This window comes from Bos javanicus, chromosome 10 (genome assembly GCF_032452875.1).
Source record: "Bos javanicus breed banteng chromosome 10, ARS-OSU_banteng_1.0, whole genome shotgun sequence".
Lineage (NCBI taxonomy): Eukaryota > Metazoa > Chordata > Mammalia > Artiodactyla > Bovidae > Bos > Bos javanicus.
The window spans coordinates 42,591,868-42,707,310 of NC_083877.1; the positions used below are offsets into that span (position 1 = coordinate 42,591,868).

A 115,443-nucleotide genomic window follows, 5' to 3' on the forward strand; every position below is an offset into this window, starting at 1 on the left:
CTAACGTACTTCACTTTCAAAATGCAAGTGTGAATCCATTTAAAACATTTTAACAACTTCCTGTCTATAAACTGTTTAAAGACCAAGTTAAGCAACGCCATCTACAGGGAACCTTAGGAACAACAGTCATATTTCTATGATCCACACTATTTTTTTTAATATTTTATTTATTTATTGGACATGCAGCATGTGGGATCTTAGTTCCCTAACCAGGGATTGAACCCATGCCCCCTCCATTGGAAGCTCAGAGTCTTAACCACTGGGACCACCAGGGAAGTCCCCCACACTTTTCTTTGGGGGCTTCCCTGGTGGCTCAGTAAAGAATTTGCGTGCAGTGCAGGAGACCTGGGTTTGATCCTGGGGTCGGGAAGATCCTCTGGAGGAGGAAATGGCAACCCACTCCAGTATTCTTGCCTAGAGAATCCCATGGATGAGAAGCCTGGGGGCTACAGTCCATGGGGTCACAAAGAGTCAGACACAACTGAGCGACCAACACTTTCACACTTTTCTTTAAATAAACACAGTTGTCTGTACTCTGAATTGACATCATTTAACAAGGAAACTAGCCACACTGTGTAAAAAGTCCCACTAAAAATCATTGTGGATTGTTAATACTTCTTAATAACTAAACTTTACTTCCAAATTCACCAAACATGACCCATGGACCCTAGGTTATGAATTGCAGCAGATTAAGATTTAAAACTATGTAACCTTAAAGACCTTGAAAGTTATAGTCTATACAGAGAGGAAATAAGTCATTGGAGGCTACACCTGTAATAATTTTCTTTTCCTAGCTCTTGAATCCTCCCCCCTCCTTTTTTCGGGGTGGCTACCCTGTGCTGCATGTGAGATCTTAAGCTCCCCTGCAGTGGAAGTGGAGTCTGAACCACTGGACCTTCAGGGAAGTCCCTCCTTTATTCTTGAGGAGTATCACCTTTACCTTCCTAGCCAAACTTTCTAAATTTTCACATATTTAGTTCCTAAAACTCAGCCCGGTTTATTTTAAAACATCCTATTTCATAGAAGATTCCACATCAGGTTCAAAACTCTTTCCTCCCTTTATATAGATCTAATCATGGTTTGTTTTCATGTATCTCTTTCCTTTGATCTCTTCTTGGGAAGTAGCTGCTAGAAGAGGCTTCTTCATTGCAGTAATTCTCAATCTTGGCTAAACATTAAAACCATCCAGAGCACTTTAACAAATTAAACTCTGGTTTAATTGGACTGGGATGGAGACTAAACACAGTTTTTGTTTGCTTTTAATCTTCCAAGTACAGCTAGTCTGAGAAGCACTGCCTTACTGGGTGGCTGGGTGGGGTGTGTGGCTCTCTAACTGGCTATAGCTGCACTGCAGTAAGTGGCTTATAGGTTTCATTGTGCACAGTGGCAAGCCCCACTTGGGCTAATTCCTGAGCAGTTCCTCTTGGCCCTGGAAGTCCCTTGAGATTTGAGCGTTGTCTATATTCTGTCTAACTCCCAGATAATGGCATCACACCTCACTCGTCTGCTGCACCTGCCTTTTAACCACCCCATGTTGCTGCAGAAGTCCTAATGCCTTCAACTCATGTATCAACTCTCAACTGCCTGAGATCCATCTTTAACGCCTCTCTGCCTGACAGTCTCCACACCACCTCTCCAAAATTTCCATGCTCTGGAATTAAACAGATATATTCATCTGCAGGATAAAGACAAATCCAACCAGGTGGGAAAATGCTAGTCTACCCTTCTTGGAGGCATCCTGGATCTTGAATTCCTCCCCAGGTCTCCCTCCTGTGGCTTCTGAGTACAGATACGCTCTGTTCCCTCTCTCATGAGAGCTCAAAGGACTAAATCCCTTTCCTCAACATTGCACTTCCTCCAAAAGAAGGCCTCTCCCAGGTCTCCCCAGCTGTGTGTAGAAGGTAGTTAGTGAGAGAGCTTGCTACATGACCTGGCAACCCTCAGGAAGCCCGGCAGTGCTTACTACTCACTATGGTTCTCTGATCTTGAACATGGTGATTGGTACCTTTTAAACTCTGCTTTGGCCTTATTCCAGAATAAGAAAAACAATCTCACTTCACTTTCTGTTACAAAGTAGTTAATCCTGTAGTCAGTACCTTATATCAGTTCCTCAGAAACAGATGGTAATGAATGTATGATGGTGGTTTAGTCTTTAAGTCCTGTCTGACTCTTGTGACCCCATGGACTGTAACCCGCCAGGCTCCTCTGTCCATGGGATTTTCTAGGTAAGAACACTGGAGTGGATTGCCATTTCCTTGACTTATTAAGGTGATAAGAAAGAAAGGGAGTGGAAATAGGACATGAAAGAAGAAGTAAAGGGGTGATTCTGACAAAGCTGCCAAGAGGCTGATCTCATCCCAACCCCTCCAGGAAGTTTTGGTGTAAGGTCCCCTGTCGGAAGTAAAGGAACTGGGCTTTCATTACAGGAATGTCAAGGAGGACTTCAGCTGAACATCCACAGCTACTGTATTTTAGAAGTACAGTCTTAAGGGGAGGAGGGTGAAAGGGACCTGAGGAATTGGAGTGGACTACTAGGGCTGGTCATTGTTAATAAACTCATTTCTACAAGTTTTATATTGTTACGAAACAAGCCAGAAAGTGATCATTTGCTCTAAGACTTCACTAATAAAACACCTGGTATTATCTGTAACTAGAAAAATACCATACACTTAGGTTACACTAGCTGCTTTACACTAGCTGCTTCGTAAGCTGATTAATGAAATGCTAAGAGCAGTTTCAGAGAAGGCAGTGGCACCCCACTCCAGTACTCTTGCCTGGAAAATCCCATGGATGGAGGAGCCTGGTAGGCTGCAGTCCATGGGGTCACTAAGAGTCGGACACGACTGACAGACTTCACTTTGACTTTTCACTTTCGTGCACTGGAGAAGGAAATGGCACCCCACTCCAGTGTTCTTGCCTGGAGAATCCCAGGGACGGGGGAGCCTGGTGGGCTGCCATCTATAGGGTCGCACAGAGTCGGACATGACTGAAACGACTTAGCAGCAGCAGCAGCAGCAAGAGCAGTTTGGGGAAAAAAACAAACAGCAGAACAAAAGTTAAAGACTGAAGAAAGCCTGAAGGAAAAAAATTTTCTCTTGATGTTAATCTTTAATTTCTCTAGGGCTGCTTTTGCTCTTTCTGGAAAGCAGTCACCTGCTTTAAACATTTATTTTCTCTAAAGCTATTTCTGAAACATTCTCAAAGTCACAGGATCTCAAAAACAATGTTTATTTTAACACATAAAATGTGCCACCTAGCACCAATGCCTGTTAAGTACCAGCATTCCATCTGGTTACTATTACGCTTTGGAACCAGTGTGACTGGGAAGTCCTGACAGATCAGTCTGCGAACAGATGATTATCATAACATAAAACAGAGACCACACAGAAAAAAAATCATTTGGTAAATGTACACAGAAGTACACTTGTAGTATTTTAAATAGCTTCCTGTTTCATATAAACAAGTGATCACCAGTGAATTTAGCCACATTTTCCTGGAAGCTACACAGGAGGAAGAGTGCACAAGACACATAAATGCACGAGCCTGAGGCTGGGCCTTTCATTCTCACTCCATCCTCAAATAAAAAATTTTTACCAGGATCTTTCCCTCCCTTGCACTCTGACTTCTTTCTTCTTTATTAACCAACCACAGTATAATTTATTATGTAATTCACAGGGTAAATTATACTATAATCAGTACGGTAAAGGAAAAGCACAGAACTTTGGTCACAAAACAGTCTTTTCATTTTTTTTCCCCCAAGTAAAAGAACACAAATATTAAAGTTGTCTGAAAAACAATGAAGTGGAAGATACTTAAAATAAAGCCCATTGTATAAATGTTAAAACCCTCTCTTAAACTTATCTTGATGACAAATTAAAATTTACTGATTTGAATTTAAACATTATTAAAGAGTAACTGATACCTCTCTTTAGAAACTGGGTCAACTTACCTCTATTTTCCTGAAAACATGCCAAGCCAACCATGCTACTTCATTATTTTTGGCAGACTTTAGGCTAACCTCAGTACCTATTTTTATTGGAGGAGTGACTGACACAATGTTTCTTTTAAGCAGAACTTGATGTGGAGCTAAAAGTAAACTAAGTTGGATTTCAGGCCCATTGGCAGGTAGGCAGTCAGTCAAGTCATTTTTCATATTGCAGGCAGCCGGTGGTGGTTGTCTATAGATCGGATCCCTAAAGACATGCTGAAAAAATCTGTGAACACAATCTTCCCATGCTGTATTCACATGCTTCATTCACGTTATTAGCTTACCCACGTTGGTAGAGGCTTGGGTAAGATGACTAAAGATTTCATGATGGGAATTTCTATAAGAAAAAAAAAATGAAACCTTAAAAGACTGATTTCTTATTATATATTAAATATTTACTGGGTATTTAATACTAGGTATTATGCTTGCTGACAGCTAAATGCAATTCAAATGAATAGCTATATATAATGCTTGGAGATGGTCTTTGTTAATGCCTAAAGTACAAGCAACCAAAGAAAGAACAGATATACTAGACATCATCAAAATTAAAAACCTCTGTGTTTCAAAGGACATACTATTAAGAAAAGGACAACCCACAGAATGGGAAGAAAATATTTGGAAGTCATAAATCTCGTATGAGTCTGGTGTCCAGGATATATGAAGAATGTTTACAACTCAACAGTGAAGACAACTCAATTTTAAAACAGGCAAAGGGTTTCTACAAATATGTAAAAAGGCCAATAAGTACACAAAAAAATATACTCAACATCATTAGTCATTAGGGAAATAAAAACCACAAAGTGATTACCACTTCATACCTACTGAGAGGACTACAATAAAAAAGATTAACAACAATAAATGTTAAGGAGGATATGGAGAAACTGGAAAATGCAGACAGTGCTGGTGAGAAAGGAAAATAGTATAGCAGCTTTGGAATAGTTTGGCAAGTCCTCAAAAAGCTAAACAAAGAGTTCCTGTGTGCCCTAGCAATTCCACGATGGGTATACACACCCTCAAGAGATGAAACACGCCACACAATAGTTTCACATGAATATTCACAACAGGATCATTCATTAGAGCCCAAAGTGGAAACAACGGAAATGCTCATCAACTGATGAACGCAGATAAGGTGTGGCATATCCATACAAAGGACTACTATTCAAGTGTAAAAGAAGTGAAGTGCTGATGCACCCTTGAAAACACTGCTGAATGAAAGAAGCCAGACAGAAGAAGCACACATCACGTGATTCCATCTGTACGGAATGTTCAGAATGGGCAAATCCACAGAGATACAGACTGGTGGTTGCTAGGGGTTGGGGAAGGCAGGAAAAAGGTGTAACTGCTAAAAGGTATGGGGTTCCTTTTGGGGGTAATGAAAATGTTTAAAATTAAAACGTGGTGATGGTTGTCCAATTAGGTAAATATACTAAAAATGGCTTAAGTGTAAACTTTATTGTATATAAATTATATCAAGTTAAAAAAACAAATGACTCTCTGCCCACCCCCCAAAAAAAGCCTTTATATTTAGGAAATACAAAATTTTTAAGCCTCAAAAAAAACAAAAACAAAAAAACCTACTTTTAAAACTATACAACAGCTTTGGCTAAAACTGGATCCTTTAAGGCATAAAACATTTTTAATTCATTGTTTTATCTCTAGAACCATGCCACATAATAGTTGACCTGAATTACTAATCCCACTGTTCTTCTTTCTTTGTAGTTCCAACACCTACTCCTGATTCCAAAAAATGCACATTATCTGCTTTTGGCTAGAATGCACATAAATCAAAAAACTTCACCACAAATCCAAAGGAAAGATAAAAGAAACAAATGGAACTAAATCACGTTTAGCACCCTCAATTCATAAAAGTCATCTTGTTCTTGCCTTATACCAGTCACATACACACAAGGTGCTGGGGTACAAAGGTAGATGGGACACAATTCTTCCCTTCTACACATTCAAATACGAGACACTGCATAAAATGTACTTATTATAATGGGTAAAGGAAGCAATCTAAAAGGGGAACATAAAGATTCTATTTAATTGAGTGCATTTTTCTTTATTGGACAGACCAAAAAATAAAAACATATAACTATGTTATAGTTGGACTAGTTAAAAAAAAAAAAAACTTGAATGGTTGGAGAGAGTTCACAAAGGTCAGAACTGGCATTTGAAAACCTCTAAGAGATAACAGAAATTTATAAATAGCTAAGTTACTTGTCTGAGGTAATGCCCAATTATAAAGCTATATAATTTACAGCTAGAAATGACCTTTACAAAAAAAGTCTGCCTTTTAGAGAAAACACCGGAGGCCCAATAAGTTAGGCAATCTTAACACTGAGCATTAGTGCCCTGGTTCTGTTAATCATTATAGCCATTTCCCCACATGAAAATTAATATCTACATCATACTCAAGCTCAGAGACAGTGTCCAGCTAGTGAAATCACTTCAGAGGATGATAAGGCAAACATGTATTTACCGATTTTTTCTTTCTGATGTATAAAATGTGAATATCTTCACTTCGATATTCTTCATCATGTTTTTCCAAAGGAATTTTTTCAAAGTCAAAGTCTAGTTGAAGGAGCTATAAATTTAAAAAAGATGCAATTCAAATTCAATAATATGAACTATCCGTTGCTGACAGAAATCAGAATGGTGGTTACCTTTGGAATACTGACTGGGAGGGGTATATGAAAAGTTGAGCTAAGCACTTGATATATATGCATTTGATATGTTTTAACTCAACTGAAAACTGATTAATGATATCAAATTTTCAAGTATACACTATTTCAGAAGTTCATTAAAGTTCTTCACAGTCAAGAAAAACATAAAAGTAAAAAACCATTTCACCATATATCTGAGGCAGAGTCATGAAGAGTCACTTTACCCAAAGTAACCCTTTCAGAAGATAAAACTGAAGAGCCATAAAGATGTTTCCTTAAGAGGAACCACTTGTCATATGATGGATCTTTACCCATAAGAAGCATTTGGGTGACCACTGGAGGAAGATGGGGGAAAGACAAATGGGATTCTAAGTACTACTTCTGCAGCTTCCTGTGGGTCATTAATTCTTGCAAAAGGAAAAAAAAAAGAAAAAGAACAACTTCAAAATAGGTACGATACATTGGCCAAAGCTACCATAAAAATACAGTGGAAAATACTGAAATGAAAACATATCATGTTTCAACATATCACATATCATGTTTCTATGATGTATTCTCCAAAAAATATATACATCATTAATATGTTCCTAAAAGCCAGCAACTTGTCTGATAAACACTGAAAACTTTCTCAGAAAAGACAAGGGTGTCACATTATTATTTTACATGGCTTTACACATACTAGATCAACAAATCAGAAAAGAAAAATAAAGGATCAGAACGGGGGTACTGGGGCGGGGGAGGCTGGCAGCAGTTATTAGAATGGTGTGCTCTAAAGAATTCTCTCCTTGGGTTCATACAAGCAGAATGTTTTCCCTACTCAAAATTACCACAATATACTGAAACACAAAGTCACACATAGCCTCTCTGAAGGGTAATCCCTACAAATGCAGATCTAATAGAGTACTCACCTCAAAATATTTTTTCTCGATTTCTGGATTTTTTCCCATTGTTCGCTGTTCATAACAACATATAATACAAGTCTCAGACCCACTGAGATCTTTTAGGGTTTTCAACAGTGGCTCCAAAGACTGTTCAAAAAGGAATATGATTTTTGTTAATGACTTTCAAAAACACATTTGTTTACTATAAAAGGGGGTAGGGGAGGCAGAGGAGATAATTATAACTCCCTTACAATTCACACATCTTTGAATCAATCCAACCCAGTAAACACAGTTAACAACTCTGTAACTAATGATTGGTAAACTCTTAACTAATCAACCATTGTATTAATTTCAGCTTCCAAGAATGGATTCAAGTGATTGCATTTTGGAGTACCCATGGGTAAAAATGGAATTGACAGCATTCTTAAAGCTTACTCTAACAATATTTAAACAATCAACAATTTACTTATGAAAGTAGGTCCAACTTTAACTTGAATATAAGTTGGTTCAATGTTCATTATTGTAAAAAAAATGATTGATGCTTACACTATACAAACTGATATTCTAAAAGAAAAAAAATTCTATAAATATAATAAATCTTGCCCCCAAACAATGAATCCTTTAGGATGCAACTTACAGCTAACTTAAAAAAAAAAAAAAAAGAAATCTTAACCTTTTACAGGAGATTCAGAATAAAAAATCCTTTAAAAATTTTACGGAGGCCTCCTAAAATGCACGTAACACTTTTCTCAATAAGGTTCAGGGACCTCTATGTTAATCATGAGTACATATACGTAGTTCCTGGTGACCTTTCTCTTTGTTCATCAAGTATGGAACATATATCCTGCATTCAGAGATGTAAAAATGCTAAAGTAATGCGTGCTCCAGAATCCTCGAAATACAGTTTAAGTCTTCTAAAGGAAGAGACTCCACTCATGAAATACTCACCTCTTCGTAGTATATGCAGTCAGCCATCAGTATATAGTCTGGCGGAGAAGGAAAGTCTTCTAATTCTTCCCCCCTTAAAAACGTCAACCACATATTTTAAACTGTTGCTTTACTAATTTAAAATAGTCTTGTTTTATAAAAAGACCCAGAAATCTCCACTCGTATTAATCATGCTTTCAGTGAAACGCGATTTAAAGCAAACTACAAATTGTTATCTTAAAACAAGCTGAAAGGCCATACAAACCATTTCAGTACCTTGGCTTGAACAGAACCAGTGACAAGATGCTTGTTCATATTAATATTCATCTTCAGCAAGTCTTGCAATTCCTCAAGATCGGTGACTATAACATCTGCCCTATAAAATAACGTTGATTTACGTGTAGGCGAAAGAGTGGGAAGCCAGTAATCGGGGTTCCCGAACAAAGCGGCGTACCCTCCCGCCAGGTCTTACCCGAGAGTAGCGGCCATGAGCCCCACAGCCCCGGTGCCTGAGCCCAGCTCTAGCACCGACCGCCGGCTCAGCGCGTGGGCCCCATCGCCGGAAAATCCGGGCGTTTCCAGGTATTTAGAAAGGACAATGGCAGCGTCCCAAACAACACAACCCACGCCGCCGGAGCCATACTGCTGCAGTCGTAACACCGTGCCATCTCGCTTCTCCAAAACTCGCACAAAGTTCCGCAGTGGATCCTCCCCAGAGGACTCCAAAGAAGCCGCCATCGCTGCCCGGCAACAAGAGGCGTCGCACGCAGGGACGTCACATTCACGCGCACTATTCCAGGCCCCGCCTTGCCAGGGCCCCGGCGCGTCCCGGTGGCGGAGTTGGGGCTACGGCGCGTGCGCGAAGCCACAAAGTCCGGAAGGCAGCGTTCTTCCAGCGCTGCCCAACGGTGGGCCAAGGCACCCCTACGCGCGAAACCGTCTCATTCTCCCCTAAATTACAAGTGTGGCTTAACGAACGGGCAGTTTAAATCACTTTTCCAGACAACGCCAACCTGAGCGTTTTTACTTGGCTGGAGACTGATAAAGGTTTTTTTTTTTTTTTTAATTACTGGCTTTAAATCAAGGCAGCTTCCAAGATACTACCGAGGGTGGCTATAGTCTGCTTATCTCGAGTTCCTAATAGGCTCCTAAATTTTCATCTCAAATGCATAAAACGGTTGCAGGAAGCTTGTGATCGCGTTTAACGGTGAAGACAGTTTCCCCTCTTCCCTCTAAAGTTTACATCACTTAAATTCTTTGGGATTATGGAATTTAAACTGCACAAAATAACTGAAAATAATGTGTGTATATGTATTACTTGTACAGAATTCGACAGTCTTACCCCCTTGTTCCTTATAATGAAAACACATTTTAAAAGTCTTTTAAAAATTAAGACTGGGGTGATTTATTAATCTTGTTAGGAACTCTGATACAAAGCACAGTAAAAGGCCACAGACCAGTAAATAAACAATGTGGCTTTTGGCTACTTTACAACTGCTGCTAGCACTAAGAGCAAAACACGCTTTTTCATCACTTTGAACAGAGGAGTACAAATGGCAAATAAAAGTTTTAATCACTTCTCTGATTAAAAAGTTTAATAAAGCTTTAACTGCTGGTTTAAATATTACCAATCTAAAAAAATACTTTAAAAAATTTTAGTTAACACGAGATTTATAGAGAAAGTTACTTGGTTTTGAAGGCAATGCAGTTGGTTCCTATGCCATAAGAAAATTATCCTCCGGATTTATGAATTAGTAAAGTAGCAGATTGTATTATAGGCCTTGAGTCACATAAATTTATATAGGTTATTAGCATTATTTTTAAATATACAATATAAACAAAACTGTACATATATGGCATATTAACTTTGTTTTCCAAAACAATAGGCAACTCGTTAGCTAAAGACACCATAGTCCGCAAAAACAAAAAGGCACATCTGTACAAGATATATGCCCTTTTTCCCTCTATGACTGAGTTAGGTAGTCTTTACATTTTGACAACATAATAAACACAGTGCATTCTATTATTTTCATTCTATTTTTCACTTTTGTCTTCAGCAGCAAATTCTGGCATTTAAGACATGGCATTGAAGAGTTTAAGAATAGTGGGTGTTATTCACAATTTTCGGTAAAAACTAGATGTAAAAACAAAGATGGTCAAAGAAGCTTAAAAATCAGTATCACCACACACCCCCTATATGTGTGTAAATTCACTGCCTTAAATAGTCATCTGTTACTCAAATTTGAAAAATTCCACAAATGCACTATCCCCTTTCAGTGCAATCAATTTCACTTTAAACCATATTTTAGCAGAGTCTACAGTGCAAATATAAATTCCTTATACTGGCCTTTTGGCAGCACTGAGGATCCAAGACAAGGCAATGCTACTGATCACCTGAGGATAATGGTAAATGACTTCTGTATTTTTATTTTTCCAATTCTGAAAAGCTTATTTGATCAGTAGCATTTTTGTAAGAGCATTATTTTTTTAAAAGTACTAAAATACTATGCCTTTTTTGAATAAATTAAAAAAAAAAAAGAAACTTTACAAATATCATTCCAGTGTCAATGACTACATATGGCTAGGGTCATTGAGGAGTTTCTGCATTTTCTAACAAAGGCAGTCTATACACTGGGGGGTGTGAAAGCTCCCGTTTGTAAGTCTTTGGTGGCAGTTTTGGTAGATGAGGGCTTGAATTCTGCCTTGGTGGAACAGGGGGAGCTTGAGGATGAGCAAGATTATTTTGACTAGAACTGAGCACATAGCATCGACGAGGTACCCTTGGAGAGGGTGTGCTAGGAGGAGTGTTCGGAGAATTTGGACACGTACTAACGTCTCTGAACCAGTCTGGATCTCTGTGAAGATGTCCCAGTGGAGGTGGCTGAAGGGTAAACGGACAGTTTATAAAGTGTTCTGGAGGCCGAAGTGGAACCGGTGGAGGGGTATCAGGAAGAGGGTCTCTCGGCGGCGGTGGAGGTGGACTGTGCAGAGGCCCGTCAAATGGACCAGCGGGAGCAGGAACTCTGGGTTTTACCTTTGGAGGAGGAGGTTGTCTTGGTGGAATAGCAGGAGGGTCATCATCAGATTTCATAGTTCCCTCAAAAACAAAAAAATTAAATTATACCTCTGTTCTCTTGAAACATCTATAAGAAAAAGTTTTAAAGACTAAAAAATTCTTATGTGTTAAGTTAAATCCAGAGACACAAAATAGGTTAATCTGGTTTAATGATCAGATTTATGAATAAATTACTCCCAGTTTCACTCAGGGCTCAGTTTAATATTTTTATATATGAGATGTTTTAACTGAAATCTTATAAAGCCTCAGATTATCTTGCTTTGTAGATACAGTTTATAAATTTATGCATTTTAATTATAATAATGGGCAAGTAAGTAAAAAGAATATTTAGTTTTGTAGACATGAATGCTGAAGCTGAAGTTCCAATACTTTGGCCACCTGATGGATAAGAAGAGCTGACTCACTAGAAAACACCATGATGCTAGGAAAGAATGAGGGCAAGAAAAGGGGGCAGCAAAGGATGAGATGGTTGGATGGCATCACCGACTAAATGGACATGAGTTTGAGCAAACTCTGGGAGATAATGAAGGACAGGGAAGCCTGGTGTGATGCAGTCCATGGGGTCTCAAAGAGGCGGACATGACTTAGTGAATGAACAATAAGACATGAAAGAACATGATGTCAAGAGGTCTTAATATCCATCTTCTGCTTTTTGGCCATTTACTTCTACTATCCCCAGTGAACTTCAGAGTGGTGGTTCTCCAAAGTTTGACCCAGGATCAGCAGCATCAGCACTATTGAAAGTGAAAGTGTTAGTTGCTCAGTTGAGTCTGACTCTTTGTGACCCCATGGGGTGCAGCCTGCCAGGCTCCCCATTCCATGGAATTCTCCAGGCAAGTATACTGGAGTAGGTAGCCATTCCCTTCTCCAGGGATCTTCCTGACCCAAGGATTGAAACCGGGTCTCCTGCATTTCAGGCAGATTCTTTACCGTCTGAGCCACCAGGGAAGCCTTAATAGGGATTTGTTATAAATGAAAATTCTTGGGCCCTGCCCCAGACCAACTGAATCAGAAATTCTGGCCATCTGGTTTTAACAAACCTTTCAGATACATCTGATGCAGCCTGAAGTTTGAGAAGCACCAGCTGAAAGTTTGGAGAATGCTTTGAATACTACAGTTTTTCCCATCTCTACCCAAAAGAAAATGTACTTCTGAGTATCTATGAATCTGCCCAGCCTCTTTTTTTTTTTTTAAAGAAAAAGTATTATGAGGATTAAACAATTATTTAAGGTATATTCTAAATAAAACAACCTAAGTATTTAAAAAACATAAACGGTAACCAAATTATAATTGACAGACTCTTTTTAAGAATAAGCACTGTTTTGAAGATTCACAACTTTGAATAAGTTGAGGCAAACCCAAGTCCTGTTGACTACCTTGGATTTTTGTTGTTGCTCTTGTTGGCTGAAAGGCACAGCATGTAGGATCTACAGTTCCCTGACCAGGGATCAAACTTGTGCCTCCTGTAATGGAAAAACAGCATCCTAACCACTGGACCATTGGGGAAATTCCCTACCTTGGAATTTGAAGCATCCTGATCAAATTTTTTTCGAGGTGGAAGTGGAGGAGGAATCAGTGGCTCTTCACTTAGCTTATGTAAACTACCACACGAACTGAAGAAAGACTCTGGGGGTAAAAAAGATTAGTTTAACCACAACTCATAATGCAATCATAAGACAAAACTTTATTTCAGTCTGTGATCACCTCTCCTATGGCATCCATCAGACTGTACTGTAGCTGACTGTTGGTTTAGCTATCCTCTCCATTAAGGTGTAAGCTTTTTGAGGGCAGTATTTATTTTCATATCCATAGCAAGTAACACACTGATAGTGCCTGCCACATGCTAGATACTACTGCTAAATGAAAATATAGTACCCAATTAAGATTAATAAGGAGATTCTGCTCCCTGAAAAGTCTTTTGTTTGTATAACTGTAAAGAGCATTCATAAACAGAGACTATGCATTTTTGAAAAAGTTACTATCGGATACATTTCTACATAGGTAATAAAACCTTCATTTAGGAGATGATAGGGTACTGTTGTATCACAGAACCATTCTCTATACAAATTTCTTATTGATAATGGACCCATTACATAACCACATTAATGGAAATTTACAAAATAATAAAGTATTAGAGGAAAAATTATCCCTAAACATGCCAACCAGACATAGAACGATTTTCATGTTTATTTTTTTTATCTTTTTCATATGGTTATAATACCTGTCATTATGGACCTGTATAAAGGCACCGATCAAGTCTTGTTTATCATTATACTGAGATTGGGTTTAAAGGAGCTTTTTGGGAAAGAAGCTGATGAGTTTAATTTTAAACACACTGAGTTTGTGTGAACTGCTTATGGGACATCCAAATAAAGATGTCACTCATTACTCCATGTCAAAAGTTGCTGTCCTGATCATATCACTCTGCAGTCACCCCAGGGGTCTTGCTGGCTCAGAGTGCCAGCAGCAGAAACAAACAGTATCCCTATGTGGTGTTGGCAGGTGGTGTGAGGAGGACAGGTAGAGCACTACCCGCTGTCAATACGTTCCTTTTGCTTGCCCAGCACACCCTGCCCTGTCTTTGTCTCCAGGTGATGGTGAATCCATTCCATATGGTTTAGTCAGCCAATTCTGCCGAGGGCGCCCCAATTTCAGTCAAGAAGTGGACAAAGGACTCATTTTCTTGACAAGATCAGATCTGTAGCTACCTCTTTTTTATGCATGCAGCCATGTGCTTCAGTGAAATCTGACCTCACCCCTTAGCTCCAAAGATGGGGCCTGCTTAGATCATTCCCTCAGCCAGAGTAACTGGTTTAGTTGTTGGCACAGGACCCAATTCAGACTACTGAAATCTGAAAGGAGTTATGCAAAAGGATACTGAAAACGAAGTTTCTTGTTCTTTTGGAAAAGCAGTCTGTCAGTCTTTCTTTGTACCTCTTTCTCACTTGACTGAGCAAGAACACACATAACCTATTTATTGCTTCTGCCACCCCTCTTTCGACTTTGAGGAAAAACAGCCTTGGATAAAGCTGATAATCTGGACAAAACAACGAATGGTCAAAAAGAAACCTGGTCTTTGATAATATCACTGAAACACCGAATCAACCAGCCTTAGAGCAACCGTCCTCCAGATTTTCAGCTAATGAGTCAGAAAGCTTCCTTAGTGTTTAAGGCAGACTGAGTTGAGTCTTCTCTTCCATACAGAAACACATATGCTTATGGAAGCAAAAAATATCTTAATGATGATGAGACATTGGTGTTAAGTTTTTGAAACTGAGTCTGACTCTACGTCAGACCACTTAACCACTATGACAGGAAGCACTTAGTAAACCCGTGTTGAAGTCTCAACTTCAATTTTATTTTCCATTAAGAGCACTTCTCCACAGATTATTCAGGTTTTGTGAGCTTTTAAAATAACTTCATTATTCTACACTAGTGAATGTTGGATAATTTACTAAACAATTTCTGTAATGTTAGTTAGCTATATAAGTTACTTCCAATTTTTTATCATTCACGCCTCCATCCACGCAACAAATATGTATTGGGGATCTGCTATAGTGCCAACACTCTTCTAGGCACTAGCAATACAGCAGTGAACAAGAAACAAAAATTCATGTCCTTATGAAGCTTACATTCTAGGTTGATAAGAAAGAATATACATGATGATTAAGTAAAAGTATAACAGCTGTAAGTTAAAAGAAGAAATATTAGATAGGGAATGGGGAACAAGTTCAAACAGGGTGATCAGGGAAGACCTCCCTCAGGAAACACTGAGAAAAAAGGTTGAAGGAGGCAAGGGAGCTTGCCATTAGGCCAGACGGGTGAACAGCACTCTAAGCAGAGGGAATCGGAAGAACAGAAGTCCTGATGTGGGAGTATGTCCAGGATGCAGAGTAGCTAGAGTAGAGTAGGTGACAGGAGTGAACAGCAGGTGATGAAGTCTGACTGATCAGAGGTTAAATTTCACAGGACCTTACGGGTCCTTTTTGAAGAAACTGAAACTGTGTCTTTTACTCTAGGATGGAAGGCTGCTGGGAGCCAGCGTAAGGAACTCCGCCCGTGGCAAAGGTCATGAGGAAGGAGGCTTGGCATACCGCAAAGGTGGGATTGAGCCTCAGGGGTCCCCCTGGAAATTCTCGAGCATCTACCCCCCCAAACCAGAGTCTGCCTACTTTACTGCTTTGTGCTCTCACCTATACCTCTGACTTTACAGGGGGCTGTCCCCCACCACCTCTCTCTGAAAAAGAGTTAACTTACAGCTCCAGTTAATAAAGTTCCTGGGCGTGACAAGAGGGTTTCAACCTACAAACTCCTTTGGAAGTCCTCTAGCCTGCCTGAATAGGATCTTCCGGCCACATGTGATTGTTCACAGCCTCCCAACCTTGAGAGGCATGATATGTTCTAAACTGTCTAAATACAGATTCCTTTGAGCAGTTAAAAGATTGATTAGAAATTGTATTGGTGAAGGGTTTTTCACTTGTTGGGCCAATGTTTGCTGCTAAGTTTCCATATCCCTTATCTACTGTGTCCCTGGCAGTGTATTGATTAATATAATTGGTGTATAGGAATGTAAGTAGTAGCTTTAATGTTTGTAACCTTGGACCCTTGAGTTAATTCTTTTCTTGTTATAGCCCACCACACCTTTGCCCTATAGGAATGCAACTTTATCTAATGCTTTTGGAGGGTGGTGCCTGACTTTAGAATAATCACCTTTAGAGAAAAATAAGTTTTCTGAAGAAAGGATGATAAAATGTTAACAGGCCTCTTGGCCAGAAGATGATGTAATTCCAACTTTTGCATATGATAAGTTTGCAGGAAGAAAGCCTGGCTTACTGCTGACTCTACCCCTTCCTCATTATCCTCTATGCACAACTTAAGGTATAAAAACTACTTTGGAAAATAAAGTGCGGGCCTTGTTCACTGAAACTTGGTCTCCCCATGTCGTTCCTTCTCTTACCTTCTGGCTGAATTCCCATCTTGAGCATGGAGGCTTGTCAAGCCTACTAAATTTGCCTGGGCTTCTAAGATCTGACCGGGGAGGCCTTAGTGTCTCCTCTCCTTCGGGAGAACGGGAGGACACCTGCGGTCTACGTAGGTGACTCAAATTCCTTATTTTGGAATTTTATTAGCTTTCCACGTAAACCAAGTTATTCAGCCTCTTTTCTCCACTGAATTTTCTCACTGAGCTATCCTTATTTGATCACCCTTTGTATCTTTAATTCTATCGTATCCTGATCGCCGAAGCCGTCTCCCCTTAGAATTCCCTGGATCCACCGGGGCTGGACCCCGGTAAGTGGTGCCTGGACAGGCTTTTCAAAAGTAGGTCCCCCCTCGAAGCAATTAGGGTCATCAGCCCTATTGCTCCCCCCTCGGAACAATTTGGGTCATGAGCCCTGTTGTTCCCCCTCAGAGCAATTAGGGTCATCAGCCCTACTGCTCCCCCCTCTGAACAATTTGGGTCATCAGCCCTGTTGTTCCCCCTTGGAGCAGTTAGGGTCATCAGCCCTCCCCCCCTCACAGCAAGTAGGGTCATCAGCCCTATTGCTCCCCCTCGAAACAATTAGGGTCATCAGCCCTACTGTTCCCCCTGTGTTGAGTTTTTGGGACGGCTAGGACCCCACTCAGGGTGCTGCAGACCCCCCTGTAGGATAGACAGGGCAAGTAGGAGTGGGAAGTATTGAAGTGTTAAAGGGTTGGAGAGAAAACCCGGTTTCTGAAGACTAAAACTAAATCTTTTACTATACTTAACTTTCTGACATGCGTAACAGTGAATCAAACAAAGACAGCTCTTTATAGGAGTAATTTTGCAGTTATTAAGAGAGGAATCAAAGTTTAAAAATCTACCATTCAATCATTTTTTTCATTTGTACAAGAATAGTGTCCTTGGTTTCCAGAAGAGGGTACTGTTAATTTAGATACTTCGGTTAAGGTAAAAAAAACAACTAAAAACTTATCGTACAAATATGATTAAAAATGTTCTGGACCCCTGTCATGAGGCTGTTGGATAGCCTATGGGAGAGGCTATAGCGGTGGATGGTAGTGGGTCTCCACCTTCTGTGCAGATCATATTTTCTGCCATTGACGAAGAAAAGGAGGGAGACTGTGCTCTACCTCCCGAGGAATGAGAGGGCTTACAGGACACTGCGGCTGGGCGACCTGGCGAGCCCCCTCCCCCTCTACACAAACCTTTAAAAATTTATACAACAACTTCTGATTTAAGGCGACTACCCCACCTCCGCTTGCACCTCCCAGGGCCTAGGAATTCCCCAGTTTACATCCAAAGCCTCCCAGAGCATTGCCTAAGGCTGAAAAAGATAAAAAAATTTTCTTTTAAACAAAGGAGCTTTTAAAGAATACACAATACACAGAGCCTGCTCCTTGCAGAAAAACTCCCTTCGAATTCAATGACTCCACCAGGGCTGGACCCCAGCAGAAGGCCATGGGTTTTAAGTAGTCATGAGTTAAGTCTAACCTACATTCTAAAAGGACCCATCTGCTGTATTGAAAACTGAAGTACGGAAGGTGGGAAGTGAGGATGCTACTATAATCAATCAGGTAAGTGATTGTGGTCACTTGGACCAGGGTAGCACTAGTAAAGAAGTCAAGAAATGGTTAGATCCTGGATGTATTTTGAGAGTAAATAAAACTTGTTGATAGATCACACTTTGGGTATGAGAAAAAGAAACAGGTAAATGATAGCTCTTAATATTTTCAGCCTCAGCAATTAGACAAATGTGATTATAACTGGGAAGAGGTGGCAATGGAGAGAACGACTTTAGAGGGCAGGATATTGAAATAGAGACATCGAACAGGACACTGATTATACGAGGCTAAAGGTCAAGAGAGAAGTTCTGGGCACAGGAAAAAAATGGGGAATTATCATATTACAGATGATATAACATTGAATGAGACACCAAGTGAGTGAGAAGAAAAGAGATCCAGAGACTTAGGACCTTCCATTTTTAATAGGTTGGGAAAATACAGAGAAACCAGCGAGAGAGACTAAGAAGCTAAAAGTAAAGTAGAAAAACCAAGAGAGTGAGTGGGGTGAGCAATGTGATCTTCATGTATGTGCCTTCTTCACAAAAATGTTTTGGTATTCAGTATTAATGAAGGCAGAGACTTTTTCTTGTTTGCTACTGAATCCTTAGTAGTTGGCAGAGTAGCTGGTCCAAAGTACTCAATTTTCTATTGAATGAATAAGACCAAAAGGTGTGAACATTTTTTTGGTTTGATACGTTGTTTTCAAATTTCTCTCCAAAAGGATCATACTAATATATCAACTCAAGAGGGTAAGTGATATATGAGCACCTTTTAAGATAGGCTTGCTCATTCTTTGATGTAAACTGCCTATTCATGCCCATTGTTTCTTGCTGTTTTTCTCATTGTACGTGAGCACTTTTTGTACTTTTATTTCTTTCAGGACCTTAAGATACTCAGAATTTTATGCAGTTATTCTCAATGTTTTCTATTAAAATTCAAAACATGATTTTATTTATGATATGGAAAGTATATTTTACCATCACCCAAAATAATGTCTAAAACTCCTTGTTCTAAAATGACACAGTGTTATAAACTGAACTGTGTCCCTTCTCTCCATAAAAGTTATGTTGAAGTCCTAGCCTCAGTACCAATAAATATGACTCTATTGGGAAATATAGACGTTACAGCTCTGAAATCAAGTTAGGATGAAAGTGAACTCTATTTCTGTTTGTGTGCTATGTGCTTAGTCGTATCCAACTCTTTGCGACCCATGAACAGCGGGTCATAAAGAGTGGGCCGCCAGGCTCCTCTGTCCATGGGGCTTCACAGGCAAGAATACTGGACTGGGTTGCTATTTTCTCCTCCAGGGGATCTTCCCGACCCAGGGGTCGAACGCGCATCTTCTGCATCTCTTGCGTTGGCAGGCAGATTATTTACTACCTTGCCACCTGGGAAGTCCTAATTCTGTGTGACTGGTATCTTTATAAAAACAGTTGAAGAGAAAACGAGATACAAGGAGAAGCTGGCCATGTGACAGCAGAGGCAGAGGTTAAAGTGATCTATCTACAAACCAAAGGATGCCAAGGATTACCAGCAAAGGCAGAAGCCAGAAAAGCCAAGGAAAGATCCCTCCTTACAGGTTTCAGAGGGAGCATAGCCCTGCCATCTTGATTTTTCAGACTTTCAGCCTCGGAAGTGGACTTGAAGTCACTCAGTTTGTGGTACTCTGTTACTGAAGCACTAGAAACTAATATATGTAGTAAAAACATTTCCACTGCTGGACAATACAGGAAAGTAAGAAACATATACAAACTTCAATGAAACCAGGAAACATCTGAATCCTGAAGCTTCAACCCATAAAGGTGGACTACAGTGTATATGAAGGAGACAAATGGAAGAAGACAAAACCCAACAGTCTACACTGAATGAGACTGACAAACAGCAGCAAAACTGCCCCCACAGAACCAAAGGAGGGATCGGGAATTGAAGGCACTTAGTATAATGGAAGGCACGGGACAGAGGACTTGATTGAGTCTATACAAGGGACAACGAGAACCCTAAAGCCCTATTCTGTACTTAATGAAGCCAGGAAATTACCACATTTCCACCACTGGCAGGAGACTCAGGGTTTTATTCGCTGGAGAATCTAAACATCAGACTTGGGGACACTAGTCTGTGCTGAAAACAGATTTTCATACTAAATGCAAAGATCACCCAGGGAGAAGATTCACAGATCTTTCTTTGGAGAAACTAAATACTCTTAGAGAAAAGGCCTCACAGATTCTGAAATATGGGGATTCCTAATTTAAAAAATTCTCAACACTCTATCACCCTACAGTGAAGTCAACAAGTTTTACCCATGGATACAGATCTTTCCATAAATTTATACTGTCTCACTTTAAAATATGAACAGAAAGCTAAGGATATAAGATAAGAAAGAAAAGCCTCCAGTATGAAAGACCACAGACCACAACAAATAGAAGAAAGAAACTCAGAAAAAAAAGAATCTTATCAGAAACAAAATTTTTCAAAAATTAAAAAATTAAGCCAGAAGAGAAAAATATAAAAATGGCATGCTGAGAGGGAATTTAGAAAGAATTCTGAGAAATTCAAAACCATGATAGATGAAAAAAATAGAAAAGCTGGGTGATTAAAGTAAGGCAATCTCCCAGAAAACAGAACATAAAAACAAAGAGATGGACAAGAGGAGATAAAAGAAAACTGAATGACAAATCTAGGATGTACAATATGGAAAATAAGCTCCAAAAAGGGAGCCAGGGAACATGGAAGGGAAGAAAGTATTAACAAAATGATACATGGAAAATTTTCTAGAAATCAAAGACATAAATCTCTAAATTTAAATGGCTCATTAAATACACAGCAAAATGAAAAAAAAAAAAAAAGACCCACATCAAAGTAGATCACTGTGAATGTACTGATCATTAGGAATAAACAGAAGATCCTAAAAGCTTCTTGAATTTAATGTGGCAGAGACTCCTAATTGTCCCCCAGGGCACCTTTCCCTTTCATCCTTTTAGTAATAGGCTCTGCGGAGAAGGCAATGGCAACCCACTCCAGTACTCTTGCATGGAAAATCCCATGGATGGAGGGGCCTGGTGGGCTGCAGTCCATGGGGTCGCTACGAGTCGGATATGACTGAGCGACTTCACTTTCACTTTTCACTTTCATGCACTGGAGAAGGAAATGGCAACCCACTCCAGTGTTCTTGCCTGGAGAATCCCAGGGACGGGGGAGCCTGGTGGGCTGCCGTCTACGGGGTCGCAAAGAGTCGGACATGACGGAAGCGACTTAGCAGCAGCAGCAGCAGCAGTTAGAGAGCATTTCTTACAGCTGTGCCCGTGTGACTAAGTTTTGGCCAATGGGATGAGAGCAGGAGTGACGTTTGCAACTCCCAGACCATGTTTTTGTAAACAAAGTTCCTTGCCCTCCAAGTTCCTACTGGCAGAAAAATGGTAACAACTCAAATCAGTTGCTCAAAACTCAGAGATGGAAGACACATTTTGAGAATCCTGGATTGCCCTGCTAGTTTGAAAGCCTAGTAGAGCAGAGTTGTTTACTTACTCTGGCTATTTTGAGAAACAAACTTTCATTTCATTTAAGGCACTGCCTTTTTGGGGCTCTTTGTTATTACAGCAAGTAAACTGCAGTTTTCAAAAAAAAGTATTAAGAACGTAGGGTCACTGACAGAAGGAGTTTTGTCTATTTTGTTCAGTGCCACTTCTGTTGTACCTACAATAGGGCCCACATGTAACGGGCATTTAAAAATATGCATGAATAATTTATGAGTGAATGATACTAGACTTCTAAACACCACATATGAAAGCTAAAACAGTGGGAAACTGTCTTCAAGATTCTGACTGAAAATGACTTAAATTTCTCTACCCAGCCAAACTTTTTTTTTTTGGGGGGGGGGAACTTGGGGGAGGGCAGTTTGCACCATGTGGGCTTGGAGAAGGAAATGGCAACCCATTCCTTCTGGGTTTCTGGCCTCCAAAATTCCCTGGACAGAGGAGCCCGGTGGGCTATAGCCAAAGGGGTCACAAAGAGTCAGACATGACTGAGTGACTGAGGATGAGCATGCAGGCTTATGGAATATCAGTTCCCTGATAAGGAAATGAACCCAGCCCTTGGCAGCAAAAGTGCAGAGTCCTAACCACTGGACTGCCAGGGAATTTTCCTGGCTAAACTATTAACAATGAAATGTATAATAAATACATTTTCAGAAATGCAAGAACTTAAAAATGTATATCCTATGTATCCTTTCTCAGGTAGCTACTACAGAATGTACCCCTATCAAAATAAAGGAGTCATTTCCAGTATGACAGCAGAAGAAAGTTCTAGGATTTCAGCTAAGTCAGAAGCCGAGACAGCAACTAGTCCCAAATGGAGCAGGAGGACAAAAGATCATCAGTAAGGAAGTTTCCCGGTTAAAAAGCATACACAAAAACCCTCAAAACCAAAAAAACCTTGGTAATTTCCCCAAATGGTCTGACTTTAAGGAAAACTGTGGTGTTAAAGCGTGTGGGAAGACTTAGCAATAGACGTTTAAAAAACAAAAATCCTAAACATTAATGAAGCTATTATTAATTCCAGGAAACAGCATACAAGAAAGGAAGCATAATCACAGTATATACTCTGTGACTTAGCCGTAATAATATTTTCTCTAAATGCGGGAAGTTTATTAGGTAAAGAGAGAAATCCTCACCTACCATGTCTTTTAAACACTGTCTAAAAGTAATGATTCAAGAGAGAGAAAAATATAAAAACATCACTTAAAAAGGTAGAAGAATCACTGCAAAACAAGGGGTGGGGAGTCAGGAGGGAGAATACTGTTGTTAATTTCACCCTAAGTATTTTAAGCACTATTTGCCTTTTGAAACTCTACACATATATTACCTTGATAAAAATCTGAAATTACAGAATTAAATATTTAAAAGAATAAACTTACTTTTCTCACAGGACAGGAATTCTCTTGTTACTATCTATATGATCTACATTTTACTATCATAGAAGCAGAAGTCCTCTAGATTGGGAGAATTATTCCTGAAGCTGCTGTATCCCTTTGGGTTATTCTGTTTTAAACAAATGGCCACAGAAAGGTAAGTGACAGTATTTATGTCATACAGAGGATGAGATGGCTAGATGGCATCACTGACTCGATGGACATGAGTCTGAGTGAACTCCGGGAGTTGGTGATGGACAGGGAGGCCTGGCGTGCTGCGATTCATGCGGTCGCAAAGAGTCGGACACGACTGAGCAACTGATCTGATCTGATCTGATGATATAATTAAGGATGGCAGAATAGCATTTTACTTAAAATGCTACTTTAACTAAATAAGTTCATGAGAAGAAATAAGTGATCAAAGCTAGCCTAGGAACCTGATAAACATTTAGTATTATTCCTGTAGAAAAATGAATTGGAAATAGCAGGGAAGAGGAGAGACAACCGATATGAAATCACTGTTCCTTCCTTCTGCGCCAAGCAATGTGCTAGGTGCTCTATATAGTTATCTCATTTGACCCTTAACAAGTTGGAGATGCTAAGTAATTTGTTCAGCATCATGCAGTCCCTAAAACATATATAGTAAAATGATGAAACTGTAGTAAAGTTTAAATAGTACCCAGTTGTAAAAAAATAATTCCATCCATTTGTAAGAATTTTATTTTGTAAAATCTTTAAATGTTGCTAAAATTCAAAATATTCATATACAAAGTTCATCAATGCAATTATTATCTTTATAGTCATTTCATTAGAATCAAGTTAAATTCTTACTTACTTGAATGAGGCAAGAGGACTGGAGCAAAGATGCTATTGCTTCCTATTAGAAGGAGAAAAATCAATTTGAAAAGGAAGGTAATATGTATGATTTTATTTTAAAAATATGTTTGCATAAAGTAACATACATAATAACATGTACAGAGTTCAGAACTTTATCATCTTTTGCCATGTTAGTTTTTAAAGAATGAATATGGTATTCTTTGTACTTGGAATTTTTTTCCTTTCTTAGCATAAATAGCTCCCTCTCTATCAGTCTCTTTAAATTTCCTTCACAGAATTTATCTGTTTTGTTTTCTTTTTCATTGGCTATTGCTCCCTTTAGAGTAGAATTGGGGCGCAAAAGGTCCTAAACAAATCTTTGTTGAATGAATAAACTAGAAAATAATATGCAAAAGCAACGCACAAATTATGCTTTCCTCCCCTGTGTTAATCTTTATTTTCACATATAGATGTCATTTTTCACACTAATATAGTCTGTAAAGGATTCTACAGTTTCCTAACTAAAATGATGAGAATTAACTAAAACAAAAGATTCCCTTTTTTGCCAAACAATTTACATCAAATACATACCACAGGAACTGTTGAGATCCACATCTAAAAACACACTAAGGTCTGAAGAAGCAGACACTGGTGGGGTAGATGGTGTATTTGGAGAGGTTGGTGCTGACACTGTTGATTCAAGCTCCGTTTCAGCAATCCGACTAAAGCTTATTTTACACGGTTCTCTTTCTAATGGTGTTGGGTGACCTCGCAAAGTACCTGAGGTAGAGCCATGTCGGCCTGTATTAGGCCTTATTCCAGGAGATTTTAAGGAGAAAGCTGATTTCCTAGGCTAGGAAAAGCAAATGTAATTACCATTACTAACTTGCGTGTACTTTAATAAATAAAGTACATTATGTAAAGTATTATGGCTTAGCATATTAGTATACAGTTGAAAGAGTACAATAAATCCCAACCTGCAAGGACAGTCTGTAACTGTTCTTCCAGCAGAACACTTTGAGATTTGATTGGCTTAATTTTAAGGTGGACTTGAATACTGTATAAGTAAACCTCTTTTCATAATTCAGAAATAAAATAAAAATTCATGTGAAAACAACTATTTGCTTCCAAGACACTTGAATCTAAATTTCTTCAAATTATTGATATCGATTTTATAAATATTTACTGTAGATACAATAAATACAACATATTATGCTAGGTGCTATAGAAAAAAAGACATCCTCTCCCCAACTCCACAAAATAATAAATGACCAACCTCTGCAATGATACTTTAGAGTCTTTGGGAAAAATTGCTATCATTGTCTCTCACCTTTACCCTCCACTTTTAAAAATTCCCACAGTGGTAACTTAATGAAAAATATAAACTCAGATTCAGATAATTTGAGTTAAAACCTCAAGTGTGCCCATATCTAGCTATGCAGCCTTGAAAAGGTTATTTATCTCCTTTGAGCCTCTTTATGTCTGTAAAATGAGACTAAGGTCAATATCATACAATTGTTGTGGAGATGAGGTAACATGAAACTATCTGGCCCCAAGTTCATGTATGACAAATGTTTTTCCTTCCTTCCACATCTTGTTTCACTTTCAGCTCCTTATAATTGGTGTACTACTACTTCTGTGTCACTGTAAACCCCAGGAATAAAAGCAACTACTGTATAGTAGCAAATTTTAGCGAGTGAGGTGGGTTCCAGTGCTAACTGTGGACAGTGGTGCTCTTATGGCAGAAACCATGGTCAAGTCAGAAGAACCACAATATATCTCCTTACTCTTTCCCAAGTCTCTTCATTCCTTGTCCTATTACCTACCTGTCATTAGGTTCTCACTTTCTCATAGCTTTCCCCCTTATACTGGGAAGGATCAGAAATGGATGGGTAAGTAAGTGGTTTAAGAGACAGGATACATCAGGTTTTATCTAACTGCTAACTTTCCCCCTACAGGATATATAATTTTAGAAATAATGCAATACTGCAAAACAAAACAGGTATTCAAGCAAAGTATGATTTTAATGGAAATAGTCTACTGAACATTAAAGATGATATCGTTTTAAAAAACAAAATTTTCCAAAATTATAATGCACTTACAAATCGAGGTGGCTGTTTGCAATTTCGGGGTTCAATTTCTAGTGACTTGTTGAACAAATAATCTGTAAACTCTTTTTCAGAAGCACATCCCATGGGGTTAAGGTTTTCAAAGAATCTCTGGAATTAAACATCCATAAGTATATATTTTTTATTTTATTAAAATGTTTACTTCATCGGTTTAATATCAAAAAAACTATCAACAAATTAATAGATCCTAATGTCTGAAAAGTCCTCAAGGATTGCTGATTCCAATCTCTCTATTTTGGGATAAAATTATAAAGTTTTTATGGAAGTTTTATACTCCAATCTTAAACTTCTATTAAGAAGATGAACAGACTTTCACTTACTATCATCTTAATAGCTCAGTATCCATCAGTTAACATTCCTACTGATTACACAACAAAATGATCATCAGTAATAAGTCAAAAGTGTTTAAAACAGAATTAGTTATAATCCACAATAAAACTTTGATGATCAGAAAAAAAGTAGCGATAAATTGGATTAAAGTCTATTCAAAAATAATTTCAAGGACAATAATATATTTTAACATATCTGTGCTCACATCTAACAAAATAACTTTTCTGTCTTTAATGAAAAAGTATTTGCTAAACTTAAACATAGGTTTTTAAGTAGAAAGTTTAGATGATCTAACAAAGTGCAAAAAGAAAAACAGTAATCTCACAATGAGAGATTGCACTGTCAACATTTTACTATTGGGACAGTCTTCCAGTGTCTTAACTATGTATGTGAACATATGCACATATACATTATTACAATTTTTTTCCTGCGAAATTGGGGTCACAACATAGGTATTTTTAGCCTTTTGAAAATATTAATTTTTTTCTGTATGGTTTACTTTAAATAATACAAATTTTAACTATATTGTACTTCATCAGATGAAATGTTCCAGAATTTATTTCACCAATTTCCATATAGGTAGTAACTTACATAGGTGGTTTCTAATTTTTTGCTATTATAATTATGTGTTATTATCCACTCCTCATGCATAAATTTTTCTGTGCATTTCTGATGACTTCCTTATAAGCAAATGATTGGGTTTAGTTTAATTTTGAAGTGGCTTAGAAGCATATGTAAAAATAAGTTCTGAGTTTTAGCTTTACCAGTAGGCAAAATGAGCTTTAGAATTTCTAGTATAAACTTCTTCCATTTTTCAGGCATTCTGACAATTTCAAGAAAATTGCATTACTACTTAAACAATATTGAAACAATTTATTCTTATATTCAGGTCAGATAAATTAAATCATATGGACCAAAAGTAATTTAAAGACTTTTATAAAGTTATAATTGTGATTTTCTCATCTGTTACTCTACTTTTAAATACTAGTTTGGCTAACTATGCTTTGAAAGTGAATGGCTACTTTATCTACATTTTAAGCTTATTTTGAGTCAATCGTAAAAAAAGCATTCTCTGCTCCTTACCCCCAAAAGAATGCTTTAAATGATGGCAGGATGTCTAGATCAGATGCAGAAACCTATCAGGAATTATTGAGATATGAATGCTAAAAGCACTATTTTAATTATACCCAACTAAAATGCAACATTATTTCTATGAGGAAATACACTGTGAATTCTAATCTGGGCTTCAAGAACATTTTTTTTTTTTTTTTGGCCCCATCATGCAGCTTGTGGGATCTTAGTTCCCTGAACGGGGATTGAACCTGGGCCCTTGGCACTGGATCTCCAGGGAATTCCCTCAAGAACATTTCTTTACCCCTATGGAACACCAAATCACAGAGGGTTGGCTAAATGCTGAGAGAAGGGGATGGAACAAACAACCATTTTCTTTAAAGCAAGTATCTGTCTATATTTTCATAATGGTGTACACTTCAGGTCAATTTTTCTTAGGACTTTAAGGTTCTTTGTTTTGAACTTGGAACAAAGAATAGTTACCATCTTACAATTTAGGAGGATGGAAATGATGGTGACTATTTTCACTCAATATGCTCAACCTGCAAACTATATCTGAAAGTGTAGCACAATTTTTAATGTGAAAGGTAAACTTACTCTGATTGTTATCATATGTTCTGAATTTCAAATAAACACAATAATATCTACTTACTATAGATATAATACCATAGTATTTACTCTAATTTAGAAGATATTCACACTTTATAGTACCACAGAATCAATATTATGAACTATTGCTCAAAACAGAATATCAAGTGATAAAATATTTTTTAAAAAATCATTGTTTTGCTATGCATATATACACATCACTCTCCCAACCCCTTCCCCTACTTAAATGCAGTGTTCTTATAAAGGTATTAATTATTTAATGTTACACTGGCACATGTAAAATATCTAAAATGTCTATTAACTAATGATAGTACTGGTAGTGGATTTTCTTTTTACTGTGTGGACATCGGAAAGCATCTTCCATTCCATTTTGTCATTCATTTTTTTGAAAGTGTTACTTAAACCTGTTGCACAAAGAAGCAATAACTGTCAAGACAAAGTGCCTAGTAATATTAATAACGGCAGATTGTTAGTGGAGAATATCTAATATTCACCACTTCCATCTATTGATTCATTAATGCATATTATTTTCATAGCAAAATAAAGATCATAATGTATGGCTATGGAATTTCTTAGAGAGGGCAGAGGACTTAACATGTTCTCTTTTAAAGATAAGCAAAGAAAATATTTACCCTCATTTCTGGTTCTATCCGTAAACAGTAAGGTTGATTTTGATACTGCTGAATTTCTCCAGTAATTTCAGCTACTTTCCTCCTCTTACTGAAATTGATTAAATCTTTCCCTTTCTTTTTTAAAAAATCATTATTCCCTTCTTCAGTCTTCAGTATATTTGTTAAATATATTCCTAGTAAAAAAAGTATTTGAAGAAAAGTTTTAAAATTGGTTACTTAACCATTTGGGAAAACAATTGATCTAGTAAAGTTGAAAGACATAATACAGCAGGTCTTACTAGTGAAATCTCTGATATATTTAATAATCAACTCTACATGAAGAATTTTTTACATGGATGGAAATAATTTAAAATTGAAAGAAAATTAGGGTTTATAAAGAGCTTAATTTGCCATTTCTTAGTCTAATAGCCTAAAATAAAAGAGGGGATTCATTCACAGTCTAAATTATGTGTTAAATCTACTCTAACCATTTTAATATTTACTTATAAATATTTAACACCAATGATCTTAAATGATTATTAATAAAATATGCAATACCAATGATCTTAAGTGATTACTGACCAGCAAGTTAATTTTAAGCCAATTCTGGTTAATAAGACTACAGATTTGCAAACTAATTCTGTTTTCCCAAAGCCTGTAATTTAGACACAATTTATTCTTCAGTTTTGGACAGGAAGAAAGTTTTCAGTTTCTCTTTCACACATAATTAGATTCATTTACATCAGTGGCTCTCAACTGGGGACAATTTTGTCCCCCAGAGGACAGGTATCTGGGAATGTCTGGAGACATTTTTGGTGTGTGCTCTAATTTGAATGGTCGAATGTTCAAAATTCATATGTTGAAATCCTAATGCCCAATGTGACAGAATGAGGTGGTGAGGCCTTTGAGAGGTGCTAAACTTATGAGGCTGGAGCCCTCATGAATGAGACTACTGCTCTTATAGAAGAGATTCCACAGGACTCCTTACAACTCTATGAGATAATTACCAGAATTACAAGTTTTATAGATAAGAGTCTACATATAGAGTTTAGGTTTCATTTATCAATATAGACAGCTAATAAAAGTAGATGTGCTCAGATATAAAATCAGGACTATCTGCTTCTAAAGGCTGGTCTCTTTTTGCTATATAACAAAATCTCCCTCAAAATATAAATCCATATTTTATAACTTACCAAAAAAAGGCACACAGGGTGGATTGATTGACTTAAGTTTCACTAGATATTTTTTAAAATGATCTTGACTTAATTCCACAGCGTCATCCAAAATTTTCCTTTTTCTTTCCTGCAACGCCTTTAAAATATATAAATGGAGTATAATTTGTTTTTTTTTTAAACAGCTCAATCATATTTTTTAGGTACAAAGCTTTCAATTTTAATATTGTACAAGTGTTTGAAAAAAAAGCTTTTAAATTAAGAGATCAGTAGTATTCTTATCTCTACTTGCTGGAAATGACTTATCTATAAATATAGAACTTTAAAACTTAGTTTTTTTCTAATATAAGTTAGAGGATTAAACAATAAAACAATCTTCCTTAAGACATTATTAGTTATAATCCTGATTAGCTGGAGTTTCAAGTTATAGCTATAGGAGAAAAATATAATCCCATGGCATTCAAGTATTTTTCTACTGGAAGGTCTTTTGGGGCTAAGGGTAGTAAGATTTTGGTAAAGAGAAGGCCAGGGGAGGGAGACAAGAATTGAACAAAAATTTATTAAACCAAGTAAGCAGTCATTTATTTTATATTTCATTATTACATTTTGTAATTAAAAGTCAGTTATTTTATTTTTAACCTGATACATACACACACACACACACACACACAAATTGACAGCAAACGTACTTGATAAAAAACCACTCAACTCATTTCCTTTAACTTAAGGAAAAAGCAAAGGTGACTGCACTGTAACTTTTATTCAGTGCTCTACAGAAGTTCTAACTAGAATGGACAAGAAAAATAAACAAATAAATAAAAGACTAGCAACTGAGAAGAAAAATTGCCAGTATTCACAGAGGAAATGATTATGTAAAGAAATGTAATAAATCTACATATAGAATGTTAATGAAAGAATTTAGCAATATTGCTGGATATAAAACTAATAGGCAAAAATCAACTGCATTTCTAGATATAATCAATAAAGAAAACAAATTTTAAAATATTCTAATATAAATCTAACAAAACAGTTGTGAGGTCTTCATCAAGAAAACCATAAAACTTTATTAAATAAATAAATGGAGAGATATACTATGTTCGTAGTTGGGAGGATTCATTATTGTAAAAATGTCAGTTCTTCATAATTGATTTATAGGACCTGTACAATTCTTATCAAAATCCCAACCTTTCAGATGATTCTACAATTACATAATAGCAAAGGGTCAAGAATAAGTCACTCTTGGGAATTCCCTGACAGTCCAGTGGTTAGCACTCAGTGCTTTCACTGCTGGAGTCCACGTTCAATCCCTGCTTGGGGAACTAAAAAAAAAAAAAAGAGTAAATCACTCTTGAAAAGGAAGCTTGGTGGGGACTTGGCCTACTATAGTGTATCAAGAATTAGTATAAAACTATGGCAATTTAAACATGCGGCACTAGCACAGGAATAATGGAATACATTAAAGGAACAGGACAGAGGAACCAGAAACAGGCCCACACATATATGGATGCTCAATTTATGACATAGCTGGCACCTAGAGATCAATGAGGAAAGAATGCACTTTTAATAAACGTGTGGGATCATCTGGCTAGCCAAATGGAACATAAAATGAATTTAGACTCCATACTCAAAATTTGTTTCCAGCTAGATTAAGGACGTAATGAGAAAGAAAACATTAAGATAACAGAGGAGGATCTATTATACAAGACACCAACAACCACAAATTACACAGGAAAAAATAAATGTGACATTAAGAATTTTTGTTCATCAAAAGACATAATAAAAATGGTGAAAACAGAAGCTTTGATCTGGAAAAAAGGTATTTATAACAAACATGATTGACAAAGGATTAAAATATAGTATATGAGAGAACTCATACAAATTCATGAGAAAAACTCAAAGAAAAGTAAAAAAATTTCCACAATACAAAGAGCCAATAAACATCTTAAAAGAGGTTCAAACTCAATAGAAATCAAGAAATTATAAACCCAAACCACAAGACTAGAAAAATTAAAAGAACTGACAATATCAAGTGTCAGTGAGAATGCAGAACAACCAGAGTTCGTTATGTTTCCAGTGAGAGTATAAACTGGCACAGTAATTTGAGAAAACAACTGGGCATTATCTATTCTATCATCCAATAATTCTACTTCTAGGTATGTAAGAGAAATTTGTATATGTATGCTCCAGGACACAGGCAGAAAATGTTCATGACAACATTATCGATAATAGCATCAAACTAGAAACAATATGAATGACCATTAACTAATAAATAAATAAGCAAATAAATAAATTTTAGTAAAGTTATTTCTATAATTTTCTTGATGAGATCTCTAGTTTTTCCCATTCTATTGTTTTCCTCTATTTTTTTGCATTGATCACTTAGGAAGGGTTCTTATCTCTCCTTGCTATTCTTTGGAGCTCTGCATTCAGATGGATATATCTTTCCTTTTCTCCTTTGTCTTTCTAATCTCTTCTTTTCTCAGCTATTTGTAAGCCCTCCTCAGATAACCATTTTGCCTTTCTGCATTTCTTTATCTTGAGGATGGTTCTGATCGTCACCTCCTGTATAATGTTACAAACATTATAGTTTGTATAGTTCTTCAGGCACTCTATTAGAGCTAATCCCTTGAATCTATTTCTATAATATGATACAACTATAAAAAAGAATGGCCTATAATTATAAGAAACAATATGGATGAAGTTTAGGAAAATAATACTGAGTGAAAAAAGTCTGGGAAGAATTATATTCACATATAATTAAGAAACAAGAAAAATAACATTGTTTAGTGCTACAAATAGTAAAACTATAGAAAAAAGCAAAAGAATGATAAGCACAAGATTTAGCACAGTAGTTGGCTCTGAAGGGACAAAGGAGATAGAATTGGGAAAGGTTTTTAAACTGGATGCCAGGTAAACAGGCTTTTTTAAAATTTTTATTCCTTATACCATATACCTATTTTAAGAAATATTGTTGAACATTTAATATTTTAAGAAACTAAAGCTTAACGTCTCAAAATGAATATATTTCTTTAGAGTTTACAAAATGAGAACTGAAGTTATTAGTCTCTTAGATTAATATTTGGCAATATTTGACTATTAACATCTTTAATATATAATATGTCCATACAAATCAATAACATGCAAACACTCACATAGAAAAACACATACATGAAAGCAGTTTAACCCTATACTCCCCACTAATCACAACCCACTGTAAGAATGAATGTTAAGTGAAGAGTACATATCCTTCCACTCTTCTCAATGCTGTGCAACTCCACTTACATGTTTAGAGTTTATTCTGTTCTGTTCTATCAAAATGAAGTCATACTATATTAATTTTTCTAAAGATTTTTGAAATGGCTTTTCCCCTGAATGTCACACTATTCTTTCAAGACACACACAAAGATTCTAGTCACTTTTTTCCCCTCCAACCAATACTCCACATGATAGGGATAGGATAACATAATCATTCTGTTGATGGACATACAGGTTGGATCTAGCTTTCTGCTACTATTAGTACAATTACTGCTGCAGAAACTAGATCTTTGTACCTTAATTTTATAGTCCTGAGCCTTTTATTCTATGTCCAAAAGTATGTGTAACATCTGTTAACATCTGTAGCCAGATTGCTTTCCAGTAACACTATAAAAGTTCACATTCTCAAAGGCAAATATATTTACATGGCTGAGTCTCTAAATTTCTATACTTTCTATATCTTCCAAATTTTTAATGATAAACATGAAAACATACACCATGTTTACACAATTATTTTTTATAATTTAAAAAAACATTTAAGTTTTAGAAAGCATTCTCTCCATGTTACTTAACTATATACTACAGGTAATTAATTTGTATATTTATATTTAAAATATGTTTAGTCATTTATTTGAAACTGTCAGTCAATCTACTACTGAAAAAATACATTTGGAACTTTATACATCTGAAAGTGAAAGTGTTAGTCGCTCAGTTGAGTCCAACTGGTTGTGACCCCACGCGCTGTAGCCCACTAGGCTCCTGTGTCTGTGGAACTGTCCAGGTAAGAATACTGGAATGGGTAGCCATTCCCTTCTCCAGGAGATCTTCTAGACCCAGGGACTGAACCTGGGTCTCCAGCATTGCAGGCAGAATACTTACCATCGGAATCACTAGGGAAGCATTTAGGTAAGCATATTAAATAGTCACAAAACACATATTCTTTGATGAATTCTAGGTTTACTAGCATATATTGATGTATTTTCTAATATTGTGATACTGTGCTTCAGGAGTAAGACAGATTATTTATAAACAATTTACTCAAAAAAGATTGGTGGTAGAAGGAATCTCCTTCACATTAATTTTATCTCCTCTCAAAAGATAAACTATTTAAGCCTAAAACTTACCTCAAAGGTATGATCTAGTCTATAGACTGATACTGAATTTACTGCACTGACGATCTCCAATACACCATTGAAATTATTCAAATCTTGAAAAACTTGCAGAATTTCTATAATTCTACTCAGTATTGCCACTCGTTCCTCAAAATTTTCTGCCTCCACAATGCATCTAACCAAAAAAAAAAAAAAATCATGGCTTAGAAAGCAAGAAGTGCCTTGTTTCATACAGAAAAAATATACATTTTCAGCCAGAATGTTTGCTTATATGTGACTTAATGTTATAGAAATATATTAAGAAGTAATAATACAAAGTAAGTAAAAACTTACTTTTCAAACCAGAGGGTGAGATTTGTGGTGTGGCGAATCATTTTTAATAAATTTGGAGAATTTATTTCTTTATCTTCTTTGGTCCATACACTCCCTACAAGTTCAGAAGGTTGAACTTTCCTGTGGAACCAAAAATCCATGCACTTAATCTACAAGGGATCAGTATCAAAATTATTTAAAGGCCTCCAAAAGCTTAAAAAGAAAAAGATAACTAGTTTAAAAGATAAGTGAACAAACATACAAGGAGATAATTTACAGAGAAACAGAACTGAAAAGCTACAGACATGAAAGAATATTTTAACTCTTACTCAGAAAAAAGAACATTAAACCACAATGAAATCCCACTTTATTGCTATCACACTAAAAGAAGTTTAACACCAAATGGATAAAAATGTGGAAAAAAGAGAACTCCCCATCACTGATGTGCAAGTAAAAACAGATATAACCACTTTTCAAAAAATTTCACAATATCTCATAACACTGAAGATATACATACTAGATCATCTAGCATTTCTAAGAACGTTCAGTCAAGCAAAATTTGCAAGAGTGAAAAATCCCAAACAACCTAAATGCTCATCATCAAGAGGACGGATAAACTGTGGAGTATTCATACAATGGAATACAATACAGCAATTAAAATAAGCAGACTGGAGCGATACTCAGCAACTTGAACAAATGCCAGAAATGATTTAAGTAAAAAAACAAGTTACAGAATGATACACAGGTAGAAACAGACTTAAAATGTGTAAAATAATGCTACGTGTTGTTTATGAATGGTTGTATGTATATAAATTATAAAGACACACATAGGAGTAGTAAATGCCAAATATAGAATAGCAATTATCCTTTGGGAGAAAGAAGAGGAATGGGATTGGAGAGAATCACACAAAGGGTTTCACTTTTATTTGTAATGCTTTTGTTGTTGTTGAGCCCTTACTGTATTATCGTCTATATTTTTTAATAAAAAACAGTTGGAAAAGCATTTAAAATATTGACCAATGGCATTGCCATCACTGTCCTATAGACCTGGCTATTATAATAAAAAAGTTCAGTAGATTTGAGTACAAAAGGGTACTCTGAACAGTCTTGGAAATAAATTTTCTTAATTGGTTCTATTATTTCACCAGAATTTTAGTTTACAGAGTGTCAATGTTTTACGTATGGTATCCTTCTTCCATAATACACATATCACTTAACAAAGGTATTTCTATGTTTTGAAAGTAGGTCCACATAGAGCTCAGTGCTTTTTTATTCCTGATGTCCATTCATGTAACACTGTAAGGAAAAATCTAACTTCATACTATTTGCTTTGTTATCTAAGTAATAAGTCTCTTCATTCCCACCTATCACAAATCCCACAGTAAAGAAACAACTTAAGTGCCCATGAACCTAGAGGGTATTATGTGACATGAAATAAGTCAAGCAAAGTAAGAAAAACACGTTATCACATATATATGGACTAAAAAATATAACCAACAAATGAATGTAACAGACTCATAGATACAGAGAACAAACTAGTGGTTATAGGTAAGGAAGAAGAAGGGGCAGGAGCAACTGGGGTAGGTAATTAAGACCTAACAAAGTACTATGAAGAAAACAAATAAGCTATAAGGATATATCGTATAGTACAGGGAATACAGCCAATATTTTATAATAATTTTAAATAAAATAGCCACAAAAATATTGAGTCACTATAATGTACACGTGAAACTAATATAATATTGTGTATCAACTACAATTGCAATTTTAAAAACTTTTTCCTTAAAAAAATCCTATAATACAAACAAAAACCACTCGAACTCCAAATTATTTAAAATATAACATGACACTCTGAATCAGATGGTAACAACCTCTGATGTGTGTGCTAAAGTCTGAACAACACAACCAGGGCAAATCAGAAACCCAGTTCTAAAGGTCAAGTTTTATATCTGGTGTCTTTCTACACTCTCCACTAACGTTAAACTTTATATATTCTTGCTTTTCCCTGTGTAATCTCAGTTTAAAAAAACAACGGCTGCTAATCAGGATAATTTCTTAAGGATGTTTGTATTTCAAAAGCAGCTCCTGAACGCAGAAAAGTTTCTGATACAACCATAGTGGTACAGGTTAGTGAGTGGTGATTACCTACAAGGCCTATACTCTCTTTTTTGCAAGGCCTCTACTCTTCACAGGAACCTGGGTTGTAAATGAAAGAAGAAAGCTTATATTATGAGGGAGGAGAAGACAGAAAGAAGCTAACGCGCTGGGAAAACATAGGGGTTAAAAAAAAACCTGACAGACAAAGAAGTTGATAAGCAAGTTGAAAAGAGAGACTGAGATACATGAGTTAGTAATTCTGGAATAAAATTTGAAGTAAATAATATGACAAAGCGAAGTGTCTGATTTGGAGTAGAGAGTGACCCTGGAAATGCCACAGCCATGATACTAAAGTTAGGCTGTAAATGCATGATGTGTGTAGATACAGGATGATGGCAGGAACTGCTTTATATATAAAGACAAACGATGGGATACAGACAAAAATAGTCAAGCATATTTCTAGCGATTCTTATAAACAAAAGAAAATTATTTACAAGTTTAAAGTATGGTTCATCATCTACTTCAAAAATCCTTAAAGTCAATACTAATTTCAAATAGCTACAGTATTTGAGACTCCTTAAAAGAAGTGAAGAAATCTTTACTCCACTAAGAATTTTTATTCATTTGCCTTGCAAAGCTAACCCAGTCAAGTCCCAAGTCTAACTTTTTATTACAGAGTATTTGAAAAAAAAAAAAAAGAAGAAAGTTTATTTCACTCAATAGTCCATGGACTGAGCTGCCCAGAGCCTAGCATCTATACTGACAGTCTTTTTTAACTGAAGCAAGTTAAACTAAAGCAATATGAGAAAGCATCAGGAATAGGAGCTGGGTGACGGTCTAAAGTGCCTGCTTATTCTATTGCATTAGTCTTCTCTTTGCCACTTCTCTTGTGAAGGATTGCTAGTACCTAATCTAGGCCTAAAGAGCAATAATTTATAAGACTTTCACTTGCAGAACAGATTATAATTAAAAAATTGCTATGAACTTTCTTCCTAGCCCGTAAGAATAGACGAGGCTTTTTAAGTACACATGAATAATTTTCAGAAAGTTCTGAAAATAGATAGAAATGTTCAACGTTCTTGAAAACACAGCAGCAAATTAATGTTAATTGTCTACCTGTAGAGATCAGATTCCAAAAGGGTCAGCTGACGTGCAATTTCTATTGGATGAAGTGTCATGAGATCAAATGTTTCAAACTGTCCTGGTCTGCTGATATGCCATTCAATTGGTGGAGGTGGACTTTCAAAGGTAATATTATGGCTTATACCATTTGCCTGAGCTTGTTTTTTCCTCTTGATGATCTTAGCAATTGACTCTACCCATTTCTTCATAGCTTTCCCTATAAAAAGAACACAAACAAAAAAAGCCCTTTACTTGACAAACATTAACTGCAAATATTCATATAATTTGTAACTTTCATCTACTTTCAACAATTATCAACTCACGGCCACTGTTTTACCTAATATCACTCATGTCCTCCCTCTACTTATATTATTTCAAAGCAAATCGAAGGTATAATATAATTTCATTCATATTTAAGTATGTATCTGAAAGTTAAGACTTAAAAAAATACAATACCATTACACATATAAAAATGACAGTATCTTCTTAATATCATCAAATATTTAGTTAGTATTCACATTTCTCTGATTGTCTCAGGGAACCGTCTTCCCACAGTTGGTTTGTAGGAAGTAGGATCCAACAAGATGTACACACTGCACTGAGTCAGTATGTCTCAAGACTCCATTCATCAACAGGTTCCTCTCTTTTCTCTCATTTCTTCAGACAATTTATTTGTTGAAATTCAATCACTTGTGGTGTTTCCCAAGTCTAAATTTTGCCAATTCAATCTTTGTGGCGTCATCAGCCCTATTTCTCTGTCTCTGTATTTTCTGTAAGTCAACATATACAGATTGATCTGGTCCAGGACAAACTTAAACATGAATACTTGCAAGAATATTTCTGACAAGAGGCATAAAATGTCTTTTTATGATGTTACTGTGAGTTTGAGAAATGGTAACATTCTAATTCTGTCATTCCTTCTTCACTTATTGGTTGCAATGCTTCTACAAAACCTTTCCCTTTTATGACCCAGCAATTACCACTTCTAGGCATATACCCTGAGGAAACCAAAATTGAAAAAGACACATGCACCCCAATGTTCACTGCAGCACTCTACAACAGCTAGACATGAAAGCAACCTAGATGTCCGTCAACAGGTGACTGGATAAAGAAGCTGCGGTACATATATACAGTGGAATACTACTCAGCCATAAAAAGGAACACATTTGAGTCAGTTCTAACGAGGTGGAGGAACCCAGAGCCTATTATATAGAGTGAAGTAAGTCAGAAAGAGAAAAATAAATATTGTGTATTAATGCACATATATGGAATCTATAGAGAGAGTAATGATGAACATATTTGCAGGGCAGCAATGGAGACACAGACAGAGTTAAGACTTATGGACAAGGGCAGCAGGGGAGTGGAAGGAGAGGGTGAGACGAATGGAGAGGGGAGCACAGAAGCATATATGCTAACATATGTAAAATAGGTAGCCAATGGAAATTTGCTGCATGACTCAGGGAACTCAAACTGGGGCTCTGCAGTAACCTAGAGGGGTGAGATGGGGAGGGAGATGGGAAGGTTAAAGAGGGAGGGGACATACGTACACCTATGGTTAATTAATGCTGATGTATGACAGAGATCAAGCCAATACTATAAAGCAGTCATTGATCAATTAAAAACAAATAATTATAAAAAAAATATCTTCCCCCCAAAAAAAACTTTCCCTCATCAACTACTGAGTTATCTTGAGGATTAACTTGTATTGGAAAGGCCTTTAAACAAAACCATTTAATTGTTTTATTCTAATATGTGTATTTTAGAAGCTTCTTATAGCAAATAAAATCTACTATCTTCATTAAGAACATTAAATTAAAAATCAGCTTAGTACTATAAAGCACAGATGATAAAAATGTGTTTTAAACATCTCAAAATGGAAACAAATCACATTCTCTATTTTAAGTAAAATTCACCTTAAAGAACAAGTAGGAGATGAAAGAAGCTATATTTAATTTACAATATGCCAATATTTTTAATTAATGCCTTATACTATCAGGGAAAACATGAATTTTCTGGATTCAATAGCATATATCTGATATGTTGCATATTTTGATACATACATTTGTTTGATGCTCACTGCCTAGAGTTTCATTTTATGGACTGTGCTCTGCAACTTCAGGTAGGAAACCCCTATCTTTCAGGTGCCAAAGATATACCAAAAACTTTTCCAGGGGAAATAGATATTATTTAAGAAGCTGTTAGGGCTTCCCTCATAGCTCAGTCGGTAAAGAATATATGCCTGCAATGTATAAGACCTGGGTTCGATTCCTGGGTCGGGAAGATCCCCTGGAGAAGGAAATGGCAACCAACTCCAGTGTTCTTGTCTGGAGAATCCCATGCATAGAGGAATCTGGCAGGCTACAGTCCGGGGGGTCGCAAGAGTTGGACACAACTTAGCGACTAAACCACCAATACCAAGAAGCTGTTAACCATTCAAAACTGAAGAATAAGATAAAGGAAAATAAACAGGTAAAATTACACAAATATTTAATTAGTTAAAGGAGTGGCAGCCATGAGACGAGATAAAGTTTTAAATTTACTAAAGAGGACTTCTGACTTTAAAAAAAATATTTTCCTAAAAACCTTTAACACTTCAGGTGGTTCTAAACATATGTGAGAGCCTTAAAGTCTATAAAAATTATTCCAAATCTTATTTCTTTTTTAAAATGAAAAATAGTTTAGCTTCTTAAATTGAAAATCACATAAACTAAAAAAAAACAACAAAACCTCATGTGCAACAGAAGAGTCAATCAAATCTTTAAATAATATACCTCTTACACTTGAAATGAAGGATTCTAGTCTTTCAAGCAGCTCCAAGTCTCTTTCAAAGTCATAAAAATGGTGTTCAACCCAGTGCCGAAACACATTTAAGACCCTGACAAAATGAAAAGAAACATATTTTAGTAAAACCCAAGAGTTCAATTATACTTCTTTCACTTCTCTAATGCCATGGTGATACTTTTATACACTAGGGCCAATATAAAACCCAAGAGTTTCTAATTTTATAAGCATGGAAAAGTACCTTTTCTTTTTTCATATGTAGAAAATTTATTCTCTATAATTACAAAAGCTACTTTTAAGTTCTTCAATTGTAAAAGGATTTCTTTGAAAGACCTAAAATTTGAAAACCAACTAAGATTTAGTGTATTTGGTTCTAAATGCAAGTGCTATCATCAAATTACCTGTATTTGCAGGTAGGCTCACATTCTTTTTTTTCAAAAGACAAAAGTATTTCTGACCGAGCTATTTTGTTTTATGCTGCTGCTGCTTAGTCGCTTCAGTTGTGTCCAACTCAGTGCAGCCCTATGGACTCCACCCTGCGAGGCTCCTCTGTCCATGGGATTCTCTAGACAAGAGTACTGGAGTGCACTGCCATGCTCTCCTCCAGGAGATCTTTCCAACCCAGGGATCGAACCCAAGTCTCTTACATCTACCTGTACTGGCAGGCGGGTTCTTTACCACCAGGCACCACCTGGGAAGCCCATTTTGTTTTATAGTACCTCATAAATAATTACTTATACCTTGCAAATAAAGATGTAAACAATTGACACAAATATAACATTCCATTCTCCATCACAAAGATACAGTTAGTATATATTAATTTCATTAGCATTTTTCCTTCATTATTTCAATGAATGACTATTTCTAGGTTATCTTCCCACCTATACCCTCCACAACCACCCAGTAATTGTCAGGCAATAGTTTTTTCCCCAGACTAAGAAAATACTCTAAATTTCTAATGGTATCTGGAATAAAACAACCTTAAGGGCCTGGTTAGTTCAGTGGCTTAAGGCATTATCTTCTTACACAAAGAATGACATACTAAAAGTTTTGGCTAAAAGATACATAGTTGGAAGCATCATCATTCCGCCAAAACTGCCTTTATTTGTGGTAATTATCCTTGAAAATAAACATTTAATATACTTAGTTTTAAATTTTCAGTTTATGGTTAACATTAATCAAGGAACCCTAACATTTACAGGAGAAATATTTAATCATATATAACTAATAAGATATCTCAGTTTTCCCATGGAAAAGGTTATGATTCCCATGATTTTCACTTGCACTATAAATAGGCCTAATCAAAGGAGCTTTCAATTTTCAATGCTCACTGAACATTGATTGAAACGAACAAGCAAGCACTGGCTCAGGCAGTCAGATGTAAGTCTGAACCCTGTCCTGTCACTCCTTTTATACGACCTATCTCAAATTACTTTATTCTGTTAACTTTCAATTTTCTTTTAAACGAAGTGAAGGACAAAATAAAAAAGATCAAGCACTTAGGCACACAGAGTAACATTAACAACTGGCAGATGCTATTACTAAATATATTTTTAGAAATTACTACATAGATAACCAACAAGGACCAAATGTATAGCAGTGGGAACTATGCTCATTATCTTGTAATAACCTATAATAGAAAACAATCTAAAAAAGATAAAAAGTATATATAAAACTGAATCACTTTGCTGTACACCTGAAACTAACACAAGATTATAAATCAACTGTACTTCAATAAATTTTTTTTTAAGTCATGAAAAAACAAATACTGAAATGACATTGTTTAGGTAAGTAACAGAGAGAAGACAATGGCAACCCACTCCAGTACTCTTGCCTGGAGAATCCCATGGACGGAGGAGCCTGGTAGGCTGCAGTCCATGGGGTCTTGAAGACTCGGACATGACTGAGTGACTTCACTTTCACTTTTCACTTTCATGCATTGGAGAAGGAAATGGCAACCCACTCCAGTGTTCTTGCCTGGAGAATCCCAGGGACGGGGAGCCTGCTGGGCTGCTGTCTATGGGGTTGCACAGAGTCGGACATGACTGACACGACTTAGCAGCAGCAGGTAAGTAACATATATCAATGTATCTTGTGGGAAGAGAGTAGGGAAAGAACTAGAACTTTCATAAATATTATAAACAGAAAAAAGTCTAGGATTACTAAATGATCACACTGAGACAAAAATGAAATCAAAAGGGTAGAGAGGACTGACAGTAGGCAAAATTCATATAAAATCAAAATATTTTTACTTATTAGGTATCCTAGCCTATAAGCCATTACATATTGCCTGTGAGAGATATCTGATGCATATAACACAGTATATTTTAATAATTAAATTTCTTCAGGGAATTAAGAGTAGCTTCATGGCACCCCACTCCAGTACTCTTGCCTGGAAAATCCCATGGACCGAGGAGCCTGGTAAGCTGCAGTCCATGGGGTCACTAAGAGTTGGACACAACTGAGCGACTTCACTTTGACTTTTCACTTTCATGCATTGGAGAAGGAAATGGCAACCCACTCCAGCGTTCTTGCCTAGAGAATCCCAGGGATGGGGGAGCCTGGTAGGCTGCTGTCTATGGGGTCGCACAGAGTCGGACACGACTGAAGCGACTTAGCAGTAGCAGTAGCAGTCACATAGAACTTGAAAGTTTAACTGCTATGCAATTAATAAAATAACCTACATCTGAATTAAGAGGTAAAAATTTTTGTGCTAACTATATACTGAAAATTGAATGACACATAAAAAATACAATATTCAGGCCAAACCTAAGTTGTACTGGTTGGACGTATTCCTTGCGAAACCTTTTAAGGTCTGTACTGATGGGCTGCTCGCCTTTTTCTAACGCCAATTTATCTGCTTCAGTAGGTTCTGGCTCTGGAATTTCAAATCTAAGAAGAAAAGCAAAATGAGAGAAATTTTTTGTTGTTCAGAAATGAGGATTTCAAATATAGCAGGAAAGACACTTTAACTAATAAGCAAACTTCTTTCCTACCATTTATGTGAAAACTGAAACTGATAAACTTCTCTTAAAGTACTACATACTACAAAACACTGCCCTTTAGCTATATAGTACCGAATACTTATATTCTTACTTTTATCAAAAGTTTAATAACTAGCACTGACCAATGTAGAAAAGGTCAATGGAAAAGATCCAAGAAGACAATCAATAGAGTATGACCTCTTTAAAAACATAACAGAGATACCTTATCTAATCCTATCTTTAATATTTATTTTATTAAAATGAAAGTAAATATGTTTCCTTAAATAAATGAATATTAATCCAAAGGAAGTCCCACACTGAATTTTAAATAGTATTTAAAAAACATAACTAAGTGGAAAAAAAAATCAAAGTTTAAAAAAAAAAACACCTTCCCCAACCATAGGAAATGTAGCTATAATATAATAATGGGGCTTCCCTGGTGGCTCAGACAGTGGTGAATCAGCCTGCAATGCAGGAGGCCGGGGTTTGATCCCTGGGTCAGGAAGATCCTCTGGAGAAGGTAATAGGAACCCCAATATTCTTGCCTGGAGAATTCCATGGACAGAGGAGCCTGGTGGGCTACAGTCCGTGGAGTCACAAAGAATCAAACACAACTGAGTGACTAACACTTTCACATAAATACTATAAATAAATAAATATATATATACCATATGTGCATTCCTTATTTTGAACGTGAAAAGGCAACCAAGTAAATCTTCATAGCACATTATACTGACTGAGTCTGGTATAGTTAGCTTCATGGGATAACATAATGATAGAGGTCCAGATAAAAATCTGGTTAAGTTTTAAAATATAAAACAAAATTATGTTGAAGCTCAAATACTACAGTTTAACCTATAAAGCATTTTAAAATACCACTAACATACTCAGTAAGAAAGAAAAAGCCAATTCAAAACTTAATTTTTAAAAATTACTCAATAAAGGAAATCTTAATTTTTTAGGTCTAATAATGATATTGTGATTATGCTTTTAATAAGAATACTTATCTTTTAGAAATACTAATGGAAATAATACTGACAAACATGTTGCCACGGATTTACTTCAAAATAATCCTGGGACTAGGGTATTCAAATCAACAGGGAAACAGATGAAATACAAGGAGATAATTATTGAAGTTGGATGATTGATAAATGGGGTTTATTAACAGAATATATTTTCTCTTGCATATGTTTTGAAATTTTTCACAATAAAAAGTTTGTTTTAAAAGTGAAAAGCTTCTTTCAAGGAAGTATTGTTTTATTGCATAGAAAAAATTTCATTAAAATTCATATTTTTTATCCTATAAAAATGAGTCTTTCTGATTACCACTATAAATTTTGCTAGGATCTGAAAAGATCTGTTATAAACAGGGATTTCAGTAAGTATGCTACTTGAAGAGAATAATAATACTGTGAATTTAATGTTGAATAAATTATGTTCAAAAACTACCTGAGTACATACTGGGTACCTAGCACTTTGCAAGGTAAAAAAGTTAACTTTTTAAAAAATGTAAAAATAAGTGAAATAAGTATTTTTCTTACCGTTCAATCAGTAAGCTTAGTAATTCCTGTGGTTTACAAAATGAACGATATGTAGTAAGAAAAGTACGAACAAAATTGGGATCTGAAAAGGCAGAGCACAGAACACATTGCATATTCAATTTACTCAGTTTAATTAATTCAAAGTGGCATATTTTGGAGGCCTTCCTTCCTTTCTTTTTTTCCTGGTTCCCCCCACTGTTGCTTTTCCTGCCAATTGTGGTATCTCTTGATAAAGGACTGCTTCTTGATAAAGGGATGTTTTCAAATTCAAGATTCATGAACATAAAATTTTGATGAATATTTATTAACGAAGTTAACACTATATAGACATTTAATTAGGTATTTATTCCTATTGATTCTGCAGTATTCCTTTTAAATTTTAGAGGCAGTCTATTTTCTTCCTAGGCCCTAAGTGTTTCTGAACAATCTTGAAAAGGTTTTGGATATCCTCTGCCCTATATAACCACTTGTAAAGAGCTCCACATACCTGCGTACATATGATATGTTAGCCTTTCAATTAATTTCACCACAGTTCCTCCTTTAATAATGGGGATTCCACTTCTACTCTGCAAGTTGTCTTCAAAAACAATGTTTTCCTCAGAGTCTTTTACCACAAAACGATACACTTCAGGACTTGGTAATCTCAATGGTTGTTCATTTTCTTCCTTCAATAATACTGAATCTAGCATTCGATCAAGAGTACTACGATACTGAAGGGAAATAAGTGCTGCCATCCAATTATTTTTCTCTTCGGCAGACTTAGCAGCATATATTATGCTGTTTTCATCTTTGGATACTAATTCAAAAGCATGTTTGCACTCACAAGTATCTTCTTTATCACATATTTGTATTTTCCTCATGACAAATTTTTCTTTTAATCTGTATTCTGCACTACTGCATCCTGGAAGGCGTGACTGGCTGTGATTGGGTTTGCAGCTAATCATTAAGCCATCAAAGAGAAAAATATGCCGTTCATGTTTAGCACCAATTCTTGTCAATGGGCCTTCCATAATAAATTCATTACAACACTGTCCAATATCTTTGCCTTCCCATCCATCTATGTTTTTCTGAATTTCATTCATTTTTTTAATAGCCAGGTGCTTGCTTCTTAATTGACGATTATAAAAAGGGCAAACAGGATCCCTAAAAAAAAAAAAAAAAACCAAGATAAATTTAGCTTACTCAATGGCTAAGCAACCTTAATTGCCTGAAGTATAAACTACTTTAAATCAAGTGACAAAAATATTAAATAACTAAACACTAAATTTTGCACACAGCATTTACTTTCTCCTAACTTTGCCATTAAATAATACATGCTTCAATTTCATTATTCAGAAAGAGAAATCGTAGAGACTTGACATGATTCCTGAGGTCCTAAGAATTAAAATGAAAATAATATTAAATTTCTTATATAAATATGTTATTAAATATATCTTTTAAAAATTTTGTTAAATATATCTTAACAATATGACAACACCAATTTTAAAAGGCTAAAGGGCAAAATAAAAATGTAAAACAAAAATATAACTTTCAAGAATGCAACTATCACTGTAAGTAACACTTTAGAAAACCAGACATCAGATATAAGTGAAATACTGCATAAGCATTCATATTTTCAACAGTGTGGAATTACCCAGGTCGGCGTCTAGGTGAATACTGCTTGTAAATTCGGTCCATACTACCTTGGAGATTCATGAGAGCAGTAATAGCTTGGTTCAAACATTCTCTGTCTTCATGCTCTTCACTACGTATTTTCAATTGCTAAGAAAAACCAAACAGAAAAATTAAACCTGCATTGTTCAGTTCTTTCCCTTTCTCATACTTAGAGGAAGCAGCAACAAACATTATGAACTCTAAAAGAATTTTAAGTATACTTAATAAAAACAACTATAATTTTATATAATTAAGTATACCTCCTGATCCTTCAAAACAGCCCTCTTTCTATATATGCAAATACAATACAGATATAAAGTACTATAACCATTACAATCATAAAAAACAAAAAGTAAATTTCCAGGTATTTCCAGAAAATGTCTCGAAAAAGACATTTTCCAGATATATAAAAATAGTTTAAAACATGCAAAACATGAGGCTTACAAGTTACTTTTATTTGTAACTATGAATAGAGAAAAGATAAATACATACTATTTCACATTCTCTAATGATTAAATTCTTAACTTTTACAGATTTTTAAGAGCTTGCATATTTTTGTTACACAATAAAATCAAGTATGCTAATTTTAGCAATTCAATCTTTCATAAACTTTTCTACAAACAGCATCACAAAAAGATCCAACTGACATTTTTTACAACATAAAATTCAACTATTCTAGTAAACATCAAGAATCCATGAAAATTAATATCCTATCTTACTAATCCTTAGAAATGACACTTATAATAACAAATTACATCATTAATCTTAACAACTCTGGCTTCGTTTCATTTAAGCAAAAACTCTAATAGCTCAGTCTCAAAATGGAAGAAAATTCACCTTATAATAAGTAATTCAGACTGGACGATGCTTCAGTGCTTTGACAGAAGAACTCCAAGAGGAGCATTATACAGAGATTATGTAGATATAAATACACATTTATATGAGAATATGGAAAAATTAAAATTGCTTCAGAAAATTTTTAAAAGTTTAAGTCTATTTCATGATCTTAAACTACCTCACTAGAAATTTTGTGATAAATTTTCCTTATACTCCAAGAACAATCTGAAAACCATTCAGCAATGGCTCTTCTTCCTTAGCAAGGAACTGAATGGATGCTGTTTAATACTAGGTCCATTACCTTTCACATATACGTCTAGAAATTATTCTCTATATGGAGCACAGACCCATTAGATATTTTTCAAGATACATATAGAAGTCTTGCTATCAAAGATTTGCAATATAAATAATTTAAGAGACTATCATCATCTCCAGATTTAAGAAATAAATTGAAAAGATGAAGGGAAAAAGAGTTTAAAAAAAACCCACCGGTTTAAAACATGATTAGCACTCGATCACTCTGACTTCTAAAGGTGAAAATTACTACCAAATCACTTCATTTTGCTGTTTGAAAGCTTCTTACAAAAAGATTCTTTTCAGCTCCACTCTAAAATATTTCCCTAATATAGACATTGATGAGACAAAATGCTTAATTACAGATTTTTTATTTTTACTGCTTCTGTTGATCCAAATTTCCAAATTATCACTAATAATGAGGTTCTACCAAAATGAGAACTGCTTTTCAATTTAGGTGTATGAGGACACTAAATTTCTACTGTAAATTTCATCGTAAGGTTGCTCAAACCTAAGCAAAAGTTTCCAAGCAAGTGGCCTTATCATTTCTACATATCCATGAATAATTTCAGGCTATCAAAGAGAAATAAAACTTCAGGATGTTTAAAGCATAGGATTTTCCAGTGATATAAGTATACAAAACAATGGCTTTCTTTGGCATAAACACAGTCCAATAATTTGCTAAATAAACATTTCTTGAATTTGGGCAGTAAGATTCAATAAACATCAGATTAATGAAACCCAAGCTAATTCTCTATAGATATTTGGGAGAACGTATTCTTATCATGATGTAGAAATTACCATACTGAATTACCTTGCATGTAAGTCAGGCTCTTTCACATTGATAGTGCTTTCTACATATTTGTCTGTGCTTCTCTTATCTACCTGGTGAATTTAGCTTCCATGATACAGTTCAAATGCCTCCTCCTTAGTAAGCTCTTTCCTTTTTCCTCCCCCTTGAATTTTTTCCTTTGAAATAATATCAAATTTGTAGAAAAGTTATAAAAATAATGTAAGCAACTCTTGTTACTCAGAGTAACCAGTTTTTAACACTTATAAGAATCTCTCTGCATATGCCAGAGACCTGGGTTCGATCCCTGGGTGGGGAAGATCCCCTGGAGGAGATCATGGCAACCCACTCCAGTATTCTTGCCTGGAGAATCCCATGGACAGAGGAACCTGCGGGCTACAGTCCATAGGGTCACAAAGAGTAGAACATGACTGAGCGACTAACACTACTACTACTACCACAAAGGCTATACCACTCTGTGTGTGAGTGTTATGTGGCATTCTCCTGCTGAACTACCTGAGAGTAGTCTGTGACACAATTCTCTCAGTTCCTTGTTGAGGAAGGTGCTGTGCTTGCTATGCTTGGTGGCTCAGTTGTGTCTGACTCCTTGTGACCCCATGGACTGTAGCCTGCCAGGCTCCTCTGTCTATGGGGATTCTCCAGGCAAGAATACTGGAGTGAGTAGCCATGCCCTCCTCCAGGGGATCTTTCCAACCCAGGGATCAAACTCAGGTCTCCCGCCATTGCTAAATGGCTCTGAGATTGTTTCTCAAATACATCACAAACTATTCTCAAATAGTGTCATTCCCCTTATTCCTTTGATATTTCAGTGTGTCTTAGAACAAAAATTCTTTTACAGTATAGTGATAACTTCAGGAAACTTTTGCTTAATGTCCCAATCCTGTTCTTAGGGCAATCCCACCCACCTCCACCCCACCCCAATACAGGATCCAATCAGTATGTACTTAGTTGTCATGTTTCTATTCTCTCTTTTAATCTGTAATAGTCCCTCAGCATTTGTCTTTTATGGCTCCCTCAATTTAATAACACCAACATACCAGAACAGGATGATAAATTCTAGCATACTCAACACTCATATACATCTTTTTCTAACTTTCCTAGACAGAGTTGGTAACTCCTGCCTCACTATCCCACAGAATTACTTTTATTAGGCACTTCCTATATTGTAATTATTTGTCTGACATTTATCTTCTTTACTAAAACATGAACTCTTTAGCTTGGGGATGTATTTTATTCATTTTTAGTACAGTACCCACAAATGGTAGGTACCCAAGAAAGTAATGAGAATGAGTGACTGTTGTATAAATACTTAGAATTTTGTTAAGTGTTTAGACAAATAACAACAATGAACATTTATTAAGCTCTTGATAAAAAGCATTCTGTGCATGCTCTTTTATGCACTGGCTTATTTAATGCTTGTTACAACTCTGTAAGATAGGTACTATCATCATACACATGTCACAGATGAAGAAACTGAGGCACCCAAGATGAATGGCAGAGTCTATATTCAAACCAAGGAACTCAGAAAACATCCTTTTTGCATGCCTCTCTCCAATGACACCGAACACAATTATGCAAAAAACTGGACTATGCCAAACTCTGGTGAATGAATTGAAGGGGATTCCCCTTTATCTTAACCATAAACTGGATAATTACACAGTTTAAGAAATAAAATGAAGTGTGCTTTGGGAAAGAGGTCAAAGAGAATAAAAGTGAAAGTGAAAGAAAGTGAAGTCATTCAGTCGTGTCGGACTCTCTGTGACCATGGACTGTAGCCTATCAGGCTCCTCTGTCCATGGGATTTTCCAAGCAAGAATACTGGAGTGGGTTGCCATTTCCTTCTCCCAAAGAGAATAAATGCCCTTGCAATTTATGCTTAAACTAAGTAGTAAAGGGGAAATAATCTTTCATTAATGTGTACTACCTTATGAATTTGACTGAAGAATATATTCTTTGCTTACCTGATACACTATTCTCCTTAGTAGCATATATGTGTATTTTGCCTGAGATTTTATACTTTATGTAAGCTTTTTCTTAACTCTAAGACTTCACTGAAACTCTTGAATTTCTATAAACTGCTATATCAATTCAGGATATGAATTCATTTATGTTCAACTCTTTGTGACCCCATGGACTGTACGATTTTCCAGGAAAGAATACTGGAGTGGGTTGCCATTTCCTCTTCCAGGGGATCTTCTGGACCCAAGGATCCAACCTGCGTCTCCTACATTGGCAGGTGAATTCTCACCACCGAGCCATCTGGGAAGCCCATCTATTACAGATATATGTGCCTAAGACAGGAGAAATTATATTAAATTATGAATTTATCTCTAGTTTATCATGCTGGGAGTTCAGTTTAGATGTGAAATAATATATGTGATCAATTCTCTTTTGGTAATAATAAACTTCTCTCGAGATTTTCATAAAAATAGGATTTTAGAAATTTGGTGGGAAATTCACCTCAATAAAACCTGTTACTTCTCTTTATGTGCTTTTTAAAAATGTGCATTATCTTCCTTCAGATATCTTTGAGTGCTGTGTCAGTACTGAAACAGTAAATATTACATAGTAAAATATTCTCACATATTTTTTTCAAGAGCCAGAACATTTCTTTTAATAGACATTATCTCAACTTCTTGATGTTATAAATACACTTAAATACACACACAGGAATTCTTTTTTGTCACTTTCTCTGTAGGTGACAAAGTAATTGTTACATAATGTTAACAATTAGGGAATCTAGATGAAGGGAGCATACTATTTTTGTAACTTTTCCCCTATATTTTTCAAAGTAAAAGGTTAAAAAAAATATTACCTAAAGAAACATTTTCAATTGTTTCACTAAAATATTGGCTTATCGTTCCCAATGAACTTCATTAAAGTTATTAGTAATAGGTATTCCTGTTAAGCTTCAAATTAAGATAAAGTTCTCTTCAGAGGAAAATATTTATTCTTTCCATTACTAAATTTCCAGGGAATGACCAGAGTAAGAGAGGAGAAGAATGTTACTTGGATTTGAAAAAATCAATTCTGAACTAAGAGTTGATATGTTCCTAGTAACAGAAGGATAAACAGATTTTTTTCTTAGAATATAAGAAGTATATTATAAAGATGCTTATAAATCAGGAAATGAATTTGTGATTTCTGTTTCCTCTTACATAAGGGTTGGAATATATATTAAGGAAAGAAATATCTAAAATTTATCTGAGAAAAATAAAGAAAATGAAAGTAGTTTATGATTAACCCCAGAGGGGCTTAAATTGGAAAAGAACAAAAAAAAGAATCATATTACCTATAACATGAACTTTAAAGTATTGCTATAAATAATAATAATCCAACAACAAAATAATACTATTCTACAAGTGTAAAATAATTTTAGGAAAACTATATATGATATCCTATAATTTCTCATTATGTAGTTGTCTTTCTGTCTTCTTATCATAAATTCTGACTCTGGGAAGTAAAACTCAAATAATATTTAAACATTATATCCATAAATAAATCTTCCTTGGTACATGACCAAGGCAAATATTTCAAATTAAAGCTGGCCTAAAACTGCTCCAGGACAGTGTTTTTTATTCCCAAAGGAACATGACAGCCGTAAGTTACACTGGTCGAGCCTTCTTTCCTATGGGTCTCATCCCAAAGTAGGCTCAATACGAAATGAAATTTCTTTCGAATGAGTGCTTGAGCTCAAACAGTATCACAAAAAGATAATCACCAGAATGGGAGACAGTACTGGAAATGACACATTCAAAAGGTTTAATATTCAGAATATATAAAGAACTCCTATAAAACCACCACAAAAATATTTACAAATAACCCAAATAAAAAGTGGGCAAAGGACTTGAATAGACATTTCTCCAAAGAAGATATATAAATGGTCAAAAAGCAAATAAAAGGATGTTCACTGTCACAAATAGGGAAATACAAGTCAAAACCATGAGATACCATCTCACATCCATCGGGAAGGCTATTATCAAAAAATAAAAATACAGAAAATAACAAGTGCTGGCAAGGAAGTGGAGAAACTGTAAACAGTGTGTGCTATTGGTGGAAATGTAAAAGAGTATAAAGTTACTATGGAATATCATACAGTGCTTCCTCAAAAAATTAAAAACAGAATTACCCTATGATGCAGCAATTTCACTTCTGGCTATATATACAAAGAATTAAAAACAGTCTTAATGACATATTTGTTCACGGCAGTATTATTTATCATAGCCAAAAAGCAGAAGCAATCCATGTGTCCAACAACACTGGGTGTATAACAATATACTTAACACTACTGAGCTATACGCTTAAAATGGTTAAGACAGTAATTTCATGTTTGACCACAATTTAAAAAATAGTAAATTATTATTAAAAGGAACAGTATCACAGTCAGAACAGATATAAAATGTAAAAAGTAATTTCTTATCTGATCATGTGATAATTCTTTTTGCTTATGTCTAGAATTAATCCTTATTTTGGTTTTTCAAAATCTATGTCATAATACACTGAATTATGAAATGAATGGATCCTTTTTTAAAAAAAGAAACAGAATAGAATATAACAGAATATAGGGTGTGAATATATTCCATGAAATGCCGAGTAGCATTTCAAAAACCTTTTTGCTTTGTGTGTGTGTATGGTCGTATAGCATTATCATGATGTTAAATGTATTTCTTACTATGGATCATTCCCACTGTGTAACATACAGACTGATTCCCACCGGACAATAATGCTATAAATAAATGGGTCACTTTCTAGAATATTTAGGCCCTTCTGAGCCCACTAAATGAGTCATATAATAACCAAGAATCAGTAGTAAATGTTTCCAAATATGAATGACAGTTGTGCTTATAATTATATAATTCAATAACTATATAAGCTAAAGAAATATGACTATAAAAATATTTATATAAAAACTCAAATCTAATAACTTTAAAGGCAAGTCATTTTTAAAAGATATAGGGAAGACAAATCATAAAAGTATTGGAAAAATTATAAAAATTTAGATTTCTGCAATCAGATTGCTTTACAAGGATCTTCAAGGTTATGTACCACCTAAAATAAATGGAAAGTAGAAATCATAGAGATACTGTTTGTGACTTAAGTAAGATTCATACTCAAAGAAAAGGTTTTACCCTAAGTCAACAGATTAGCATATAAATATATACAAATGTTCATCTCTAGGGGTTTTGTGTGTGTTTATTAAAATGAGTGTTTATTAAAATGATTATGATTGATAATTAAAATGATTTATGATTCTTCAGTTCATTTTCAATTAACTGACCAACTACTAGTCCCAATCACAGTGGCTAAAAATACTTGGAGTCCAGTAATTAATTGGTAGTAAAAGTAGCTGTGACATTAGGATGAATCAGGCCATTATAGTCAATGTCCGATTTTAGATTCAGACCTCAGAGATTTTAAAACTAATCATCTAGACAGGGCAAAAATAGTAAGCTTCTATTTTAGTTAACTTCTATTACAGTTAGGTCCATGCTGCTGCTAAGTCGCTTCAGTCATGTCCAACTCTGTGCGACCCCATAGATGGCAGCCCACCAGGCTCCCCCGTCCCTGGGATTCTCCAGGCAAGAACACTGGAGTGGGTTGCCATTTCCTTCTCCAATGCATAAACGTGAAAAGTGAATTTAGGTCCATGAATCAAGGCAAATTGGAAGTGGTCAAACAGGAGATGGCAAGAGTGAACGTCGACATTCCAGGAATCGGTGAACTAAAATGGACTAGAATGGGTGAATTTAACTCAGATGACCATTATATCTACTACTGTGGGCAGGAATCCCTTAGAAGAAATGGAGTAGCCATCATGGTCAACAAAAGAGTCAGAAATGCAGTACTTGGATGCAATCTCAAAAATGACAGAATAATCTCTGTTCGTTTCCAAGGCAAACCATTCAATATCACAGTAATCCAAGCCTATGCCCCACCAGTATGCTGAAGAAGCTGAAGTTGAATGGTTCTATGAAGACCTACAAGACCTTTTAGAATTAACACCCCAAAAAGATGTCCTTTTCATTACAGGGGACTGGAATGCAAAGTAGGAAGTCAAGAAACACCTGGAGTAACAGGCAAGTTTGGCCTTGGAATACGGAATGAAGCAGGGCAAAGACTAACAGACTTTTGTCAAGAGAATGCACTGGTCATAGCAAACACCCTCTTCCAACAACACAAGAGAAGACTCTACACATGGAAATCACCAGATGGTCAACACCGAAATCAGATTGATTATATTCTTTGCAGCCAAAGATGGAGAAGCTCTATACAGTCAGCAAAAACAAGACCAGGAGCTGACTGTGGCTCAGATCATGAACTCCTTATTGCCCAATTCAGACTTAAATTGAAAAAGTAGGGAAAACCACTAGATCATTCAAGTATGACCTAAATCAAATCCCTTATGATTATACAGTGGAAGTGAGAAATAGATTTAAGGGACTACATCTCATAGACAGAGTGTCTGATGAACTATGGATGGAGGTTTCATGACACTGTACAGGAGACAGGGATCAAGACTATCCCCATGGAAAAGAAATGCAAACAACCAAAATGGCTGTCTGGGGAGGCCTTACAAATAGCTGTGAAAAGAAGAGAAGTGAAAAGCAAAGGAGAAAAGGAAAGATATAAACATCTGAATGCAGAGTTCCAAAGAATAGCAAGAGATAAGAAAGCCTTCCTCAGTGATCAATGCAAAGAAATAGAGGAAAACAACAGAATGGGAAAGACTAGAGATCTCTTCAAGAAAATTAGAGATACCAAGGGAACACTTCATGTGAAGATGGGCTCCATAAAGGACAGAAATGCTATGGACCTAACAGAAGCAGAAGATATTAAGAAGAGATGGCAAGAATACACAGAAGAACTGTACAAAAAGATCTTCACGACCCAGATAATCACGATGGTGTGATCACTGACCTAGAGCCAGACATCCTGGAATGTGAAGTCAAGTGGGCCTTAGAAAGCATCACTACGAACAAAGCTAGTGGAGGTGATGGAATTCCAGTTGAGCTATTCCAAATCCTGAAAGATGATGCTGTGAAAGTGCTGCACTCAATATGCCAGGAAATTTGGAAAACTCAGCAGTGGCCACAGGACTGGAAAAGGTCAGTTTTCATTCCAATCCCAAAGAATGGCAATGCCAAAGAATGCTCAAACTACCGCACAACTGCACTCATCTCACACGCTAGTAAAGTAATGCTCAAAATCCTCCAATCAGGCTTTAGCAATATGTGAACCATGAACTTCCAGATGTTCAAGCTGGTTTTAGGAAAGGCAGAGGAACCAGAGATCGAATTGCCAACGTCTGCTGGATCATCGAAAAAGCAAGAGAGTTCCAGAAAAACATCTATTTCTGCTTTATTGACTATGCCAAAGTCTTTGACTGTGTGGATCACAATAAACTGTGGAAAATTCTGAAAAAGAATGGAATACCAGACCGCCTCTTGAGAAACCTACATGCAGGTCAGGAAGTAACAGTTAGAACTGGACATGGAACAACAGACTGGTTCCAAACAGGAAAAGGAGTACGTCAAGGCTGTATATTGTCACCCAGCTTATTTAACTTATATGCAGAGTACATCATGAGAAACGCTGGGCTGGAAGAAGCACAAGCTGGAATCAAGATTGCCGGGAGAAATGTCAGTAACCTCAGATATGCAGATGATACCACCCTTATGGCAGAAAGTGAAGAGGAACTAAAAAGCCTCTTGATGAAAGTCAAAGAGGAGAGTAAAAAAGTTGGCTTAAAGCTCAACATTCAGAAAACGAAGATTATGGCATCTGGTCCCATTACTTCATGGGAAATCGATGGGGAAACAGTGGAAACAGTGTCAGACTTTATTTTGGGGGGCTCCAAAATCACTGCAGATGGTGACTGCAGCCATGAAATTAAAAGATATTTACTCCTTGGAAGGAAAGTTATGACCAACCTAGATAGCATATTCAAAAGCAGAGACATTAGTTTGCCAACAAAGGTCCGTCTAGTCAAGGCTATGGTTTTTCCAGTGGTCATGTATGGATGTGAGAGTTGGACTGTGAAGAAAGCTGAGCACTGAAGAATTGATGCTTTTGAACTGTGGTGTTGGAGAAGACTCTTGAGAGTCCCTTGGACTGCAAGGAGATCCAACCAGTCCATTCTAAAGGAGATCAGCCCTGGGTGTTCTCTGGAAGAAATGATGCTAAAGCTGAAACTCCAGTACTTTGGCCACCTCATGTGAAGAGTTGACTCATTGGAAAAGACTCTGATGCTGAAATTGGGGGTAGAAGGAGAAGGGGACGACAGAGGATGAGATGGCTGGTTGGCATCACCGACTCAATGGACGTGAGTTTGAGTGAACTCCAGGAGTTGGTGATAGACAGGGAGGCCTGGCGTGCTGTGATTCATGGGGTTGCAAAGAGTCAGACATGACTGAGCAACTGAACTGAACTGAATTGACTATAGTTAAGTTGGTATTTTTAAATGTTGGCAAATACTAGAAGGCAACTATAAAACTAATGATGGGACTTCCAATTAGACATGAACATTCTCTAAAAACTTTTAGGAATCTAAATATACATCTGTGGCTGCTAATATATTATTCATGAGAAGCCTACAATCCTTTCTATGGGTTCTTTATGGATCCATTAGTCTCCATGGAGATACACAAAATCAAGTTGCTCATCTATTTGTTTACAAAAGCTAGTGAGCTCCAGTATCACACATTATGGATAGTAAGACTCCATAAAAAAAGAATTCTTGAGGTAGGTATTTATTGTTGTAGTTGTTTAGTCACTAAGTCCTGACTTTTGCAACCCTATGGACTGTAGCCCACCAGGCTCCACTGTCCATGGAATTGCCGAGGCAAGAATACTGGGGTGGGTTGTCATTTCCCTCTCCAGGGCATCTTCCTCATGAAGGGATCAAACTTACATCTCCTGCCTTGGCAGGTGGATTCTTTACCACTGAGCTACCAGGGTAGCTACCAATATCTGAGCCAAGATATTCATTAGAAATCATCTAAAGATTTCTTTGCCTAGATGTCTACTAAGTTTAGTTATTCTGGCTTTTATTTTAAATATTACTAATGAGTTACATGGAAAAGTTAGAACAGGCTGTCTAAACCACCAACATGGTATAGACACAGTGTCTACATATAGACAAATATAGTATACTCTATATACACAGAGATATAATATCTATATAAAGAATGAATAATAAAGAGAAACTGCACATGATCTCATTAGTGAAACTCAACTCTTAGAAATATGGAATATATTCAGCTTTAGTTGATGCACAACAGTAAGAAAAACAATCAGAAAAACTGCAAAGACAAGGCCCAGAAGATATTTACAATGGCAGAAGACTTGAATGATCCTATAAAAAGTTATTCAAAAGGCCAATCAACATATGTACAAGCACATTAATAATCAAGAAAATATAAAATAAAACATTAGTTACCATTATAAATAGATCATATAATAGAAAATCTTAAATATGAAAAATGCATAAAGAGAGACATCATGCATTCTGGTAGGAGTATAAACTGTATAACTTTGGAAAACTTTCCACTTTGAAAAACTGCTTGACCTCATCTATTAAATTTGAAAACATACACACCTTATGACCAAGCAATTCTAACCCTGAGTACATACTCTAGAGAAACAAAATCATGTACATGTGTATCAAAAGATAGAAAAAAGAATATCAATAGAAGTGTTATCAATAATAGCAAAAAACTATTGTTCAGCCAGAGAACAATAAATAAATCATGGTTTATTCAAACAATGGAAGAAAATTAAATTAGAAAAACATAAAATAACATCAGTGAATCTTATGTTGTGTGTTAGTTGCTCAGTCATGTACAACTCTTTGTGACCCCATGAACTGTAGCCCACCAGGCTCTATTGTCCATGGGATCAATGAATCTTACAAATATCAATGTAACTTTCAGAGAAGATGACACAAAATACTATAATAATTTGATCTAATTGATAAAAAGCTCAGAAACAGGCTACATACATTTTTACTGACATATACATAGGTGGTCAAACTGTAAAGAAAAGCAAAAAAGTAACTGCCATTACAGTCAGAGCAATAACTTACCTCTAGTGTGCTTGTACATTACATTTATTTATTATAAAGCATGTTTACATTTTTCTCTAAGTATACACCATAATAAAGTTTATACTACATATTAGACCCTTAGAAATTCAGTATATTTTTATGTGTACTGATATTTAAAAACGAGTTCAAGTTTTATCACAATTTTAATTTTTAATTCATTACTTGGGTTCTACCTACTACATTGCATGGGCAAAAGGTATCAACTTTAAACGTGTTTTTCATGACAAGTTATATATGACAGAAGTTTAGAACAATGTTATACATAAAAGTTATTAATTACCTTTATAAAATATGAAGTTAAACCATTGTTGCTGTGTGTCTCCAAAAATTAATTTTTAAAAAGTCAACTTTTTAATGTTATTACTTTGAGAATTTATATTATCAAGTGATAGATAAAGTAACATTTTCCCCTATCTACAACTTGGAAATTATATGAATATAAAAAATAAAGGCATTTCTCTATGGTCCATGGGAAGTAGGAAAACAAGATATTTTCTTTTTATGAATAAAAACTATTAAAACTATCATCAGAGAAAAAGTTTTTAAGTCTCATAAATCTAAGTATTTCTTTTTGTTCAGAAAACTTTTATCTTACCTTTAATAATTCAAAATAGTGCCAACAATGATATACTGGCACCAGCATAAGGCGTGGAAGGACATAACGAACTGCCTCTTTAAAACCATCAGCGATGGACTGCAAAGTGAAAAGACAAAATAGTATATCTCTGATATAAAGGTTACATAAACAGCAGTGCCTAACAGAAGTAGTTTTTAAGAATACAAGATACAGGGAACTCTCTGGCGGTCCAGTGGTTAGGACTCGCCACTTTAACTGCTGGATCCTTGGTTTCAATCTCTGGTGGGAGAACTAAGATCCCACAAGCTGCTAGGATCCCAGCAGCTGCACACAACTTAGCAACAACAATAACAATAATAACAACACTAAACAACAATAATAACAACTTAGACTAAACAATAGAAACATTAGGGTACAGATATCTTTAATGGAACTAGTCTCTAGTCTAACCTCATTTGTGTTTTGGGCATGACTTAAAAAAACAAACAAACAAGATAGAGATGTATCAAAACTATAATGAAAGCATTCTATATTGAAATTGAAGTGCTATAAATCAAGTTTTTTCCTTCTTTAATTTATCAGCTAATTAAATATATACATTTCATCTTTCATGGCTAATATAACTTTAACAATGGTCTTCTCAGCTTTTTCCCCAAAAGTTTTGGGTTCCACATACCATAAAGGAATGCTGAAAAGCTATACATCTTCTCACAGATTTCTATGTCACTTTTACTCAAAATGTTTTAAGTAGTTACAAAGAATGTGTTTGGGGGGATGTGGTACATTGCAGATGTGATTTAAACCTATTTCACCAAACAGCGATCAAATACATTTCAGATTTAGCTCATTTAACTTAAGAAAAATGCTGCTTAATTGATACAACCGATCTTTACTGTCAAAGTAAACAGCCAGATCACATTAAATTTCCACAACAGGTCTGACTTCACTCTTAAATTGAAATACACAAGTTAATACCACAGTCTTCAGTACAGGAAGCACTTGAAAGAAACTATAACTGCTTCTAACATAGCATGTTCAAGTATGAGAGCTTTACAAGCCTCCCCTCTCCTTTATCATAATGGAATCAGTGAATTAAAATGGATGAGAATGGGTGAATTTAATTCAGATGACCATTATATCTACTACTGTGGGCAAGAATCCCTTAGAAGAAATGGAGTAGCCATCACAGTCAACAAGAGTCCAAAATGCAGTTCTTGGCTGCAACCTTAAAAAACAACAGAATGATCTCAGTTTGTTTCTAAGGCAAACCATTCAACATTCCAAGTCTATGCCCCAGCCACCAAAACCGAAGAAGCTGAAGGTAATTAGAAGACCTAGAAGACCTCCTAGAACTAACAAAAAAAACAGATGTCCTTTTCATCATAAGGGATTGGAATGCAAAAGTAGGAAGTCAAGAGATACCTGGAGTAACAGGCAAGTTTGGCCTTGGAGTACAAAATGAAGCAGGGCAAAAAGACTAACAGATTTCTGCCAGGAGAACTCACTGGTCATAGTGAACACCCTTTTTCAACAATACAAGAAATCACTTTACACATGGACATCACCAAATGGTCAATACTGAAATCAGATTGACTACAGTGTACCGGAAAATGGAAAAGCTGTATACAGTCAGCAAAAACAAGACCGGGAGCTGCCTGTGGCTCAGATCATCAGCTCCTCATAGCAAAATTCAGGCTTAAACTAAAGAAAGCAGAGAAAACCACTAGGCCAGTCAGGTATGACTTAAATAAAATCCTCTATGAATACACAGGGGAGGTAATGAAAAGAGATTCACGGTATTAGATCTAAATATCAAGGGAACATTTCATGCAAAGATGAGCACAATAAAGGACAGAAATGCTATGGACCTAACAGAAGCAGAAGATATTAAGAAAAGGTGGCAAGAATACACAGAAGAACTATACAGAAAAGATCTTCATGACCCAGATAACCACTATGGTGTGATCACTCACCTAAAGCCAGACATCCTGGAATGTGAAGTCAAGTGGGCCTTAGGAAGCATCGCTACGAACAAACCTAGCAGAGGGGATGGAATTCCAGTTGAGCTATTTCAAATCCTGAAAGATGATGCTGTGAAAGTGCTGCACTCAATATGCCAGGAAATCTGGAAAACTCAGTAGTGGCCACAGGACTGGAAAAGGTCAGTTTTCATTCCAATCCCAAAGAAAAGCAATGCCAAAGAATGTTCAAACTGTACCACACAACTGTACTCATCTCACACGCTAGCAAAGTAATGCTCAAAATTCTCCAAGCCAGGCTTCAACAGTATGTGAACTGTGAACTTCCAGATGTTCAAGCTGGATTTAGAAAAGGCAGAGGAACCAGAGATCAAATTGTCAACATCCGTTGGATCATCAAAAAAGCAAGAGAATTCCAGAAAAACATCTACTTTTGCTTTATTGACAAAGCCAAAGCCTTTGACTGGATTACAACAAACTGTGGAAAACTCTGAAAGAGATGGGATTATCAGACCACTTTACCTGCCTGCTGAGAAATCTGTACGCAGGTCAAGAAGCAACAGTTAGAACTGGACATGGAACAACAGACTGGTTCCAAACTGGAAAAGGAGTACATCAAGGCTGTATACTGTTACCCTGTTTATTCAACTTATATGCAGAATACATCATGTGAAATGCCGGGCTGGATGAAGCACAAGCTGGAATCAAGATTGCCGGGAGAAATATCAGTAACCTCAGATACGCAGATGATACCACCCTTATGGCAGAAAGCAAAGAAGAACTGAAGAACCTCTTGATGAAATTTAAAGAGGAAGTGAAAAAGTTGGTTTAAAACTCAACATTCAGAAAACTAAGATCATGGTGTCTGGTCCCATCACTTCATGGCAAATAGATGGGGAAACAATGGAAACAGGGACAGACTTTATTTTGGGGGGCTCCAAAATCACTGAAGATTGTGACTGCAGCCATGAAATTAAAAGACACTTGCTCCCTGGAAGAAAAGCCATGACCAACCTAGACAGCATATTAGAAAGCAGAGACATTACTTTACCAACAAAGGTCCATCTATTCAAAGCTATGGTTTTTCCAGTGGTCATGTACGGATATGAGAGTTGGACTATAAAGAAAGCAGAGCGCTGAAGAATAGATGCTTTTGAACTGTGGCACTGGAGAAGACTCTTGAGAGTCCCTTGGACTGCAAGGAGATCCAACCTGTCCATCCTAAAGGAGATCAGTCCTGGGTGTTCACTGGAAGGACAGATGCTGAAGCTGAAACTCCAATACCTGGGCCACCTGACACAAAGAACTGACTCATTGGAAAAGACCCTGATGCTAGGAAAGATGGAAGGCGAGAGGAGAAGGGGACGACAAAGGATGAGATGGTTGGATGGCATCACCAATGTGATAGACATGAGTTTGAGTAGGCTCTGGGAGTTGGTGATGGACAGGGAAGCCTGGCATGCTGCAGTTCTTGGTGTCGCAAAGAGTTGGACACAACTGAGCGACTGAACTGAATTGATTAGATCTAGTAAACAGAATGCCTGAACAACTATGGACAGAGGTCCTTAATATTCTACAGGAGGCAGTGAACAAAACCAAAGAAAAAGAAATGCAAGAATACAAAGTGGTTTTCTGAGGAGGCTTTACAAATAGCTGAAGAAAGAAGTGCAAAGCAAGGGAAAAAGGGAAAGGTACACCCAACTAATGCAGAGTCCCAGAGAACAGCAAGGAGAGAAAAGGCCTTCTTCAATGAACAATGCAAAGAAACAGAGGAAAACAACAGAAAAGACAAGAGATCTCTTCAAGAAAGTTGGAAATATTAATATCCAAAGATGGGCACAGTAGAGGACAGAAATGATAAAGACCTAATAGAAACAGGAGAGATCAAGAAGAGATGGAAAGAATACACAGAAAAACCATACAAAAAAGATATTAATCACCCAGACAACCATGATGCTGTCGTCTCTCACTTAGAGCCAAACATTCTGGAGTGTGAAGTCAAATGGGCCTTAGGAAGCACTGCTGCCAATAAAGCCAGTGGCGGTGAGGAATTCCTGCGGAGCTATTTAAAATCCTAAAAGATGATACTATTAAAGTGCTGCATTCAATATGTTAGCAAATTTGGAAAACTCAGAAGTGGCCACAGGACTGGAAAAGGTCAATCCTTATCCCAACTCCAAAGAAGGGCAGTACTAAAGAATGCTCAAACCACCAGACAATTGCACTCATCTCCCATGCTAGTAAGGTTATGCTCAAAATCCTCCAAGCTAGGCTTCAGCAGTACATGAACCAAGAACTTTCAGAAGTTCAAGGGGTTTAGGAAAGGCACAGGAACTAGAGTACAAATTACCAACATTTGCTGAATCATAGAGAAAGCAAGGGAATTTCAGAAAAACATCGACCTCTGTTTCATTAACTATGATAAAGCCTTTGACTGCATGGATCATAACAAACTGTGAAACACTCTTAAAGAGATGGGAATACCAGACCATCTTACCTGTTTCCTGAGAAACCTGTATGTGGGTCAAGAAGCAATAGTTAAATCCCTGTATGGAACAACTGACTGGTTCAGGATTGAGAAAGGAGTATGATAAGGCTGTTTATTTCACCCTGTTATTTAACTTATATGAAAAGCATGTCATGTGAAAGGCTGGGCTGGATGAGCTACAAGCTCTGGAATCAAGATTGCTGAGAGAAATACCAACAACCTCAGATATGGCAGGTGACACTACTCTAATGGCACAAAGTGAAGAGGAACTAAAGAGCCTCTTGATGAGGGTGAAAGAGAAGAGTGAAAAAGCTGGCTTAAAACTCAAAAAAACTAAGATGATGACATCTGGTCCCATCACTTTATGGTAAATAGGAGGGAAAGAGGTGGAAGCAGTGACAGATTTCCTTTTCTTGCACTCTAAAATCACTGCAGATGGTGACCGCAGCCATGAAATCAGAAGACGACTGCTTCTTGGCAGGAAAGCTATGGCAAACCTAGACAGAGTGTTAGAAAACAGACATCACTTTGCCGATAAAGGTCTGTATAATCAAGGCTATGGTCTTCCTGGTACGGATGTACAGATGGGAGAGCTGGACAATAAAGAAGGCTGAGCTCTGAAGAACTGATGCTTTCAAACTGTGGTGCTGGAGAAGACTCCTGAGAGTCCCATGGAAAGTAAGGAGATCAAACCAGTCAATGTTAAAGGAAATCAACCCTGAATACTCCTTGGAAGGACTGATGCTGAAGCTGGCCACCTGATGCGAACAGCTAACTCATTGGGAAAGACCCTGATGCTGGGAAACATTGAAGGCAGAAGGAGAAGAGGGTAACAGAGGATGAGATGGTTGTATGGTATCACCAATTCGTTGGAGATGAACTTGGGCAAACTCTGGGAGATGGTGAGGGACAGGGAAGCCTGGTAGACTGCAGTCCATGGGGTTACAAAGAATAGGACACAACTTGATGACTGAACAACAACAATAACAATAAACCCTTCTTCAGGAGAAATCTTTTTTTTTTTCTGATTGGTACCCTGGAGATTTTTACACCTTGGATTAATGCATGATAGGAAACTCCATAGGATAATAAGTAACGTGTAGGAAAAATTGGAAGAGAATGCAAAAACATAAAGTAAGATTAGAAACTAATTCTCTTCAAGATACCTGTACTGGTAAGTTTTTGTTGTTTAGTCTAAGTTGTTTTTGCTAAGCTGTGTCCGACTCTTTTGCAATTCCATGGACTGTAGCCAGCTAGGCTTCTCTGTTCGTGGGATTTCCCAGGCAAAAATACTGGAGTAGGTTGCCATTTCCTTCCCCCAGAGGATCTTCCAGACCTGGGGACCAAACTCACATCTCCTGCATTGCAGGTGGATTCTTTACTGCTGAGCCACCAGGGAAGCCCCCTGTACCCTTGTATCACCTGGAAAATCAGCAGCAGCAGCAGCAGCAGGTACATCCCAGTTTTGAAAACTAATAGTCTGCAGAATAAATGATTTTCTAAAATTTATGAGGCATTTAAAAGTCACTCATGTTGATTTTAAATGTCATATACTTATTTAAAGTGGTATATCTCCTCATCAGGTAAATACAGACAGAAGCAATACACAACGTGAAGAAAAAGTTCAAGATGCTGTTTTTAAAATATATCCTCATAGGTAAACATACCCATAATTCTCACCTATTGTTAACTGAAGTAAACTATAATTTGTTCAACAGACTTTTACCAGAATATGCAGAGATTAATTTCTTTTATCATTTAATTAAGACAGTGATATAAATTATGCTGGATATAGGTTTATGTATTTTATATGCAATGCTTTAACTGGAAGCAAGATGAAACTTTAAATTTAGTCTACAAAACTGTCATTTACATGGTTAATTAGCACTGAAATGGCTCCTAAAGTGTATTCTAAAATATTAATGCAATGTATGTTTATAGTGTAAGGAGGCCTGTAAAGACAATATACACTAATGTTTGCATGTGTAGTATGTGCCAAATGTGCTTAGTGTATTCCTGTTTAATTTTCATAACCATAGAGATGTACATTATCATTATCATTTTACAAATAAGTAAACTGATTCTCAGAGACTAAGTGATTTATTCAAGGTAAGATAACTGGCTCAAAGCCAGAAGTTCTGACTCCAAAACTCATATTCTTACAGTGTGCCTACATCTTCTAAAGTTTTGTTGTGTTTTTTAATAAAGCATTACTTTTTCATCTTACAAATGAAAAATTTGTTTTACGTTAATAAAGTACAAGTGAGTCTGGCCTGAAAAGGGGTATTATCTAACTCTGAATTTCACTGAGTATATGGAATAACAGCTTAAATAATTGGGTTAGAAACATTAAAATCTCATAGTAAGAATTACTGGGTGCTTCCCAGACGGCGCTAGTGGTAAAGAACCTGCCTGCAAATGCAGGAGACATAAAAGACGTGGGTTTGATCCCTGGGTCGGGAAGATCCCCTGGAGGAGGGCATGGCAACCCACTCCAGTATTCCTGCCTGGAGAATCCCACGAACAGAGTCTGGTGGGCTATTTATAGTTTATGGAGTCACAAAGAGTCAGACATGACTGAAGCGACCTAGGAGCAGCAGTAGTAGTAAGAATAACTAATAAAATAAGGATGAAACAATTGTTGTACTTTTAATGAGTATGCAAAGATCTTATAAGCATACTGTTCCATTTAACTAATGCTTAGTTTATGGTTTATATGAATATCTAAGATTTAACTTAAAAATTATTTCTTCAATTAAGTAAATTTTGAGAATTAAGTGTAAGTTTTATTCCAAATTGACAAGTTTTTGAGGAATAGATGATAATGGGAATTCACAGTAAAGGAGGCAGGGAGAAGACAATACGTTCAGTTTTATTTATTTATATTTGAAGTCCTTGTGGGATATTCAAGTGAATTAGTTCAAAAGGTTGCTGGTTATATGAAGGTGTATATACACACACACATCCAGTGTTCAAAAGAAAGCTATGGGTTAAAAATACAAATAAGGAAGTCACCAGCATACAGATGGAAGCAAAGGGTATGGATAAAGTCCTCAAGGACAGCACAAAGGAACAGAACAGCAGGAGCTGATATAAGAAGATGGGTAACACCTGCAACTAAGGAAACTGAGAAGAGGAAACCAGAGAAGATGAAAACTATGTAACAGTAGTATCACAGAAGTAAAAAAAGAGCAAGAGGAATATTCATAAATACTACAGACATAAACATGAAATCAAAATAACCACAAGATTCGGTGGTTAAGTTCATTGTCCAGGGCAGGTTTTAGTGTTAGAGCCTGGTTAGAGCACAGGTGGTGGCAGTCTGATAGAGAATGATCAAAATATCATTGGCTGCAAATGGGAAAAAAACAAAAGGGGTAAGAGTAACAGTGACAAAAATTTGTGCATTTATTCACTTGTTTTAGGACAATACAGATTTGACCATATTCTTATGCTAAGGGAGAAAACCCTGTCTAAATGCAGGAAGCTTCTACAGCAGTAAGGATCATCGATGCCAATCTAACCTTCATTAAGTGTTAACAGAGTAAAATGTAATTTTGTCTCTCTCCACTTACTCTCATTTTATCTAACTGCATTACAGAACCAATTAACTTGCATAATCTCCATTAATATACCTATCTCCTTTAAATGACAGCCCTAATCGGAAAATAGTATGAGTATACATGAGGATATTCTCCACTCTTTATTATTTCAGTTCTCTCTCGTAGGGAAACAGATCCTGAAATAGCTCTCCACCATCATCTCTACATCTCAGATCTAGAGTGTACCAGATTTTTCTAGTCACACAGTATTTGTGATGGTATTCTATAAAAGATTTCCACATTAAGGACAAATTGAAAGAACTCAAGACAGAAAACAAAAGACAACCTACAACAGTTTTACAATTAACAGATTTTGAAGGACTGGTAAAATATTCCTTTAGTTTCTTTATAAAAAAAACAGCATTCAATTTAAGTTTACCTGAAAGTGTAGAGCCACTGCAGGTCTGGCCATCAACTTACTAAAATTTTCATTAAACTTTGGTGAAAGAATATCCTGGGATAATGTTTCATAAGGATCAAATGCTTGCTCCTGTTTTTTTTTTTAAAAAAAGAAAAATATGTTAGGTTTAAAAGAAAATCTTTTCTACTATCATGGCACAGATTATTTAATGGCAAATTTTTAGTTAAGCCCTCCATTAGGTTTCAGAACGTTTTTTTTATTCTGGGGACAAATAATAACTATGGACTATAACTTGGAAATTTTTAAAAAATGTAAGTAATGACTTTAAGTAATAGATGACAAGAAGCTGCTAGTCTTAAAATAGGTCACTGACTTGTGATCACAAGTATCAAACTATTAAATGCATATGCATATTTATCCCAGCTAAACAAAAATTGTATTATTAGTAAAATAAGGCTGGGATTTGAAATTTCAGTTAGGTTTGCTGCTGCTGCTAAGTCACTTCAGTCGTGTCAGACTCTGTGTGACCCCATAGACGGCAGCCCACCAGGCTCCCCTGTCCCTGGGATTCTCCAGACAAGAACACTGGAGTGGGTTGCCATGTCCTTCTCCAATGCATGAAAGTGAAAAGTGAAAGTGAAGTCACTCAGTTATGTCTGACTCCTAGCGACCCCATGGACTGCAGCCTACCAGGCTCCTCCATCCATGGGATTTTCCTGGCAAGAGTACTGGTGTGGGTTGCCATTGCCTTCTCCATCAATTAGGTTTACCTAGGCTAAAAGTCTAGATGGTTGGATGGCATCACCAACTCTACGGACGGGAGTTTGAGCAAGCTCCAGGAGTTAGTGAAGGACAAGGAAGCCTGCCTAGCATGCTGCAGTCCACGGGGTCGCAAAGAGTCAGACACGACTGAGCCACTGAACTGAAATGAACTGAGACTAAAAGCAGTTTACACTGAGGATATTTTCAAAAGAAGCAAGAAATGATACTTCCCCTGTTTTATACCACATTTTTTCAAAATTAGAAAAAGAAACCAAAGACTAACATACAGTAAAATAACAAAACAGAAACTGCCCATATTTTGTCCATGTTTATATTTTTTAAAATTCCTATTATTTTATAATAATCAATATCTGCAAAGTTTAGTTAGAACTAAGACTTATTTCATTTTCATATGTTAAAAATACAGTATGTTTTCCAGAAAATAACAAGTGCTGTCAAGGATGCAGAGACACTACAACCTTTGTCCACTGACACTTGGAATGCAAAATGGTATAGCCCCTGTGGATAAGTTTGACAATTCCTCAAAAAGCTAAACAAAGAACTATGATATGACCAGCAATTCTACTCCTAGGTATATACCCAAAAGAACCAAAAAAAAAAAGTGACTCAGATACTCATATGCCAATGTTTACTGTAGCATTATTTACAATAGCCAAAAAGTGGAAAAAGCGCAAGGGTCTATCAACAAATAAATGGATAAACAAAATGTGGTATATACACACAGGGGAACATTATTTAGTCATAGAGAAGGAATTCTGATAACATGCTATTACATGGATGAACCTTGAAAACATTATGCTAAGTGAAATATGCAAAGAACATTGTAATAATTCTACCTTTATCAAATATCTAGAATCAGCAAGTTCATAGAGACAGAAATAGATTAAAGGTTACCAGCGTTTGTGTGGGAGAGAATAAGGATTATTACTTAATGAGTACAGAGTTTCTATTCAGGATGATTAAAAGGTTTCAGAAATGGATAGTTATAATGATAGCATATTACTATGAGTTTCATTTATCCCTTAAATTGTACACTTAAAATTGCTAAAACGGCAAATTATGTTTTACCATAAAAATTAGAAAATACATTTTTGAATACAAGTTTTTGACTCATGATATCTTTAAGAGTACAAGCAACCAGATTACAAAGTAATAGTCTAAGATATCACAATATTAAAAAAAGCTTTCTAATAAGAGCAAGCCTAAGTATCTTGGTTAGGCATCAGTAACTGAGTATTTCTATACCATCAGTTTCATTGTCTACACAATGGATGTAATAAAAGTGATGCATATTTTCACAAAAATTAAAAAGAGATTATAAAATTATGAAATTTACATGATAACTAAAGAAAGAACTTTTAACATCTGTTTTCCAAAAGAAATAAAACTAACCAATGAATATGAAAAGATGTTCAACATCATTAAAGAATAATGAAATACTGTTTTTCTCTCACTAGACTAGCAAAATTTAATGGGATAACAACCAGGTCTGAAAATATGGGGAAAAAAGAGGGCCTGCATATACTGGAACTTATCTGGAAGTAAATTTGGAAAAATGCTTCAAAGTTCTTAAAATGTACCATAATTCTACTTCTAGGACTGCATCTTAAAATAATTAATGGATTATAAAGGCATTATATAAATGTTTGTTATAGTGTTGTTTATAATAACAAAAAGAACTAAGACAACCTACATGCTTAACAATAACAGATAATTTGAATAGTATCTCCATAGTACATGGTACTTTCAGATTTTAAAAGCTATAAAGTATATTTATTAACATGGAAAATGTTCCTGATGTTGAGTGAAAAAAAGCAGGTTGTAAAACAGTAAGATCCTATTTTTGTAACTACACATAGGTTTGTTTAAACATGTAGACAAATATTCACAAGGATAAATAAATCTTATAAAGACAATCTCTAGGTTTTGCAAAACAGTGATTTTTGTCTTATACTTATCTACATTTTTCTGAACATTTTTAAAATGAGTTATGTTAATTTTATAATCATTTGAAGTACAAAAATATGATTTTCACTTTGAGAAAAAATATATAAATTTCCTTTTTCATTTTTGGAAATTAAGACTAAAATCCACAAAAGTTAAACTTTTAGCTTGGTCAATAAAATTTCTATGGTCAATAAAAGCAATGATCAATAAAATTTCTTTTCTTTCCGCCTTAAGTGCACTTGCCATCAAAAAAAGAAAGGTCTTAAACATTACTAGTCTATCAGCTTTTGATATAAATATTAGCATAAATACACCATAAAATGCCACTATAAAGACAATGTAATTTTAGTTTGCTACTGGTTAAATCTTAAGCATTTTTTATAGCAGCCAGCAGTGTCTTCTAATTTTCACAAAGAAATACAGCACTTAGGACTTTAAAAGGAAAACAGTTTTGTAAATTTACCTCTGCCAGATCTTCAAAACAGCTGCCAGCTAAGGGATGAGGGCTACTTTCATCAGTCATTTCAACTGTGTCTTCAATTAAACCTAAAAGTTTCACAGTCAATTCATGTATATCTAAAATGTTACTGAAAATCTTTTCAATATCCTAAAAAAAAAAAAAAGGAAGGTTAAGACATGTCAGGTTGAAAATTTCATTAGAGAATTATTAAATATAAGTAATATAAGTGCTAAGGGTATATTTTCATCCAATCGCATACCAGTATATTTCAAGACATAAAATATATTCCGAATCATAGCAAAAGTCAATCATGAATAAGGAAGGGAAATGAATCTTTTGGATTAGATTTAGAATTATTGACCAAAACTGTATAGAATCTGTATTTTCCAGTAAATGTGCTGTAAATCTCATATGGTGGATGATTCTAAGCAACTTTTTAAATGAAGAATTCGGGCATTCGAGTATTTTTAAATTGGGTAGGTGCTAAAAGTCTTGATCAAAGTCTCAGAGTTGGTTAATGACAAAAGCTGGGATCAAAATGAAGATCTGACTCCTAACTGAGACACAAAGTAGTTCCACAATATGTGACCTGTCTCTTAAATTTGAGGAGGAATTAAAGATTTCAGTCAAGCTCTTCAGAGTGAACTTTATCTGGGTTAAAACATGTTAAATACTCTGGAAACAAGACCACGTGACTGATTATCCAGGTTATAGCCAACTAGTATTCATTCTGCATCTGGTAATGGAAACATGGATTAAGGAACCTAACAGACTTGAGTTTGGATCCTTGTCCCACTACTTGCTAGGTGAATGACTCTGGATTAGGACAATAATAACAGCTAACATTTCTTGGTCACTTACTATGTTCCAGGCACTATTATAAGTACCTGACATGTAAGTTCATGACAGATTAGCTACTATCATCATCTTCATTTTACGAATGAGAAAACAGAGGCACAGAGCAATTATGTAATTTGTCCAGGGTCACACAGCTGGTATATTAAGACCTACCTCATAAGGTTTTTAAGAGAATGAAATGAGATGATTTCTACAAAATGCTCCTGGTATATATTAGGCCTTCCACAAATATGAGTTTTCTGAAGACATAGGGGTAGGGGTAAACCCCAAAGGAGTAAATTAAGATTAACAGTCATTAATTCTTTTATCAAATATTATTAAATTCTATGCTCTGATCTTAGATGGTCTTTATTTCAAAAGTTTACAGTCTCATCTATGTTGAAAAAATATAGAGATAAAGGGATTCCCTCTTTCTCTTGACTCTTGAGTATTTAATGAAAATTTTCTGTCAAATCAGCACAAATTCAGTGAAAAAAGAACCATAAAAATTAATTCTTGAGGAATGAAAACTGATGGGATGAACAAAAGGTAAAGAGGATAATAGTTCCAGCAATTATTATTAGCTAACAGCATTTATTAAGTTTTTAATTCTTCATCCACTTTAGATAAAACCCAATTGTGGTATAAAAGAATCAAGTTCAACCTCCGTAAGTAACTTATCATAACTATTTTGTGTCTATTTCCTCACCAGTAAAGTTGAGGTGATAATACCTGTCCTACCTATCTCAGAGAATTTTTAAGGGTCACACAAAATAGGACAGTACTTTGAAAAACATAAAAATGTTAACTACTTAAGGCAGTGTGTCCAGTAGAAATTATTATCAAATCTTAAACTAAACATGCATCTTTTAAAAAAAGGATAAAAGCCAATTAAAACATCTTACATTTTCATTAATAACCTCAGATATGCAGATGATACCACCCTAATGGCAGAAAGTGAAGAGGAACTAAGAGTCTCTTGATGAAGGTGAGAGAGGAGAGTGAAAAAGCTGGCTTAAAATTCAACATTCAAAAAATGAAGATCATAGCATTCAGTCCCATTACTTCATGACAAATAGATGGAGAAAAAATAGAAACAGTGACAGACTATTTTCTAGGGCTCCAAAATCACTGTGGACAGTGACTCTAGCATGAAATTAAAAGACCTGCTCCTTGGCAAGAAAGTTATGACAAACCTAGACAGCATATTAAAAAGAAAAGACATCCCTTTGCTGACAAAGGTTCATATAATCAAAGCTATGAATTTTCCAGTAGTCGTGTGCAGATGTGAGGGTTGGACCATAAAGAAGGCTGAGCACCAAAAAATTGATGGGTTTGAATTGTGGTGCTGGAGAAGACTCTTGAGAGTCCCTTGGACAGCAAGGAGGTTAAACCAGTCAATCCTAAAAGAAATCAACCCTGCATATTCATTGGAAGGACTGATGCTGAAGCTCCAATACTTTGGCCACCTGATGTAAAGAACCAACTCATGGGAAAAGATTCTGATGCTGGGAAAGATTGAGGGCAGGAGGAAAGGGGACGAGAGAGGATGAGAGGGTTGGATGGCATCACCAACTGGATGGACATGGGTTTGAACACTCTGGGAGATCATGAAGGACAGAGAAGCCTGGTGTGCTGCAGTCCATGGGGTTAAAAAGAATCGGACACAATTTAGGGACTGAACACATACACTTACACACACAATAGTTATTTGGGAGAGGAAGTCAGGAGGTAAGAGAAAAGCTAAGAATTTAAAGTGAAAGACACTCAGACATCCAAGGGAAAATAGATCATATAAGAAAGGAAGGAAAGAAAAAGAAATCTAAACAAACAAACACAGCATCTGTCTAGATAGATTCCTTAGAAAACTACACAGGTTAGAAAAACATGGACAAGACTCTCCTGGATCCCCATCATAATTCATCCCATTCCTACCCGGCAGAGTAGAACTCTGCTGCTCTGCCTTTGTTTATGAGACACTCTGCATAAACTTTTATTCTTAAAAAGTCTCACTATTAAAATTTTATACTACTCTAAAGTACTTACCAAAAGACAGGACAAAATGTATATCTTTCTTTTCTAGACCATACATTTCTTTCACCATCTTCAAATGAATAACTATAAATCTCAAATATTGCACAGTAGAAAGATTTTATTCCAGTGTAATTCCCCTAATTTTGTGTCTAATTTTCATTGCCACTGAACATATTAGTGTAACAACCCATGTACTAAAAAACCCACAACATGATTTTGTCACAGAAATCAGGGCAAAGCTCTGTAAGAAATCATTTGATTAAAGTTGATAACTTTCTTTCAAAAAAAAAAAAAAAAAACTGCCACAATATCCCCAGTGTTCACAGCAGCATTATTTACAATTACCAATATATGGAAGAAACTTAAGTTGTCCCTCAACAGATGAATGGATAAAGAAGTGGTATATATACACAATGGAATACTATGCAGCCATAAAAAGATGAAATTTTGCCATTTGCAGCAACTTGGATGGACTTGGGAGGGCTACGTGAATTAAGTTAGACAGAGAAAGACAAGTACCAACTATATATGGGATCTAAAAAATACAATAAGCTAGTGACTATAACAAAAAATAAGCAGACTCACAGATATAGAGGACAAACTAGTGGTTACCATTGTAGGGGACAGAGGCAGTATAGGGGTGGGGAAGTGGTAGGTAAAAACTATCGAGTGTAAGATTGGCTACCAGGATGTATTGTACAACATGAGGAATATAGCCAATAACTTATACTAACGATAAATGGAGTATAAACTTTAAAACTTGTGAATCACTATGCTGTATACCTACAACTCATTCGGGAATGTGTATCAATTATATTTCAATAAAAAACTGAAACAATTTAAATAAAGCCAAACAATACCACAGTACTATATAAAACCATATTTTTGTTTTACATACTCATTAAGTTTATAAAGTTACTACTTATGATTTTTAAGCTACTATCTGACATTTGGGGGCAGACAGACTTTCAAACCCAAAAAGGTACTTACAGAAGGTTTAAACAGCTTTCTGTCAGAAAGAAAAGCTTCTCGAAACACTTTTATGATCATATTTAGTTCCCGTAGATACTGTCTTTCTTCTGCAATTTCAGTTCTAACAAGGTCATAGTAGTTTAATTCGCCTGAAGAACTAGGTTCATCTTCACAAAGAGAAACCAAGCCTATGTCATCCTGATCAAACATGTCCATCAAAACCTAAGAAATATAAATCAGTAATGAGTAAACTTATCTTACTTACTGTTACAGGACCATTTCAAAGTACTTGGAATTAAAATATTATTAAACAATGAGAGCTATGTGTATTATAGGCCAAATTTATAAAAGAAAACTAAAGAGAAATATGAAAAGCTAAAGTGAGATAATGTTCAAATAAAACTGGATATAGAAAAATAAATATTTATGAAAATAAATCTAATAGTGAAATACATATATACACATATTATGTACACAAATACATGTGTGTCTGTGTGTATATAAATATATATATACATACATGTAAACACAAAATTTACAATAGCAAAAACAGTACACATTTGGAGAACAAATCTGTACAATTGTTCTGAACAAATCAGAACAATCTGAGCCAAAAATCACAGTTCTATCATTTACCTGTGATTATAGACAATATAATATTTTTGAGTATTCCTTCGAAAGTCAGATCCCTTACATGTATGTAACTGATGAAAGAATTCAATGAGGTAAAGGACATAAAATGCATACTATTATGACCAGCAAATAATAGGCATTAAAAATAGTAGTTCTTTATCCTACTGTAAGAATGCTTAGGTGCACTTAAGTGGAGTTTAAAGGAGAAAAATGAAACAAGACACAAAATATAGAAATAGCATGATGCTTTTCTGATGCATATTTACTACATTAACAACTGCTATAGAAAGTTCTTTGTTAAAATCAAGCATCCCACAGATGCTTAAATTGCTATAGTGACAATTTCCCCTTTCAGGAAAGAATAAAGATTGGTACTATGGACTTGAGTCAACCAACACTCAGTAGCTGGATGTATATTAAAGTCAACAGGAAAAAGGTGACCATACTTTTTAGAATTAAAAACATTGATAGTTTAAAAATAAAAGAAAAATTGGACCTACTTAATTATATATGCATGACTAACTGAAAACTACTTTCCTAGAATTTAAGGGAGAAAAAAAAAAGCACATTTCCAAAAAGGAAGCTCCAAAAGTAAAACAATTAAGAGAATGAGCAAATTCTGACAATATGAGATATTCATTCATTCTCAAAAATATCTACTGATCACCAGAAATTGTGCCAGATGTTGGTAAGATATAGCAGTAAGCAAGATAAACATGAATTCTGCTTTCCTGATCTTTTAAATCTAACTCAAAAATATTTCTTAAAGCTGGTCAGTTCTCTCCATTACCCTCCAAGCTTCAAATTAGACTATTAAGGAGCCATATCACCTCTTAGAAGGTCTTGCAATATGACCTCCTTGCCACAGGTTTCTTCCCAACCCCAGTTCCAAAATTATGTTCCTAAAACCAAATTGTGTCACATCCTACATATACATGATACTGGATTTCATTGCTTTCAGTATACAATTCTAATTTCATGAAGATAAAGCCACTTACAATTTAACCCCGGCCTACCTCCCCAGCCTCATCTCCTGTGATACTCTAAAATCCCTCTTCTCTTCATTGCCCTCTCCATGCAACTCGCCCTCCTGCAACTGAACATCATCGCCTCCCATTCTCAGCCACTTAAGACCTTTGAAGACCACTGGGCTGCACAGGGAATTAGCTAATGATTTTAGGCAGACACACAAAAGAATGGAAAGTATGACACAGAACTATCTTCTCTTCCCCCACTAGAGATATTTTTAAAGTAGTCTGTACTTTGTATCTCTAATTTCTTAGTTCTCAAGCTCACCACTCTACTGAAACTCACTAATAATGTCTGAATATCTTTTTGTTTTCTCTAGTTATTAACACAGATAACCAGAACCTCTTAAAACTTTCTCTTCCCTTGGCTTCTCATACACCATTCTGTCAGTGAGGCCTCCTTCTCTACTGCTTACCTTCCCTGCCACCCACTGAAGGGTCCCATTTTTGGAACTGTTTTGGCCACACGACACCCAAAATCCTGAATGTAAATGCTACAGGAGTCAGGCAGATGACACATCATATTAATACAGAAGAGGTGACAGGCAGTGTGGCAAACTAGAAAGTGCATGGACCTAAACAGGAAAGTGTGCTCAATGGTAGCTGTTTTATCAGGCATTTTGATTTTCTTTTTCAAGAGTCTGAAATCTAGATTTTATGTAGAATTTTCATTATTTTTAAATATAAACAGATTGCAAATAATTCAAAATTTTAAAAAATAAACCTGGAGCCCCTATTCACTAGGTGGAGAACCCCTATTCAATAGCAGGCCATCAGTCTGAAACATGTACTATATTTTCTTCTGAATGAGCTCACCTTCTTAGATGATTATCAATCACTAGATAATGACTCCCTAAATATTTATGTCAGAATCTCTCTGGAATCTAGACAAGTGCTATGAAAGGCTGGCTAGGTATCTCTCTGTCTCACAAACCCATACATGTACACTCCACTTGAGAATCACTAATCAAGCATCATCTACTTCATAGCTAGAAAACTTGTCCTTACCCTAGACTTAACACTTCTCAACTTTCACACCAAATCAGTCCCCAAATCCTTTTAACTCCAATTACAAACAGCTCTTAAAACTGGTCAGGTCCTTCTATTCTCCTGTCCTTCACCTTCTCTTACTTCTCTTTCCTTCCAACTCTCACATTTATTCACCTGATAAATCCTTAGTAATTTTCATCACTTAGCTCAAATAAAATTGTCTTTGTATAGCTTTTCCCAACTCTTCCTGAACTCCTCCATTAAAATCTTTCCCTGGCTTCAGTCCTCCATAAGCATCCCCTCTCTTTTCTATATAAGCACCTAACTTATACTGACGTATCTACAGATAAGAGCTGTAATTTCATCTTAAAATCCACAGCATTTGATGCACAGTAAATGCACAAAAGATACCTGCTTAAAGAGCATACATATATTGTATGTTTGCAAATTAAGAAGCACAAGCTGGAATCAAGATTGCCAGGAGAAATATCAATAACCTCAGATATTCAGATGACACCACCGTTATGGCAGAAAGTGAAGAGGAACTAAAAAGCCTCTTGATGAAAGTCAAAGAGGAGAGTGAAAAAGCTGGCTTAAAGCTCAACATTCAGAAAACGAGGATCATGGCATCTGGTCCCATCGCTTCATGGGAAATTGATGGGGAAACAGTGGAAAGAGTGTCAGACTTTATTTTGGGGGGCTCCAAAATCACTGCAGATAGTGATTGCAGCCACGAAATAAAAAGACATTTACTCCTTGAAGGAAAGTTATGACCAACCTAGAGAGCATATTCAGAAGCAGAGATTTTAGTTTGCCAACAAAGGTCTGTCTAGTCAAGGCTATGGTTTTTCCAGTGGTCATGTATGGATGTGAGAGTTGGACTGTGAAGAAAGCTGAGCGTCAAAGAATTGATGCTTTTCAACTGTGGTGTTGGAGAAGACTCTTGAGAGTCCCTTGGACTGCAAGGAGATCCAACCAGTCCATCCTAAAGGAGATCAGTCCTGGGTGTTCATTGGAAGGACTGATGCTAAAGCTGAAACTCCAATACTTTGTGAGTTGGAGCTGAAACTCCAATACTTTCCACCTCATGAAAAGAGATGACTCATTGGAAAAGACCCTGATGCTGGGAGGGATTGGGGACAGGAGGAGAAGGGGACGACAGAGGATGAGATGGCTGGATGGCATCACTGACACGATGGATGTGAGTTTGAGTAAACTCTGGAAGTTGGAGATAGAGAGGGAGGCCTGGCGTGCTGCGATTCATGGGGTCGCAAAGAGTCGGACACAACTAAGCGACTGAACTGAACTGAAATTGCTAAGACTTGTAATGACTTGCAATAGCCTTCCCAGGTGCCTCAGGAGTGAAGAATCCACCTGCTAATGGAGGAACCACATTGGAGACAGGGGTTTGATCCTTGGATAGGGAAGATATCTTGGGGGAGGAAATGGCAACCCACTCCAGTATTCCTGCTGGGATAATCCCATGGACAGAGGAGCCTGGTGGGCTATAGTCCATGGGACTGTAAAGAGTCAGACACAATTGAGTGACTGAGCAGACACAAGACTTGTAATGAATGGCTAAAGACTGAGTTCAGGATCAGAATAAATGTTAGGACAACAAAAGCAGTTCTTGGTCATGTTCACAAGAATAGTAAAGGAGAATCAGTTCTTGAAACAGAATAATATTACAACAAAAGAAAAAATACAGAAGAACTCAACTCCTATGACATCTGGGTCCACAGAAATAATCTTCAGAACAGCTCTGTGCTCTTACTCTCTCTTGCCTTGAATCAGTTCAGTTCAGTTGCTCAGTCGTGTCCGACTCTTTGTGACCCCATGAATCACAGCACGTCAGGCCTCCCTGTCCATCACCAACTCCCAGAGTTCACTCAAACCCGTGTCCAACGAGTCAGTGATGGCATTCAGTCATCTCATCCTCTGTCGTCCCCTTCTCCTCCTGCCCCCAATCCCTCCCAGCATCAGAGTCTTTTCCAATGAGTCAACTCTTCACATGAGATGGCCAAAGTATTGGAGTTTCAGCTTCAGCATCAGTCCTTCCAATGAACACCCAGGACTGATCGATCTCCTTTAGGATGGACTGGTTGGATCTCCTTGCAGTCCAAGGGACTCTCAAGAGTCTTCTCCAACACCACAGATCAAAAGCATCAATTCTTTGGCATTCAGCTTTCTTCACAGTCCAACTCTCACATCCATACATGACCACAGGAAAAACCATAGCCTTGACTAGACGGACCTTTGTTGGCAAACGAAAATCTCTGCTTTTGAATATGCTCTCTAGGTTGGTCATAACCTTCCTTCCAAGGAGTAAATGTCTTTTAATTTCATGGCTGCAATCACCATCTGCAGTGATTTTGGAGCCCCTCATAATAAAGTCTGACACTGTTTCCACTGTTTCCCCATCGATTTCCCATGAAGTGATGGGACCAGATGCCATGATCTTCATTTTCTGAATGTTGAGCTTTAAGCCAGCTTTTTCACTCTCCTCTTTGACTTTCATCAAGAGGCTTTTTAGTTCCTCTTCACTTTCTGCCATAAGGGTGGTGTCATCTGCATATCAGAGGTTACTGATATTTCTCCTGGCAATCTTGATTCCAGCTCGTGCTTCTTCCAGCCCAGGGTTTCTCATGATGTACTCTGCATATAAGTTAAATAAGCAGGGTGACAATATACAGCCTTGATGTACTCCTTTTCTTTTTGGAACCAGTCTGTTGCTTCCTGACCTGCATATAGGTTTCTCAAGAGGCAGGTCAGGTGGTCTGGTATTCTCATCTCTTTCAGAATTTTCCACAGTTTATTGTGATTCACACAGTCAAAGGCTTTGCCTTGCTTAAACATCAAATTTCCTCTTAAGCATATATTTTCTATTTTTCCAATCTGAATATTATTTTCCTTAATAGTGAAAATATATGAAGGGTTGAGCTTTAAAATTCCTTCCTATGATCATATACCTATTCTCAGGAATCTCTGATGGGCCAGAATACATCATATAGTCAAATGCTGCTTTTTTAAGTGCAGAAAAAAACTTGATTCTCGAGTTCTCTGTCAAATTATATGACCTTGTCTGGGAAAATTAGAGACCTCTAGAAAGCACTTTGAACAGTTTATTAAACAGATGGCTTATAAGTTCCTGAAACAGTGCTCACAGGAAATCAGTTTAGATTTACTAAGATCACACTAGTCTCATTACTCCATTCACATGACTAGTCCCACAAATAAAGTCATTTGGATCTTTGCTATACATATGACAGTCTCTTGTGACAAATTTGGAATCACAGGAGGAAAGGATGGGCAAACTAGCCCACAGTCCACAATGAGCCTACTGCCTTTTGTATAAATAAAGTTTTACTAGAGCACAGCCTAAACTCATTGTTTTACGGCTGCTTTCTTGCCACAAAAGCAAAGATGAGTGGTTCCAAGAAAGGCAAATATATATATATATATATATAGCCCACAAAACCTAAAATATTCATCCATCTATCTGGTCCTTTACAGATAAAGCCTGCTGATACCCGAATTAGACAAAGAGGTGAAATGGCAGCTAACTAAAAGCCCGTAGTGAAAAAAAGTGGTAATTTATTAATCTAGAAGGATGCCTCTAATAACATTATATGAGGAATATTACCTATTATACTTTTTATAATATTTTTAATAAATAATTCAAACTGAAACAAAGTTTCTTAGACTGGCATATATTATAAAAAGCTAGCAGGATATCTACAATGATGAATAACAAAATCAGATTTTTATAATATCTTGATATGCTGGACATAGTCTCAATAACAGTATTAAGTTTTAGAGAGATAAATTTGAATTCAAACTTGGATGAAAAAAAATATACCAACAGCACACATTGTAAGAAATCAAAGATATAACATACTAGTACCTCACGTGAAAAGTCCTAGGGAGTTGAGATATATAACATACTAGCATCTCCTGTGAAAAAGTTGAGACATCTGTAAACTCATTAAGTAAAGAGAACAACATGTGTGCTCCAAAAAGTTAACAGTAAAATAATAAAAGAACATCATATCGAATAAAGGAAGTAGGCATTTCATTGCACTTTGTGTGGTCAGAACAAATCTAGTCTGTTGTCTTTATTTTTGAAATCACAGTCTAAGAGCAATTCAAAGAAAATCTGAAAATCATGTCAAAAAGATTGGTTTGCAAAGTCTCAAAAGGTGAAAATTTAGTACATGGAAAAATGCTTTAATAACGGAATGACTTATTCTGAAAAACAGTTTCATCGAATTAGGGAATCAAAGTTAATAGGAAAGTCAGATGAAAACTGACTTTTTATATATAGGATGAGTAAATAATAAGGTCCTACTGCATAGTAGAAACTATATATCTAAGAAACTATATTTAATATCCTATGATAAACTGTAATAGAAAGGAGTATGAAAAAAAGTATATATATATATAACTAAGTCACTTTGCTGCACAATAGAAATTAAACACAACATTGTAAATCAATTATATTTCAGTAAAAAAATTTTTAATGCATGCCATACTTGATATTTATAGTTCTACTACAGGTTTGTACCCTAAAAATGCACTGAATTTTAATAAATTCTCTTTTGGATAATTCCATCCAAAAATTTTTTTAAAAAGCATGATGTGTTTAAAATTGTACATATTGAATTATCAAGTATATTCTTGCTAATAAAAAACAGCTAGTCTGGAAAAAAGTTAATAGGAAAGTTAATTTTAACTCTCTATGAGGAAGACATTTCACCTAACTAGAATTCTATAAAAATGAATAGACAGTTTTATGAGCAATAAGCTCCCCAGTGCTCAAACAGACGCTATGTGACTACCACCTGTCAGTTTGCATATAGATCTGGTCTCTTGTAATTCTGAGACTGTGTAATTGTCTAAGAATTTAACTACTTTTGCTTTTTAAAAGAGTCAGAGAAAAGTTAACTGACTCAGATATAGAATAAGTCTCCCCTTCCCACAGTCTCTCAATAATCCCACGCAAAGCCACTATTCAGGGCAGGGAGAGTGGAGGAATGGGGCAAATAAAGGAGGAATCCCTGCATGAGGGTGTGGGGAAAAGCTGCAGCGCCCCATCTCAGTGTGCTAGTTCCTGAGAGGAGTAGGGAGGGTGTTTACAGGAGTGTAGGGTTGGGGCACAAGATGTTAGCGATCAATCAGAGTATAGAGACTATCCATAGAATAGCGCAGCTTGATGCAGGGTGCTGGAGCCCTAGTGGGTAAGGAGGGTATTGGCACGGGAAGTTGGTCCAGCAGCAGTGGATCAGGATGGGACTGTCAGAATCTGAGGAGGGTTAGGACAAAGTATACAAAGGAGGAGAAGGGTTTCTATGCCAAAATAGGGTGTCTACACCAGAGTGGGGAGATAGGCCTGCTGGGAGACTGGTCACATACAGAAGTGTTGATCAAACAAATAAATATATTAAGAAAAACAGGAGCCAAGTTTCTATCAGATAACAGAATTACAAATGTAAAAATGGGGAGGCGAAAATGAAGTCTGTGGCAATGAACCTGGATTGAAGAGAACTCATCTAAAGATACATAAGATATAAATACAGATGTATATGTATGTGTTATTATTGTTGTCTCAGTCACTAAGTTTTGTCTGACACTTTTGTGACCCCATGGACTGTAGTCTGCCAGGCTCCTCTGTCCACGGGATTTCTCAGGCAAGAATACTGGAGCGGGTTGCCATTTCCTTCTCCACGGGATCTACCCAACCCAGGGATTAAACCCACATCTCCTGCTTTGGCAGGCAGATTCTTTACCACTGAGCCACCAGGGAAGCCCATGTATGTATGTATACAAACACACACACACACATATTCCCTAATTTTGACCTTAGAGAGATCGGAGGAGTAACATTCCAATATCAATGAGCTCATCAAGCACCAAGATCATGGTTTCTAAATACCATTCTCCACTAAAAGGAACCAGGGATTTTTAGAAAACAACTAATTCCAGGCTTGAGTAGCCAGGTAAAGAACAAGTTGAACCTGGAGCATCTTATGTCAAAAGAGAGACAGGGACAGAGAAGCAAACTGAAGGGGCTCCCACTGGTCAACTTGAGACAATCTGAATATCAAAATAACTAATAAAGTAACAAGTTATGTTTCACTAAATAAAATAAGAATCAATGAGTCCATATTAAAATAAATTGTAGCTCAGTTGGTAAAGATTCTGCCTGCAATGCAGGAGACCTGGGTTCAATCCCTGGTTCAGGAAGATCCTCTGGAAAAGGAAATGGCAACCCACTCCAGTATTCTTGTCTGGAGAATCCCATGGACAGAGGAGCTCGGGAGGCTACAGTCCATTGGGTAGCAAGAGTTGGACACGACTTAGCGACTAAACCACCACAAAGTGTGATGAGGATCAAGATATTTACATAGCCTTAAGATACTCCACAAAATATTCATTAATACCAAAGGGTAAGGAGTCCTTTAAAGTAGAGAAATCTAGGAGACAAACCCTTAATCAAGGGATTGAAGTGACCATCACCAAAAATGGGACACATCAAAACTGCTGTCGTGTGACAAAGTACAATGAGAAGAACTTCTATGGCATTTCTGCCACAGCTCCATACATAACCTGAAACTTATCAAGAGCAAATGTCAGAAAAAACTGAAGAGCATTTTAAACATTAATAAGCATGTCAAGGTCATAAAATGTCAAGGTCATAAAAGTTAAAGGAAGAATGAACTGTTCCAGAGTGAACAAGGAGAAGAAAAAGATACATGACAACTAAACACAACACATGATTCTGAACAGGATCATTCTGCTTAAAAGACGTCACTGGGACAACTGGCAAAACCTGAACAGGGTCTGAGGATTACATAATATAGTGTATCAGCATTCATTTCCTGGATTTTGACTGTCACAGTGTGATTATACAGGAAAATGTTTTTCTTCATATGATACACTAAACTATGTCAATAACCTACTCTCAAGTGTAGGGTACAAGGGGGTATCTTTTTTTGTACATGCAACTTTTCTAAAAGTGAGCTAGAAACTAAGTTAGAAAAAACATATAATCATTGTTTTTCATTTTTTGAGAAGTCAAACAGAAATAACAAGGAATTTCTACAATAAAATTTAAGTGAAAAATCAGTTTTGAGACTATGGCGTAGTACAATGGCTCTCAATTGTTAACCGTACATCAGAATCACTTGTGAGCCTAAAGGCCAACCCCAGGCCAAGTAAATAAGACCCTCTAGAGGCAAGATGCAGACGTCAGTATTCTTTTAAATACTGGTAATAAATAATAAATACTGGTAACTCTGATGTGCAAGGTGAAGAACCAGGGGCCTAGGCCAGGCCCTGGGGTAACTCACACCTAGAGGTCTAGCTTAGGCACCTTCTCTATGAAGTGCTTCTGGTCTCCCCTATCCAGAGTTAATCACTTTCTTCACTGCACCTTTGATTCATTTGTATAATAATAGTTTTAATTATCTTGTACTGCGATTATTTGTTTATAATACATTTATTACCCACTAAAATAAATTCCTTCTAACACAGGGACTGCTGATATGCTCAGTGTTGTACATTGCTCAGGGCAGTATCTGACACATAACAAGCATTCAGAAATGTTGATTTCAAAAGAAAAAAAAAAGGAGGAAAGTAGAAAGGGAAGAAAAGGAGGAGAGAGGAAAATAAAAGACTCAATTTCTTTCCTCAGTAGCTTACAGACAGGAAGAATGAAGTAACAAAAAAAACGATCCGAAGAAAGTAACTCTGGCATTGTAAAATCTTCTCTTTCCTTATGCCCCACTGAATTATGCTGCAAAATCGAAGTATGTTTTTCAAAATTACTTCTTAAAAGTATCTGAATATTCTGGATTTATTATCTTTCTAAAAATACAAAACTCAAACTACTTTTTTAAAACTTGTTTGAGGTTTTGGATGTTTTTTCTCTGCATGTAAAGAAGTTTTGATGGAAAAAAAGAGATTCTCATCCCACCACATGCTGAAAAATCTGAAAATATCATTGTTATTAGTCTATAAGGCCACCATTTTTCTGTCTTGCAACACTAGGAATTATAAAAATCACTAATATAACCATGTATTAAAAAACAGAGATAGAAGTGACATAATCACTAGCATTCTAGCTAAATTTAAATACTTTTTAACACTTACCTTATCTGCACACATTGACACTTTAATGTCTTGTTGAGATATTTCATAATGTCGGATATTAAAAACATAATTACCAGCCAATTTCAAAATATCAGCTGAGATATACTCCAGCACAGCCACAATATACAGGGATACATGGTAGTCCACTTTGTACCCTAAAACTTCCTGTGGAAAAAATAAACAATTTAATTCCCAAAAATGGCAGCACTGTCAAGTAGCAGGTAAAACGCACTTAAAATTTTTATTTAACATTCTTGCTTATAAACAACTTTCCAGAAACCAAATGTCTAAACTCAAAGGTACCACAGGATGTAAAATGAGCTGTTGGCTCAGTATCGGGGTTTTGGTTTTGATTTTTTAAATCTAACAAATCTGTCTTTAGTATCAAACAAGAAGCGATAGTTGATTCTAAGACAGAAATCTTAGACTGGACTTCACTGAAAACCTCTTGCTATATTATCCAAAACCCATCTGACAAATATTTGCATTTTTTAATTAATATTCCCAAATTACAACGGTTTCTAGTGAGGGGATGACATATATGTGGGGGGTTCTAAAACTGCTACCAAGGGGTATTCAAATCCAGGTACACCAGCTACTCTCTACAGACTAAATAATATATCCTACCCAACACCCAACTTTACCAATGTATATAAAAATATCTATAACAAATACAAATGAATTTAAAAAGAGTTCTGAACTCACAGTAGCTTTTGCATTATACACAACAAAAAGCTGAAAGTTAATCAGCGTAGCAGTCATCAGAAGATGCCAAAAAGATGCATTATTTCTTATCATTAACTTTTAATACTATTTGAAAAGCAACTGATTTTATCAGAGTATATTTCTTTTTGCTTTTTGCATATATTAAGGAACATATATATGTATGTGTGTGTGTGTATGTGTATATACAAGTATATACATATTCAACTGCACATACACAGTCACATAGACCACACATATAAATACATAAATATATTTATAGACCATGTATATAGATACATAAATACTATATAAAGGACTATTTGTTAAAAACTTCTCTCAACAGTTTTTTGTGTGTCTTGTTATTGTATGTTTGCTTGTTTGCTTTTACCTTCAATGAAGGATGGATTTTGTCCACAGGCAGTAAGAGAGGATTTCTTCTTTTTCGTTTCTCTATGGCAGACTGTGCATCAGCAATAGCCCATTTATCAATTGGATGAGGAAAGGTCTTTTGAACTCGTTCCTGTTCAGATCACAGCAGAACTATCATTAACAGAAGTGCTCATAAACGGAAAGTTCATACAAAATTAACTTCATCATCATCCTCATGCCAACAGTTAATAGTAACATAACCTGTTCTGATTTCTGCAATAAATTAATGTTTTTTGTTTAAAAAAAATTCAAAGCACTATCAAGATTTTTCCACATAATTCCCACAGGTAAATAAAAAGGTGAAGTTTAAACAGAAAGCTTTAAGTGTAAGCATAACTAAGATAAAATTGGAAAAAAAAGAAAAAGTAATAATGTTAGAGATTAAAGCAAACATAAAATATGCTAAGTCAGTGATTCTACGGTCAAGGTTTCTAGGGTTAAAATTGTTTACCCAGCAGAAGTTGTTAACTTGTTATTAATAATTATTATGCAGTCATTCTCCTTCTGCTAATCTCAGAGCTTTATAGAGAAGAATTTTAAAAAGGAGAAATATCATGTACCTCTTAAAGAATCAAGTGTATGGCAGAGCTCAGAATAGTTTAAAGAAATGTATCGCTTGGCAAAAACAATACAAACCTTTTATATCATCTAATCTTATTAACAAATTTAGTGGTAATAACAAATCTTATTACCAGTAATTGGCATGAATAATGAGAAGTGATGATAACTGAATCAAACTCCAATTCAGCAGAATTTCCTGTTTTTTAAGTTATATTCTCAGCTTCTAGCATATTTAGCTTCTGAAAAGTATACTTTTATTATATTTAGTTATGTCCAATTCTTACAGCAGAGAATACGGAAACAAATGCATTAATTACCAGAGTTCCTGAAAATCTTAATATTGTTGTTACTGTCAGTTGCTAAGTTGTGTCTGACTCTTTGTGACCCCATGAACTGCAGCACACCAGGCTTCCCTGTCCTTCACTATCTCCCAGAGTTTGCTCAAATTCATCTCCATTGAGTCAGTGATGCCATCTAGTCACCTCATCCTCTGTCGTCCCCTTCTACTCCTGCTCTCAATCTTTCCCAGCATCAGGGTCTTTTCCAATATAAGTCATCTCTTTGCATTAGGTGGCCAAAGTATTAGAGTTTCAGCTTTAGCATCAGTCTTTCCAATGAGTACTCAGGGTTGATTTCCTTTAGGACTGACAGATTTGATTTCCTTGCAGTCCAAGGGGCTCTCAAGAAATCTTTTCCAGCACCACAATTCAAAAGCATCATTTCTTTGGCACTCAGCCTTCTTTATGGTCTAGCTCTCACATCTGCCATGACTATTGGAAAAACTATAGCTTTGATTATAAGGACTTTGGTCGGCAAAGTGGTATCTTTGCTTTTTAATACACTGTCTAGATTTGTCATAGCTTTTCCTCCAAGGAGCAAGTGTCTTTTAATTTCGTGGCTGCAGTCAATGTCCACAGTGACTTTGGAGCCCAAGAAAATAAAGTCTGTTACTGTTTCTATTTTTTCCCCATATTTGCCATGAAGTGATAGGACCCGATACTTTGTTTTCTGAATGTTGAGTTTTAAGTCAGCTTTTACACTCTCCTCTTTCACCCTCATCAAGAGTTTCTTTAGTTCCTGTTCGCTTTCTGCCATTAGAGTGGTATCATCTGTACAGCTATGGTTGTTGATATTTCTCCCGGCAATTTTGATTCCAGCTTGTGAGTCATCCAGCCCAGTATTTCACATGATATACTCTGCATAGACGTTAAATATGCAGGGTAACAGTACACAGCCTTGACGTACTCCTTTCCAAATTTTGAACCAGTCCATTGTTCCATGTCTGGTTCTAACTGTTGCTCCTTGACCTGCATACAGGTTTCCCATGAGGCAGAAAGGAGGTCTATTACTCCAAAATAAGATTATCCTTTACCCTGGAAGTTGTTGCCTTGTTAGAAAATAATTTTCAAAGAAAGGTGACATAAACAATATAATGCCAAAGTAACTTTTAAAAACTATACTGACAGGTATTTCTAAAAATTTAGAAATACTCACATGTAACTGAGCCCAAACAGGTATTTCAGCACTAAATTACACATGATCTTTTAGGTAGACACACACATGCTTCCCTCGTAGCTCAGACAGTAAAGAATTGGCCTGCAATGTGGGAGACCTGGCTTCGATCCCTGGGTTGGGAAGATCCCCTGGAGAAGGAAATGGCTATCCCACTCCAGTGTTCTTGCCTGGAGAATTCCATGGACAGAGGAGCCTGGCAGGCTACAGTTCATGGGGTTGCAAAGAGTCAGACATGACTGAACAACTTTCACATTCATTCATTCATATATATACATATATGTATATTTTTTTAATCAATGAGTAAATATCTTTATTCTACACTAGTCCTTTATGGAACCTAATATTTGTATGCAGTAAAATGCACAGATCTTAAGTGTATAATTAGATAAGTTTTGAAAAATGTTTACACCTGTGTAACCATCTCACTAATCAAGATTACAGAAAACTTCTATCATCTTAATCTCAACTTCATAGGCAGCTACCATCCTGATTTCTATCACCATTACTTTAAGCTATTTCTGATTTTCATATAATTGGAATCAATAAATATATACTTTCTGGGGTTTGGCTTATATTTTGTTCCACGTGATAACTGTAGATTATAGCTATGTTATTGCATATATCAATAGTTTATTCCTTCATTTTACTACTAAGTAGCATTCTATTTTATGAATCTATCACAATTTGTTTTCCCATTTTCCTATAGATGGAAATTTTAGCTGTTTTCAATTTTTGCTTGTTATGAATAAAACTGCTTATACATTCTTATATAAGTCTCTTTGTGAAGGTATATTTTCATTTCTTTAGGATTAAATACCCAGCAATAAAACTTCAAGGTCATAGGTTAGGTATATAGTTAACTATAAGAAACTGTAAAACAATTTTCCAAAGTAGTTATGCCATTTTATACTCCTACTAGCAGTGTTTAAGAGTTCCAGTTGCTCTACATCCCATTAGTATTCCATGTTATCAGTCTTCAACTTTATCCCTCTTAGTGGGTGTGAAATAACTCCTTGTACTTTAAATTTCTATTTCCCTGATGAATTATGAGTTTGAATACTTTTCATATGCTCTTTTATGAACTGTCTATTCAAGACTTTTGTTCATTTGGGTGAGCAAAGAATCTTTTTATTTTGGATTTGTAATTGTTTTTCTTTTTTAACATATTCTGGATACAAGCCCTTTGTAAGGAATACATATTGAAAGCATTTTCACCTAGTCTGTGACTTGTATCGTTTTCACCTTCACATCAATTTTATTATTTTGCTATTTATGGTATTTTGAGTCCTCTGTAAAAAAAAAAAAAATTGTTTAACATCATCTTATAAAGATATTCTGCTGCATTTTCTTCTAGAAACTTCATAGTTCCAGCTATTATTTTTAAGATTATGATGTATCTTAAATTTCTGAGATGGTTTCAAGGGTTTTTTCCCACCAAAAATTTATCCAGTTGTTTTAACACTTATTCTGGCTGAATAACTTTACTTTCCTCATTGAATTGCCTTGACATCTCTGACAAAAATGAATTGATCATACATCCCCCATATGATTTCAATGGCTTTAGTTTCCATGATAATTTTAAATGATATAGATGTAGATATAAAAGTTAATTTATACAGTGGTTCAATGACTTTTTGAAATAATACAATCATTTTTACCTCCACATCTTGAACAGTCCTTGGTTGGGCCATGCATAATTTATTAAGCAGCTGAAAAATCAGCTCTTCAATGTAATAGAGAGACTCTTCATTAGCTGAGAGATTGGGATGTACTTGCTCCTGAACCTTAAAAAAAAAAGTTCTCAATTTAAGTATAAGCAAAATGATACTTATTAAACAAAAGTCTGAGAATCTTACATATAATTAATAGTACTTTATCAGAATGGTTATTCAAATACAGACATAAAACACAAAAAAATGGGGGGAAAAAGTTGGTTTCTGTAAACTTTTCTTAACTCATAGAAGTCGTTCTTAATCTTTCTTAGACTATGGGGTTGGAGACTGAACAGCAAGCAGATCAAACCAGTCAATCCTAAAGGAAATCAGTCCTGAATATTCATCGGAAGGACTAATGCCAAAGCTGAAACTCCAACACTTTGGCCACCTGATACAAACAACCGACTCATTAGAGAAGACCCAGATACTGGGAAAGACTGAAGACAAGGAGGTGGCAGAGGATGACAGAGAGGATAGATAGCATCGCCAACTTAATGCACATGAATCTGTACAAACTCTGGAAGGCAGTGGAAGACAGAGGAACCTGGCATGCTGCAGTCCATGGGGTTGCAGAGAGTTGGACACGCCTTAGCAACTAAACAACAATAATACTCTATGAAAATCAACTGAAAGCCACTGGTCTCTCTTCTCCTTACCACCAAAAAACCATATACACATAAAATATTCTATACAACTTCAGAGGAAGCATGGATACCCTGAAGTTAATTAATAAACCTACTGTGTACAAGGATCCTATTAGGGACGGTATCAGTCACTCTCACAAAAGTCCTGAGGCTGTAAATTTCTGTGACAAGAGGAGAGGCAGCCAACTATCTGTGTACAGAAACACGTACATAACTTTGTACATGGTTTGGGTTTTGCCCTTCCTTTGACAATTATAATCCTAATATCTTTTCTTTCCCCTTTGAGTAGAGCTATTAGCAGAGACATTACTTTGCCAACAAAGGTTCGTTTAGTCAAGGCTATGGTTTTTCCTGTGGTCATGTATGGATGTGAGAGTTGGACTGTGAAAAAGGCTGAGTGCCGAAGAATTGATGCTTTTGAACTGTGGTGTTGGAGAAGACTCTTGAGAGCCCCTTGGACTGCAAGGAGATCCAACCAGTCCATTCTGAAGGAGATCAGCCCTGGGATTTCTTTGGAAGGAATGATGCTAAAGCTGAAACTCCAGTACTTTGGCCACCTCATGTGAAGAGTTGACTCATTGGAAAAGACTGTGATGCTGGGAGGGATTGAGGGCAGGAGGAGAAGGGGACGACAGAGGATGAGATGGATGGATAGCATCATTGACTCGATGGACGTGAGTCTCAGTGAACTCCGGGAGTTGGTGATGGACAGGGAGGCCTGGCGTGTTGCGATTCATGGGGTCGCAAAGAGTCGGACACGACTGAGCAACTGATCTGATCTGATCTGATTGCAGTGCCTCAGAGGTTTGTCTATATGCTTTGGTGGATTGCATGTGAGTGTAAAGCCCAGTTGTTGGGGGTGGGGGTGGGGGAGGAGGAAGCTTGGCTAAATGTAGGCCAATGGTGGAGCTGAAGCACTATCAGCCCCACAGAGGTGGGTCAGAGGTGTTCTGCTCCGAGCTGCATTTCCCCTTACCCAGAAACACCACCATTCTTGCTCCTATTCCTACACATCCCCCTATGCCTCAGATGAAAGCCACACCATTCTGTTTACAGATAAGTTCAGGTGCTTTGGGTCACTGGTCTTGAATCTACCCTGTTTTTTTAGAGTTACGATCCAACTCCAGAGGCATTTTCTGAGAAAAGTGGTTGAGGCCTGCGGTCATGACTGAAAAGTGATACCAATACTGTACCACGTGAGTCAGATGCTGCTCTTCAGTTTCAACCTGATTACTACCAACCCTCACTCTCCCAGGGAGACAAGGAGCAGGGCCCTTTTCACTTAGGCTGCTGACTTTATTACAAAACTATTTCCTACAGTTCAAAAGAAAGAGAACATTTTTGCATTAGACCTGGGCTATATGCAGATCAAAACTGGCTGTGAGTTAGAAGAGGCACTATTAAATTTGAGGCCCAGAACACGCTGGGAGATAGGTCTGTATAGTGTGTCATACAGGTCTTTGGGGTATTTGGGCCCACCTCACAACTTCTGGACCACCCTGACTGCTGATGTCCACATTAGCACATACTTGAACTTCTCTGAACTAATGTAGTTCAGATGTTTGACCCCTGAGTTTGAGAAGAGAAAACTGGGTAGCCCAGCTACCAAGACAGACCAGATGTCCCTCAAAAAAGCATGGGTTCCTGGCTACAGACCCTAGGAAGGTGAATCAAACCTTTTTCCTTTGGCTTTTCTTTCCAAATTTATTTGCTTTTAAGAACTATAAACTCTGGCTACTGTTTCCTATGTCCTCAGGGCCCCCTGGGTATACCTATAAAGCTTGATGATTCAGAGCAGATGTAAGCCAAGAAATCATGGCACTGAATGTGCTGAGTTCAGACAAATGATATTTATATACACATTCAAATTTGAAGATAATGTGTAATTCTTTAGGTTTCAAACACTGTAATTAGACATAAAGCAAAAATTAAAACGTGTTGCAAAGTTAAATAAAACAAACCTACTAGAAGTCTATGAACACTAGGTCATAAACCCAGCAACAGAGGTATCTCTGAATGACCATACGGTTTTATAAATTATAGAGGTGCACTATGAAGTGCACCCTACTTCATAGGGCCCCTCTATACCATCCCCAAGAAAAAGAAATGCAGAGAGGCAAAACGGTTGTATAAGGAGGCCTCTCAAATACGTGAGAAAAGAAGAGGTGAAAGCCAAAGGAGAAAGGATATACCCATCTGAATGCAGAGTTCCAAAGAACAGCAAGGAGAGATAAGAAATGCAAAGATCAATGCAAAGAAACAGAGGAAAACAACAGAATGGGAAAGACTAGAGATCTCTTCAAGAAAATTAGAGATACCAAGGAAATTTTTCAGGCAAAGATGGGCACAATAAAGGACAGAAATGGTACGGACCTAACAGAAGCAGAAGATATTAAGAAGAGGTGGCAAGAATACACAGAAGAACTGTACAAAAAAGATCTTAAAGACCTGATAACCACGATGGTGTGATCACTCACCTAGAGCCAGACATGCTGCAGTGTTAAGTCAAATGGACCTTAGGAAGCATCATTATGAACAAAGTTAGTGGAGATGACAGAATTCCAGCTGAGCTATTTCAAATCTTAAAAGATGATGCTGTGAAAGAGCTGCACTCAATATGCCAGCAGATTTGGAAAACTCAGTAGTGGCCACAGGACTGGAAAAGGTCAGTTTTCATTCTAGTACCAGAGAGGGGCAATGCCAAAGAATGTTCAAATTTCACACAATTACACTCCTTTCATATGCTAGCAAGGTAATGCTCAAAACCCTTCAAGCTAGGCTTTAACAGTACGTGAACTGAGAACATGATGTACAAGCTGGATTTAGAAAAGGCAGAGGAACCAAAGACCAAATTGCCAACATCCGTTAGATCACAGAGAAAGCAAGAGAATTCCAGAAAAATATCTACTTCTGCTTCACTGACTAGGTTAAAGTCTTTGACTGTGTGGATCACAACAAACTGAAAAAATCTTAAGGAAATGGGAATACCAGACCACCTTTCCTGTCTCCTGAGAAACCTGTATGCAGGTCAAGAAGCAACAGTTAGGATCAGACATGGAACAACGAACTGGTTCAAAATTGGGAAAGGAATCCACCAAGGCTGTATATTGTCACCTTGCATATTTCCATTGTTTCCCCATCTATTTGCCTTGAAGTGATGGGACCAGATGCCATGATCTTAATTTTTTGAATGTTGAGTTTTAAGCCTGCTTTTACATTCTTCTCTTTCAATAGATGGGGTAAAAATATAAACAGTGACAGACTTTATTTTTGTGGGCTCCAAAATCACTGCAGACGGTGACTGGAGCCATGAAATTAAAAGACACTTGCTCCTTGGAAGAAAAGCTATGACCAACCTAGATGGCGTATTTAAAAGCAGAGACATTACTTTGCTGACAAAGGTCCATATAGTCAAAGCTTTGGTTTTTCCAGTAGTCATGTACGGATGTGAGAGTTGGAAAATAAAAAAGGTTGAGCATCAAAGAACTGATGACTTTGAACTGTGGTGTTGGAGAAGACTCTTGAGAGTCCTTTGGACTGCAAGAAGATCAAACCAGTCCATCCTAAAGGAAATCAACCCTGAATACTCATTGGAAGAACTGACACTGAAGCTGAAGCTCCAATTCTCTGGCCACCTGATGCGAAGAGCTGACTTACTGGAAAAGACCCTGATGGTGGGAAAGATTGAGGGCAGGAGGAGAAGGTGGTGACAGGGTGAGATGGTTGGATGGCATCACTGACTCAAAGGACATGAGTTTGAACAAACTCTGGGAAACAGGTAAAGGATAGGGAAGCTTGGCGTGCTGCAGTCCATGGTCACAAAGAGTGAGACACAACTGAGCGACTGAACAACAACAACAAGTAGGATTTAAGAATGTTGATATAATGATAGAGAAACAGATGACTGGAACAGAACAGACAGTACAGAAACAAGTCTACAGATATATAGACCCTTGATGTACAACAAAGGTGGCACAATGGGTAGGGGGAGAATTGCTGAGGAAAGGTGGGGCAAGTGGATGAACAGTGAACAACTGGACACTCATACAGAAAAGAATGAAATCAACTCCTATTCATACTTGATACAAAAATCAGTCTTAGTTGGATTTTAGATCTATTAAATAAAAAGACCTAATAAAGTTCTGATAATATAAAATAAGATAATAGATAACAATCTCATGATCTCAGGACAGAAAAGGAGTTACTAAAAAGGACACAAAAATCACTATCCATAAAGTAAAGGATTTACAAACTTATTAACATTAAAATTTAAAACAAGTTCAGCAAAAGACATCTTTAAGAAAATGAAAAGGCAAGTTACAGAGTTGAAGATCTATGTTAACACATAATACAAAAGGGCTCACATCCAGAATATACTATAAAGAACTTCTAAAAATTCAACAAGGAAAAAATGATGAAAATCCTAATAGAAAAAAAATGGCAAAAAAATTTTAAACCAGTACTTCACAGAAGAAGAAATTCAAATGGTCAATTAATGTGAAAATGTGCTCCAGCTCTTTAGCCATCAGGGAAGTGCAAATTAAACCACAGTGAAATCTATCACCCACTTAACAGACAAGAAAACGAAAAAGTATGATAATACTAAGTGTTGGTAATTATGTGGAAAAACGGGAACCCACACACACTGGCACTGGGGTGCAAAATGGCTCTATCACTTCGGAAACCTTTGCTGTCATCTACTACAGTTCAAGATATGATACCCTATAATCCGGCAATTCTACTGTTCAGTATATTCACATCTTTTAGAGCTCTGTTGTCCAATACAGGAGACACTAGCCTCATGTGGCTAGTGTGAGCACCTGAAATGTAGCTCGACCAAACTGAGATGGGCTATAGAATACATACCAGATGTCAAAGATCTAGAATACAAAAAGAATGTCAAATACCTCAATAATTTTTTTGTTGGCTAAATGCTGAAATGACTACATTCACTGGGTTAAATATGTTATTTAGATAAACTTGATCTGTGCCTTCTTATATTTTTAATGTGGCTACGGACGGATGTACATGTGTGCTCAGTTGCTAAGTCAAGTCCGACTCTTTGTGACCCCATGGAATGCAGGTTACCAGGCTCCTCTATTAATGGGATTTACCAGGCAAGAATACTGGAGTGGATTGCTATTTTCTTCTCCAGGGGATCTTCCCCATCCAAGGACTGAACCCGCATCTCCTGCACTGGCAGGCAGATTCTTCACCACTGCACCACCTGAGAAGCCCTAACATAACTATGAGAAAACTTTAAATTACACATGTGGCTAATATTATATTTCATCTGGACAGCACTGTTCTAAAGAAATAAGCACAAACATTTACAGAATACATGAACAAAAAGGTTCAGAAAAAAACATTATTGGTATACCTTTAAATTAGAAAGGCAAATTCAAATACCTATCTAGAGTATGATAGATAAATTGTGGCATATTCATACAATGGAATGTATATACAGCAAAAAATAAAACATGAGTAAAGACAGCTCCACAAAATGTGGATATATCTTTAAAATAATGTTGGCAGAAAGAAGACAGATAAAAAGAACAGATACAAATTTCACTCACAAAGTTCAAGATCAGATAAAATTAAGCTGCGGTGTTTAAGAACACATGCTTAGATGATGAAACTATAAAGGAAAGTAGTGATGACTACTGGTTACCTTCTGGAGAGTTCTCTTGAGAAAAATGTTAAAAATGTGCTATTTTCTCACCTGGGTGATGGTTAAGTAAGAGTTCCTTAAATTGTATATTTATGTTTTATGCATTTTCTAGCTGTATGTTACATTTCACCATAGATAAAGTTTTAAAAAGAAAATCACCAACAAGCAAACAAAATTAAGGGGCGAAATTATCAATATATTAAATCATTAAGGGCCCTCCTAGTTCCCATCTCAATGAAAGAAATGAAAATGTCAGGATGCCTGGAGATATAGAGAATATCTTACAAGTTCAGAGTAGAGGGAGAAAACAGGTCATGCACAAAGTAGACAACATTAAATCAGCTCCAGATTTCAACAATACTACTAGAAGTTGGAAGGCAATAATTTCCAACCTTTAATAAGATCTTAACAAATTATCAATCAAATGTTAAGGTATAATGAAGACATGCTTGGATCTAACATGGCCAAAAGTTTTACTCTCACATACTCTTTTTCGTTAAACTTTATAGTTTGTACCACAATAAAACAAGCATACAAATCAAGATAGAGAAAAATATGGGATATAAGAAACAAAGGAACCAATGCAAGAGAAAAGCCAAAGGAATGCCTAGGATGATGTGAAGAAAAATTATGAGATCTGTAAAACAAGCATAAAGGTTGCCAGTCCAATCAGAGCAGATCAGAAGGCTCTGAAAGAAACTATCTCAAGAAGATGAAATTAACAGAGTATCTGATAGATCTAAAACTCTTGAGAGGATATTTAGACAACTGGTAGGCAGTTTGAGCTTAAACTGATAAGTACATAGAAAATACACAAACAAGAACACAAGATAATTATTAACTTCAGTAAAACATTAAGTAGGAAGGAAAAAGGGGTTTAACTATAAATAACATATAGTATATGGTCATTATGTACAGTAATAATACTATAAACTCTGAATATTGATCCAACCAACATTAAGATAGAAGCATGGAGTGGGAGGGGAGACAGGAAGTATGTACATGTGGTAAATCTATGTGTTGTTGGAGGGGAGAATATATATATGTGTGTGTGTGTGTGTGTGTACAAAAGATAGTAAAACCTTACCTTTCATAGTAGGAAGCCAAAAGATACTGCCCAAAGCAGAAAGGTCAATAGAGCAGAAGCACTTTTTTTTTCTTAGAGATACAGAATACTGAAATAAATCACTTTGAAAAATTAAAGGGACTGCATCTAGGAAGCAAAAACTGTTGCGAATAGTGAGGAGATACTGCTATTTTTCCTAACAGCCTTACAGAGCTAGTTATCTTTTCATTTCCATGAATAATTTTGATAAAAACAAACTTACAAAGAAACATAATTTGAAGTGGGGAAGTGAGAGAGAGAAAGGACACAAGAAGCTGGAACAATAACCAGTTAACGAAGTCTGGATGAGAAGCGCTTAACTAAGGCAGCTGGAAATCCATACAGGACTAATATCCAAAAAACCTGGCTTTACTTTTTTTTTGGAAATTCAAAATAGATTTGGGAGAAATAAATATTTCCTGTTACATGTCAAGACGAAACTTAATTACACTCTACCATATATTTCTATTATATCAACAGAACAGACATTTAAATACATGTATAAACACGTATAAATATATGTATAAAATAAACATTTATATTGGAAGTTTAGCTTAAAAAAGTCCATAAGACTGTTTGTTATAACATTCTTCCACAAAAGCCAACAGCCCCACTCAGTACAAATGACTATGCGTGAGAATTAAGATAATGTCTAACTGGGAGACAAATTTTTTCCATGATTATGATTTCAGTAAGTAACCTGAAAAGCAACCTTAACACTGAGCATCTGAGTTTCTTATGCTAAACTCACTAAATTGCAAAGATGAAAAGTCATAAAAACAAATATAAAATCTTAAAATCCTAGCTATAAATACTAAAAAGGATATCAAACGACAACAAAAGATAACTGTACCCTGCAATACCACATTTACTATCTCAGCACCCTAAGAGACAGTAAGTATAAAATAATTACATCAGAACAAACTCACTCAAACTCACTTTTCATATTTTTCTGAAAGACTAGGCAGAAAAAAGAGCAATTAAAATAATTTTCAGTCTTTAACAGTAGATTAACATATCAGACCTGTATTCCCATTATACCGTATTTTCAAATTGCCAGAAGGTATTTCCTTACACATACACTGTAAACAGAAAAATCATACTGCTACAGATTTGTGCGTAGACACATATAAAAGCATTAAACTTAATTTTTTAAATTGATAAACACTAGATCTGACAAATTTCAGAAATGCTATTTCCTAATACATACATATTTTCAGTTTCCCATACTCAGAATCAAATAAGAAAATCTTGCTAGTGCAAATTGTTCAATCAACTAACATTTGCGTTTAGGGTATGGAAGAAAGTGAAGAGGAACTAAAAAGCCTCTTGATGAAAGTGAAAGAGGAGAGTGAAAAAGTTGGCTTAAAGCTCAACATTCAGAAAACCAAGATCATGCCATCTGGTCCCATCACTTCATGAGAAACAGATGCGGAAACAGTGGAAACAGTGTCAGACTTTATTATTTGGGGATCCAAAATCACTGCAGATGGTGATTGCAGCCATGAAATTAAGAGATGTTTACTCCTTGGAAGGAAAGTTATGACCAACCTAGATAGCATATTCAAAAGCAGAGACATTACTTGGCCAACAAAGGTCCGTCTAGTCAAGGCTATGGTTTTTCCAGTGGTCATGTATGGATGTGAGAGCTGGACTGTGAAGAAAGCTGAGCGCCAAAGAATTGATGCTTTTGAACTGTGGTATTGGAGTAGACTCTTGAGAGTCCCTTAGACTGCAAGGAGATCCAACCAGTCCATCCTAAAGGAGATCAGTCCTGGGTGTTCACTGGAAGGACTGATGCTAAAGCTGAAACTGCAGTACTTTGGCCACCTCATGAGAAGAGTTGACTCACTGGAAAAGACCCTGATGCTGGGAGGGATTGGGGGCAGGAGGAAAAGGGGACGACAGAGGATGAGATGGCTGGATGGCATCACCAACTTGATGGACATGGCTTTGAGTGAACTCCAGGAGTTGGTGATGGACAGGGAGGCCTGGCATGCTGTAATTCATGGGGTTGCAAAGAGTCGGACACGACTGAGCGACTGAACTGAACAATATAGAAATAAATCCCTTGGATACACAGTCTGTGTATTTATTCATGCCAAATTCTTTATTTCATTGCCAAAGTTTCTGCAAAGATACAGTGGCTCAAACATCAATTAAAAATACTGAAAGCTTTAAAAGTTAAAATTCAATTTAAAAAGAAAAAGCAGAAGATTTCACCCTAAAGATATACATTAACAACTACAAAATATTGCTGATAGAAATGTTTAAAAATCTAAATAAATGAAAATACAAACTTTGTGGGTTCAAAGACTCAATACTGTTAAGATTTCAATTTTCCTCAAATAATCTATAAATTCAACATAATCCCAATCAAAATTCCAGCAGGGTTTTTTTTTGGGGGGGGGTAGAAATTGACAGGCTAATTTTAAAATTTCTATGGAAATGCAAAGGTCCTAGAATAACCAAAACAACTGCGGGAAAAAAAAAGTTGGAAGGCTAAACCTACCTGATTCCAAAAATTTTTTATAAAGGTGTAATAAAATAGTGTGGTAGACTGGTGTAAAGATAGGAAAAAAGGGATTTCCCTGGAGGTCAAGTGGTTAGGGCTCTGTGTTTCCATTACAGAGGACACTGGTTCAATCCCTGGTTGGGGAACTAAGATCCCACACGCTGATGGCCAAATAACAAACTTGCACTATTCGTTAGCAAATAAACTGCAGCAGGTACCACAGAATTAAGAAAAACTTAGAAAAAAAATAAAATAAAATAAAAATTTTTTTTATTATTATTATTTTTTACTTGACAATATTGTATTGGTTTTGCCATACATCAACATGCATCCACCACGGGTGTACACGTGTTCCCCATCCTGAACCCCCCTCCCACCTCCCTCCCCATACCATCCCTCTGGGTCATCCCAGTGCACCAGCCCCAAGCTTCCTGTATCCTGCATCGAACCTGGACTGGCGATTCGTTTCTTATATGATATTATACATGTTTTAATGCCATTCTCCCACATCATCCCCCCCTCCCTCTCCCACAGAGTCCAAAAGACTGTTCTATACATCTGTGTCTCTTTTGCTGTCTTGCATACAAGGTTGTCGTTACCATCTTTCTAAATTCCATATATATGTGTTAGTACATTGTATTGCTGTTTTTCTTTCTGGCTTACTTCACTCTGTATAATAGGCTCCAGTTTCATCCATCTCATTAGAACTGATTCAAATGTATTCTTTTTAATGGCTGAATAATACTCCATTGTGTATATGTACCACTGCTTTCTTATCCATTCATCTGCTGATGGACATCTAGGTTGCTTCCATGTCCTGGCTATTATAAACAGTGCTGCGATGAACATTGGGGTACATGTGTCTCTTTCAATTCTGGTTTCTTAGTGTGTATGCCCAGCAGTGGGATTGCTGGGTCATATGGCAGTTCTATTTCCAGTTTTTTAAGGAATCTCCACACTGTTCTCCATAGTGGCTGTACTAGTTTGCATTCCCACCAACAGTGTAAGAGGGTTCCCTTTTCTCCACATCCTCTCTAGCATTTATTGCTTTTAGACTTTTGGATCACAGCCATTCTGACGTGTGAAATGATACCTCATTGTGGTTTTGATTTGCATTTCTCTGATAATGAGTGATGTTGAGCATCTTTTCATGTGTTTCTTAGCCATCTGTATGTCTTCTTTGGAGAAATGTCTGTTTAGTTCTTTGGCCCATTTTTTGATTGGCTCGTTTATTTTTCTGGGATTGAGCTGCAGGAGTTGCTTGTATATTTTTGAGATTAGTTGTTTGTCAGTTGCTTCATTTGCTATTATTTTCTCCCATTCTGAAGGCTGTCTTTTCACCTTGCTTATAGTTACTTTTATTGTGCAGAAGCTTTTAATTTTAACTAGATCCCATTTATTTTTGCTTTTATTTCCAATATTCTGGGAGGTGGGTCAGAGGTTCCTGCTGTGATTTATGTCGGAGAGTGTTTTGCCTATGTTCTCCTCTAAGAGTTTTATAGTTGCTGGTCTTATGTTTAGATCTTTAATCCATTTTGAGTTTATTTTTGTGTATGGTGTTAGAAGTGTTCCAGTTTCATTCTTTTACAAGTGGTTGACCAGTTTTCCCAGCACCACTTGTTAAAGAGATTGTCTTTTCTCCATTGTATATTCTTGCCTCCTTTGTCAAAGACAGGGTGTCCATAGATGCGTGGGTTTATCTCTGGGCTTTATATTTTGTTCCATTGATCTATATTTCTGTCTTTGTGCCAGTACCATACTGTCTTGATGACTGTGGCTTTGTAGTAGAGCCTAAAGTCAGGCAGGTTGATTCCTCCAGTTCCATTCTTCTTTCTCAAGATTGCTTTGGCTATTCGAGATTTTTTGTATTTCCATACAAATTGTGAAATTATTTGTTCTAGCTCTGTGCAGGGACGGGGGAGCCTGCTGGGCTGCCATCTATGGGGTCGCACAGAGTCGGACACGACTGAAGCGACTTAGCAGCAGCAGCAGCAGCTCTGTGAAAAATACCATTGGTAGCTTGATAGGGATTGCATTGAATCTATAGATTGTTTTGGGTAGTATACTCATTTTCACTATATTGATTCTTCCAATCCATGAACATGGTATATTTCTCTATTAGTGTCCTCTTTGATTTCTTTCATCAGTGTTTTATAGTTTTCTATATATAGATCTTTAGTTTCTTTAGGTAGATATATTCCTACGTATTTTATTCTTTTCGTTGCAATGGTGAATGGAATTGTTTTCTTAATTTCTCTATTTTCTCATTATTAGTGTATAGGAATGCAAGGGATTTCTGTGTGTTGATTTTATATCCTGGAACTTTACTATATTCATTGATTAGCTCTAGTAATTTTCTGGTGGTGTCTTTAGGGTTTTCTATGTAGAGGATCATGTCATCTGCAAACAGTGAGAGTTTTACTTCTTTTCCGATTTGGATTCCTTTTATTTCTTTTTCTGCTCTGATTGCTGTGGCCAAAACTTCCAAAACTACGTTAAATAGTAGTGGTGAGAGTGGGCACCCTTGTCTTGTTCCTGACTTTAGGGGAAACACTTTCAATTTTTCACCACTGAGGATAATGTTCGCTGTAGGTTTGTCATATATAGCTTTTATTATATTGAGGTATGTTCCTTCTATTCCTGCTTTCTGGAGAGTTTTTATCATAAATGGATGTTGAATTTTATCAAAGGCTTTCTCTGCATCTCTTGAGATAATCATATGGCTTTTATTTTTCAATTTGTTAATGTGGTGTATTACATTGATTGATTTGCGGATATTGAAGAATCCTTGCATCCCTGGGATAAAGCCCACTTGGTCATGATGTATGATCTTTTTAATGTGTTGTTGGATTCTGATTGCTAGAATTTTATTAAGGATTTTTGCATCTATATTCATCAGTGATATTGGCCTGTAGTTTTCTTTTTTTGGGGCATCTTTGTCAGGTTTTGGTATTGGGGTGATGGTGGCCTCATAGAATGAGTTTGGAAGTTTACCTTCCTCTGCAATTTTCTGGAAGAGTTTGAGTAGGATAGGCGTCAGCTCTTCTCTAAATTTTTGGTAGAATTCAGCTGTGAAGCCATCTGGGCTTTTATTTGCTGGAAGATTTCTGATTACAGTTTCAATTTTCGTGCTTGTAATGGGTCTGTTAAGATTTTCTATTTCTTCCTGGTCCAGTTTCGGAAAGTTGTACCTTCTAAGAATTTGTCCATTTCTTCCACATTGTCCATTTTATTGGCATATAATTGCTGATAGTAGTCTCTTATGATCCTTTGTATTTGTGTTGTCTGTTGTGATCTCTCCATTTTCATTTCTAATTTTATTGATTTGATTTTTCTCCCTTTGTTTCTTGATGAGTCTGGCTAATGGTTTGTCAATTTTATTTATTCTTTCAAAGAACCAGCTTTTGGCTTTGTTGATTTTTACTATGGTCTCCTTTGTTTCTTTTGTATTTATTTCTGCCCTGATTTTTAAGATTTCTTTCCTTCTACTAACTCTGGGGTTCTTCATTTCTTTCTTTTCTAGTTCCTTTAGGTGTAGAGTTAGGTTATTTATTTGACTTTTTTCTTGTTTCCTGAGGTATGCCTGTATTGCTATGAACTTTCCCCTTAGCACTGCTTTTACAGTGTCCCATAGGTTTTGGGTTGTTTTCATTTTCATTCGTTTCTATGCAAATTTTGATTTCTTTTTTTATTTCTTCTGTGATTTGTTGGTTATTCAGCAGCGTGTTGTTCAGCCTCCATATGTTGGAATTTTTAATATTTTTTCTCCTGTAATTGAGATCTAATCTTACTGCATTGTGGTCAGAAAAGATGCTTGGAATGATTTCAATTTTTTTGAATTTACCAAGGCTAGATTTATGGCCCAGGATGTGATCTATCCTGGAGAAGGTTCCATGTGCGCTTGAGAAAAAGGTGAAATTCATTGTTTTGGGGTGAAATGTCCTATAGATATCAATTAGGTCTAACTGGTCTATTGTATCATTTAAAGTTTGTGTTTCTTTGTTAATTTTCTGTTTAGTTGATCTGTCCATAGGTGTGAGTGGGGTATTAAAGTCTCCCACTATTATTGTGTTATTGTTAATTTCCCCTTTCATACTTGTTAGCAATGGCAACCCACTCCAGTACTCTTGCCTGGAAAATCCCATGGATGGAAGAGCCTCGTAAGCTGCAGTCCATGGGGTTGCTAAGGGTCGGACATGACTGAGCAACTTCACTTTCACTTTCCACTTTCATGCATTGGAGAAGGAAATGGCAATCCAGTCCAGTGTTCTTGCCTGGAGAATCCCAGGGACGGGGAGCCTGGTGGTCTGCCGTCTATGGAGTCACACAGAGTTGGACATGACTGAAGTGACTTAGCAGCAGCAGCAGCATTTGTCTTACATATTTCGGTGCTCCTATGTTGGGTGCATATATATTTATAATTGTTATATCTTCTTCTTAGATTGACCCTTTGATCATTATGTAGTGTCCTTCTTTGTCTCTTTTTACAGCCTTTGTAAAAATATGGAACGCTTCACAAATTTGCATGTCATCCTTGCGCAGGGGCCATGCTAATCTTCTCTGTATCGTTCCAATTTTAGTATATGTACTGCCAAAGTGAGCATGAAAAAAATAAAATTAATTAAAATTAATACTGGCTTTTTCCTGTGGCCTGGGGAAAAGGTCACTAAGTATATTTTATTCAGTCAAACTTTAATACTCCCTGGGTCAAATACTCATATCCTTCAGCATCCTACCAAAACTACCATATGCATTCTTTCTTAAAGATCTGCCTGCAAGGTGCCTGCACTCAAGGAGTAAATAATGCATTCTCCTTTCCCATCTCTCCACAACTGCCTTCCTCCCACTTAACAGAAGAAAGGCAGATCTCTTATCTTGAATGTTGTTATGGGGCATTGCTCTGCAGAGCAATAAATAATAAATTCTATGACACAAAACAAAGAGACGGTGATAAATACTTCTCATTTAAATAATAAATATTTATCATTTAATCTTGCTTCTTTCATCCCGTAGCCTAGAGTAAAAAAAATACACTATAAATGAGGAGACTCATGAGAACAAACAAAAGAAAGCATCTTTAAAAGAATACTAAATACAGCCAACATCATTTTATTTCAGTCAGGAGAAACAATTTAAAGCAAGTTTTCACACCTTATCTTTCTATCTTACAAATAGAATTCAGAAGTGAAATGGCTGGCACATAACAAGTATTAACACATTCATCTGAATTGAAAAATTAAGTCAGACTTGGTCTGAAGATAAATATGATAGGCAGGTTGGCTTGACAACTAAACTGACCTTTCCAATTAGGTTATGGGGGATATTTTCCATAAGATGAATGTGGTAGGCAGAATTCTAAGGTGCCTGGCTCCCAAGATTCCAATCCCTGGTTTACACACCCCGTACACTCCTCTCACCTTGAATGTGGGCAGGACCTGTGAATATGATGACATACCACTCCTGTGCTATTACTGTATATAGCAAAGGTGACTAAGGTCAGTAATTAAGTTGACTTTGAGTTAATCATAAAAGAGATTATCCTAGGTGGGCCTGACCTAAATCAGGTGAGTCCTTTTAAAAAAGGGTCCAGAAGTGTGAGACAAGAAACAGCAGCAGATGCAGTCCTGTTCGCCTCGAAGTAGTAAATTGACTTATTACAGGCAGAACCACGGAGAAGAAATGGCAGCAACCCCTGGGAGCTGAGGGCCTCAGACAGGCAACTGAAGGAAATGAATTCTGCCAATAACCACATAAACTTGGAAGAGGATCTCAACCTCAGATGAGCCTGCAGCTAAAGCCAAAACCTTGATTTCAGCCTATGGGACCCAAAATAGAGAATCCAGGTAGGCCATGTCTGGACTTCTAACCGTAACTGTAGGATAATAAATATGTGTTGTATTAAGCCACCAAGTACTCAAAAATTTGTTATGTGGAAACAGAAAGGCATGGCAACCCACTCCAGTATTCTTGCCTGGAGAATCCCATGGACAGAGGAGCCTGGAATGTTACAGTCCATAGGGTCGCAAAAAGTCAGACACAACTGAAGCAACTTAGCAACCACACAACAGAAATTCATAAGGTTTATGTTCTTTTGAGCAACTATGTACTACTAAAGTATGTGCTCAGTCTCTAAGTCGTGTCTGACTCTTTGTAACCGCATGGACTGTAGCCCACAGGCTCTTCTGTCCGTGGAATTTTCCAGGCAAGAATACTGGAGTGGGTTGCCATTTCCTCTCCAAGGAATCTTCCCGACCCAGGAATGGATCCTGCAACTCCTACATTGGCAGGCTGATTCTTTATCACTGAGCCACATGGGAAAGCCAATAACTCAACCTAAAAGAAAGCACTTTGTCATATATATTAAAAGGATGAATGGTGTGTATCAAATTGTTATGGTATTTAGATTTCATTGGGTATTAAAACACTAATGTAAATGTTTTATTTTAAAACACCTGTACTTAGAAAACAAACTATTGAGTTGGCCAAAAAGTTCCTTTGGTTTTAAAGTAAAAATAAAAGACACACCTTTTATTTTCACCAAGAGTTTATTAAGCAATGTATTCAACCATTCTGTTTCACAAACTTCTGCCATTTTTCAGGCAACTTCATAATTCCATCCACCCAAAACATTTTATCTTTTTGAGCAAAAAACTGTTTCAGGTGCCTTTTACAGTTTTCCAGGGAACTGAAATTTATTTCCATTAGGAGAATTTTATAAAGACCGAAATAAGTGGAAATCTGAAGGTGCAACATCTGATGAATACGGCGGATGTATCAGGACTAGCTAGTCAAGCTGTAACAGCTTTTGCCTGGTCATCAAAGAAACATGTGGTCTTGCATTATCTTGTTGGAAGATTATGCATTTTCTGTTGACTAATTCCAGACACTTTTCATCCAGTGCTGCTTTCAGTTGGCCTCATTGGAAGCAGTGCTTGGAATTAACCATTTGGTTTTCCAGAAGGAGCTCATAATAGAGGACTCTCACCAATCCTACCATATACACAACATCACCTTCTTTGGGTCAAGACCAGCCTTTGGTGTAGTTGGCAGTGGTTCATTTCACTTGCCCCATGATCTGTTCCACTGCACATTATTGCCCAGTAGCCACTTTTCATTGCCTGTCACAATTTGTTTTAACAATGGAATGTCTTCATTATGTTTAAGTAAGGAATCATATGCAGAAATATGGTTGAGAAGGTTTTTGCTTAACTTATGTCGAACCCAAATGTAAAAGCGATGAATATAACCAAGCTGGTACAAATGATTTTCAATGCTTGATTTGGATATTTTTAGTATGTCAACTATCCCCTGCATGGTATAATGTTGACTGTTTCAGTTAATGTCTTGACTTGATCACTATCAACTTCAACTGGTCTATCCAACCATGGAGCATTGTCCTGTTAGAAATCTCCAACATGAAATTTCACTAACCACTTCTGACACATTCAATCAGTCACAGCCCCTTCTTCATATAACACAAATCTATTTTTGTGTTTCAATTGTGTTTTTATCTTTCTTGAAGTGAAGTGAAAGTCCCTCAGTTGTGTCTGATTCTTTGCGACACCATGGACTGTAGCCTGCCAGGCTCTTCTGTCCATGGAATTTTTCAGACCTGGATACTGGGGTGGGTATTGTTCCCTTCTCCAGGGCATCTTCCCAACCCAGGGATTGAACCCACGTCTCCCCTACTGCAGGCAGATTCGTCACCATCTGAACCACCAGAGAAGTCCTTTCTTGAAATAGTAAAGCATAATATGGCAAAATGTTGCTTTTTCTTCCACCTTCAACACTAAGTGAAAGTGAAAGTCGCTCAGTCATGTCTGACTCTTTGTGACTCCCTGAACTGTAGCCCTCCAGGCTCTTCTGTCCACGGAATTCTCCAGGCAGGAATACTGGAGTGGGTAGCTGTTCCCTTCTCCAAGGGATCTTCCCAAACAGGGATCAAATCCAGGTCTCCAGCATTGCAGGCAGATTCTCTACTATCTGAGCCACCAGGAAAGCCTTAAACACTGAACACTAAAATGGCTACACAAAAATTCTCTGGTTTTGGTAAGTTTTTAAAATGCACACTGATATGACATACAATCTAACAAAACTGTGTCAAATGAAGTTAAAGACAACTAAGCACTACTAAAGCCACCATAGATCTTCCTGAGTGGTTCAGCAGTAAAGAATCTGCCTGCGGGTTCGATTCCTGGGTCGGGAAAGAGTTAGATGTTAGACAAGATTTAGCAACTGAACAACAACAAAGTCAACTTACAGAAAACCAAATGAACTTTTTAGCCAACTCAATATATCCTCTGAAACTAAGCTTAAAGATGAACATTTTTAGATGTCAACATAAAAATGTACAAAATTTTCAAAATTCTTTTGGAATACATAGTAAAAAAAAAGTTAGAAAGCTCCTTTTAGGAGAAAAGAATCAAGACTGGGTGTTGATTACACATGAACCTGGAGAAAAAAGAACAGATGATGACTAGGCTTCTAGCCTGAGAAATGAGTACAAGATCATTTATACTGGAGACATCGGTTTATGGAAGATGATAACAAGCTTGAATTGGGACATGCTGTTAACATTTACATAGGAATTTCCAGTAAGCAGGAGTTGCAGAAGTTTAGACCGGCTCCAAGAGAAGGACTCTTTAAGATCTTTGTCTGAAGACTTATAAGAGGTAAAAGGGCCACTCATATTTTTATCTGCAGGAAGGTTGTTCCAGGCTGAAGAAACACCCAGCACAAAGCCCTGAGACTAGAACACGTCTAAGAGTTGGAGGTACCAGGAAGCCAGTGTGCGGCAGGAGGAGAGCAAAAAAAGGACAGTGGTAAATGAGATCAGCGAGGTTCAGGGGGAAGTGGGGCAACACCAGGCTACTGAGAGGACTCTGACTTTTATTCTGAGAAGCACAAGTTTTGAACAAAGGAATGACATGATCCCACTTATCTCTATGTGTTGAGAAAAGACTATGCGTTGGGATAAGGGGAGAAGACAGGAGACCAGTTAAGAAGCTATTTTAATAGTCCCAGAGTGTTCCCAGAAGGTAGAAGTGGAAGAGTAAAAAATGGTGACTGAATATTGTTATAGTGTGAAGTACAGCTAAAAAGATTTGCTGACACATTAGATATTGGTTATAAAAAAAGACAGAATTCAAGAATAACTCAGTACTTTGAGCAACTAGAATGATGAAGCAGCCATTCACTAATGTGGGAAATATTACAAAAGGAGCAAATTTTCAGGGGAAGAGGAGGAATTCAGTATCAGTTGAGATGTCTATCACACATCTTTGTGGAAGTGTTAAGAAACCAGATATCCAAGATCAGGAGGGAGCTCTGAGCCAGAAATATATATTGGAACCCATCAGATAGAGATGGTATGTGAAGCAATGAGGCTGGGTGGGATCTCAAGAAATCTATTGTAAATAGAAACAGAAATTCAAAGACTAAGCTCCAGGGAGGTCAGGATGATGCATTGTAGTAGGGAAGATGAGGAGATAAACAATGGTGAAGAACTAGGAGGAATATAGTCAGAGAGGGAGAAAACCATCAGAGGTTGGTGTCCTGGAAGCCAAATGATGAAAAGAAGCAGACACAGATCAACTATGAAATGTTGCTAATGGGTCATTTAAGAAAAAATTACAAAGTGCTACATAAGTAAGAGGTAGTATTTGAGTTCACAAGGTGTTTTTATGAAGAAAACCGGGTAATGAAAACTTTACTTGGAGATAATACTAACGCTCTCGACTTGATCTTGATGTTATTTTCATTGTGTTGCTTCCTCTCTACATATTAAAATGTGAAGTATATAATACTTTACACATTTAAAAAGTTTCTACTTAACTATGTGCTCTTATGTAAAAAAAGGAAAAGAATTTTAGGTTGTTAATTTTTAACGTGACTACATGAGATAACGCTAAATCTATTAGTTCCATTAAAATTCCTTTCTGATTCAAATATGCAGGCTAACGGAGGATATAATCAAACTACTGCTCCATTGAAAGAAAGGCCCTGATTAATATAAAAGATATATATTTGATTTATGTCAAGTGGTAACACAGGTAATGCTTTGGATACTCAGCATAAAACACTTTAATGGAATATTATTGCTCCAAATATACCATACCAAAATTAAACTGAAAATAGAAGACTACTAAATCATGGCTGACAGGAAGCTAAACGCAGCAAGCTAAAATGTATTCCTAATGCTCATCCAGTTCTAGCTGAACCCCTTGGGTCAGTTTGGGTCATTATTAGTTTGGAATAATTCCAAATGACTCCCTAGAGTTATATTCACTGTTATATTCAGTGGCTTTAGCAAATTCCGAATAGGCCTCATGTCACAAAATCATAGTTTCTCCTATTCCTTTTAGCTGGAGTGATCTCTTCAAAAAAGCAAGTTTGATCAAGTTAATCTAATTAATGTGTTACATAAATAACCCTACAGGATTTTCTATTCTCAGGAGAGACCTTAACCTGAGTCTATGTAAGAGTCTCTCAACTTGCTCAACTCCTTTTCACTTGATCTCAGTTCCTAAAGTCATGGTCCTACCTTACCCTACAGCTCCAATCTTTTCTCCCCCTTTCTTTGTTTATTCCTATTGATCTTTCAAATAATTGTTTACCTCTTTACTGTCTGTCTCTCCCCAGACCTCTCTGCTACAGTCATTTATTAAGAGAATAGATGTTTTTAATGAGAGCAGGGCCTTACTACAACCTCAGTATCAAGAATACTGCCTGGCACGTATGAGGCACTCAACAAATATTTAAATATATTCTCCAGAAGTCAGCACTAATGTTACTTCCTTAAAGAAGCCTTCCTTGACCTTCTGTCAATGACACCAATTTCATTTTCTCAAAGAACTCCCATGCTTTTCTTCTGGGTCCTAGGAAAGATCCAGTGCAATCTTCTAAAACAGTTCCAAGAGGTATTAGTACAAAGGCATTTCTGAATCAAAACCTTCAACCTTCTCTTCCACCCCCACCCTCAGCATTGACTGCCATTAATTAACTCAAACATTCTCTCACATCTCTTGAATTTTAACAGATATCAAGAGTAAACTGTAATGGTTGAGGCGGAAGGTCAATATTAAACCCGAATTAAGTTAGACTCAGGAATAAGGTAAGTTTACCAATTCTTTCTAGCTTTCTGTGACAGCTGTAATGATAGATAATAAGAAAATTTTCTTTTCCATGGCTAGCCTGGTGAATAATATCCTACAGAAAAGGCATCTACAAGGGAAATATCAGAGACTAAAAAACCTGCTAAAATGATTTTAAGGCATGTTTCCCTATATGCAGAATGTTTACACTGATTTTTCTTAGCATACGATTCAAGTAGCACATGCACAAAGTACCACAGGCATTTCAAAGACACAGGTAATAAGCTGCATTTGCAAATATATCCCACACTCTTTTTTCCCCCAAGTAACATGATAGCTTCAGTGTTCTCCAGGAGTAGTAATGAGGGCAATTACGTCTCTGGCTCTTTTTAGGTAAGATACATAATTCAGCAGTAATGTTAACAATGCACATAGTATCCATTAGTAGTGTCATATTGCTCTACCCTTTGTAGCTCTCTATGTATTTAAATGCCCTAAGTGAAGTTCTATTTTAACAGGTAAAGAACAAAAGCACAATAAAACAAAGAGCAACACATTTCTATTTCCAAAATTATTTTTCCTTAAATCTATTTCTCAATGTTCATGTTTCTCCATAGTGAAATGAATATTTAATGTTGGTTTAAAACAATCTCTTCCATTTTCAAAGTCAGTATAGTAACTTTATCAAATATATGTATGGTTTTCAGAAAAATCAGGAAAACTTGAAAATAAGCAAAAGAGATAACTTGCTGTTCTTCAGTCCAACACTATGCTTGATTATTACTGACTGGGCTATTTTACAAACGGGTAAGATTAACTTAAAGAGATTTTTGTCCGGCACAGATGCAAGATCTAATCAGTAGGAAGATAACCCCAAACTTACTGCTTATGTTCCTGTAGGACATTAACTATTTTTGTGTCCAATCCAACAATCTTACCTTGAGATTCTTTAAGGTTTCCTATAAATACTTAACCTCCTCCAATTTTCATATGAAGTGGCTTTTAGCATCTCATGAGTTAAGTAATAAATTAAGTAATAAATTGAATCAAAATCACTGATACATGTTCATTCATAACTGTCATGAGAGTTTTGATTTTACCTTTCAGAAAATTATATTGTAACTGTTTTGAAGATTCCATCAAGATGCACAAGTGAACTAACAGAACTAATTAAACAACCTTGTTCTTTTCACACAGAGATATTTCTTACAGAACTTTTGAGTTCTACATAAACCAAAACCTCAAAGTTTAGAATTTTCAGTCTATGTGGTAAACATTTTAGAGCAAGGCATCTTGGTTTTATTCACGTTTGTATTCTTAGGATCCAGTTTGGGGCCAAGTACCTACAATGTGTTCAATAATTGTTAATAAAACTAGCTCCCACATGTTTGATGGCAACATCCACCAGAGGAGAAAAGTCTTAGTAGTCTAATACTATTGCTGCTTTTACTATTAGTATTAATCTTAGTAGTGTTTGCAATAATCTGGTCAGCTGGAAGAAGGAAGCCATGTTCTAGATGCCTTGAATGTGAAGACAGAGTTTCTGCCTAAGTTGCAGGAATTCTCACTGTACAAGGACACGTGTGGCAAGTACAGACCAGAATTTAACTCATCCTGCAAAGAAAGAGTGAACCTTGAACTCCTCAAAAACTACAAACCTCAAGAACTACAAAACTACAAAGAACTATAAACCTACGAGCTGCACGACCACAAAACTGGATATAATCTGGAATTACAAACATCAAAAAATTTGCAAAAACATAAAAAAAATGTGTTCCATGGGAATATACCTCAATTCTAGAAAATCAGTAATGTAATACGTTAAATAAAAATTGTTTTTTAATTCACTCAAAAGGCCAGATTTCCTTAGCTGTATATATTCCATAAGCAAAGGACATACAAGAACTGTAGAATACAACAGAGATCTACAAGGCATCTGAGATCCAAGAAAACAAGCACAACATATAAATGCAAAATAACAGACTCAAAGCAATGAACTAGGATCAGATGCTACCCTGGGTTTATTTCCAGACTAACCTGAAGATATAAATCTGTATCTGTGCATGAGGGATTATTAGGGTCAAAGCTACCTATTGAATAAGTTATGCAACACATACTCAAATTCTATTTGCTACCAGAAAATCCTAGTAAGAGACCTACACTTCACTGCCAACAACATAGGACTATCTGATAACTGCATTCACATTTCTATGTGGTAGAAGGTTCAATCACTATCTAAGCATTTCCCTCTTTGCTTTTAACTCAGGCCAGTGTTCATTATCACCACTCAGCACACTTGCCATTTCCTTCCCTCTCCTTATAGAATCGGGTTGCCCACGGAAGGAAGGTCAATGTAATACTTTAACACCTAAAATACCTGTGAAATGGTAACTGTCTAGCTGCTCTTAACCACCTCCACCAAATTCTTTAAAAAATTTTACATGATGTTTGGCCCAAGGAAGGCAGTACCTCTTCCTAAGAATCGTGAAAAAACGGCAGATCTGAAACTCGAATACGTGAGGGAATGTTTTTTACTTTAAAATACTACTACTTCTTTTCACTTAGAGAAATTTAATGTATGAAGATTTATTTTCCGGGGTAGTCTTTTAAATTAATGTTTATTCCTTATTATTTTAAAATTTATATTTGGTTATTTTGCACAAAAGGTCATAGGGACTACATCTGTATCAATGGCAAGGAAAGCCCATGCTCAGTATGTTTATCATCTTCTCCCTCCATTTACACTCTTTAAACGTCTTGACCTTACAAAAGGCTTTATTATAAAAACGTATGATTATTACATATTAAAAAAACAGTACGATTATTACCAAAATTCAGAGGAAAACTGACATCATCTACAGGACAGATGCACCCTAACGATGTACCCAAACTAAAAAGATTGATTTTTTATGAGCTGAGCCTTTTTTATCCCCTTAAAATGATTCTAAGTAATAAACTGCACTCAGTGAAGAAAATGACCAAATTTTACAGGGGAAATCTCTCCTAAACAGGGGGACGCCTATGGCAGGAAGGGAGGAGGCACTTTAAATTGACCTCAAGAATTGTAAAAGCAATATTATGGCTCACTGACATTTCTCAATCGAGAAACACATCCATCACCAAAAAAAAAAAAAAAAGTACAACCTCTTAAGTGAGTGGACACCCTTCACCCTTCAAACTGCCTAAGGGAACAGACCCAAAGAATTTAATTAAAAGTGATTACTCGGCCTAGAAACGTGCTTTTGTTTTAGAAACTGTCTAAATACCAGCGGGACTTTCTGTTGCCCGAATCCAGCCCGAGGACAACAAATTGGTCAACGGCGGAAGTCGCCTGACGAAACGACTGCAACATGAAATCCAGTTTTATGATCATAACAAAACCTTCCTTCCGGGGCCAGGCAATAACTTGAGAAAACGTCCTTTGGGACGCAAAGGCAATCACAAGCCCCTCGTCGCCGGCCAGAGAGAAAGCGATGGGCCCTCCGGCGCCGAGCGCGGGGAAGACGTGCAGCTCCCCGTTACAGCGTCCGAGGGGCCGCGGCTCGGGCCGTGGCTCGCGCCCCGCCCGCCTGCCGCGGCCCCGGCACCTCCCTCGGGCCCCGAGGCCGCCCGGGCACCAGCACTGACCTTCCGCAGGGCCGAGACCAACAGTCCCCGCCATTTCGGACTGTTCTCTTCGCTGTAGAACTCGTAAGGCTGCGGCGCCTGCTGCATGGCCCCGGCGGCAGCGCCTCCGCATCGGGGGCGGCCCGCGGGCCGAAACGGGCCGGGCCGGTGATCTGACAGGCAGGGCGCGGGCCGCCTAGCCTCACCGGCCGCCGCCGCCTCCCGCCCGGGCCGCGGTTACGGCCGAGGCGGCTCGGAGGCGGCGCCGGCGGGCTGGCGGGCGGGGGCTCCGGGGGCGGCTTCCTCGGCCCCGCGACCTCGCCTCGCGCAGCGTCCTCAGGGGAAGCGCGGCGGCCCGTGAGCCCGAACGGCCCTCGGCTGCGACCAAAGCGACGGCCTCCTTTCCCAGTGGCGCTGGC

At 36.6% G+C, this 115,443-nt stretch overlaps 2 protein-coding genes and 1 non-coding gene across 4 annotated transcripts; all 3 read right to left on the reverse strand.

The window, feature by feature from the left end:
• Window positions 1-3,212: 3,212 nt before the first annotated feature.
• Window positions 3,213-9,255, reverse strand: VCPKMT (valosin containing protein lysine methyltransferase). Of its 2 annotated transcripts, XM_061429797.1 has the most exons (6): window positions 8,932-9,254; window positions 8,725-8,835; window positions 8,481-8,553; window positions 7,560-7,679; window positions 6,468-6,572; window positions 3,213-4,325 (listed from the first exon to the last, which is right to left on the reverse strand). In XM_061429797.1, exons 1-6 carry the CDS (start codon window positions 9,195-9,197, stop codon window positions 4,311-4,313), a joined length of 690 nt encoding a protein of 229 aa, XP_061285781.1. In that variant the 5' UTR covers window positions 9,198-9,254; the 3' UTR covers window positions 3,213-4,310. The 2 variants fall into 2 exon arrangements, with proteins under 2 accessions (XP_061285781.1, XP_061285782.1); XM_061429798.1 differs by lacking the exon at window positions 8,481-8,553 and having other exon boundaries at window positions 8,736-8,835; window positions 8,932-9,255.
• Window positions 9,256-9,837: 582 nt separating this feature from the next.
• SOS2 (SOS Ras/Rho guanine nucleotide exchange factor 2) lies at window positions 9,838-115,220 on the reverse strand. Its single transcript, XM_061429776.1, has 23 exons — window positions 115,046-115,220; window positions 90,334-90,459; window positions 86,559-86,690; window positions 85,466-85,630; window positions 74,682-74,885; window positions 70,824-70,967; window positions 67,649-67,759; window positions 59,219-59,317; window positions 46,557-46,684; window positions 45,411-46,066; window positions 44,924-45,005; window positions 43,168-43,290; window positions 40,389-40,492; window positions 37,612-37,834; window positions 34,420-34,539; window positions 34,099-34,261; window positions 29,741-29,858; window positions 28,569-28,741; window positions 25,900-26,016; window positions 24,389-24,650; window positions 23,817-23,858; window positions 13,052-13,161; window positions 9,838-11,556 (listed from the first exon to the last, which is right to left on the reverse strand). The coding sequence occupies exons 1-23, from the start codon at window positions 115,130-115,132 to the stop codon at window positions 11,047-11,049; spliced, it is 3,999 nt and encodes a 1,332-aa protein (XP_061285760.1). The 5' UTR covers window positions 115,133-115,220; the 3' UTR covers window positions 9,838-11,046.
• LOC133256335 (U6 spliceosomal RNA) lies at window positions 104,823-104,929 on the reverse strand. Its single transcript, XR_009739199.1, has one exon. It is a non-coding gene; the product is annotated as a U6 spliceosomal RNA (small nuclear RNA).
• Window positions 115,221-115,443: the final 223 nt, after the last annotated feature.

Coding starts and splice junctions, on each gene's coding strand:
- VCPKMT (XM_061429797.1), bottom strand. CDS start 9,197: ATGGCGGCTTCTTTGGAGTCCTCTGGGGAGGATCCACTGCGGAACTTT. Junction 8,836..8,931: donor CTCATGGCCGCTACTCTCGG/GTAAGACCTGGC, acceptor GTTATTTTATAG/GGCAGATGTTATAGTCACCG. Junction 6,573..7,559: donor TCGAGAAAAAATATTTTGAG/GTGAGTACTCTA, acceptor TTAAATTTATAG/CTCCTTCAACTAGACTTTGA.
- SOS2 (XM_061429776.1), bottom strand. CDS start 115,132: ATGCAGCAGGCGCCGCAGCCTTACGAGTTCTACAGCGAAGAGAACAGT. Junction 86,691..90,333: donor GGACTGTTCAAGATGTGGAG/GTAAAAATGATT, acceptor TGATCTGAACAG/GAACGAGTTCAAAAGACCTT. Junction 43,291..44,923: donor CTAAGCTTACTGATTGAACG/GTAAGAAAAATA, acceptor TTTTCTTCTTAG/ATTTGAAATTCCAGAGCCAG.